This window comes from Oreochromis aureus, linkage group 3 (assembly GCF_013358895.1).
Source record: "Oreochromis aureus strain Israel breed Guangdong linkage group 3, ZZ_aureus, whole genome shotgun sequence".
Taxonomy (NCBI): Eukaryota; Metazoa; Chordata; class Actinopteri; order Cichliformes; family Cichlidae; genus Oreochromis; species Oreochromis aureus.
The window spans coordinates 39,264,867-39,409,045 of NC_052944.1; the positions used below are offsets into that span (position 1 = coordinate 39,264,867).

Sequence of the window (144,179 nt, forward strand, 5' to 3'; positions counted from 1 at the left end):
TGCTCACGCTCTGTAACTTCTGTCGGTGCTGTGCTTTTGGAAACCGAATTTCCCAGAGGAACCCACCCGAGGGATTAATAAAGTTTTATCTTATCTTATCTTATCTTATCTTATCTTATCTTATCTTATCTTATCAATCCTGTTACCTGTGAATCAGCGCTGGATGAAATGGGATGTTACTTGTCATATTCTCCAGAATCAAAGACACAGCTCTATCCTTCACCTGTCTGGCTTTTAAAAGGTAGAAACTGGTTGTGTGGATCGAATGCTGTTCATCTTCTTTCTCTGTAGGGGTCGCCACAGCACATCATATGCTTCCTTTCACGCTATCATACCTCTGCGTTGGGGTATGTCTCGCTACGGCTGGGTCTCAGGTTCAAGTCCCGTAAGAGCACTCGCAATCTTGCGTCAGGGTTTCTTCATGTCGTCTGTTCATGTTATCAAGTGTTTAACACAAATGTGTATGTCCCGTATGTACATGTCTGTGTTCCCCCAGTACAGGTGCAAATCTGCGGGCGAAATTACTGTTTTATTTTGCATAAAAGAAATGTGCCAAACTCAATTTGAAAAAAAATCTGAGCAAACAGAGGTCTCCTGTTTTCCAACGTTTTCCTGGAGAACAGGCAATGCGAGGTTCACACACAGGGGTGCAGATGAAATTATGTCGCTGCAAATTAATTAAAAAAATATTGAGGCCAGACAATGAGTCCGTCATACGGAATATTTGTGACACTTTTACTGGATCTGTTACATCTGGTAAAGGGACAGAAGTGTGGTCTCTGTGGCGCAATCGGTTAGCGCGTTCGGCTGTTAACCGAAAGGTTGGTGGTTCGAGCCCACCCAGGGACGGCAGTTTTTGCTATAAATGTTAGATACGGATTAAAAGCAAACGAAACAGCTGTGCGATAACACAGATACGTCCTGGTTAGTTAGGGAATTAATAGCTGGCAAAGAAGTTGTCTAATGTTGTGTTTTCTCTGAGTTCATCTGATTAACTAAGGATCATCTAACTTTCTGTGAGAACACCATGAGTAAGTAACAGATCACTACTAATTCAAAACCACTTCTTGACATAACAGGTTTATCCAGGATTTGATTCTTGCAAAATGATAATGATACCCGTGGAGTCACAAAGGCCTATCGTAACTTTCACCTGTCTAAAAAAACGTTCTCAAACAGAAGGAAAGTCAAGCACACACAGCAGGTCAGCTTCTCCATTTTCCAATCAAAATGTAAATACATCTTTTTATATTATACATGATTCATTTATGTAAACAAATAACAATTTGAGAGGAAATCTAATTATGTCAGCCTCTCCGGAGAGAGGAGCATTTATAGGACCAATATCTTCTAATTAAAGTGATTGAAGATGTTTGGTGATGCACACAGTGTCGTTAACAGATTCATCAGTAGACATTTTTTTATCAGACAAAATAAAAAAATAAAAAAATATCTCTCTCTATATATACGTAGATAGATAGATATATTATTCGTGCTAAAAAAGATAAACTGAATTTAAATTTTTATACCTAAACTGGGTGAATTAATGTGGGATAATAAAACTGTTTTTCTGCTTAGGAATTTTTTGTAATACATTGATTCTGAAAATTAATAGATATTAGCAACAATTACATTTTAGCATTAAAAATGTCATTCTGATTAAAGACATTAAGAGTGCATACAGGTGAATTAACCATTACAGAAACATAAAACTCATGATTTTGGTAATTAGCAATACTGTTAATTTATGTATGTAACATTATATTCAGTGGTGATCTAATCAGTTTGTTAAACATTGCATATGTTGTAATATGACATTACTTCATCATGTTGTAGTTTTTCCTCTTCAGTAGTCTTTAGAAACATTCACAGCAGTACACACACGCATACACACACACATTATTTTTATCCCTGCTCCCTGAAGTCAGCATGCTTCCCGTAAGCTCTCTACATGCTCACCCTAAATGTGTAAATGACTGCAGCCCAGTGGGTCAAACTATAAATAGAAGAGAAACAAAATTCCCCCATGTCTGCTTGCAGCTTGACCCCATTACTGAACATATGCAGGATTTTTTCATTTCGTTTTATTATTTACTGCATTATTTATAAGCTTCTGCTGAAGGTTTAGCTGGTAGAAGAGAAGCAAATTCCAAAAAAGTCACGAGTTCAAATTCCTTTTCTGCCTTCTCTCATTTGTGAGTTGGTAAAACTTTAGTCATACGAGGCAGAGACTGGAATGAAGCCAGTCACATGAAGAGTCTTAACGTCTAGATTACATTGTTACATACACTGAGTCAAACAATTTGTAGTGTTTGACTCAATGACAAAGTATCACACTCATTTTTTAGTCTGACTTTATTTGGAATTTAAAAGTGTATTTATCTAATCCCAATATCTTCATCCCTCATTCCGAACACCTTGGTGTCCCCTTAGAAGAAGATCTGCTCATATTTTCTTACACTGCTACCCCCAAGACCCAGACCATTGGAAACTAGGAAACTTATTGATAGATTTTTCTTTATTGCTAAATAAAGAATCTATCTATCTATCTATCTATCTATCTATCTATCTATCTATCTATCTATCTATCTATCTATCTATCTATCTATCTATCTATCTATCTATCTATCTATCTATCTATCAACATTTGAAATTCTTGATGATAAAGCGTTCTAATTTGGATTTATTACTCAATAAGGTCAGATGGTTTTTCGAGTTGGTTTTGAAGTTGGCTTAATCGAGTAATTTGGCACACCTCAGCCTTATTCTCAGTTTCTCTTCCTTAAAAATGGTATGCCAATGAATCACCTTGTTGGCACAGCGCTGCTATTTTATGATGTCAAACTGTGCTAGTTTTGGCATTTACCTTAGATTCAACTAAAGAAACAAAATTTTTTGTTTGTTTTGTTCTGTTTTTTAAATCGATTTTGCAACACTTTGTGTTGACTCAACGCTGGCTCATTCACTTTCTCTGAAAATTGTCAGGAACAAGGAATTGGCTAAAATGAGTGAAAAAGCAGTTAATCTTCTGTCCCTTGAAGTAGACAGAAGTTCTAGTTTGATCCCAGAGTTATATGATGGTTGAGTGAGACAGAAAGGATTTTCCTCAGAACTGTGGAGGTGGAGTCATGCTTAGAGCTGTCAGGAGATGAGGTGGAGGTGGAGGAAGGTCAGACACAGGACATTCCAGGTTTTGAGGAGCTGGGGAAGAAGCAAATTAATGACCCTCAAACTTCATTGTGGATAAGAAGTATTGTGTGAGCCAGGGCTCTGAAGTTGTGGGATTTGGTTTCTCAGCTGCCATACAGGAAGGGAGTCATCTTTCCATGACAGCCTTGCTGCACTCTGTTTAAGACAGTTCTCTCCTTCCAGTGGGCTTTATTAAAGTCTATTCAATTCAACTCTTTATTTATATAGAGACAAATCTCAAAACACAATCGCTTCAAGGCACTTTATATAAAACCAGAGCAATCAGACCATTCCCAAGAACCAGCACTTGACGACAGTGGGAAGGAAAACCTTCCTGGGCCTTAGGAGGACATAAATAGGAACAGTTTTCTTCAAAACTACAAGTGCATATTAATTTCTTTTAGGGGTGGGGCTGGAAGAGGTTCAGCCAAGTTGTATTTAGTGTCGTCCTTGTTATTCAAGGCTTTTCCGTGATATTGCTGCCCTCTGCTGGACAGTTGGGTGTCCCAATAACTTTCAGTCTGAATTAACTTGACTACACAGAATGGTGTCTTTAGTGTACTTCAAATCTCGGAGCGATTGGGGGGGGGGGATAATTCATGAGAAATCCACAGATTGTGACAGTGAACCCAGCAACTATAGTTGCTCTACACCACCTTTAAAGATCATCTTTGATTGAACTACACCTTGCTTTGTTGCATCTGCATCAACTGGCACATTTTCTAGCTGCCCATGTGTTGGTTTAAGTTGGCAGTGTTTGAATGCTGATTCTGTTGAGGTAAAAAAAACTAAAGGCCATTGTGTGTGTGTGTGTGTGTGTGTGTGTGCGCGTAAGTGTGTGTGTTTGTGTGCCTTACTGGCCCTTTAAGCCAGCTGTGATTGAAAGGACAGTGTGTATGTGTGTGTGTGTTCCTGTCTAGCTATCTATGTGAAGACCGAAATCTGCATTCTACTATACTTGTGAGAACCAACAGTCACTTGTGAGGACACACTCACCGGTCCTCACAAGTGTGAAAGCCTTTTTGAGGCTCAAAATGTGGTTTTAGTGTCAGGGTTACAATTAGGTTATGGTTAGGTTTAGGGTAAGGGTCAGGATTAGGCATTCATTTTTAATGGTTATGGTTAGGGTAAGGGGCTAGGGAAATCATTACGTCAATGAAGGTCCTCACTAATATAGCTGAACGGGCTTGTGTGTGTGTGTGTGTGTGAATGAGTCAGCTATAGTGCACTATGGACTGTGCTGCGTTTGTCTCGCATTTGTGGGGAGTGAGGGAGACAGCTGAGAGCTGCAGATCGACCACTCGCTCTCTCAGTTCTGACTCGTTGTGTCTCTTATTCTCATTTCGCCCTGTCTCTTTCACCGCCATGGATCTCTTTTTATTTTAAGGATACTTTTCTATATTGTCACCCTCATATGGATCACAGTGTGCTTCTTGCTGGGATTTGACAGCTGTGTGTGTGTGTGTGTGTGAGCCATGCTACGCGTGTTCATTCTGTGTGCAGAGCGGTTGCAAACGCCGGACGATGACATCAGTGATGCCTACTGCAGCGTCACCTATGAAGGTACGGGCGTCTTTCTCAGGTGGCCTGAAGGGAAAAAAAAAAAACAGCTGAGAAGTTATTATTTGAAAGTGACCTCTGATTATCTTTCATGGGGTGGGGCAGAGAAAGAAGAGCTTACAGGAAAAAGAGACGGACCTAGAGGAAGAGGGAGAGAGGGGAGATGAGGATGTGAGCAACATGAAGAGTTAAAGCAGTCCAGAAAGTATGCCGACTGTGTTTCCAGTAAAGCACTTCTGTGTTTATAGATACCCGCAGTCTTTCAGCAGAGTTTATCCTATGAGACGCTTCCTCGCTCGGCTTCAATTGCAGCTTCAGTTTACACTTCAGATTATAGTAACATCCAGGTTCTTATATTTAGGTGACCTGATAAAAAAAAGAAATCTTGTTAAATGAACTGAGATTTCACACAGTCATGGTCTACATAAAACAAAGAAGTTATTCTTGTACATGACAAATGTCTGACTGTCTCTTTTGTGCTCCCATGAAATTGCCATTTGTGGTTATGAGTGATCTGTCGTGATAGCCGTTGGCCTGATAGTCTTGAAATTTAATCCACTCATTCACTTCCCCCCTTAGGATGAATTATAATAGATCACTGCAACATTTCAACTGTCCAATAAATTGGTTTAATTTATTGAGCAAGTTTAAAAACTTTGGTAAACATACCTACTAAAGGCCGGTGTTCTGACAAACCATCCTACTTTGGCAAAACGTCCTACCGTAAGTAGTTTATGCACATTTATGCTGTCACAGAGTAATTCCAGCACCAATTTAAGTAGGTATGACGGTTTGCCACTTAACTTTGCCCATCAGAGTATGTTTGTAGCTCATATTCATACAGGCAGGGTGGTTTGCCACTTCATTTTACCCGTTAAAGTATGCTTGTAGGTAACATTCACAAAGGTAGCATGTTTAGGCAGTTAATTTTACCCGTCAGAGTATGTGTCTAGCTGTTATTAACAAAGGTAGGATGATTTGCCACTGAATTTTAGCTGTTAAAGTATGCTTCCAGCTCATATTCACGAAGGTAGGATGGTTCGCCACTTAAATGTAGCTATGAAAGCATGCTTCTAGCTCAGATGAAAAAAAGTAGGACGATTTGCCACTAAATTTTAGCTGTTTAAGTATGCTTGTAGGTGACATTCACAAAGGTAGGATGGTTTGGCAGTGAATTTTACCGGTCAGAGTATTTTTCTAGCGAATATTCACAAAGGTAGGACGGTTTGCCACTGAATTTCGTGTTGTGCGCATGCGCAGAAACAACGGGTAGGATGGTTTGCCAGGTAGGATGGATTCCCAGAACACCGGCATGCAAATATTGTTACTTACTGTTAGCTGTTATCTTTAAGTAGAGGAACTAAACCCTGAGCCTGAAACCTGAACTGAAATCTGAAACTTCAGTTTTAAGTTAGAGTGCATTTTACTTCCACAGGCCTCAGATTTATGACCAAATACCAGCAACATTTCGTCCTGTATCATCTGTAAACGTTGTTTAGTTGTGATTAGCAGATGCTAAGAAGCATGCTAAGGTTTGTAATTCGTAACCATTATCATAATTATTATTCTGTCCTTTTATTCTGAGACATTTGTATTATTTGAAAATTAATTAATGTAGATTCAAGATATGTAGATTTTTCCATGGATCTCTTTTGAATCACACTTTTGTATGTGCCTACAGGTCATTTCATAGAGCTTGATATTTAGCTGCAGAGCATTCAGATGTAACCTGACTTCAAATCTATTAGTACATTTTTGTACTTCGTGCCAAAATGCTGTGGAGTACAGAGGTTTGGATCTAATTTCAGGACACTGGAGGCACACTTAAAAATAATAAAACCATTTCATGAAGGAATAATTTAAAGCCCCAAAAAGCAAATACAAAACTCAAATCCAGAAATAACCAAGGCACAACACACACTTTGACCAAGACTGAAGGGACAGCAGGGCTATTTATACACCGAGGGCTGTCAGGCACTAAAGCGATTGTAATGACTGAAGTCGGTATTCACTCCTGTTAACAGGACTGCAACACATAAAACATAGCAATACCAAGGACCACGGCATTTTGTCATTCTGCTCGAGTGTTCAGCAAAAAAAGACTTTTGGACTTTTATGGACAAAAATATTTTATGACTCAGCCGATGTAAAGCTGGGATAACTTGTTACTTTGAGCAAATTTAAAGTTTCTGGAACTTTTGTCTATGTTCAAATTAACAGTAAACATGTTGGTACTATTCTTGTATGCCAGCTGAGGAAAGTATTTTATTCATTTATTTATTTGCCTTTATATAACATTTGGTTTGTTTTTGAAAAGACTGTTTTGTCTTAAATGTGTCATGAACTCTTGACACTATGACTATGCACAAAAGTTTCCCTGTGTGATATAGGCCACACACACACACACACACACACACACACACACACACACACACACACACACACACACACACACACACACACACAACTTCTGCAAGTCCTCTTTGCAATCTGTTTCAGGACAAACAAGTGTATTAGTCTCGCAGTGTGTTATTGTGCATTCTTTTATTTTAATAATTTCTGCTTGGTTTTTCTAAGTAAAGTAAACTTTTTCACTGGAAGCACATAAATTAATGGGGACTGTTAACGTTTAACAAAAATTCTTAATATAGTAGTGCTGGTATAATTATTTGTGTTAGGTTCTAATGTTAGGTTTAGACTTTGATTCTACATATTGTCATATGTGTTTTTAGTGTTTGTGTGGCAAAGAACAGTTTAAAGATTTGCCTAGCAACAGACCACTTTGATACTTAAGTTTTCATCCTTAAGTAATGGTCCCTCAAAACCATAAAGTTAGTGTAACTTGCCTCTCTTAAGTTGAAGTTATGAGTTATTTTTTCTTTTGAAGTAGTGAGTTTCCAATCATCCATCCATCATCTTCTAGGATCATGGTACATGCTGGTTAAACAGGCTATTCCAGAGATCAACACTTTCCAGTTCCTTCTAGAGGATCCCAAGGCATTCCTAGGCTTATGGGTTCTTTATTTACAATGGGATATTCCAGCTGAATGTCTGGAAATCACCCTGAACAGATGGATGAGGAACCTCAACTGTCTCCTTTTAACATGGAGGAGCAGTGGTTTCATCATACAAAACTGCAGGCTTCTATGCACACTTAAAAACGTGATGGCATGATGACTTCCTGAAAGCAAAAAGATGAGATGCTTGGTTCAATGTCTTTGGCTTGAAAAAATGAAAATATTCTAAATAAGATAATGGGAATGAATGAGTGGAATACAGTACAAAGATGCTGAAATATGGATCACAAAAAAAGAGTTAAATTTTCCAGCTGCAGATAGTTTATCCTGTCTTGAAGTCGGCAACATTTGCAGGTGAAATTCATGTCTAGTTAACCCTTAGAGATGAGCGATTTTGCAGTAAATGGTCAATCAGAAATTCATATTTTCTATAGATGTGGATCTGATGTTGTGCTGTATAAAATGTTGCCTTACATAAAAGCTGCAATATAGTTTTATTGGAGAAAAACAAGTGATGCTCTTAGGATCATGCAGTTCTTGCACAATCTTTAATGCATCACTGAAATCACTGTCTTTAAAATGTGACCTTTTGGCAGATTTAAATGCCTGACTCATAGTAATGGTGAAACAACATAATCAGACTTTGTGTAATTATCAAAATTTGCAATATGATATAGTCTCTGCATGCAAATGGAAAAGTGGTCATTACTGTGGTGTGTTGGGATAAAAACTCTGTGGCTGCTCAGTGAAAACATTGATGAACAGCTGAACACTCGGGTTGTTTTTGAGCTTCTCCTCCTCGCTGATACAGTGGAACCCCGACTTACGAAATTAATTCGTTCCCGAGCGTCTTTCGTAAGTCGAAAATTTTCGTAAGTCGAAGCACCCATCGCGCCTTTTGAGTGAACGATAGGCTATAGGCTAATTGCTAACTGCAACAACAATACGTCGTTCAAGTGGAACAGCGAAGCGCAAGTACGAAAGCCAAGGGGGTTGTCACATGATTCGAAAGGCATTGTGGGCATTGTAGGCATTCTGGGCTCAGCCAATCAGAGCCAGCGGATTTCGTTACGCGGGCATTTTGCCGTAACACGGGCAGAAATATTGCCGTTCAGTGCCTTCTAACTTGAATTTTTCGTTAAATGGGGTATTCGTAAGTCGGGGTTCCACTGTATCTGACACTTGTTCTGCTTTAACTCATCTGCTCCCCCTGAAAGCTGAATGCTGTCTCTGCTGCGTCTGCTCCTAAAAACTGCTGCATCATTTCTTTGAATCAGTAAGGCCTCAAATCCTACTGAAGAAGAAAGGATAGTAACAGATACCCTGGTTTGGAAAGTGTAAGATCATTAGATTATTTCGATCGTTTCTGTCCTAACATCATCTGGTTTCTCTGCAGTGAGTGTAGGATTGTGTAAAGGCAGGAGACTGAACCTCAGTAATTAAAAAATGCAGTTAGAGACTTTCATCTGGGAATGAATGAGGGGAATTTTATTGCACCAAATCAGATCCTACAATAACACAAAAATCAACTGACAAGCATACCACATTCACTGTATTGTAAAGTCAGGATGGCTAACATGGTACGAGAGCTAATCACACATCTGGCTGATAAAGAGCATTGTAGTTTAATGGCTCTATAGCGTAGGTGGTTTAGTTCAGCACTTAAACGTAAAACCACAACCTTTGAACCTAATGCAGCAGTGCGGGTTTGATTCCATCATGAGGTCCTTTGTCTTTGTTTTCAGCCAGTTACTTCCAATTTTAGTTTGATACTTTGTTGTCTCGTGTGCCTTTAGTTTCACTTCCCCTTGTCGTCTTGAATAGTTTTAGCTGTCTCATAGTGGAAATACATGAACGTGCCTGTATTCCATTGTTGTGTCATACTGTGTTCCTCCCACATTAGTTCAGTTTTAGTATTTGTTCCCTGCTGGTGTCGGCTGTATTTTTGATCTTCATTATGTTGTATTCTAGGTTATCATCTCACTTTTCGTTCTCTTTAAGTAGTGATGGTCAAAGGCAGGTCTGAAGCTATTTTGCTGGAATTGTACGAGGTTAATTTTATATACGCATAAAATAAACTGAAACTGTGTTTGAGTTAATCATATAATCAAGTGTAATTAGATCTGCTGACTGCCTCAGAAGAACAGGATGTGTGAGCAGAGTCAAGTCAAGTCAAGTCAAGTTTATTTATAAAGCACATTTAAAAACAACCAAGGCTGACCAAAGTGCTGTACAATAAAATACAAATATAAAATACTATAAAACACAGGTACATAAAATACCTCACTGATAAAACAATAAATTAAAACAATAGGTTAAACCTTGCTAAAAGCCAATGAAAAGAGGTGAGTTTTAAGAGCAGTTTTAAAAGTTCCTAGGCTTGTGGAGAATCTGATGTGAGGGGTAAACTGTTCCACAGTCTGGGTGCAGCCACAGCAAAAGCCCTCTCTCCCTAGTCTTTAATCTGTACCTGGGAACATCTAAAAGCATCAAGTCTGCTGACCTCAAAGATCTCCTGGGGCAGTAAATGCTAAGAAGCTCTGCCAGGTAAGGAGGTGCAGTACCGTTAAGAACCTTAAAAACCAGCAGTAAAATTTTAAAATCAATCCTAAAAACAACTGGGAGCCAGTGGAGAGAGCAGAGGACCGGAGTGATGTGGTCTCTCTTTTTGGAACCGGTCAGCATGCGAGCAGCAGCGTTCTGCACCAGTTGGAGGCGATGCAGACAGGAACGATCTAAACCAGCATAAAGGGAGTTACAGTAGTCCAGCCGTGAAGTAATAAAAGCATGGACCACCCTTTCTAGATCGTTCCTGCACAGGTAGGACTTGACTTTAGCTAAAATCTGTAGGTGATAAAAAGATCCCTTGACTACAGAGCTGATTTGTTTATCAAATTTAAAAGCACTGTCAAAAGTAACACCGAGGCTCTTAATGGAGGAAGTACATTCAGAAGTTAGGGGTCCCATAAAATCAAAGGAAGGGTTGGGGTCTTTAGGAAGCCCAAACACAATGACTTCAGTTTTACTTTCATTTAGATGTAGAAAGTTAAGAGCCATCCAAGTCTTAGCGTCAGACAGACAGGAGAATAACGGCTGCAGAGAGTCCTTACAGTCTAACCTCAGAGGGAGGTAGATCTGAATGTCATCAGCAAAAGAGTGGAAGGACACATTATGTTTACGCAGCACATCGCCCAGAGGGAGCAAATACAGAATAAACAGCAGGGGGCCTAGAATGGACCCCTGAGGTACACCACAAGTTAAAGGAGCTCTGGGAGATGACAGTTCACCGAGGTGAACAGAGAAACTCCTGTTAGAGGGCAGATGAGAGGATGCTGCAGGAAAAGAGAGGATCAAACAGACAAGACACAGACTGACATGGCTCAGTTTATCAAAGCAGTTTACCTACATATGTGAACTTCCTTTAAATTTTATTTAAGATCAGAAAGTTTTCAATTACATTATACTTACGTGTTCAGCTTCTTTACAGTTTGATAATGGTAACAAAGCAGAGTTCAAACAGTTTAATCTATTACTAAATTTACTTTAGATAGTGATATAGAGTGCATGCAATTTTAAAAAGCAGATACCAAGTATGAGAATTTGATGTTACTATAGAGAACTATGAGAGGACTATTTTGAGAATATGGGTTCAGATGACTGAAAAGCCGTAGCTGTTTATTGTAGATGTTTAAAGGTGATAATTAGTTACACACACACAAAAAAAGTTTTATGTCTGTTTTCTTTGAACAGCTGGGTACATTTGTAGGAACTAAAGTTCATATTTACTCAAGTGCTGGTCTCAAAACTCTCAGTAACATTTTCTCTTTGTAGGTCGTTGTAGTTTATGGTTTTATTGTCATGGTTTTGGGTCGCAGTGTTTGTGTTTTGGTCTTATGAATCTTTTTTGGTTATTGTTGTTGATCTCAAAGAATGGGTTACATTTACTAGTTTAGTTTTCTTGTGCTTTTGAGTTTTCTGATTGTACTATCATCTCTTGTGGTTCAGATGATTTTAGGTTGTTTAGTTCCCTTTAGGTTTTCCTTTCCTCATGTCCTGTTCTTAGTGTTTCCTGTGGAAGTCAGTCTTGTCTCCATGTTTATTTACATCTCTGTTTCTTTCTCTTTTGCTCTCTCTCTTCCTCATCTCAGTCATGTCTCTGTGTTCTGTCTCGTTACCTGCTCTCATGTTCTTCTCTTGGGTGTTTCATCCTTTTTCTCTTGAGTCGGTTGTGTGTTTGCAGGTTTGTTTAACCTCATCTTAGTGTTAAATTTGCACGTCCTTGCCTGAGTCTCGGTGTTCGTGCTACTTCCTGTTTTATTTTGACAGTCCTTGTCTCTTGAGTGTTGTGTTCAGTTTTGCTTCCTCTGTCTCATTATGACCAATTTGTTCCTGCTGTGTTCAAATGTGTTCGCTGATCTTCCTGATCACTCATCAGTGTATATATTGTCTCTATTTTCCTGTTTTTTGTCAGTGAGTCTGTTCATCTACATCTGTGTGGCCATGATCCTGGTGGGCCAGGGGTCCCAGTGTTTTCCCAGTTCAGTGTTTTATGATTAGTTCATCATTCAATTTGATTTTCTTATTTTTATACTGTTTTGCCTGTCAGCCTGAATAAGCGGCTTGCCTTCTGTTAACTCCAGTCTCCACGGATCTGCATTTGGGTCCTCTCGCTGCTCCACTCAATCTGCTGCTGCAGATCATGACACTTTCTTGCATACATGCTGATAAGTATAGTCTTATTTGTTTGTTTAAATCAAATTTTTCTACTTTCCTAAGGATTCTGTCAAAAAGGGCTAGAAACCGGTTGGCATCAACCCCACATCCTTAGGGACAAACACATTCAATGACCGGTGGTGTGTGGTTGCTGACAGTTGCTAGGTGGTGATGTCTGCAAAAACGTTAGCAGATTCACACCCATAATTTTCATTAAAAAACAAAAAAAGCAGATTTGTCCTGTAATAGACAGCAATGTCAAGCAAACAATCACCAGTAAGTTGGGGAATAGACATTTTTCCCTATGGTTGTCAGGGGACCATTGTGTGAACTCTAGGGTCATGTGACTGGAACAAAAGGTTTCAAAGCAAACTTAAGCACACACTTGCCACCCGGTCAGGACATGTACAGCAGTTTTTTTTGCCTAGAAAGAATTGGCCAATAGGGGTTACTGACTGGTCTCTAGACCTTAAGTACACATAATAAACACACTGGTTTAACTTGCTGCTCTTGAGTAGTTTGTACTTGAACTTATCAACTTTTAAGATTGCGTGTAATCAGCTTCAAAGACAATACAAAAGAAGAATTGATGTGAGATGAAAACATTTTGGACATAAAGTATAATATTGATTAAACAGCAGCATGGATACACTCAGGAAATGTTCAACATTTAAGCAGAGGGTGAAATTTTGTAGGTATCCTGGGAAATAAAATGAAACAGCGCAGCTTTCAGTTACTGAATAAGAAGCATGCTGACAGCCTACTTCTGTTAGTACTTCTCATGCAGATGACTAGTTTATTTTCTCACCACTTTTCATAAAATATCATTTTAGAAATCAATTATAAATATATTATTGTAAAGCTTGTGTTAAAAGACTTTCATTAAAAAACAATCCCATGAACTAGTTGCACGACAGCTTGTAGGAGCCTTTTATTAACAAGTGACTGATAGATTACCAATATTTCTTATTGTTTTATTGCTCAACACTTCATATTTTTTCAAAAAATTTCAGTATAATTTTTACATTATAAAGAGCAGCTTATTGGAAGGTGATTCAGGTTTTCCTGAACCACACTCACTTTATTGCAAATTTGAAAAATTAGGGGTATGTGTATCCCCCACTTTACATCTGCAGGTGGTGCTATCTCACAGTGAATCTAGTTGGCACTGGAATTTATGTGTCTTAGAGTTAAGGCTCACAACTCTTCAACTCTACTGCAGCTAGCCTACATTTTTCTAACACAATATTTAAATTAACCTTTTATAAATGTTCCACAACTTATCTCAGTGCAACTAAAACTTTTGGATTTTTAGACCTGATTTCGCTTAGAAAGGCACACATAGTCTAGTTGATCATTTCAACCAATTAAGATTGTGTCTTTGTACAAGAAAATTACAATTTTGAATTGATAAATCTAACTAAACAAAAGCCACTGAAACTCCTGGAATTATTTACCAGTTCATTTTCTAAGATTTTGAAGGAAATCCAGAACATTGTTCCAAATTCCATAAGAACTGTTGGTTTTAGCAAAGGTGACAGTTTACTGAAAACACGAGACAGATGGAAGCCAAAAAAGGGATTAAGAGAGTGACTGAAGTGAAAGAGGAGATGAGCAGATAAAGTGCAGGAAAATATTTGGGCAAGACAAGGAAATAACCAGAAGACGAGAGGAAAAGAGCACAGGAAATGTTGAGATTTCCTTTGGTTGTTGGGTTCCTGACATATTTGCTCACTGCCCTCTTTCCCTCCGGGAGTGTTACAGTGAGAAGAAAAACACATCTCCGATTGAGAAGAAGAGCTTTTATTTTGTAGTTTCTGAAAGAGGGAGATGTTGTGAGGCAATGTGGAGAAGCTATCTGAGGATAATTTCCTTTCTGATTTTTCTGGATTTTCATTCATCTTTCTGGCTATTTTTCTTTCATGTTTTTGGTCATCAGTTTTTGGCAAATAAGGAAATAAGTCACTGATTGAGTTTTAAAAAAACTATCTCTTCTTTTTGGTCTTTACCTTGTGACTTTTTCAGCGTTACTGCTTTGGTTGTTATCATTACAAACTTCCTGTAGTCATGTAATCAGCGGTTAATTCAGCACTGGATCCCCCTTGTATTAACCCTGTGACAGCGGGATTTGATTTTTTCATTTCTGAGCGAGTTTTTACACTCTTTCAGCTTTCAGGATCGTGCTAAGTGTTCAACATGTTACGCTGTATTATTCAGCGGGCCAACAACTTGAAACACTCTGACCCTCAGGCCAGTGTCATTTTCAGAGGTAAGAGGATTATGGGATGTTCAGGGCATGCATAAAGTCAGGGAATAATAGGATAAACTTGGAAAGTTGCCTGTTAAAAATATCAAGTAACGAAAGTCTATCAAAACAATTCTCAAATCATGTTCAAAATAAAACTGTTTCAGTTCTCTTAGCTTGTTCTTTGGTTTTTGGAAATATCTGTTTCTTTGGCTGCTGAAGGCTCAAGCTGATCCCAGTGTGTGTGTGTGTGTGTGTGTGTGTGTGTGTGTGTGTTTGCTGTGCTTTTTTTCATTTTTTTCATTTGATTTGAAAATTAAGGTGTCATATACATAATTTGTAAAATTATGTTACTGTAGAAATAACAGACCATTGAGTTGATTGTAGTATTGCTGATGTCCAAGTTGAGTTTCGAATGAACGACACAAAATTCTTGAGTCTGTGTATCTGGATGAATGAACTACACATTTCACTGCAGCTATTGTACACCACTTTTATCCAAGAATATAACTGTGCACATATCTGTGAGAGATATCTATGAAATGTGGGTTGCAAATGCTGGGAGTTGAGGCGAATGCTTTTGAATGGAAAATGTCTTAGCCATTTATGTGCTATTTCTCAATATTTAGCTTTTTTTTTTTACATACATACACAAAATGCTCATAATATAACTAAATTGAATTAACTCAATATCTTTATTGCATGTGAAATTTCGGATCACCCGTTGTGCTAACAAGTTAGGTTTTTATTCTTAACTGATTCTAGCAAGCCATGCTAACTAGCTATTTGGCTAATTAGCTTTGAAGCATACTAATAATATTTCCACTAAAAGTTGTTCATGTTATTTATATAATTATGGCACTTTCACTGTACTCACATGTTTACTTTAAATTAAAGAAAAAAAAGGATGAGTTCAGCTAGCATAAGCTGTCTCTTTGTCATTCATGTTTTTGTGTTTGCAATAAGATAACAAAAAACCAGCCTGTCAGATATGACTTTTGCAGCTTATTTTATAATCTCAGACATTTTTTACTGTGACATTTTTTTTTTTAAATTAAGCAACAACACAAATAAATATACTGATGACGAAAGTCAAATATGGTGGCTAAACAGATGGCTAACAGTGGCACTCAACAATGAACTTACTGGTGTTTAAATTTAATTCTATTACTAATGGTTGTTAATCTGTCATTGCTGGAATCTAAAAAAGTACTGCATGAATCAAATTATTGAACTGCACCACAAATGTAGGTGGTCCTATCACTGTAGAAAATCTATAAATGGTAATTGGACTGATACTTATATAGTGCTTTTCTACTCAGTTTGAGCACTCAAATATAACGTCTTGATGTATGCTCAATCATCCAGGTAAGTAAATCTCCAAAAGTTGATTCTGTTCATCTGGACGTAGCGTTTTGTGGGAGAAACGTTTCGTTACTCATACAAGTGACTTCTTCAGTCTCAGCTGACTGCAGCTTTCCCCAATATTATAAACAGTAATGACTGAAACTAGCACCACTGAAGGGACAATGGGCTGGGAGGTCAGTTTCTACATCATGATTATGCAAATTCTCATGACCATTGATCAACAACCACTGATCAAAGACAGCCGATCAATGGCCATGAGTACCATTCAATGAAAGGTACTCATGGCCATTGATCGAAACGTTTCTCCCACTGAAAACGCTACGTCCAGATGAACAGAATCAACTTTTGGACACTCAAATATAAGTTGCTTGAAATCACCATTTATTATTTATTCAGGACTTAAAGCCAGAACTGCAGCCTCCAGTCTAGACTTTGTGATGGCTTAAAATCAGAAAATACCTAGGACGCAACAAAGTAAACAAACAAAGTTTTGGATTGTCATGTCATGATCCTGTTGGTTTTTGCCACGATTTCAATATTGTATCAGTGCAGAAGCTCAAAGAGTCCCAGATTATAGAGAGGGAGATGTTGTAACACCTAAAAAAGATGGAGAAATTAAACAGAAGAAATCTTCTTCTACTCTTGTACCAGTGCTCATAGATTTCTTTCTGGTTGGCGACACCTATTGTTCAGTAGAATACTGCAGCATGTGGGACACGCCCTCATCTCTATTATACATGGTGACAGGGCTGTGGTGATGTCACAATCAGCGACAATAAACGGGCCTTTAGCTACTTTGCCTCAGCGGCATTCCTGTTTTCCAATCTTATTTTCCTGTAGGCCTACTTTCCATGACTCAGTATCTGCCTCCTTTATGAAGAGAGCTCTGCTTTCTACTTCCTGCCTTTGTCCTAACAGTTTCCTCGTGCCATAACACAAATACTTGTATCGTCCTCTTACCTCAATCTATTGCTAATTTTAAATTGAGTGCACAGATCAACAGCCCACTTTTAACAAAGACTAGTGTCAGTCTCTTTCAGAGTTAAATAAGCGACGTGCCAGCAGATGTTTTTCCTATTTTGTTTACTCATGCTTATCTCACCCTCCTCATACACTCTTAAATTAAGTGAATTTGGTGCAGTGACTCTGCATCTTTCCTTTTCCAGCAGAGCCGGTCGACTCTGATGTGTAGAAATTGATTCAGTGCAGCAAAGTGAAACTGAAACCACTCTGTTATGTCTCTGTCCTCCCACATCCACATTCATATTACGGCTAAACAGCAGAACGTCTTTCTTATTGTGGGAAAAAAAAGCTTATTGAACTAAAAAAGTGATAAAGCAGGGCCTTGGACACCTTAAGCATCACAAATGAATGATATAATTCATTTATATACTTGTTAGGAAAAAGCATGGAAAATAAATGAGTTAGTGGCTTTTTTCCCCCCACAAAACTGAGTTCCAATAACTTGAAGAATTTAGAGTTCAGAAAGAAAAATGACAGAAAAAGAGAGAGAGAATTTCCTCCCCTCAAGAACACAGATACCATGTCCATTTTTAGAAATCAGAGATGTTAGTAGTTGACGCTTTGGGAGGAGGAGGAACTGTTACATGAACTGACTAATCTCAACAGATCCAGAGGGAAGGATATGCATTTTCTGCATTTAATGTATTCAAAAAGGTTTGTGGAAATGTATCCCAGAGTTTCCAGAGCAATTCTGGCCGATAATAGTGACCAATACAATAGACATTTTTATGGAAACTCTTTCTTAACTCTTTCTGCACAAGGTTATGATCAGTGCTAATGCACAGACAGATGACTGACTTTTTTCCTACACTGTGTTTGTGAGCAATGGTTCTATGAGTGCTGTGATTAAATCTGGCAGCGTGTGCTGGTGTTTGTGTCCTAAAGGCAGGATTTCCGGCCAAAGTGTTGTTATTGTCACAGTGAGTGTTGTTCTCAATCAAAACAGAAATAAAAGCTGGCAGCACTGTGCTATTTATAATGTGGATCCCTCATGTGGGTCAGACTCAGCTGCTGGTACTGTTCTCAATTACTCCACACAGACACTCCTTAACCAAATAGGAGGCAACAGTACTAAACACTTAACACTTCAAGTCTACAAACTGTGACATAGTCTCTATTTCCAAAGTCACTTCTTGAAAATAATTAAAACATAGTAACATTTACACATAAATTTTATATTGTTCAGTTTCATATTACTGCTTTAAATTGTCAGTATCAGTCATCAAAGTATCATTGGCTAAAATACAGAACCATGAGTTACTCCTAATGCATTTATGGGAGTGTGAGTGTTAGATAGGAAGCTCTTAGATGTAGAAAAAATGCATGGATGAATGAGACACATTGTAAAAGTGCTCAAGCAGAGTGCGAATGCACACAATAAGAACCTAGAAAACACATCAAATACATAAACTGAGATATTTCATTATTTTAAATCTCTACAAATATTGTTGGTCCAAATGTATCAGGCTCTGAAAACTACAAGGGCGATTGGTTGTTCATGTGACCATAACTCCTTAAACCTTGAGCAGACTTTAAAAATACATGCCCGCACACACAGTGAAGGTCTAAAGTTAGGTTTCCTATACGTGTGTGAAAACCCAGAGGGCTGTACTATTCTATTCTCAGCTCATAATAGAAATGTGCCAAGCTGAACCGGGAAGTTAATACTGTGCCACTTCCTCTCTGCAGGTTCCAAACTGTGGCACCAGCACTTGGGAGATTTCTAGAGTTGACACACACAACACATACACATTCACACATGAATCAAATGTAACCTCTCAACCTTTCTGTGGAAGGGTGGAGATGTTTTTTTTTTTATATCTACAAGAACAGAGGCACTCTTACGTAGGTAATTTATGTGTGTGTGTGTGTGTGTGTGTGTGTGTGTGTGTGTGTGTGTGTGTGTGTGTGAACTTGCTTGGGTGTGTATAGTTGAATTAATGGTTTTATTGCTCTCTGTTTGTGTTTGTTCTCAAACTTGGTGATCACTGTAGGGAAAACAGGAAGGCAAGCAACTTTTGTCCGAGTGTGTGTGAATGGAGACAATGTGAGTGTGTGTGTGCACACTGGGAATACATGTATTAAAAATATTAATTGTACTCCAGTTGAAGCCAAAGATATGTGACCAATGACCTTTGGTTTCCAAAGAGTCTGGAAATTTTTAGACAACCCGACTTGCGTGTTTAGAGCGCTAAAAAAAGTGTCCACGCAGAAAGAAATTCACAGAAACGTGGTGACCAGAGACCAGAGAAATTCAACAACATCAGTGACTTCAATCTACTGTGCTATCAGGGCAATGTGAAGTGGGAAGGTTCCAAATATAGACAGTATGTATAGACGACTGACATAAGTACTGTGACATCACCCACTGGCTTCTGAATTTCTGTTTTGAAGCCTCGAGATGACTGCTTCCACCATAACCACGTTGGAAAAGCTAAGATGAGACAAAGAAGTGTCGATCTGACTGTAAAAGCCAACACTCATTGGCTAATGACTCGTGATTGACAAGTCATAAGTGAGCATGTGGTTTTATAACACAGATAATACCAATTTATAACATTGTATGACCAAGATTTATAAAACAGTACCTCATTTTTTATTTAATATAACCCCAAATAAATGACTGAACCCTTCAACTCAGCAGTTTAGCTATGAGATTCAATTCAATTCAATATTATTTATATTTATATTATTATATTATTTATTAAAAATCACAACAACAATCACCTCAAGGCTCTTTTTATTGTAATGCAAAGGCCCTACAATTTTAAAGAGAAACCCCAACTATCAAACCTCCTATGAGCAAGCACTTGGTGACAGTGGAAAGGAAAAACTCCCTTTTAATAGGAAGAAATTTCAGCATAACCTGGCTCAGGGAGGAGCCACCATCTGCTCCAACCATTTGGGGGTGAGGGGAAAAGACGGGATGTTATATTCCCATGAACTGCTATAGGACAACAAGTCTTTGTTCAACTAATGTTATCACCATCGTGTGGCAGGTTTTTAGGCACAACTGCATTGACTTAATTTTTTTGACCTGGAAGTTATGTCCACGTTTGATACTCCCTGTGGTTCTAAGATAAACTTGTGTCAACTATGAGTTGGATGATATGGCAGGGTGATGAATTCAGAAGGTTACCAAGGCAAACTGAGCCTGTTGTTGGTGACCAAACCTAAGCAACAAAATGATGTGCAATGAACGAATAGCTTCCTGTGTGGACACCCTTTTAGTTTCATTTTTAGTGTCTCCTATCCTCTTATTACATTTTTCCGATCCTCTTTTTTGCACATTTTATACACCAGTTGTTTAAGTTATTCATTCAGCGTTTTTTGTTTACTCATGGTTAAAAATCTGTAATTGATCATATTTGACTTTTGTAACCCTCTGACCTTTCTGGTTTTATTTGCACTTGCCTTTAAAATACATCATCATGTAAAGCATGTCTTTAAAAGCTCCTCAGGAATAATTTAAGTAATTTTTAAAATAATCTAATCTAATGGGATTATCAGATAAACAACTGCAGTCAATACATGCAAAACTACCGTCATTTGTATCAGCTTCAGCTGTCCTTGGTGACATTTACCAGGAATTAGCATGTCTGCTGTCATACAAATGAAAAGGTAACTTCAAAGATGAAGACAATGGCCACTGACTCTGTTTCCTTTTATCTGGAAGCACCAGTTTAGTCTGTGTCCCAATCAATTCCTGTTTTACCAAAAATAATTGGAAACTGTGATAACTGCCCCCCTGTGTGATAACTCACATTATCACATGTTTGTACACATATTGTTTCATAAGTGGCCTTCAGTATTTGAGTACCTATTCTGGCAGGGTATTAACCTGTCTCACCTCTCACTTCTGGTTAAAGCTGGCCGACGGCGGGCAGGAAATCAGAGCTCCGAACTTCATGTTACAGGAAGCCATGGAAAGATAACACACATATACAAATAAACCTATTGTGTGTCAGTAGTTATTTTAGAGCAGAATATTTATACCATGTGCGAACTTGTTTCTATAGTGCACCTTTTGGAGGAATTACAATAAAATGTATGTCAGTAATCATCACACAAAATGAGCTGACTAGAATTGATATACTTATATTATTTAATCTTTACAACAACTTAAAATACAGATAATAAAAATTACATAGTAAGTTCAATTTCTGCAATAGTCTTCATTTTGTTTACCAAAAATAGCACATATTTCAACTTTAAACTCTGACTTTAGCATTTTTTTATGGAGAAGGGTAATTTATTCCAAAGTTTTAAGGTGCAATGCGCAAAGTTTTTTTTTTTTGTTCTTATGTTTTAACATTCAGAATAACTTATAAAGAATCATATCTTTGGTTAGCACAACCATGAACGAGGGTAACAAAAGTTTCGTGTGATGGAGCAGTTTTTCTTATCATTATACAGGTACATGAGTGGTAAAGATAAACAATCCACCCTTACTGGAACATTTAACTATTTTATTCTACGCATTTCATTAAAATGTTTGTCAGTGTGGCTAGTTTAGGATAGATAGAGATGACTGCATAGATTTTGAGTTTTTTCTGAAGGCCCCTACTGAGTTATTATTATGCATATTCAAAGTTAGAGTAGATTAGGACACAACATTTTCTTTTGTATTGTTAAAAATATTTTTTCCACTAATCTGATTTTTAAAATTTATTTTTAATGATGGGCATGTCCATAAATGTCGGTTAAAACTTTACTTTGTAAGTTAAGTTTGCACTATTAGTTGAGCTAATAGCAGAGCAAATATATTTGACACACAGGTTTCTAACTTCTTTAAGTTGTTGGTTACTGTAAAAGGAGACTTTCAGTTTTTCCAGATGGCGTGAAAGCTTATTTTTCTCATTTCTGACACAACTTATCAATGTCCTAATTTGTAGGATCATCCTCATATAGAAAAACTGCGAATATTACATTTTCCATTTTCTACATCTGTTTCAGGGTCCAAGAAGAAGACAAAGGTCATCAAAAACAATCCTAACCCTGTGTGGAATGAGGTAAGTCCTCCATAAAGCCACAGATTCATTAACCGATCATCTGTGAAAAGTCCTAGATGTGTGATGATGCAAACATCAAATATTAAGTATATTTTAATTATTAATGTGAGAATATGTTATAACCTAATTTAAAAGTAAGGCATTGCTTGGTCTCTGTAAATGACTCAAAGTAGAAAATCCAAGATGAGTCCTCCGCTTGCGTACAGTCCGGGAGTCCTCATCAAAGTGAAGCACCCATAGATTCATATAGAAACTCAAAACACAGACAAAAATAACTGAAAACAAAAAAAGATCTAGTAAAGATATAAAGATATTTTATTTGTTAGAATGGCAGCAGCCTTGCAATTTAGGTAAGTCTGTTGTTATGTTACAATAATCTACCATTGGTTCCTAACAATGCTAGTTTTGACTGCTTCTTTATTCACATCTGGTCGCAACATCAGGCAGCTCATAGCGAGTAAAATAATTTGCTATCTGAAAGTTAGATCAGACATAACTGCTTAAGATAGAAATTTGCTGTATGCAGTCAACAATTTGCACTTAACATGAAGGCTAACATTAGCTAACATTAGTTAGAAAAAATGGTTTGATTTTACTTACACAAGCCTGTATGATGTGTTGGGAATTCAAACCAACCCTGAATTGGCTTTCCCCTGGGTACCTTACCAGCTAGTGTTAGCTTACCAGCTATCTAGCATACCCTAAAAATACATTCAGTGCATTTAGTAAGTTTGCAACATTACGAGCTGGTCAAATTGTGACAACATCTCTGTATGGGAGCAAAATAACCAGACCAAAATATTATTTGCAACACTGCAGTAAAGTTAGAAGTACTTCACAAATATAATGCAACAAAGGTGCAGTTTTCACTGTTGTTTTTTTTTTTTTACATTTCTTTCCTTTGTGTCCGTCAGGGTTTTGAGTGGGATCTGAAGGGGATTCCTCTGGACTCTGGAGCTGAGATTCACTGTGTTGTTAAAGATCATGAGAAAATGGGGAGAAACAGGTACTGTGTGCTATGCTAATTGTATGCATTCAGATGCAGTGTGGCATCAAAACACTGAAGAAGTATAAGGCATTTCATTTACACAAAATGACCGATCGTATCATTAGAGATTTACAAAGAAGAGGCATAATTGTTTTAAACACGAAAAATAGATCAAACCTACAAACACAACTGAAGAGTAAAAGGGAAAGGTCTGTTTTAAACTCCAAACATAAACGGGCTATATTTACTTTTAATCACTCATCACTGGCACCTGTTTTGTAAGTTATTTTAAACCTTGTGCTGGCCAACAGACAGATAAAGAGGTGATATGTACGAATCACCCCTGGGATAATAAATTTGGGATTGTCATACTAAGTTTGGTTAGATGGAGCTGCACATTCTCACAGTAGAGATGTGGCCAGTGGACCCCTCAGTGGGTTATTTTTGGATTACTTCACTCGATCAAGATGTCAGGCCAGTTAGAGTTCTTTCGGAAGGGAAGGGGCAGGAACTAAAGAATCAGGTCTTCCCCTCATTGTGGTTTTTATTCTGCCAAATTCCCACCCATTCACTATCTGTTGTGCTGAAAGATGAATGGATCCATAAATCAGCCACTCAAATTACAGTGGAACTTGACTGTGTCTCAGCTCTCAGCATAAATCCATTATCGTTGTACTGAGTATTTGTTTTCTAATGAGCTTGGAAGAAAAGTGATTGTTCGTCTTTAAGTTTCTTGAAGACGTTTCCCCTCTCATCTTCAGCTACCCACTACTGATCATGTGCCTCACCACATGAGCCAAAGTGTGAAAAAAAGGCATGGGTCATGAGTCTTCCAATGAAACCATTGTGAGACCTTGCTACACCCTGTTGGTGTTGTAAACCACCTCCTCTGTTCAAAGATGGCCATTCACAGTGGGGATAGATAGCCTCTTAAGGGACAATTCCCACTACAGTTTAAATACCATTTGGTTTTAGAACTGAAGGAGTTTCTCGGATGAGACACGAAACATCTTCAAGAAACTTAAAGTAGTCAAGTCGCTTTTTGTTTTGTAGCTGGATAGAGTACCATGACCTGGATGACTGAGAACCTAAACAGAGCATTTGTTTTGTTTTGTTGTTGGTGATTTTCTATTCACCTGGACTTAATGTGTGAAGTACATATTTGTCCTTTTAGGGTGTATTTCCTATATATTTGCTTTACCACTTTCCTTTGATCTCTCTAGGCTGTACAACTTTGCTTGACAATGTTGTACAGTAACAAAAATAACCACCAAGGTTGGGGAATAAATGTTGCAAGATGTCAGAAAATGACTGTGAATGGGGAAACAGGGAGACTAACAATTTATTAGAGACTAGGCACAGGTGCCACACCGTTAGGGTCATGTGGTCATAAGTCAGAGCAGTAATTCAGTCCTTGAAGTCTATAACAGATGGATATCACCAAATACTGGGTTTCCTTCTTTGAGATGCTCTGCCAGATAATACATCTCTTTATTGGAGACTTTGGCAATGGCATGCATGCCTCCTCAAGAGTGTTCTTGCTTTGGTCAGATGTAAGGAAGAGGTTTTTTTTTTGTTTGTTTGTTTTTTGTTAACGAAGGAACGAATTTTGTGATCATCAACTTTTCTTGGTTGTTGCTGAACTGGTTAATGCATTCCTAATTTTTAAGAATTTACCAGTCCTAAAGTTTTCTCTCTCTTTCTGATATGTTTATTTGTTTTTTCAGCCTAATGGTGGCTGACATATTAATGCTGTCATTTCTTTGATCCTCATAGTGAGACTTCCAGGGAAAACGTACTTGGAATCAACTCCAGCTGTGTCTTTAAAGATGTTATTTTGTAAATAACACAGTTGTGTTTAAGATCCATCTCCTTGTCTCTTGTGTGTGTCTCTTTCAGGTTTCTGGGGGAGTGTCGGCTCGCTCTTAGAGATGTGCTCAACTCTCCCAATTTCGCCGCCACCTTCACCATCTCCTTGCTGGACACCAAGAGGAACAACACAGGGGTGAGCACACGGAACTGCACTGACTGATTAATCTGCAGCCTAACTGCGTCATGAGTCGGATTATAAATCACTCCAAGTTTCCTCTTTTGAGCTTAAAATAAAGTGAGCAACATTTCTGAATCATAGTTGATTTGTTATTTCCTGAATAAAAAAAAGAAGAAACAGAAACACAAAAATATCTCTCCACAACAAATAAAATGAACTATAAATAATTGCAGTTGATTTTATTAGATGGGTTTTTTGCTGATCTGCTGACTAAGGCTGATCAGGTCTGCAATGTCAAGAAAAATGGTCGACAGGTGGTTAGTGGGTGGGTCTTAGACTTGAAGAGGCACTGATGTGTTCAAGTGCTGCTGGGGAAATCCAACATGGATTTTCTGTATCACCCTGAATATGTTTATATTTCTTGTACTTTTTTGTTGGAAAATATGAACCCATGAGCTCAAAATTAGGCAAAAGTCTTGCTGGAAGCAAGAGATGTTCTTTATGTTTTTCATCTTTTTCAGTTTGTTCCAAGTATGTGATCAGCACTATTTATCTTATATCAGCAAGGTTATGTCAAATTGAATTAAATCTAATAAGCACTGGTACCACACTGCCACAAAGTCCTAGCTTGCATGTTCTCCCCATTCTGCATGTATTCTCTGAGGGTCCTTATGGCAGCTGGGATATTGAATACTAGGTGGTTTTTTATTGTTCATTGTTCATTGAAAAGACACCTGGAATACAGTATCTATCAATGGCTAGTATTACTGGAGCCTTTTTTTAAAAATTAAAAAAGAAAACTTCTAATGATGAGAAACCTTTAGCAGCTGATGCTTATTCAGTGATGAAATGCTTGATTTTCCCTTTCCTCTAATTATGCAACATTGCTCTATGGAGACCCACATTGACATAATACAAGCATAGCCTAGATAACCAGTTGTCACAGTGACAGGTCTAACCCAACCCCAACTAAAATAAAATTGTTCAGTAGTTTTAGTTTCCAAAAGAGCTCAAACTCAAATTGGTCTTTAAGCAGAAGATGCAGAAGTATAAGATGTGGGCAGGCACACACACACATGCACACCATCCCCATCCTTGCTTCCTGAAGCCAAAACAAAGTTTTCCTGTCACTGTCAGACTGGACCTGATTGATGCCACATACATGTGCCCACACCCACACACACTGTATGGTATGTACAATGTGTGATTTATCAGGTTTTTTCTTCATTAGTCATACAAAAAAAAAAAGCAAACTCTGTTATAAACAAAAATAAAACTAATATTATTTCTTCAAAGATTTCTAGATTATTTCTTGATGCATTTGACCTTACAACAGTTTGCTTCCACAAACCAAATCTTTCACAGATTCAGTGAGATAGATCCAAGAAATCAAGAAAAACATGTCAAGATATTCACATTCTTAACATCTACTCCATAGAAACTGTAGTCTGACCAGAGCTGGACACGCCGAGTCTGATGAGTTTGTTTACAGAAACATAACAGCTTATCACTTAAGCTGCTTTTTCCTGTTGAAGGAAACAGTAGAAGCCACCCCTGCTACCACAGGGTAACTCATCTTGATTACAGTGTGCAGGAAACAGGTCTTTTATGGTAGTGGTGAGGTTAAATGCCACTTTGACTTTGGGTAGAGAACTATAAGTGAAGAACCGTGGGCTCGTCCAGGATTTAAACCAGGGACAACTTGCACTTTTATCTTATGTTGGGCAGAACAGTGAAACAGTCCCTTCTGCCAGTGTTCAGAAGTTTAACTACACATTTAATCCCTGAGATATCTTATATACAAAAATAGAGTACTATTTCAACAGAAATTTTAAGAATTAAATGTGTTAAACTACAGAAATCTATAACTTAATTACTTTGGTGAAATACGAATGGATACAGGGGAGGTCTTATCAGTAGGAAAAGCTGTAACTTATGCAAATAAACAATTAAACTATACAATTACACAATTAAAAGTCCAAATATTATGTTATCCTTCACATTTTCCGAAGCAATCCAGTGTCCCAGACTGGAGTCTTTGCCAGGCCAATTCTGGTCATGTTTGACACCCCTGCCCTAGACCAATTAGCCACATGTTTTATGCATAATTTGTCCTAAGGTGTATGATGAAGTGAAATTCCCTGAATTTAATTCAAACCAATTTGTAGGGTGCAAAAAAACAAATAAAATTGCTAAAAAGTGCTAGAAATTGCAGTTCCTCAAAAGGCCTGAAGAGGCACTAAAAATAAGTTAAGCTCAAACTTAAGAGCATTAGTCACAGCCTGGTATAAATAACTGTTTTGGCTTCTTTGGATAGTTTCCACCATCAAAACAACGGAACACGGAGTGAATCGCTTTTATAACTCAGTCTTGCATCAGTTTTAGTAAATCTGAAGGTAGGATGGCTAACTCTTACTCTAAGCCTAACCTTAATTTAAGGATGAGACAGGTGAATAGCATGGGAAGCATAAAGGCCATTGCAGTTAAGTTACTTATCAAGTACCATCCGCTGATCTGCTCTTCCATTGTCCTTTTACTGTACTTTCTCCAGAGACATATACAAGTGTCCTGTGTTCACTTCCTCTTTGTCTTCTTATGTGTGACTAGTTCCAGCTGAGTGTGCACCTGTTCTCCACCCTCTCGTTATCCTGCCTGTCTATTTAAGTCCTCAGTCTTCCCCTGTTTGTTGTTGCGTCCTCCACATTTGCTGTGTGTTCTTGCGTGAGCACCATGATCTCTAGCCATGTCATGAAATGACAAGTGCAAGACTTTCAGTTCAAGTTTATCTTTTGTTTTCTTTTAGCGTTCATGTACCAAGTGTTAGTTTGTGTTCTCCAGCAATAAAGCTGCCACCTTTAGTTAAGCATTTTGTCTCCAAGCCCTGCGTTTGGGTCCTACATTCTGCCTGCCACACAGCCAAACATGACAGATCTTCTACAAATTGTGTTTTCTGCCTCCCATAGGCCACGCTGACCCTGCAAGTTTCCTACCTCCCTCCTCCAGGATCCGCTCCGATGTTTCAACCTCCTCCCCAGCTGGAGCCTCAGCCTCATAACAACCCTAGTGTGGAGCTGGACACAGTCACAAGTAACCTCAGCATGTCATGTAGTGAAACAATAAATACAGTGGTGTGAAAAAGAGTTTACCCTTACCAGATGCTGTGTTACTTTTACAGCAGATGTAATGACACACACACCTTTCATAAAGCTCAACTTTTTCTTGTCAGTCCACACAGTATTTTTCCAAAAGTCTTGGGGATCATCAAGATGTTTTCTGGCAAACTGAGATGAGACTTTGTTCCTTTTGCTCAGCAGTGGCACTGACCTTAACTAAGGCAAGTGAGGCCTGCAGTTCTTTGGATGTTGTTCTGAGGTCTTTTGTGACCTCTTGGATGAGCCATCGCTGTGCTCTTGGGGTAATTTTGGTCATCTGACCACTCCTGGGAAGGGTCAACACTGTTTCAGGTTTTCTCCATTTGCGGGTAATGTCTCTCACTGTGGTTCACTTGAGTCCCAAAGCTATAAAAATGCTTTATAACCTTTTCCAGACTGAGAGATCTCACTTACTTTGTTTCTCATTTGCTCCTGAATTTCCTTGGATAGTGGCTCAATGTCTGGCTTTTGAGAATCTTTTGGTCTACTCCACTTTGTCAGGCAGGTCCTATTTAAGTGATTTCTTCAATCACGTTTTCACACAGGACCATGTAGGTTTGGAGGTTTTTTTCCCCCCTTAATAATAAACACCTTCATTTAGAAACTGAACTGCATTTTGTGTTTGCTTGTGTTATCTTTATCAAATATTTAAACTTGTTTGTTGATCTGACACATTAATGTGTAAAAAACATACAAAGAAACTGGAAGAGTACAAACACTTTTTCACACCACTGTATGTTTTTTCCCTTCTTCTGTCTCCATTTGCCCAACCCAGTGTCTCAATTTTGTCAGTTTACCCCAAGATTTATTTCCTGGGACTACTTTCTGTGCAGTGATCTCTCTGGATACTTTGGGTGAGGAAGATACGGAGAGTATGATGATGCTTGAGCCCACAGAGGACCAGGGAGCAGACGATGGACGCTCCATGGTGATAATTGGTCCTCAGGGGCCCCCGGGGCAGGAATCCCCCACCGCCCAGACGCCCAAGCGCTCACCGCCATCCTACCACACCCAAGGAGGGCTGAGGAAGAGGAGGAGAGGAGCCAGCAGTCACCCCAAACCGCTACCCAACAAACCACAGGATCTGCAGGTTAGTTAGAATATTTAAAAAATACACATTAAAGGAATACTTACACTCCATGCATGTTACTGTCCACGCGTGTCCTTGTCCAGATTCGTGTGCGGGTCATTGAGGGACGACAGTTACCGGGCATCAACATTAAACCTGTTGTTAAGATAGCAGTTGCCGGGCAGTCCAAGAGGACCCGAATCAGAAAGGGAAACAACCCAGTCTTTGATGAGGTAAATAAATCTTTTTGCCAGTATGCTTGTCTTGATAACTTTCTTTTTTTGCACTGTACTGCTTTTTATTAAAACTTTACATGTTGCTTTTTACTCAAACTTCAACTTGCATTTATTTCTCTCCACAGACTTTCTTCTTGAACTTCTTCGAGACGCCCTCAGACTTGTTTGACGAACCCATTTTCATCACTGTGAGTGTGACGTTTTTCCTCTTTTTTTATTTGTTTACTTTGAGTAAATCAAGCATGTAGGAGAAATTCAACACTATCAGCGTTTCTTATTTTTCTCAGAGTTATGATCTTTCTCTTTTTCAGGTATGTGACTCTCGTTCACTTAGAACTGATGCCGTGATCGGTGAATTCAAGGTAAACTGGCAGGTTTAGAGCTTTAACTTTAGTCTATGAATATTGGACTGCTGTGTACTGTGATAAATTGGGAGGGGAGGCATGCGATTTGGAAATCAGAAGAACTCAAACATGTGTTCTGTTTTCCACAGATGGATGTGGGCACCATCTACAATGAGCACAGTGAGTATATGTTTGTATGATATGTAAATTATGTCCGATTGATGGTCTGATGACATTTTTCATTAACTTAACTTTTAGCCATTTTGGTCAGGCAGCTAGCACTCTCACCTCACCTCACAGCAGAAGGGTTCCTGGGCTTGTCCCCTGACTTTTTGCCCTGTGATAACTGGGATAGGCTCCAGCATTCCTATGACCCTGAATTGGATACGTGGTTACGAAAAAGGATGAGTGAAGAGCTGTTCTCACACATTGGCACTACTGCTGTTCTATACAACAACCTGGCAGATGAACACTTGACAAATGTTAAAACGGTCTTTAACCTGCCAGGTCCAAAGTCTTTGTGATGTCAGATTGAGTCAGGGTGCAAATGCAGTTAACTGTCCAGTGTATTCAACACTTGCAAGTCAGAGTCTTGTGTGCTGTCTCCTGCCTGTGTCCATTTAGCTAAACCACACATGGAGTATTTCCAGGTATGAAAATGTTTCTGAACCATTAGATGATGTCACCCACTGGTTTTCTTAACCACTTTTTGAATCCTCTGTGTTAATTGTTTTTGCTGCTGCAATGCTGTTTTTTTGGACCAGAAATAACCATATCTGGATAAGAAGGTGGAGTGCTAAGTTATCGGCTAAAGCTAGCAAGCTTGGATGGAGAGCTGTATTCATAGACCTCACGAGCTGTAACATCTCACTTTGAGGGGTCCAGCAAACATTTATACAAGTGTTAAGAGAACAAAAAGCAGGCTGGTTTGAGATAAGAAATCAAAACATATTTGAATGTGTTATTATTCATAGTCAGGACAGTCAAAGTTAAAATCTTTGAAGATATATTCATATCAGTGATACTGATGTGTTAAAATCCATTAAGTCTGTCAAACAATGATGCTTACTGCTAAATAGGAATCCAGGGTGATGATTATACATAATATTTAGAAAATCAAGACCACTTTTTGGTCCATGCCAATCAGAAAGCCATGTTTTGTTTTGTCACATGCCCCACGGGTTGCAGCTTGGTGTCATTATGTCCTGCTTTGTGTGAGAAAGGATAACCTTGAAAAGTTTCTCCAGACGTGTGTCAAAGCTGCTTTTGTTTATCCTGAATTTACAAGCTCCTGGCTTTAAACCTCTCTCTTCCTCCCCTCGTTTCAGGGCACTGCTTCTTGAGGAAATGGCTTCTGCTTTGTGACCCTGACGACCTCTCTGCTGGGGTCAAAGGTTACCTGAAGGTCAGCTTGTTTGTCTTAGCAGCTGGAGATGAGCCACCGGTGAGTTTCATGGTCTTTTGCAAGATAGTCCTACAAGGCCATTTATGAGGTCAATCAAGAAACATGAGTTGTTCTGTTTTTACATGGTTGTGCTTTTTCTGTGCAACTCATTATCACAAGTGAGTATTTGTACTTTAATGTGATTGCAGGCTGATAAACGTGAGTGTGTGGAGGATAAAGAGGATATAGAATCAAACCTGTTGAGGCCTGCAGGTCTGTCTCTGAGAGGAGCCTCGTTCAACCTGAGGATCTTCAGAGCTGAAGACCTGCCACAGAGTGAGCCTCTGTTGTTATTCTATGCACATTTGATAAGCTTGAAAAAATATATAGAGAGAGAGATTCCTAATATGCTTCTCTGTCTGAAGTGGACGATGCCTTCATGGATGGGATGAGGCAGATTCTTGGGTTTGATAGCAACAGGAAGAATCTGGTGGATCCCCTGGTGGAGATTCACTTTGCTGGCAAAACGGTGCATATGACTTTATAAAAGTTCATTACATTGACTTAAATGATTGTTAGTCAACAACAAAATAAAATAAAACTGAAAAGCTAATACATTTTTAGCTAATAAAAACAAATGTTGATTGTCAGGTCTGCACTAAGACTTTGGAGAAGAATGCCAATCCACAGTGGAACCAGAGCCTGGCCATGCCAGTCCGAGTAAGAAATAAAGACAGACAATTCTTGTGCCAAGAAGTTGTATTTATATTGTCACTAGAAAGTACATGTTTTTTTTTCCTTTCCTCTTTCCAGTTTCCTTCCATGTGTGAGAAGATGAGGATCAGAATTCTGGACTGGTGATTTCCAGCTAAAATCTCCCTTTCTCACATTTGTTCATCAAACTTAGCATCATTATCAATATTAATTTGACCTCTTTATAAGATGGGACTGTTGTGGAGGCCCACACCAAAAAAACAGGGGTGGGCAGTTAATTTTCCACATGAGGAACTGGGACTGTTGTGGAGTGCCACACCAATAAGCTGAACTCAGTTGTGCTCAATATTAACTTTATCTCTTTATAAGCTTCGGTGTGGCCCACCACAACAGTCCTAGTATTTCATGTAGCCCCTTAGAAAAATTAATTATCCCACCCCGCACTAGTGTATAAGATACATTTTGACCAATGTCATTTTGACCTATGCGCTTTGCATCCTTCTATGGCTTTCTCATTTTAGGGATAGAGCTAGTCACAACGACGTTATCGGCACCACCCACCTCTGTATGTCCAAGATCTCCGCCCCCGGGGGAGAGATAGATGGTGAGTAACAAGTTGCAACCAGTCTGAACTAGACTCTACCTGACCAGATCAGATTAGGCTGGTTCAGGCTGGATTTGAACTGCACCAGAGTGTTGAAACTTGCCTGGTTTGATAACTGACATCCAGTGATAATCACACTGTTTGAAGTGTTTAACATCACTCTGCCTGAAAGCAGTTAGCATTAGCTTAGGGAAAATGCCCAACCTGTTTTAGAGATATTTTCAGCGAGGTTTCAGCTGATCATACAGGTCAAAATAAGGTTTTTATCAACTGTGGCTCAATTTTATTCTTGAGCCACAAAACTATAAAAACCTTAGTTCTGTCTTCTATTTATATAAATATGTGTAATTTGACCGGTTTAAACATGAGTGAAACAGCACTTTCTACACTGGCAGGATACCAGTTAAACTGTTTCCTAAAAACAGCTGCAGCCTGCTTCATTTTGTTTCATGGATTATCCTTGTGCTAGTTATTACCAAACAGACCTACAGTGGTTGCTGCGGTAAAGTTTCTGGGGAGGTGTATGACAGACTACAATGAAGTTCTACACCCTACAGGGTAAAAGTGAACACAGTACTATAGACCAAACACTGAGCTTTATTCGGTTTATTTTTTTAACACATCAGCTCAGGAAATGTCTCAGTTTGATCGGTGTGGTTGATACTCCCTGCAAACACTTAAGCTATTAACTTAGTACCCTCAGGAGCTGCAGCCTGAATCAGCAGATGCATGTATTAGACTTTAAACAACTTCTGACATGGTGTGTGTGCAATGTTTACACCATTCGCTCACACGTTTATTTGAACCTGAACAATTAGACGTGATAACTGTTTGTCTCAGGTGCTGCTGTCTGTGTTCACAACAGACTTTTCCACTCTCTCTGATGACATTTTTTGCTAACCTTGTTGACTGTGTGCTCCGACAGCAGTTCTACTGGATAAGTTGTTTTTGAATAAGCAAAACCATCCTTGCAAGTGGTGCATATTATAGGATTTCCCTTCCCACTTTGTTGTGCACACAACACAATCAGTATTACTGACACTATTAAAACTGAGATTTTGACTGTGTTGAAGGAATGCCTTCAAGTGTGTGCAGCTTTGAAATACACCACTTTAACTGAATGCATCACTTTATAGTTTATGGCTTTGCTAGTGTGTTAGTTTTCATCAGGATCTCATGAACGTGCTGTCTTTACCGTTGGAGTGACTTCCAAATGTGCACATCTCAGTTAATGTCTTTGTTTTAGCCTTTGAAAACTTGAACTGTAAAGTTTTGAAACACCAAATGAACCCATGGTTTGTGCATAAAATGCATGGATGTTTCTTCACTGACATGCATGAAGACTAACTCGGTAATGTTTGTGTGGTAAACACTGACACTGCTTGAGTTTTCAGTCTTTGACGACCCTGGTTGCAAAAAAAGGGAAGATGCATGAGCTTTGCTCACTGCTTGTGATAAATGTGATTTCTTCTTTGTCTGGAATACAAGAATAATAATGAGCCATTTTAACCAGACCATGATAAGGAAACATCAGAAAGAAGTAATATAACATTCCTCACCAACCGGCCTCAATCAGTCTGACTCCCGCCTCTCCCCTCCACTGTCACTCGGCATTGGATCACCCCAGGGCTGCATTCTCAGCCCTCTACTATACGCCTTGTACACATGTGACTGTACACCAACCCACCCAACCAGCATCATCGTCAAGTATGATGATTACACCACTGTTGGTTGGGCTCCTCTCTGAAGGAGATGAGACAGCGTACAGAGCAGAGATAGAGAACTTGTCCTGCTGGGACTGTATGCTTCTCTGAGCCATGGTCTGAGTAACCTTCATCACTCAGGCCACTCTCATACGGACTATATACTCATATCAAGTATTTTTGCACTACTTCGAAGCACTTTGCAACATGTTCTCTAAAGTGTTTTATATACATTTCTCTTGTCTTGTATATATCCCCGTACATATTTCTCATGTTTGCTTTTTATTCCTGCTGTCTACCATTTATATTTATTATTTAGTGTGGAGCACCCACAATTTCATTGTACATGTACATTGACAATAAAGGGCTATTATGTTCTATTCTATTTTATTCTATTTTATCAGTGCACTAAGCTGTGTCACTGTCCCAGAAGTATTGCAGTACTCAAGAAAAATCTATGTTGTATTTTGTGGTGCTGCAAAAAAGACCTTTTTTCATCCACTACATCCCTCCTGACACCTGGTTTGAAAAAAACAAGTTGGCAAGAGCAAAAATGTTTAACTTTAGGCTTCAAAAGAGGACTTAACGATACATGGTGGCTGTGTACATCTTTAATAACCACCCATGGTTAAAAGTGGTTCACTCACCTTCATGTTTTTCATCAGCTTTTTTCCTCCTTTCATTATCTTCTGTTGCCAATAACTGTGAGTGATTTCCTGTTTCATGTTGTAAGGCCATCAACCAGATTTCCCTCCAAATCTGACTCACACATAGTGTTGATGCCGCTTCTGGCAGCAAGGGTCTAACTTATCAAAATTTTTATGTGGTAAAAATAACAATAATCAGGGACAAAAATATTTAATCTTTCATAGACTTTCTAAAATTTTTCTAAAAGTATTTTATATTACGTACCTTTTTCTGCCATTACTCGGTTGCCCACCTTGTTTAAAGTCACCTACTTCAAACAAGCTAAGCTGAAGTGTTTGCATGTCGTGTTTGGGCTTTGAGTTTGAGTGGCGTTCAGACATCTGTTTCCTCTTTTTCTGTGATTCTGAACCATCCTTCCTCTCTACGCATTCAGATGACTTGACTCCACGGAGCGTCCACTCTGGCAGTACGTCCACCATCCTCTCTGTACTGTAACGCTTTTGTGTGCAAGAGTTGGGCAGTCATTTGCACTGTCTCACTTCACTGTTGTGATGTTCTCTTCTCTAAACTCAAATCTCAAATCATGGCTAAATTTTGGAGAAATCTAGAAAATATCTAATCACTTTAATTGTATTTAATCATACCTTCTTGATTCTAATCATAGTTCTGCATCTTACCCCTCCATAATAAAACATTATGTCCTTTTTTTGTCCCCACAGTGGATGACAGTCTTGGTTTCCTGCCAACGTTTGGTCCGTGTTTTGTAAACCTATACGGCAGCCCCAGAGAGTTCACCGCCTTCAATGACCCCCATGAGGCTCTTAACTTGGGAAAAGTAACCTATTTATCTTTGTTAATGAGTTCATGATCTCCGTGGCTAGTTTCAAGTCCTTTTGAATTCAATATCATGTTCATTTTGTAAACTATGGACCCATTTGGAGCACAAAAAAGAGAATTAGACAGGGTATGCTTTTGGGCAGGCCCAGTCTGTATCAGATGAGCACACAGTGTCCCTTGGTTTTAAAATATCAAGATGGGCTTGGATCAGAACATTCAGCTCAAGGCTTCATTAGGAATGATGTCACAGTGGCTGTGCCCATGCTTTACAGTATATGCAGGCTGTGGAGGTGTATTTGTTTAAAGGTTATCTATGGTTATCTACACAGACGGGGTTTGTAATGACAAACTTTGACAGTGCCAGCGTCTGTCCCTTTTTTCTGTCCATCAGGGGGAGGGCGTGGCATACCGAGGCCGGGTTTTACTGGAACTTACCACGAAACTGGTGGACAAGCCGGAGCAAAAAACTGAAGACATACCCTCAGATGATCTTTTGGTGGTGGAGGTGAGAGATTAGGACCTGATTCCAGATAGAAAGATAGGTGGATAAATAGACAGATACACTGATCCCTCTTTTCACCCCCCCCCTTGCCATCATGCAGAAGTTTCTCAGGAAGAGGAAGTTCTCGCTCTTCGTTGCGTTTTACTCGGCCACACTCCTCCAGGACGTCGACGACGCCATCCAGTTTGAAGTCAGCATCGGCAACTACGGCAACAAGTTCGACTACACCTGCCTTCCTCTGGCCTCCACTACTCAGTTTAGCAGGGCAGTGTTTGATGGTGAGTCAGCGGTCAAAGGTCAGGCTGGAACCGGTGTGACATTCAGAAGGATAACATTCAAAATATAACTTTATGTACTAACATAAGCAATGATCAGTATCAAATTTCGACGGATCTGCAGTTCAGATGATTAAAAATGTGAATTTTTACAACGCAGATTAATTCATGCAGATTGTGATTTAAAAACTGGGATTTAATTGTTTTTACAGGACTGTCTCTGTTCTTATTGCCTATGTAAATGTGTGTGTGTGCATATTTTTCAGGTTGCCACTACTACTACCTCCCATGGGGAAATGTTAAGCCGGTGGTTGTTCTCTCTTCGGAGTGGGAGGACATCAAGCCAAGGATCGAGGCTCTCAACATGTTGCTGGCTGTCACAGACAGGCTGGTGTGTGCCCGAATGTGTCTTCATCTGTACTTGTTACAACTAAATCGAGTTGAAGATTTAAATACTTTATTTTTTATGCAAATATTTAAACATGAAAATAATAGTTATTTTATGTTATTTTTATCTAAAATGAAATTTAAAAAAAATCTGTTTTAGTAAATTAACTCAAAGCTCCCAGGGGTCGGTTGTTAAATTTGTATGCTGAGCTTTAACTGAGTGAACGGGTTTGTCTGTCCAGGAGGCGAACCTGCAGAGGGTGCAGCTGGCAGTAAAGGCTGGTGGCGATCTGGAGGAGGTGGAGCTCAGAGTGGTGGAGCTGTTGGATCAGCTTATCAGTGACTGCAGGTAAACTCAGTGTTGTTTAAAGTTATTGTGATCCACTTATTCCCGAGTGTTTCACATGTGCTTCATTGCAGGGAGGGAAATCCAGGGAAGTTTTTTTATTTGTTAATTTGTCATTACGACTTTGCTGGAAAAAAAAGTTAAATTCCTTTTGCTGGTTAAATTATAGAGTAATTAAAATGATCTCTATCCAGGCAGCTGACTCAGTTTAAGTGAGTTCATGTAGACACATCAGCCGTGATTCATAATATCTGGCCATGCAGCAATCATCTCTGGAGCATCAAAAATACATGAACTATTCCTATTGATTTTAGTGACAATAAACTTTTTGTTTTGTTTAAAAAAAGGATATTTTATCATCCAGCATGTGCTGCACACATCATTAGTCCTGTGACTTCTCACTGGTGAACTTCTCTTCATTTCCTGCCATGTTTGCTTCCCGTCTTTTTCGCTCTCTTCTCCCAGTGAGGAGCTGCCCTCTCTCGATCAGTGGCAGTGTGCAACGCCTCTGGATCGCTCGCTGAGGCACGTTCGTACCCTCCACCTGCAGCAGATCGCCGCCGCAGCACTGGCTCTCAAACATGGTCCAGAGACGGAGCTCTCCACAATGCTGGAGCAGGCTGAGGACTGGGCCAACAGGCTGAGGACCATGGCTGAAGAGGTGCGTTTAAATGAACTTCTACAGTTTGAGTTAGAAGCTCTTGATATGTCTGATGGGTGAAAGTGAGCACAGGAGACTTCTAGAGCTCCAAAAAGTTCATAATTTGAGTCATTTTGAGCAAACATGTCATATAAGATTTCTCCTTTTCTTGGTCTTCCTATAATCAATCCAAGTATTATTTTATTTTAATGTTATTCAAGGTGATGAGCTTTGATTTCAAAAACAAAAGATTGATTGAAAAACACAAGCTGACCAACCATTTCCTCTCTGGAGGTTTATCTGGCCTAGAGATGGAGACATAGACACATTCTCCATGAATTATTATTCATTTAAATGATCCTTTAATAAGAAAACCAGTTACCACTAATTTCTCTTTCTCTCTCTTCCTTTATGTCAATCTTCCAGCCCCAGAACAGCCTTCCAGATATCGTGATATGGATGTTGCAGGGTGACCGCAGGGTAGCGTATCACCGCATCCCAGCACACACCGTCATCTTCTCCCAGCAGCACTGTGGGAAACACTGCGGTCAGCTGCAGACTGTCTTTCTTAAGGTGCACACTCACAGTCGATTAACATCAGAGGACATTACACCACTTACTTTAATCAGCATCATGACACAACGTGTGACCAACCGGTTGTATGTGTTTGCTGTGCAGTGTCCACAGGGCAGCGGGGGAGAAGCCAAACTTCCCGGTCAGTTGAGGGTTAAAGTTTGGTTTGGATTGGCTGCTGATGTCAAACACTTCAATGAATACGCTGAAGGAAAACTGTCTGTCTTTGCTGAGGCGGTAAGAAGTCGACAGAACTAGGATGAAGTCTCATAAAGAAGTCTTTAAATATCAGCAATGATCCCAGCCTGCCTCCTTCTCTCTGTCTGTAGTATGAGAACCAGACACGGCTCGCCCTGGTGGGCAGCTGGGGAACTACAGGTCTAACCTACCCCAAGTATAGCGACATCACCGGGAGAGTTAAACTGCCCAAAGAGAGTTTCAAACCCTCGCCCGGCTGGTCCTGGGCTGGAGACTGGTACATCAGCCCCGAGAGGACGTGAGTCTGTGCCTTTAACCTTTCGCACTCTCATTATTCTGTGATTAACAGTTTAAAACTCCAGGCTTTGGTGTGTGTTGAAGCTGTTGGAAAGAACATGGGAATTTTGAGGCTTTAACTGATTTTTAGAGGCACATTTTTAGGCTTAATTTATCCACTAAGATTAACATATTTGCTCCAGATATAAACAAATGGACAGGCTGGGAACCATCAGTCGGTTTTATACATTAAGATGGAGACACTTATACATTTGAGGAAAGCAATCTTTTGTACTATTGTTGTGCTTTTTGGACTCTCTTTGTGACTTTTCATTAATGTGTTTTTTTTTTTTTTTTTTTTTTTTGCAAATCAGTTGTAAGTTTAAAAAAAATGTTCCCTTTAATTTTCTTTCTTTACCTCCATTTGTTTAGAAATTACACAGTATATATATATTTTTTAAAACACTTATGGATTTAGTCTGTGGATTTGATTATTTTCACAGGTGCAGCCCTGAACTTTTCTAGACATTACTAGATATAAACAGACTATTTCCTGGTGTATGCTACATGTGTGAAAGGAAAGCTACGGCAAATATCTCGATGTGATTCTTTCCAAAATTTTCAGAGGCTCTCTTGTGAAATTTATATAATTACCTTGAATTGAAGCAGGGTCAAAAGTATACATTCTGACTCAAATATACATACAGTTGCCTAAATCCTTTATTAAGTTGTGCTAAAGGTTCTGGCTGAAGGTCTTAACCTGACAACTTCAAGGTCTATTAAATCACAGTTAGTGATTGAGTGACAGCTGGTAGTTTCTCTTGTCAGAATAGAAAGGATTTGTTGGACAGCACTTACTGGACTGATTGATACTTGAAACAATAAGAAAGTACAAGCAACTCAGATCAAATAAAGAGAACTCTAGATTTCCACAAGTTTGGAAAGTCTGTTTCCATTTCTTAACAGCTACAGATTCAAAGATTGTCATTTCAAACAATTCAACACAAGTTAATCAGATGTATCATGCTACTTTGCTAAGGTCTGGAAGAAGACCCTAACTGTCACAATCAGATGAAAGGAAATTTGTTAGGATGTTTGGGAACAACCCAGAAACTACCAAGGCTCAAGCCTGCCATGAACTGAAAACTTCTGAAACACCAGCATCACTGTGAAGTGAACTTTACATCATAATGGACTGAGAGGCTGCAGATGCAGAAAGAAGCCCTTGCCCTAAAATCAACACTTTCAAGCTTAACCTGAAATTTGCAGCTGCCCACATGGACAAGCTAAATACCTTAAGGAGAAAGGTTTTATGATGAGACGAGATCAAAATTGAGCTATTTGGCCACAATGATAAGAGGGATATTGGAGGACTAGAACATTGCATCAGTTGTCAAGCATGGTGGTGGTGGTGGCATCGTGCTCTGTGGCTGTTTTGCTTCCAGTGGTACTGGTACATTGCACAAAGTGGGTGGAATAATAAAGGGAGAGGACTACCTCCAAATTCTTCAACTTCACCTTAAATCAACAGTTAGATGGTTGAAACGTGAACACAGTTGGGTGTTCCAACAAGCCAGTGATCCCAAACATGCATCAAAGCTCTGTCTGGAATGGAAGCAATCTCATGTTAAGCTTCTGGAATTGCCTGACCTCAACCCTACTGAATATTTTTGGAGTAAGCTTGGGTCCATGTCAGGAAAGCAACCAGTTTAAATGAACTCTACAGTTTCTGCTAAGAAAACTATTCAAATATTCAACCAGAATTGTGCCAGAAGCTTGTTGACGGCTAACAAAAACATCTGGTTGTGTTCATGAACATTTAACTAAATATTAGAGTGTGTGGGAGGTAAATGTGTGTATTTGAGCCTTTGTATATACTTTTGACCATGTGTAGATTAGAGAAATCCAAAATTAGAAGTCCAAAATTGCCACAACATTCATGCCTGTGATGAGTGAATGTAAGCTTCTCACCACAACTGTAGTTGTTTAACAGTGAGACAATTTGTGGTAAATGAAAATGTTTACAAATGAAGGTCATTTGTAAATTAATGTGTATGTATCTGTTGCTTTGTGGTGTTAATACTTCAGACTGCTGTTTGATGTGGATGCCGGTCACATGACCTTCACAGAAGAAGTGTTTGAAAACCAGATGAGGTTACCAGGTGGCCAGTGGATCGGCATGCCAGAAGGATACACGGATGTGGTATGTATGAGTGTTTCTCTAACACATTTTGGCTTCAGTCATCGCAGTAAATCTAAACAAGTGTGTCTTTGTCAGAATGGGGAGAAGGCGGTGCCAAAGGACGAGATTGAGTGTCCTCCGGGTTGGGTATGGGAGGAGGTGGAGTGGAGTGAGGATCTCAACAGGGCTGTGGATGATCAAGGTACACACAGGCACACAATAACACCATGTTCAACAAAAGAGAGTAAATTAAAACTAATAAGTCCTTTTCTGTGTTTTCAGGTTGGGAGTACGGCATCACCATTCCCCCAGACCGTCGTCCCAAGTCGTGGGTGCCGGCAGAGAAGATGTACCACACCAACCGACGGAGACGATGGATACGGATGAGGCGACGAGACCAGCAGAAGATGGACGCTCTGAGAAAGGTAGCAGAAGAGAAAGAAATGAATTTGACATGAATTTGAACAAAATATACTTTATTCGATGTTTTTTCAGACATATTAAATATCGGCGCTTCAACAAAGCCAAAAGCAGGAGAAATAAGTCTGCAATGAACAAAGCAGTAACACTTTATAACAAGGGCCACGACTAAGGGCATGATAAATGGAGTTTCAATGTGTGTATTTGCATAACTTCAGGTGTTTTCAGGAAGCCGTGGGTCATATTATGAAGCATTGCCAGCAAATTCTGAGGTGTTGCATGAATCAAATCAAATAATCCCATAAATAATACATATTGTCTCTGGAATTCTTAATCCTATTTGTTCATGCTGCATATTGTAAATCCCTCAAGTGTTTTTTTTTCTTAAATTAATTTCTAGGAAGAAATTAAGAAGAAATTATGTTCTTTGGGGACTTTTCTCACTCTGGGATTATGATACATTCTTTATAGGTCACGGATCCGTGTATCCCCATTTCCATCATTTCTGCCCACCCTAAGTAATCCGGCGATGTGAAGAAGGCGGACATAATCATAGTCCGAGGAACATTAAAGTTTTAAAGTTTCCATCAGTTTGATGGCTTATTTTATTCCATACAACATATCTTTGACCAAAATATCAAGTCAGTAAGGATTTGCTGGCCTGATTTGATATATAAAGAAAAGAGCTGATGAAGACAAGTGAAAAAATGATGTTAGCCAAAAATGGGGATTAGTAGTTTTTCCTAAATTGAATTTTAAAATAAAAATGAAATTACAAAATTAAGTCCTGAACAGCTGAAGTTCCCCATAGTAACCACTAGATGGTGGCCAAGTTCCACAAATAAACAAAGGAACGTTTGCTTTGAGCGTCTCTTCTGCCCTCATGTTTTTGTTTTTGAGGCAAATGAAAAGCTGATTTAAGTTTATGTTTGTGTTCACAGCAGCGTCCGGACGAGGCAGAGAGGGAGGGCTGGGAGTACGCTTCTCTCTTTGGCTGGAGGTTCCACCTGAAGCCCAGGAAGACGGACAGCTTCAGGAGACGCAGGTGGAGGCGCCGCATGGAGCCGCTGGAGAAGACAGGACCGGCAGCCATCTTTGCCCTTGAGTGTTCTCTGGTGAGGAAGTGCCCCAAATTATGCAGACACCTAAACAATATATAACCCAGATGTTTTGATTTGACATGTTCAAAACTGCTAATCCTCCTCTGAAAAGTCCCACCCTGAGTTTTTGATGGCTGCCTGCAGGCGCGTGCTGTTTTCCACCACAGGAACTATCAGGTGTTTTTTGGATGGTCTCACCGGGACCTGTAGGACTTCTTTCAGGGTTTTTCTCACAGGAAAAATTAAGTGTCCACCCTGGACTGGGTTCTCCTGAAAACATTTGGGTAGAGGGTCAGTGCTGATTGGTTAAACTCTTTAAGGTGAACCACACAAGTGCCATTTTTAAGAAACAAAGACAACGTCACACAGACCAAATGAAGAACAGTAGAAACAGACTGATGAGGCGCAGGCTGAGACCTGAAGTGAGCTAGAAAGAAAAAAACAAAGTGGCCATCACCCAGACCTGAAGCCCCAATACAGAAGGAGAACTGAACAGGGTCAGAAACAGCCAAAAAAAGGTAAATACTTGCACAGGACTGGAGATCCAGGGGTCAAAGCTCAAATTCTGAGTAATTTTTTCCTTAATTGGCCTGCCTTGTGCTTTAGCACTGGTATTTGGCGACATACTTGAAGATGGGCTGCTGTAACCACAGTCGTTTCTTTAAGTGGACAAAATCATCAAAAATGGTACAGATAAAATAAAATAAAAAAGTGATTTGCCCTATCATTATTTGTACAGTAAAAGTAACACAGTCTTTTATTTTGAAGGCCACATAGAAAGAAAATGCTGTGTTGTGCTTGTAAAAGGTTTTGTTTCTGGTACTGTTTATTTTTATTTTTGAATCTGAATGAGGTCTTCATCTTGCTCCTCTCCTCCCTCTTCCTCCACAGAGCAGTATAGAGGACAAGAATGAAGACAAGTCAGTAACGACCACGTTTGGAGTCAACAGGCCTACCATTTCCTGTTTCTTTGAGCGTAAGGCAGCTTCCTTTTTCCTCCCTTTCTTTTCCTTCCCTGTTTTTGTCTGTATAACGATGGGTGTATATATCTGTGTCTGTGTGTGCATTTGTATATATGCAGGTGGCACTCGATACCATCTACGCTGCTATCTGTATCAAGCCAGAGACCTGCTGCCCATGGACAAAGACAGCTTCTCAGGTACTGAAGACAAAGTTGTAACTGTTGCATCATCTGGCAGCCAAAGTTTACCCCAAACCATTTTTTGCAGCAGTTGTGATTACTTTACTTTGTTAAACATCTTTAATCTCGCATGTTGTTTTCCCCCTTTATTCCAATCCAAACACCAACTCTGTGTCATTACCGTATATTCCCTGTTTATTACATAAGATGGATTACCGTGCATCCCTGCAGGAAGAAATTAGGGTTGTGGTGATTATCGGAGTCCTTTGAGATCTCTGCACAAAGACAGAAAAGAGAACAAAAAGAGAGACAAAACAGACTTCACCATAAACAACACAAGAGCAAAAACTGAGGAGGCCTGCGACTGCAAATATAACGACAATATGAAGCGAAACCTGGAACAATGAATCTCCATCTGTGAATAGGATCAAAAGATCAAAACACAAGGATAGTTACAAAAAGCACAACTAAAGAAAAAAAAACCCAAAATTGTCTCCAAGACCATGACAGGCTCATTGCTCAGGGAAGGTGGATTGTTTCCACTGACTCGCTACTTCATAACTTTAACTATAAAAACAAAAAAATTGCTTAAGGAGTCACACAAACCATCTATTACCTGCTGAACAGCTAATAGCAGACAATACTAAGAGCAAAGAGAGCCAATACTAAACTTACATTTAACATATCTCTGCTGCCCCCATGTGGCCAAAAACATGTTCATGAGTTAAAACATCACTATTGATGAGTGTCTTTTCATGCTTTGTCATTGCTAACAATCCTTTGACTTTTCAAATAAATAAATAAAGTCTTTAAATGCACCGAACCTCACTAGGACATAAAGAAAAAGAATCTTTGATATGAAGCACAAAGTTGTGGCAGAGGGAGCAAAGCACTCGCACAAAACAACATGTTTTCCTTCCATTCGGAGAGGTCACGGTAACTGCGACTGCTGCGAGCCTGTGTTAATCAGAAACCCACTGCAGACTCACATGTAAAAACAGAGCTCTCAGAGAACAGACGGATGGACAGACAGATGGAGGGGGAGAGCGATGATAGATGGGAGGTTGGTTAAAGACAGGGTTAGAGAGAAAGAAGCTCAGAGAGCATCCTGGCCACAGACTGACATGATGAATCGCTATCACTCTCCTTCACTCGGTCTCCTTAGCGCGCACACACACACACACACACACACACACACACACACACACATGGTGTAATGGATGAGTAGAGTTGATGGATGGGCTTCACTTGTGCGTTAATCTGGTGTAACATGGCGTCTGGGCGTCCATGATTAAAGACGCTGAGGTCTTTCTTGTTTTCTTTTTTTCCTTCTGTCTGTTGTCTTTTTCTCTGATTGCCTTTCATCTTTTGTCTGTGTTTCTTTCTGCTTTTCCTGCACATCTGTCTTTTTAAGCTTCTCTTTATAGTTCCCCGTTTCCCCTTTGCCGTCTGCCTCTGTTTGTTTGCTTCTTTCAACCTGTCTGAAGCAACGATTTTACCACACATCCGGGCAAGAAACTGCTTGCTGACGAAGCAACTAGTAGAGCAATCAGCTGATGAAGTGTTTCTTGTCTTTACATGTTTTGTTTACTTCCTGCTTTGATTTAAGCTTTGTGCTCAAAAAAGCCACAAAGAAGTGAAACGATTTTCTCTTAATAGTTTAGTTTCTTAAGGTTAAAAAAACAAACCATAAACTGCAGTTCCTCAAATGACCACTTGAAGCTGTATTCAAACGTGAGCCCATTCCTGTTGACTCTCATGTTAAAATGAGATAACTCTTTCCCCTGTAGAGACAATATTTGATGACTTTATCGTTAAAAACTTGTTAGATTAGATTCTTGATAGCCCAATAGGCTGTACAGGCAGAGATCACCCTCACTAACTTCTAAAACACCCAGGTACTTTATAGAAAGTGCTATGCACTGTGCTCACCACTATTTCTATCGAGCTGGCTGTACTTTGTTATTTTTTGCGGTCATTCGTGGGCATACTGTATGCAGAAGATGGACACAAAAGTTAAACATTGCAGGTTTAACTGCCGCGAAGCTCTTTAGTATTTTATTCTGACAGAGTGTCTTTCGTAAAGCTCTATGTTCCCTCAAAGAGCAGAAATAAAGTCATGAAGAATGTTTGTATGGCTTGATTTCACTGATTCCCCCCTCTTGAATTTTTTTTCATCATCCTTCCTTTAAACCGTATCTAATCTTAGATCAAAATCTCCACATTTAGAGACAGTGCTCTTTTCCTCCTGTCCTCTCCTCCCTCCTTTTCTCTTTCTTTCCATCGTCCCTCCTCTCCTCTTTCTCTTTTCCCAGTCTTCGTATGCTTATGTCCCTCTGTGGCTCCCACTGGGGTCCTGACTACTGCTGCTTCCCCTCTACACAAACATACACACACACACTCTCACTAAAAACACACAAGCACAGACTTACATAACCCCCCGGGGCTGTTTGTATTGCTGTTTTTATGAGCTAATGGGATGTTGGAAATGGACGGTAATTGAATGGGTCACCATGGGTGGTGTGTCTGTACACTGTGTGCAAGTGTGTGTGTGTGTTAGATATAGGGTTAATTGAGGGCTGGTGGGAAAATGCATCTTAACTTCTGTTTACTCCAATGCTAACGGCTCCACAGAGACTCTTTACCCGGCCTGAAACAACAAACTACTCAGTCTGTGTAACTGTACGTAGACTACATGTGTTTAATTCAATGTGTGTGTGTGTGTGTGTGTGTGTGTGTTTAACATGGAGGAGAGCGGTTTTGACCTGGAATAACAAACTTCCCAGAGCGGTGTTCCCAGCCCTCTGTCTCGAGCTTGGCATTCCCAAGCTGCTGATGTCACTGCGCAGGACGCCAGGACAGTTTGGACATAATCGTGCATAAGTTTGTACTGCTATACTTGTGAGGACCCTTAAAAACTCATTCAGCGTCTTCAATAATAACCTTGCTCTCTGCTTTGCAAATTAGGACGGCAAAAGCTCATAAACAGCTTCCAAATCCTTCGCCCAGAAGATGTTGCAACCATTTAACTTTCCTTTTTTTTCTTCTTTTTTTTGGGAGTGACCAAAATGAGACCCAGTGTGAAAAACATAAACTACCGTCTCTGCTTATACATGTTTGGTCTCTCTGAGAAGTTGCATTATATTTCATTCTTTCTAATTTGCGAATGACAAATCTTCTCATTAATGCATCACTAAGGGCTGGCTTCTTGAAACTCTTCAGTATCCATCAATCTAGATGTAATAGTTCACCCATCTCCTAAACCCCACTAGTACCACCTCTGTTGACGATGCAGGGTCTGGGGACGACTCAGTCCTCACTCATGACTGTGGTTGAGGTCACTGAGGTAGCAAGAAAACTCTGTTACACTGGGCCTGTGGGTTGGATACAATTCACAGTGACTCCTTTAAGGCTCTGGATGCTGAGGGGCTGCCCTGGTTGACACTCCTCTGCAGCATTGGTGAAGTTCTGGGTAGGCCTGTCTGGATTAGCAGATTATAGTGGTGGTGGTGGTAACTTTTTAAAGGAAAAGGACCTGAGGTTATGTTCCAACTCAAGGGGGATAGCACTCCTTATCCTCCCTGTGAAGGTCCACAGTGGGAGGAAATGGCTGGAAGAGGGCGCTATGGGCTTCCCTTCTAAAATGGGTATTCTCTTGGGACCAGATAAGTGGATGGATAATGGATGGATGGATGGAACTGTCATGCAAAAAATCCTTTTAATAATCCAGTCTAATACATCAATAACATTATATCTGTCGTAGGTAAAGGAAACCGTATAGGTTGAGTAACCAAATATTGAAAAAATTTTGGTTAAAATAAATGACCTCACTCTGCCAAACGGCCAGACCTCGAATCTTATGTACTCCCTGGACACTAAGTTTAAACTAGAAAGGCTCACAGTGTTTTTCTCTCTCCAGACCCCTACGCAATCGTATCCTTCCTCCACCAATCCCAGAAGACGGTGACGGTGCGAAACACTCTCAATCCCACCTGGGACCAGACGCTCATCTTCTATGAAGTGGAGATTTTTGGCGACTCTGAGGTCACAATGGCCAGCCCTCCCAATATTATAGTGGAACTCTACGATCAGGACACATACGTGAGTGTTTAAATGTCATGAAAGGTATTTAGAGGTCTTTGAACATCTGTTTGTTTTTCTGGATGTAACATGTATGTATATGTCTGTGTTGTGTTTTCATTCTTCAGGGAGCTGATGAGTTCATGGGTCGCTGTGTGTGCCAGCCCTCACTGACTCGGTCACCACGCCTGGCCTGGTTCCCGATTCGCAGAGGGGACAGGAACGCTGGCGAGCTGCTGGCTGCCTTCGAGCTCATACGCAGAGAAAAGGTCAGAGGTCAACTTGACACTTTCACCTACTGGTCTTTTTCCTTCTTGTCATATTCAAAGTTTTTAAAGAGGCATGTTGTTCTGATATGGGTGCTTTAGTCTCTGAGGATGAGTCTTGATTTCACTGTTATTCCAACAGCCGTCACTTCACCATATTCCAGGTCAAGAGGTACGTTTATCTCCATTTTTTTCCATTCTTTCTTGAATTTTTGTCTTTTCCATTTAACTTTGAAATATAACTTCTGTCGTATCACCTACAGGGAGATTTCCTGACTTCCACCCACGTCTTAGATGAGGTAAAACCACACCAAGGATTGTACGGTTTTTCCCTAAATTTAAATGTTTGATAGTAAACATGCCTGATACGAGACGATCACACAGTCTAGGAGAGCCAAAGAGTAAATATTCATAAAAATTTTTAAATAACTTGGGTTTTTTTTCACCATTTTTTATTTTTGTTAGGAAAAGTCTGAAAGCAAGCAAACTGGCTAAATCAGAATAATTTATTATCGTCCTTTCTTCAGTTTTTCTTTCTGCTGCTTTCTTCATAAACTGTATGTAAAAGATAGAAGGGGACACAGTGATGTTCTATTTTGAAGCCACAACTTTAACATTTTTTGTCATTCCCTGATCGAGGATCGGATCAAACGTAACTTGTCAGTCACAAAGTTACGACACCATGAAGAATATGCTGCTTTATCACCTATTTTACTGTAATTAGGAGCCATAATTGACAAAAGCATCTTGAAACTGGAGATCATAAAATAAGCAAGTGACATCAAAGGATGCTTAAAAATTAACGCTAATTTCTGCAGTTCCTCCAGTAGCCAGATTCATGGCACTTCTGCATTTGTCTTCACTTCAGCTTTATGCGTCTTTTATGCAGTATGCGGCTTGTCTTCCAATTCTATCAAAAACACCCTACATGTTGCAGTATATTTGTGCAGTTACAGCTCTTTTCATTTATCTTTTGTGCTGAATTATTTTCTTTTTTCTTCATTCTGGCTTCTTCAGCTGATGTTTCCAGGATTCCTCTCTGAAAACCTGCAGCAATGGGTACAATATAGAAACACAAAGTCAAATCCATCCATGGTCATCCCATTTGATGTCTCTGTCCATTTATTGTATATGCTGAAAATTTTATCTCACGTGCATGTTAAAAGCCATCCCTTTTTCTAAAACTTGAAATGTTTATCTACTCATTTTTGATCAGCTGTAGTCTAACACTGTGTGGGTTTTACACGTGGTTTGTTGTATGTTGTATGCAGATGTGTATGGAAGTCCAAAGACAGCATGCATGCTGACTTTAAATTATTTTTAATTTTTTTATAGGAGCTCAAGGAAGTTTCACTTTCAGAAGATTCCAGATTAAATTTTATCATTAGTGAGTGCAGCATACAGTTAATTATTTTGTGATCACAGAAAGAAAGAGAACATTATATCATAATCAGATAATGTTTCTGTTACTATAATTATGCCTTTTTAGGAAAATATACTGAAGCTCAGAAGGAGAAATATTTACCGATGTTGTCTTTGGTTTTCCACAGATTCTTGTAGGTGCAAAAATATTTTTGGCCTCTTATGCATTTTAATCGCATCTTAATTTTACATATATTTGGATTATGTGGTTTATAAATTTACAATGTAGGAAATTTAATGTGATGCATATTTTTATATTTCTCAGTCAAACTTAAAATTGACAAACACAATGAGTTTCAAATGCATTCAACCAATTTTAAGATTAACATGCTTGTTGGGTTTTCTACATTACTTTTGTGTTAAACATATTTAATCCAAATAAATGTAAAATTTACATGCTTTAAAATACATAACAGGCTGCTTGTTGTAAAGTACTATTTTATGCTTTTTAAAGTGCTTTTTTTCATGTTAAATGTTATTACATTTGTGTGGTATTAACACTCATTTAACATTTCTTCATGTTTGTTTCCATAGAACAATTGGCCTGGCAGTAAATAGCATGGCAAGCTGTCTTAATTGTTGTTGTGCATTCATGTGCTGCTCGGATGGTCCAAGTTCCCGACCTGGGAAATTCCTCTTCAGAATTTGATATGTTCTTAAATTTGAATTTGGAAACAGCAAAAACACTACAGAGATTAAAGACTTGTTATCCAGCTAATAAATGTGTTTTCTGCCTAATCTACATTATTGCTCATGGACTGCATTAAACAGTGACAATGTTATATCACCTTCTTGATTAAACGTTAGCCATATAAATCAATTGATTCAAAGTTTCTTACTTTAAACCAAACCTTTACCAGATTTTTGTGTAATTTCAAGTCACTAAAGCATCAGTCACCCAAAAAAGGGAATTTTCCTAGTCGGGGAGTCATTTCTCAGATGATTCCATTACTCCATGAATGCGCAGTTTCTCACTGGTCACTTGTTGTTGACCTGCTACTGTCCTGCATCCATATTCACAGCCGGAGGAGTCAGACCTTCCGTACCCACCACCTCAGAGAGAGCCAAATGTCTTCATGATTCCTCAGGGAATCAAACCTGTTCTGCAGAGAACCGCCATCGAGGTATCACTAATATCTGCTTTTTCTGTTTCATTCTCACCACCTTCCTGGGTGCTGAGAAGCAGTGAAAATTATTATAGTAATTGTGTTTCCTTGTGCTTACGAGTTGTATTGTCTTCTGATCCCTGGTACTGATTCTCTCTTGTGTTATGTGTGCCTTAATTATAGAGAACTTTAGCTTTATTAGTTCCCTTTATCCTTCCCTTTCTGTTCCCTCAGGCTTGTCTTTGTGTTGGTCTTGTCTGTCATGTTCCTTAGTTTAGTTGTGTTACGTTAATCTAATATTCCCGTTCTGCTGTGTCTCTCTTCCTGTTTTATTTTGGTACATGTTGAACTCTGTGTCCTGTGTTGGGTTTGACATCCTGTGTCTCGTTATGCATGATTTGTTTCCACTGTGTCTCCCACCTGTTTGCCCCACGCCTCATTACCATGCGTATAAATTGTCTTGTCTTGTTCTTTGTTGTATCATCCTGTTTCCTATTTCTTGCCATCCCTGTTTGTAGCGTCACTGTAGTTATTTTTTTTAAAGCTCCCAGTGTTTCCCACAAGTTCTTGCTTTTCCTGCTGGATTTTTGGTTTGCCTTAAAGAAAGCTTGGTTAATGCTTCTCTATGTGTCTGGATCTGGCATCCTCTTCAGTGATTAAATATGATAAAAATCTGTTTCACTGAGAGTTTTTGTTGTTTTTCAGTATTAATGTCTTTAAATATCTTTATATTTTAAACTTAAAGAAATTTAAAGGATCTTCATTTTGTTTCTTTAAAATGTTTGAATATCTATGAGCAGTTTGATAGATTTAATTATTACAAGTGTAAAAATGACAACACCAACACCACTTTTTCTGTGTCGTCCTGTCAGATTTTAGCATGGGGCGTCCGGAACCTGAAGAGCTTCCAGCTGGCCAGTGTTACCTCCCCCAGCCTGCAGGTGGAGTGTGGAGGCAGCATGGTCCAGAGCTGCGTCATCCGCAGTGTGAAGAAGAAGCCTAACTTTGACATTAATACGCTTCTCCTTGATGTGGTGAGCTATGCTGTAATATACTTAAACACACAGAGTAATCAGTGCCCACAGCTTCCATGTTAAGGACAGCTCTGCTGTGGTTTGTGTTACTCATTTATCTTCATCAGTGAAACCACAATAATGGCAGAATAGAGAACTTCCTTCTCTTTTTCCAAGAAAATTAGAAGTTTCCTTTTGTGCTGCAGCAGATTTTTTTAAAATGTATTTTTAGAAAAGTGAATGTTTCTTTAGATAAGAGTTAATTATCTTCCATGGCTAATAGCATAGGCATTACTAATGTACCATAAATGCAGGGTGGATATGTTTACATGTCTCACACACAATGCATTATCTGAATTGCAGTTTGGTTGTGGGTTATCAGGTTTTACTAATAGGGTCAATCCATCTCAATCATCACATTTTTAGAACTTCTTGACCTTTTCTTTTTAAACCATATAAATGAATCTTAATCTGTAATAAGGTCTTATTTTTGAGCACACACCAATAAGAAACTTCAAACTGCAAAAGAGAACTGCTGTATTTTACAGTAATGCAAAATTAAATATGTTCTCTTTTAAACATAAAATTTTTGAAATGAAGGGGGAGAAAGCTATGTTCATTCACCTTTCATGCTAGATGAGCAAATATCACAAGTTGTGCCACAAAAAATATCAGTAGATATCCACGTATTAGATTTTCAATACTTATCGTATTTTTTGGACTATAAGGCGCACTTAAAATCCTTTAATTTTCTCAAAAATCAACAGTGTGCCTTATAATGGTACACAGCGCTCAAAAATCTGTCAAAAATGTTTTAGTACGACTTTGGTAAGCTACCAAGCCGCACCGCTTGATGGATTGTCGGAGCTTTACGGCTACCGTAGTCAGGAGCCTCGCGGAGTAATCTGGGTCCAAACTCCGCTTTAGGTCCCAAAGTCAAACGAACACTGTGACATCACTGAGAGTTAAAAACTGTCTAAATTCTTTCATCTTTAATAAAATGATCAGTGTTGCTGCTTTACCAGGTGTAACAATTAAGTTATGAAAACAGAATTTATCGAATTTAACGGAGTTAGACGTTAGCAGGAGTGTTAGCTAGTGATTATTTGGGTGGTGTTAATTACCCTCTGCACAGCCTTCTTGTTCTCAGTCTTGTCCAGCACGCTCTCCATTGAGGGGCGGTAGAAGGCCAGCAGGGAGGAGGTGCAGCCGCTGCTAGTCTTTCTTTACCAGGGCGTTGGTGTTGTGGGTCCAAGTGAGATCAGCGAAGATGTGGGTGCCCAGATACCTGAAGGTGGAGACAGATTCCACCCATTCTCCATTTATAATGAGAGGGGAGTGGACCTGTCTCTGCCTCCCGAAGTCCATTATGAGTTATTTTGTTTTAAGGATGTTCAGCGTCAGGTTATTTTCTGAGCACCCGCAGGACAAGTTCTCTACCTCTGCCCTGTACGCTGTCTATATATACATTTAAAAAAACCAACAACTTTATTTTGGCAGTTGTTGTAACATGAGGGTTATGTTTGGGATCTTGTATCAGGCTGTGTGTGAAGACTACAAGACTACTCACGTGAAATGGGCTCCTGACATCTTTTTCATTGCTCTTGTTTCACTAAATTTATTTCTATGTATAAGTGGGAGCCAAAAGTGAGCTAAAATGCCCTGTAAGGCTGAGAGGAATTGCAGAGTTGAATATAGTGGGCTATTATGAAAGAACTCAAGTTATAACAGGTTGAAAAAAGAGTTGTATGGTTGCTAAAAAACCCAACTGCATGCACGTCGACACCTACGTTCCTCTCACTGTCACTTTGAAAGAGCATTTTTTTAATTCACTCATTTATTTTAATCAGACCAGCCGCAACCTTCAGAGCAGGGAATCGTACCAGTCGTTACTTATCCTTCAAATGTAACACTGTCCTCTGAGAATATGTTTCCACTGAGTTTACATTGGTGCCATTGAATTCCACCTAAGTGTTTTCTTATGAAAACCTAAACTGAAATATGGAAATATTAAACACATTTTTCCTAACAGCGGCTCCAAACAGGCCAGAGAGTTTAACAATATTAAGGTCTGAAGTTGATCACCTCCGTGTTTTATTATGACAGCTTTAACTGGCGTATGGAAATATTCACTTTTTTCCCTTAAATGCAGATCCTTGCTTTGGCTCCTGCAGTTTAATGTTAACAAGATTAAGGTCCTGTTTTGACCACCGCACGAGTGTGACAGCCTCAATCGGACTGTGGAAATGTGCACATTTCTTTTCCCCTTAAATTTAGCCCCTGAACCAATTCCAAGCATTTAATGTTAACAATATTAAGGCCTTAAGATGACTGCGTAAGTGTTTTCGTATGCCACGGGAGCACAAGAAAATGTCATGGGCATAGTTTCCTTAAATATTACTCTTTGAAGTGTCTAACCACCTAATGTTAGCTCTCTCAGTTTATTGTGTGAGTTTAGCATCATCAGCGTCACTTAAGCCTTTCTTAAAGCCAGAGAGGTCAAACCGATTACAGTTACCAACCCATTGTTTATTTACCTTTGAGTGAGTTTGGATAAATGAGGTTGTAATGGCATATTGTCTTCAGATGTAGCTGCTGTAAATGTTTTGAGGGTTTCATTATGCAGCTGGTTCTTTGAGATTCTTCTTCTGCCACACCGCAGCTCTCTGTAAAAGTCAGAGGGATTGAGGGAACTTGAGCCAGTTGAATTTTATTTAAGTGCATATAGCTGTTGCAGAAGCTCTGCCAGCTGCAGCACCTACAGTATCAGCATCAAGCGGGAGACTTTCAACATGCCTGGCAGGTCAAGTGATGGTCTGCTTGTCTTCTGAAGCCTGCAGACGTACAACCCAATGAAGGTTACAAACTTAAAGCGGGCAGACGTTCTGGACCAAAAGTCAGAGATCTTATACAGGAAATCGCAAGAGAGGATTGTAAAGATTTCACAAAATATGTTGCTACATGTCATTTAAACCCAAATTTAATCCTCTTTAATAGAAGATCATGATGACTCTATGAAAACAGGAGGAAAAATTGCTCAGTGTTGGTCAGATTTGTGGTTGCTTTGTAATTTTCTAATTTTTTAATTGAGCTGTGGCAGATATAAGGTGTTTTTTCTGCTCTAGTTAAGTCAGCTGTGAGTAATTCTAGAAAGGTTTGATTACATTTTGTCCATAAACTCACATGAATGAGGTCCATTCTTGGTTTTTGTTTTTTCTTTGCATTCTTTTGTTTGTTTGTTTGTTTGTTTGAAGAGAATGGGCTTAATACACCAATATGTGCATAGAAAAATTAAAAGCATATGGAACGTGATGTTCCTACCACTGTGCATCCATAAAAGACGACAACAGCAAAATAACAAGAGAAACACCGACTGAAGAAAGTGAAACAGGAGTGTCTGAGGAGGAAGTCTGAAAAAAAGCACAGCCTTCCAAAGTTTTTGCACAGGAGTACCTTTAGTTTTAAATAAATACATAATTATAATAATAAATAAGAAAGGCTTAGGCTGAAATATAATTTTGGATCCTCAGGGTCATCATCCCCATAAGTTCACAACAGTCTGTTTTTGCAAAACACAGTCGTGAAAATTTCTAGTGTGTGATTAAGATTAATTGAGCCATATATAATGCAAAGAACTGACACTTAGAACAAAATGGCATAGTACTGAAAAGGACAGAGTTTACTAAAACTTGTATGTTTGTATGTTTTTTCTTGAGCTTGTTTTTGTGTCACTTTACATTAAAATCCTTAACTTACATGTTAACTCAAAGTCTCAAAAAGTTGATTCTTTTCATCTGGACGTCGTGTTTTTAGTGGGAGAAATGTTTCGTCAGTGACAACTGATCAGTGGCCATCAGTACCATTCACAGAGAGTTGGGGAATGGCTGCAATCACAGAATTGTAAGATTGTCTTTGATCAGTTGTTGTTGATCAGTGGTCATGATAATTTGCATATTAATCCAATGATCAAGAAACTGACCTCCCACGCTATTGTTCAATCAGTAGGCTAATTTCAGGGTTTTGCAAAGGTACTGTTTAAAAGGTTGGGGAAACCTGCAGTCAGCCGACACTAAAGAAGTCACTTGATTATGAGTGACGAAATGTTTCTCCAACTGAAAATGCTACGTCCAGAGGAACAGAATCGACTTTTGGGGGATTTCCTTACCTGGATGATTGAGCTTGTGTCAAGACACTTTAACTCAAAGTCTTGTATGTACCCTGATTTCCATCACAAAGATGGTATCTGCACCTCTGCAGATTCAGCTATTTCTTCCTTTACGTCTGAAAAGGTGCATTGAAGCCTTGATTGGTCATGCCTTGGTGACCAATCAGTTTTAGGCAATCAGCAGCCACAGCCAGTCAACAAGATGCAGGCAGGTGGCATAACCAATTAGAAATAGATGTTAAGCAGCCAGACGCTTACGTCCCTGTGTTTTCATCTGTCTCCATCTCACCACAGAGACTTCCCCAGGAGGAGCTCTACATGCCGCCAATCGTCATCAAAGTCATTGACAATCGTCAGTTTGGGAGGAAGCCGGTGGTTGGGCAGTGCACCATCCGCTCGCTGGAGGAGTACCGCTACAACCGAGAAGATGAACAAGCCGTGGAGTTGGAGGGAGAGGAGGAAGGATGGAGACGTAAGACACACAGCAGTGGAAAAAAATACAGCAAAAATGATTAACACTGATGATAAATGTTAATTGTCTTTTTTTCCTGTGTGTGTTGGCACGTGTAGGTGAGACGCCCCAGTTAATTTCTGGGGAGGTTTTTATTGACATTGATGATGAGCAGCCGCTTGTGTCTGACCAGGTAAAAGAGCTTTTTGTATCAGCTAGTTGCCTAAACCTGCTCTGTGTACACAACACTGCACAATTATTGGCTAATTACTCAGTAGGTAATTACTGGTAATTAGTACTTTAAATAATTGCCACAAACTGCCTTTAAAGCTTAAAAAACACTTTTGTGTTCATCTCTAAATTTCCTCTCACTAACTTAAGGATTCTCTGGCTGGGCTGTGACTTTCACCTTCCTGCTGAAATCCAAAATCTTTAACTAAAGAAAAGGGAAAAAAAAGAGCCTTGCCAACAATATCACTTGAATGCAGATAAAATTGTTTATTTAGTAAGGATATTTTTCACATTGAGTTAAAACTGCCAGGGATAGTGGTGAGGAGGGAACCTATATACAGGAAACAGCCTTAATTAGGCTCATAGCAACAGGTCCCACTGTCTTACCCTTTCATTTTTTTTCTCTTTCTTCTTCATGTTTGGACAATTCAAACTATTTTCGGAATACCCAAAAAGTTGATTCTGTTCATCTGGACGTAGCATTTTCAGAGGGAGAAACGTTTCATCACTCATCCAAGTGACTTCTTCAGTCTCACTGACTGCAGGATTCTCCAACCGTGTAATGAGTACATGTGCACAATGACTGAAACTAGCACCACTGGCTAACAATGGGCTGTAAGGTCAGATTCTTGAGCATTAATATGCAAATTCATTCATTTCATGACTATTCATCCACAACCACTGATAAAAAAGATCAAAATGCTACATCCAGATGAACAGGATCAACTTTTTGGGATTTCCTTACCTGGATGACTGGTCAAAGATTTTTGACATCCCAGTTTGAAGAACACATAAAGTCAATTACTAACAAAATGCAGTCTTTTTAAAGCATTTTTTAATATCCCCTCTTACCCCCCTCCTGGTCCACAGTCGTAAGTGGTTTCATTGTGTGTATTAGTGAATAGAAGATTGTATAGAATTAGACCGCGACATAATTTGGCTTTATTGGTTTGGCAGACCGCACAAGGTTCCGCTGAAGGGAGCAAACATAAATAATGCAGCGCTATAAATGCTAAACACACACTCGCAGACCGCAGCTATCGTTGTGTAATCATGTTTGAGGACTGAAGGGAGCTGGAAAGTTTCAAGAGGAATGCATTGTCATCAAACTGTGGTCCCCCCAAAAACTGCAAAAACGCAAAGTCATTATTATGTTTAAGATGTTGTTGTTGTTACATTTTCTAAAAATAGTGTTAGGAGGAGAAGAGTTACCAGAGTGCAGTGTTGGTATAAGACATGGAGAGGGTGACACAGAAGGGAATTGATCAAATGAGAAGAAATTGGTGATTATTAATAATGTTGTTGTTTTTATTATTGAATATGTAATTGTGCTCTGGGCTATGGCTCTTCATGGAGAAACATGTTTCTTTAAACACACAGTAAGTCCGTATCGTCAGTCTGAATCTGTCATGGCTGTGTGCAGGCAGGCAGAGAGGAAGGACCCAAAATGCAGGACTCACGGAAGCGAAAGTAACTCAGAAAGAACTGCTTTATTGCAGGCTGCTTACCAAACAGAAGACTAACTAAACTGGAAAATATAAACTAACAGGCAGGCAAAAACAGGTAACAGGACACACAGCGGAAACTGAGGGTGAGTAGACGTTGATGATGCGACAGAGAACAAAGGAAACACAGGGCTTATATACACATGGCAGTAATCAAGGGATGAGAGACAGGAGGGGAACACACCTGGGAGAAATCAGAGCTGACGGGACAGGGGAAACGTAAACTGAACACACTCACATGAGACGGGGACCTTCAGAATAAAACAGGAAGCACACGGCAGACAGAGACACAGACGCAGACTCATAAGCAAGCACAATAACATCACGGACAGACAGAGAAGACCAAACCCAGGCTACCTAAACTAAACATGAGGGCAAGCTAACAAAACCCAAACCAGAAATACTCATCATCATCATCGGCAAAGGAACAGAACACAATTACAATCAAAACAGCATCACCAGAGGATAAGAAATGATCCATAATGCAAAAATAAACCAAAGCATAAGAAACCCAAAATGCTGGGTCGAACCGACCCAGGACCGTGACAGAATGAGATTTGAAAGACTCTAACAAATCTTTAATTCCACCTAACAAAAACTCCAAGCTCAATAGAAACCGCCTGGTATTGTTTTCACAGACATTTTGCTTTGAAATGTTTGGTAAGGATGGCGAAATGTTATGTTTCCAATAGAGAGCACAAAACTGATCTGTTAGAATGCGTATAAAAACACAAAAATGTTTGAAGCTTGGCCCAGTTGGGCCTATGTAGGCCCGATTTAGGATGTAAATAAAAACAAAACAATAAGTAAATCACTGCAATAAGTGCTTTCTGGGCTATTGATTAATAATAATAATAATAATAATAATAATAATAATAATAATAATAACTACTAATGGTACAAGAAGGTGTCTGGAAATGCTTCTGAACCAAACTGTAGTTTATGTCAAAGGTGGGTTTTTTTTTAATATTTGCAGCATGCATAACCACACACAGCCAATATAAACTTTCCATTTTCAAGGTTCACCAGTAGAGTTTTGGTCTCTGACATGATGGGTTTGTTATTTAGAGCCAGAACCAATTTGATTTGGATGACAAGGTAAAAGTCATCAGCTAATGTTTGTGAGGTTGGTTACGAAAAGCTCCATCCATAAACTGTATAGCCACCAAAGACTGCTAATAACCGGCGATAACAGTAGAATTTCACTTGCCAAAACTGAAACGTTCTTAGATGATCTATAGCATAAAGAAAGCCAAGATTTTAGCCAGGTAGCCCATCTAAAGCCCTCCAATAGGTAAAGGCAAAGAAGTCCAGTTTAATTATTTAGTATTAAGAACAAGCAAGGCAAAGCTTTGAGATAAATAACAGACTTTTTTAATAAAGTGCTTTTCTACTCTATCTCAGAACACTTTAGGCAACTTGCCTAATTCACCCAAGGACTTTTACTATGCTCTTTTTAAGTGCTTTCTATCTAACATTCATATCTGATGAACGTCTGGGGAGCAACAATCCTGAGTTACTCAGATCCCAAGTTACTCGGAGCAACTTTGCATTAGTATCTTGCCCAATGATATTTGGCATGATGGGGATTGACCCACCAACCTTCCAGTTAGATGACCTGCTCTACCACCAGAGCTACAGCTATCCCCTATATAAATACAAATTGAATTCAGTTGAATTTAATGACCTGAAGCAATGTATGAGGTCTAGCAGACACTGATTGGCTCCAGCTGCCTGTGTTGGTACATCTGTTACTCACACAGGGAGCCATTCACTTGCCATGCATCTCTTCGAAGTTCACCATTGGTTGCCAGCGGACATTTCGGACTCCAGTTGCCTAGGTAATCCGCTAATGTATTCACTACCAGGTCATAGGTTTATCACTGGTATCTGGCACTCTTATTGATAGTCACTTCAGTTGCTTGCCTCCAAGTTGAGGAAAGTGTATTTCAGGACCCGCTTACTTTGCATCACCTGTACCTTGAAGTCAACAAGTGTCATTTCTATGGTATCTGATCGCCATGGCACTGTACTGGTTTCTGTGAAGACATAGCTTTATAGTCTATTGAAGCAAACACTATTTTCTTGCCCCTCAAATATGTTTTTTATTTTAACAGTTTAACATGAGACCCTGTTGGGGACTGACAAACTTGTGAAGTCAGCCCTAGGTGTCCATTAGAAGAACTGCACTTTTTGGCGCTCGTGTTTTGGCTTCATCTTTAAGCCCTGGGTTGTTGTCACTTGGATCCACCACACTGGTTAAGCATGTTTGTGGGCACGTTTTAGTGGCATTAAAGGAGTTCTAAAGAGTCTCAACATTTAACTGTGTTTAAACTTAACCACACTTTTGCAATAGCATTGTGTCATCAAAATGGCCAGTGTATCTATTTTTCAGCACTTTTAACAGTTTATGGCATATTTCTGCCTCTGTGATAATTATATGTTAGGTCAGAGGGTAGGGACAAACAGTCTACATGATCATTAAGGGTAGAAGTCTTGCTCTTACCTTTGGAGATAGTAAAGGTACTGGCACCCTTGTCTACAATCTTTATGCTAAAATACCCATCTGGCAGCCATGATAAGAAAGTAAACACTCATCAAAATATGAAAATATTCCTTTAACATAACTGAAAGAATAGACGAGTTGTCTCTGCTGGTTGGTATTTGCTCTGAACTGTAATTATGCAAAACCAACGGTTGCCTGTTCAGAAATCACTAAAGACAGTGTGGCAGGCCTTGGAAAATGTTCTGCAGTAATGTTTAAGTGTGCAGGATTTGAAGTTAATGGGCTACAACATGGAAAACCACTGGATTGGCCCCTTTGAGAATACTGAAGTAACATTTGAAGACAGTGAATCTGCAGAGGACTTGTGAGTTTTCTGGAAAGAATTCCAAGCTCGTGATTTCTGTCAGCCTCCTCTGTGAGAGTAAAATAATTCAAGACTTCTGTTTTGGAGCCCTGCACCTTCTTGCTGATGTCTATCACTTCTTCTTTTCTTCTCCTCAGTTTCCCCTCTCTGCTGTCATCAGCTGTCATTCATTTTTTTTGCTTTTCAAAACCCTCGGTCTTCCTCCTTTGCTTCTGTCTATTGTTCTCCCTCTTCTCTCTCCTCTGCACAATAAAACATTTATTTCCTTCTTTTCTACATTCGTCTTTTCCCCACACTACTTTTTTTATCAGTTCCTGCCACTTTCCTCCTTTGTAAAATATCCAGTGCTGAAAAATGGATGCTTAATTGCCAAAAACTGCAGTTCCTCAAGTAGCCGCTTCGGGCTGCCTCCAGAAGTGAACTACCCCTCATGGGCTCCCAGGGTAAAATGACCAACTTAATAGGAGAAATGCCCAGACTATGAAAAAGAATGATTTTATAGGACTCTATGAAGTCCATAAAGTCTGTACTACCTACACCCTTACTGTTTCCATAGGATTTAAAAGTACAATTACAGACAGGTGCTGCTCCTCAAATGCAATTGGTTGATTTGCAAGGGTTGCCAGGACAAAGCCTCTTCTCTCTAAAAAAACAAACAAGACTCGAATGTGGGGCCATCTGTCCGACAGGTAAAACTTGTGCCAAACTGGGGCTTCAAGTTAGGAACACCGCCAGTTTGACTGGTTGATGTGCCAACACAGCTGACTAATAACACTCACTGAACTTGATAACTCAATTGTGTTTGTGCTGTTGCTGCCTTTTAGCATGATGACCACTGGCCCACAAGGTAGTAGCTGATGTCTCAGTGGCCTTTTAGCTTCTTTTAGATGCACTCTCTAAATCTGTTTTTTGTTAATTAACTTCTTCCTTTTATTTATCAGTTGTTGTTCCTTCTTTCCTGCTCACACAGTTTCCTGGCTCTTTTTAGCTTTTACCAAATTATGTTTTACTTCTGCCTTCCTTCCTTGCTTCTTTTCCTTGTTACATAAAGTTTTACTTCACTCTATTCCCTTTTCTGTCACCCTTTTCCCAGTGAAACCTCATTTGCTCCATCTCTTCTTCTGTCCTTATTTTCATTCATTATGTATCCTTCCATTCCTTACATCCCTCTGCCCTTTCCCTTCTAATTTCCTTCCTACTTTACTATCTCCATTTATCGCCATTCTTATGTTATCTTCACTTTAGCCAAACTTTCTTTTGCACAATTTTCATCTATTCAGCAATCCTTTCATCTCTCCATTTTATTTTTCTCCATCTTTCTGTTTTTCAAGCTTGCTTCACCTCTGTTTTTTATTTTCCCTCTCCGGTCAACCCAGTTTTTCTCACACTCTCTCTCTCCATCCGTCTTTTGCCTTCCCCTCTTTACCCTTTTAATTCATTTTCTCATTCCTTCTTCCCTTCTCTATCGATCAAGCTGGCAGCTGTTTTAATGTGGCAGCTCATTAGGGGGAATCCTCATGTTATCCTCCTCCGTTTCCTCTCTCTCTCTTCATTGTTGTGGTTCATCAGCCAATCATCCCCTCACTGATCCTTTCATCATCTTGAAATCCCTGCTGGAATTTTTCCCTTTTTTAATTTCTCTGTGCAGCCCTCCTTGGTATCCCTTAACCCACAGGCGCCACAAAAGCTGCACACACACACACACACACACAAATTTGTGTTTCTGTCACTTAGAGGACATTACATTGACTTTAATTTATCTAAATGATAATTAAACCCTTGACCAAACCTACCAAAACTTCATGTTAAAACTAAATGATCAACATTATGGAGATATGCTTTATGCACTTACATCATAAGGAAAGCACATACACACAAATACGTGCGCTATTTAACATAAGGAGACATCATGGGACTGTCTCTAATATGCTGCTGTTACCTCATTCTTACGACACTGACCATTTTTCCATTCTCTTGCACTGATGCAAAACCTCAATTGCCTTGTTGTGTTTGAGGGGGGAGGGCAGCGGTAAATGTTTAGTGACATGGGAGTTCAAAAAAATATGTACAACATGAGCTAAATAAGCGAGGTTAATTAGTGCGTCTGCGGGTGTTGAAATCAGTGTACACTCCCTGACATTAACACCCTAATCCAATTAAAATGTGCAGTTCATCATCAAAACAGCTTTGTGTGGGTACAATAACAGTCACGCAACTGGATGATAAATTTGCAGTGACAGCTTAAAAAGAAAATCTGCACTCTTGGCAACCCAATTTGCAGATTCAGACCCGGCGATGAGTTAGAAGTTATAAATTAATGGAGCAAAGTGCGACATTTGGTAAGCAACAAGCAGCTTTGTTTCAGCGGATTCTTTGTACTGCTGAAATTCTTCGTAGCACTTAAAAAATTTGCAAAAAAAAAACAACAAAAAGCTTGGCACACAGCTAACTTGTTTAATTAAATTGGTCTTTGATGATCAATCTTTGTGGAGCTTCATCTGTTTCTTCTTAACTTGATCTGAGGTTTCTTCATGAAAGTCAAAGTCAGCAGAGACATGTGGCAACCAGTTGTAGTCAAATCAAATCAAGTGTCCAGCTGGATACTTGAATATTGGAACTGTAGATAACCAATTTGTTTTTAGTACTACAAGGACATCGTTGTCCACAGTTTAGTGGACAGTGATGTCCACATCAATTCATAATGACTCCACTCCCTTATGTGAGAGTTTTGGTTAATTCAAGCTACCAGCACACTCCCCACCTCTGGATGCAGAGATCGTCAACTTTTGCGGCAGCGTCATTGCCAGCGAATTTGTCCACCCACCACAACCAAGCTCCTCATTGACTTTCCATTGGCATTGTTTTCCTGGTGCCTTGCATGCCATCACCACATAATGCATTTTGAGGAGGTTGTGGTCACTTCACATTATTCACTGAGATCAGGTTGCATGTAACCTTGGTTAAACATGGGTTGAAAACCACTTAACTTTGTTCTGATTTTTAAAGGAGTTTAGCATTTAAAAGCTGCATTTTTTTTTTCCAGTGAATTATATCCTGGCTATTAGTTCAGAATGGTCCAAACAAACAAATACTGATACTCTGTTTTCCAAATTGAACTCATTACACATGTTTGAAAATTCACTAGGGTTTACTAGGGTTGGACTGGGAAGTCCGGGACGCTATTCACCTTCCACAATACATACCGTTTCCCAGCAACAGTAATGCTGGAAACACAAAGAGAGACAGACATAGGGTCTTCATTCACCACTTCCATATTTAGTGATGTCTTTTTCAGTCTCTCTCTCTCTTTGCTGCTCTTCCCTGTACTCAGCAGTCTTTAAAATGACAAACATCAAACCTGGTAAAAGAAAAAGCTAGATGTGCATGTACACAGGCATCCTTTTTTCCAAGATAATAGTAAGACAGATTATGTTTAATAGGAATCAAACAATAATCAGTTGGGAAACAAGCCAAAAATATCACTATGATTTGCTAGCTTTTGGCAATCATTCTGACCATCGTCGGTTACCTGCATCATCGTCCGTGAGCACAAACCTACTTTCCAACCATTTTGCTACACAGGCTTTTGGTTATAAAGGCATCAGGATTTACCCTCTTAGACCTGGCAGAGGTGCTCCAAGGACTGGAATTGTGAGGACGGGGGCGATCTGACTGTGGAAGCAAGTTCACTGCCTGCTTATTGAGTAGTGACATGTAAATCATGAGATTGGCCCAGCCTAACATAAATGATGCGTAAATCCTCATTTATAAATATTATGGGACTATAAAGTACATTCAATTATAGTAAGAGTTAAGACTAATTTAAGAGGTCAAAAAGTCATTAAGAGGTTTTATCTGAAGGTATATCTACAGGTTATGTCCATATATTTTTTTAATTTAAAGTCCACCACTGCAAGGTGATGATGGCACAAAAATATAATAACTGCATTCAGGTTTTCCCATCCCATCTTTGTTCTATCCTTCTCTGTTCTCAGCTGATGTCTAACTTTGTCTAAACACTTGAGGCCAGATTTACTAATGAGTGGTGCGAGTGCAAACTGGCCTTTAAATTCATTTGAGTTGTATTTATATACCACTGTACAATTATACAGTGATGTAAAAGGAAAAATACTGTTGGTGTTTATAAAGATGCTCAAACAGAAAACAGAAAAAAAAAGGTGTGTTTTTTATGTTTGATTTTGAAATTAACTTACTGTGCTGATGTTAATAAAAACAGCTTAACTGTTGTAAATCACCCATGTTTAGTAAATCTGGTCCTTTGTCCTCCTAATCTGGGTTCTGTCACAGTCTACCAGAGTAAATTCTGTGAGGTATAAGGTACTGTCGTTACTAACACTAACCCCAATCCCGATCTAATGTGTATTTTGGTGGAAGATAAAACAGATTTATTACTTCTGTATTTTACCAATATAATGGAGGAAAAAAAAAAGGCATATTCTGATTGCCTTGGGTTAGAGTTAGGGTTAGGGCTGTGGTCATCTACAGTGATGACTTAGGCCTGGGTATCTGCATTTCTTCCATAGTGGGACCTTCCAGGGAAATAACACAATTGCACACTCAGTTCATGTTTAGAACCCACCATGGTGACAGTGATGTTTCTGTGTGTTTGAGTCGCTGATGTCCCTTCAAATGTTAGTAGATAATGTCTAACAGTGTCTAATGTTGTAATTTTCATGTATATTTCTAATATCATGTTCCTTCTTTTTGAGTGATTAACATCTTGAAATTGTCTTTTATGATTCATCAATGAGATGTGTTGCAAATATTGAGGCTAACTCTAACAAACTAACCTGAAAGTGTGTGTTTCTGTGTATATATATGTGTTGTAGCTTGCGGATGGAACCAGTTCTGCTATCATTAACCTTTCAACCTCTAGTTCCAGCCTTCATGTAGGTAACAAACTCATCTTGTCATTCATTTCATTCATTGAACAAGAATGTCAGTCATGCTTTGCATTTACCTTTCATTGCACTTGTTTTTTTCCCCATCCATCCATACACCATACCTTCCAGCCTCTCATTTAATTGTCTAAATTGTTAAATCAGCTCATATTGGCAACAGACTGTCTAGATTTTTTAAAAAGGTCTACACCAGAGCCAGGAAATTTTTACAGTGGTCACCAGGCTGAGGATACTAGTTGAAACTGATGTCGCTCTTATGTTGAACACTGCATTCAGCCAAATGTTTGGTCTCCCTCCTTATCATTTGGCTATGCACCACATGCACCATGAGACAAATATGTTACAACTCAAGATGTTAGTGAGGTTGCAGCTGTTGATAAAATTCATAAAATGGGCGTTGTTAGGAGTCCACAAGGAAACAGCTGCTGTAAAATGAAAATGGTTGTCCAAAAAAAAACCTCCCCAAGTTTACATTTAAATCCAAGTTACTGGATCTAACTCTATTCTATTAATTTGTTTCTCTAATGTATATCATCATTTGGCATTTTTCCACTGCAAGAACACTAAGGTGTTTGATCTTTTCTTAGAAAATTTAAGAAGGTCATTGCCACTGAGCAAAAACTTGTTGAAAAGATGTTTAATATGCTCTCAAAATACAATGCTGGAATTTGGTTTAAAAAAAAAACATCACATGTGAAATGCTGCTCTTTCAGGTCACTGAAAATATGTCTGGAAAAAGGTTTCTCTTTATGTCTGACACCTCAGATTCAAAACCTGAGGTTTTGTTTTTTGTTTTTTTGTTTTTTGCAGTGACATTCATTGCTTATTAGTGCACCAACAAACTATAGTAGCATGTGCCTGCAATAATGAGGCCTTTTCATTTGGAGTTCGCATGTTCCTCCATTACCTGCGTATTTCTCTGGGTACTCCAGGCTAGGTTCCTACTCACACAGGCTCAGTAACAGCCAGCAACCTCCAGCAAGCACTCACCAACCAGTCAGAGACTAGTTGCCAGGGGATTGCTGACAAGTCCTTATGCCTGTGGCCCAGTGGTTCTTATCTGGCCATAGGTGTGAATGTGAGCCCTCACTCCCAACCAGCTGTTTTTCAGCACTACTTATAAGCACCTACCTGCCTATTATACCCCCAAAACAGTGCTGAAAAGACCCTATAAATGGATGGGGTCCAAAACAGTCTGTGGGAAATTTTTGACATTTCTAAGTTTAGAAAAAAAAAAAAAAAAAAAATAGTAAAAAGGCAGTCAGAATCTAAAATTAATAAACAATAAACAATGTTTCAGGTGATGCCAGGTCACAGTGTGTGTAGACAGTAGCACAGTTTTAGTGTTGCTATCTATAGATGAAGTTTATTTGAAGTAAGACACTGTTGAATAACACTGAGTGCAGACAGATGAGGGTCGATCTGGAATTAGATAAAAGTGGGCCTTTTTTTCCCTGCTGCCAGGATGAAACGGGAGACTTCCTGCTTTGCTGGTCTCGTGTCAGAAAAATGCATCCTACTCGAGAAAGCCAGATTTTACAGAACGACACACCGAGCTGTGCGGTTACAGAGGAAATCTGATCCCACATTTGAACTTGGGGGGGGGGGGCTCCACTCCTTGTTACATTCTTCTATTTTATTTATCTAAGCCAGGTCAATTTGAAGACTAAGAATGACCCGGACCAGCCTGAGCACACAAACATACACATCCAGTAGTGCTCTTTCCTTTCCTGCTCGAATTTGGGGGGTGGGGATTTCTTCCTCTCCAAACAAAGATATTTGTTTTATTAAGGGTCAGATATTTAAAGCAGTCAAATTAAAGGCTCCGTTTCCTGTCTGGCCTTGGCCAAAGTCAACAGAGCTGCTTATAGATCCTCTATACCAAAACTCTCTGTGAGCTCTTACTAAAGACAGAGGAGGGATGGATGAATGAGAGGAGGGAGAAAGTGACTAAAAGAGAAACAGAGAGAATGAAAAGAGTCAGAAAAGTTTCAACTAAAGGAGCAAAAAGAGGCGGCTAATATCTCACGGCACCAGAGAAAGAAAGCATGCTCTCTCATGTGCCGTAAATCCTGGCATCCTTAATCTCTGGGTCGCAACCAAAAGAACGGGTCATGCGCGTATGTCTGATGATTACCAGATTACTGCAGCAGAGTGTGCGCTCAGCAGAGCCGCTTCCAAAGCAGATCAGTCAGATTTAGTTTCAGAGTTGGAAAACTTTAAGAAGATCGGCTGTCAGGAGCGTCATGGCTCCTCAAAGCTCGGAGGCTCCAGCCCCCCTTTCGTGATATCTGAGATCTAACGTCGCTCAGATGGAAAATGAACATTAGATGTCACGTCTCATCGGCAGAATGCGTGCACGATGACAGTATATATTGTGGATCAAACTGGCCTCTGTGTTTTCTCATTTCCATTAGGAAACTGGATTTCAAAAATCTGTCAGGTCACTATAATCTGGTTTTTGTGTCTGCTTTTTCTATTGGTGACGTGCTTTTACATGAATTCTGCTCCTTCTTTAAAAACTGTGATTGTACCTCTGCCATTAATTCTCATTAGAATTATTCCACTTTGTCTCCAGAAAGCAGTCAGTTTTGGTTAAAATCCTGCTCTGAAAATGTTGCAGTTTACCTCAACTTCCATCAATCCTTCCTGGCTGCTTTGGATCCAGAGAAACTAACTGACATGGCTTCGTGCCAGGCGACTTTGTGGCATTTTTGGGGGTTTGTGAAACACACATTTATGGCCCTATAATGACACTGTAACCAGAAACAAGATGTCAAAATAGCTTAGTAAATCATTATTGTTTTTCTTGTTCTGCTAATTTCAGCCACAGACTGATGTAAGCTGCTGTTCAACTCCAGAATCTGAGCGCTGCACATATTTGTTGCCCAGACCATCATCCAGATGTGTCCTTGCTTTTAAAGATGGCACTGGTGTACTTTTAAGTCCATCATTAGTCACAAGTTAGTGTTGAACTTTCAAATATCAGACAGACTTTCAAAAAGCTGCTGTGAAAAGCCTGATTCACCCAACATCTCGTTGACAGTAGAAGGGCATTATTTACTGTAGCTGGTGACCATAGCGGAAAATTTAGCAGCTAAAGATGCAGACACAGATGCTTCCCTCATTATAGAAAGCCTATCAGACTTGGCATCTGAGGCCAACAGTCAACATTTAGGTAGTCAGGGCATTAGGGCTAAGGCTCTCTATTCTTTTTTTAAGACTTGTTAACCTTTATTTAACAGGACAGTGGAGAGATACCAGGAAAGCCAGGAGAAAGATCAGGGGTAAGACGCACAGTTACTGGCCTCAGGGCAGATTCAAAGCCAGGCCTATATGTGTTACCTTCTCAACCCAGTGAGCTAAGTCAGTGTCCATGACTTCCTATTCTGTCAGTTAATGTTTGCTAGTCCTCCATATACGATTCCCAATTGTCTTTGGTGTTACATATAGCATGGACTGTTTACTAACAGCCACAGCCTGCTCAATCAGTCAGTAGAACTCAGATTACCGGAGGACTACAAATGCAAGAAAGTTTGTAATTTTCAAAACCTGTGTTGTTTTTTGAGGCTTCTGAGGTTCTTTTAAATTGGGGAGAATTTGAGTGCAAATTGTTTTCTGCATATCAGATTGACTTTTAGAGAAATGGGCTAGTCGGAGTTTAGAACAGCATATGAAAAAAGCTTTCAGGAACTGGACATGCTGTAGATTGAGTCAGCCCTGTGTAATATCAATCAATGATAGCAAAGAAGACATTTATTTATGTGCAAATGCCACAGATTTTTACTTGAGGTTTGCTGTTCTGCCTTGAAACCGCAGTGGAGCAAATGACAAATACATGCAAACAGTTGTGCCTAAGAAGCCAACATAGTTTTTCCACTTTCTTCACACTGACCAGTTTATTTTGGAGGTATGGAATGAGGTCAAAGAAAATTTGAGTTTTTGGCAGAATGGCTTGCTGCTTCAGAAAATTCTCCCCTGAGCAACCGATCTTTGGGTAGGAAAAGTTTTTGATTCGGGTGCTTTGAAGTCAGTGTTGCCGGACTGGTTGAGATGGACCATAGATTTTTGGCACAAAATTAGAGGACACTGCACTGCTTCCCGGGTATGCTGCACACCACCAAAGTGAGCCAACATATCCAACCAAGCAGCAACATCTATAGCTGAAAAACTAAGCTTAATTAGTCTGTGAAGGTCATCGTCTGTCATCGCTAAGTTATCAGCTACTCCAAGAAAACTGCTTTCATGAACTGTGCAAGTTCATCAAACACACATGTACTAGTTGTCCAAGAAATGTGTACTACAGTAAAGTTTTAGTTACTTACATTTGTGTTTCTCAGGACTAATTAGCATGTATTTGGTGCAATACGTTCTTGCTAACTGAGCTTGTTAGTGTTAGCAGATCCTTTAGACCTCCACCCTTGTGTCCAAATATGCTCAGTTCTGGCTCTAAAAGTAGCAGCCTTGTGGTGGCCAAAATGCTAACATTTAGGCAAACCAACCAATGATGTCATGGTGGCAAAGTCCATCTTTTATTCACAGTCTACGGTTCCACAGAGTAACCTCCACAGATGATTCACTGGGTGAATTGCAGCTTTTTGGGAGGCTCCTGATGTTGTCCATTATGTAAGGTCACAATTCATGCTGTTGGAACTTTGGCATGCTGGAACTTATCACAGATTATAATTCATCTAAAAACACTTTTCTTTTCTTGTTAGAGAGCAGCTTTCTCGTGATAAATGTGTATGTTTTTGACATTACAAGGCAACAAAAAGCTCCTGAACGCTCTGTCAGATTTGGCTCTTTATGTGTGTGAAATTTAAAGGCGGCCTCTTCCAGCCCCACCTGTGACCTCTGACTCCGTTGTGGATGGGGTTCCCCCACAAAAAAGCTTTTATGAAGCAGCTCGGCGCTCTTATGAACTCTTATGTAAATGCAGTCGCTCTGCTCATAGAGTTCTTGGCAGTGCCAGTCTGGTTTGGTTAGGCTGGCTTTCCCCGCAGGGCATAATGATAGGCTGCAAACCACACCAACACCCTGACCAGACCACTACAGGCTCTCTCTCTGTGTGTGTGTGTGTGTGTGTGTGTGTGTGTGTGTGTGTGTGTGTTCGATCTCCAGAGTGTATACTTAATACACAGTCTGGAACACTCCACCGGCGGCCTTAATCTGTCTGAATCAGGAGTCGTGGACTTGAGTGAACACACCCGGACACACACCCACCTACACACACACTTTCTGGCGCCCTGGTCATCAATGCTTGGCACCAGCAGCACACAGAGGGCACATAAACACACAGCAGACACTTCACGCCTCAGACACAGGGCACCGTGCATGTGTGTGTGTCATGTCCTAGTTAAACGCCACGTGCTGACCTTTTCCATGCCATGCTGCCACTTTGGAAAAATTAGGAATTCCATAGTCCCCCTACTTCTCCTTCGTGCATGTGTGTGTTTCTGTCTCAGAGTTTGTGGGAAGTAGGAGAAAGGGGATTCCACACAAACCCAGTGCCATAAGAGCACTTTTGTTCACATTTATGCCTTTACATACACACACACACACACACAAAGGAAAAAGTGGCGCATGCGTCACAAGTGTGTTTCTGGAGTGTTCCTCAGAGGGTTGAAGGTTGCAGGGCGGGGATGAAATGTGTGTTTTTGTATGTGTGTGAAGATACACACTGTAGGTTGATCTGTCCCCGCTGTATTCTCCATTTTTGTGGTCGCTGTTTCCTTGTTGCGTCAGGGCCAGCGGCTTGCCATCACACACACACACACACACAGTGAGATGGACAGACTTTTCGCTTCTGTGAGAAAATAATCAAAAATGAGCTTTTAAGGAGCTCTGCGGTCGGCGTTGCCAATGTGAGCAGACTTTTAGTAAATTTGATGGATGAGGCCGCTTCACGCTTGAGAAAATGGAAGTCTTGATAAAACACATGAAACAGGGTTTCTTTCAGAGATGTCACATATTTCCCCAAAAATCACATCGTATAAATCAAAATGAATCCAAACCTCAAAAAGCCATCAGTCAAGATTTCAAAAACAAAGATATATATTTTACCCTCCAAAACAGAACGACATTGTGAGCGCAGGATGACTCATAGCTGTAATAGTAAGGCTTTAACAGCCTTTGCTTTAATGCCAGCAGTCATTTTGTAATAGAGGGATTTATTTCTTCTTCTTCTGCTTTTTTTTGTATAATGGTGTATGTTTCATTTTGGATTGAAACCCCTAATGTGTTATGAGAATAAGTATTAAGAAATGTGTTGAAAAGCTCCTTAAAATGTGTTTAATCCCTCTACTTTAATGCGTGGTTACATTCTGTCAGCATTTGTGTGTCTGCACTGAGTGATCGTGCAGTCTACGATGAAATTTAATTTCTCTCTGACCTGTCTTTTGTTGTTAACGCTGACACTAGATGTTACAGTGGGTAAGTTTTGGAGCGCACCGACTTATAAAAAAGTATAGGATGCCATTCCAAGGGTGTGAGATGATGTAGTTTTGCCAAAACCACTGAAACCTTTCACACATTATGCACTACCAGTACATTATAATCCCCCAGCGTCAGATGCTGCTGTTCTTTTGGCATCTGTGCCATGATGCAACAGGTTATTGATGATTGTAAGGGCCTTTTGGTGTCACATTTAAATTGGTAGGCTTTTTTTTTTTTTTTTTAGCTGCAGGATTAATTTTGTCAGACCAAAACACAATCTTTTCCCAAACCCAACCGAGTAGCTTTTGTAAGCCAAACTAACAGCAAACAGCAAAAATTAAAATTAGGTGAAACAAAGCACGAAATACAACACTGTGATTTATTGCACTTAAAAAACTTTTAATGTGGACATTTTAAAAGGAAAACTATATACCCAACTGCACCCAAAACCCTTGTGCATCAAGATGGAGCTGCAGTATCTGACACCCATTTGGCGTGAAATTATGTTGGCAGTGCAGTATGTGTAAATGCATCTCATTTTGGTAACTTTTCCACTTGCATGCATTTGCCCCATCTGTTAACTCAGGGTGGAAAATTAATTTTCCCAACAGGCTACATGAGAAACTGGGACTGTTGTGGAGGGCCACACCAATAAGCTTAAAAATGTATATTAAGCAAAAGTGAGATCAGCTTAATATAGTTCATCAACTCAATTCTGCTTAGTATTAACTTTCTATCTTTATAAAGTGGGACTAATGTGGAGTGCCGCATCAATAGGATGAGCTCAATATTACTCAGTATTAATTTTATTTCTTTATAAACTTACTGTTGCGGTTCTTCACAACTGTCCCAGTTTCTCACCTCGTGTAGACCCAGGGACTGTTGTGGAGGACCACACCAATAAACTGAAGTCAGTTTTGCTCAATATTAATTTGACCTCTTTGTTATTGGTGCAGCCCTACGCAATAGTCCCGGTTTTAGGTGCAGATTGGCTCCAAAGAAGAAAGAAATACTTAGGAAACAATAAAATCAAAGCAATCAATGTTTTCCAGAGATTGACAAGTAATGAGTTTGGAGAAAACAAATTAAAAGACATTTTGCTTCTAACACTATAAAACTTAAATGCTGATTTTTATTTTTTTTTTTTAGATTATAGTTGGGTTTTTTTTTTTTTGTCAGAACTTTAAATGGCATTAAATTTAAGAAGGGTATGTTAAATTTCGGGTTGCACACAAATTACAAACTTGGATTCCTCTTAGTCTGACCTCTTTCATACTCTCTTAACGACATGAACTACACCAGCCAGTCTCTCAGTAGATAACGTCAGTCCAGCCTCAGTCAGTTTGTTGTGTTTTCGGGAAGGTAGATAACATTTTCACCCCATCTGGCCTCATCTGATCAGCATAAAACGCCCAGAAAAGACAATGAAAGCGCCAAGTATTTTTGTTCCTGAAGAATATTACTAGGTAATAGAGAGAAGTGGTGAAAAAGAGCTTGGAGCAAGGCAGCAGATTAATTCATTTCTTCATGAATAAATATACATTTTTGGACTCTTTTGGCATAACTCGGTTCTTCTTATGTCCATGTTGATTTTTGTCCACTTTGTGCCAGTTCCCATCCCAGTGTTGCCCGTTTCCATTGCCTCAGAACGCCCATATACCATGACCTTAATGCCATGGAGTCACCAGAGACAATTTTTACTTGTGTTGACGTGACTTGGCTAACTCGATGTTGCCATGCGATCATTGGAAAAATCATGAAAAGCGCTGCAGTGCTCTACAAAGTCAAATAGCAGTCACTGGAGGGCTTTGAACAGGTTTGAAAGGTCAAAGGTTCTTCTGAAGAAGTTCAGATATCAAACAAACACAGCCCATAAACGATGCAAAAATCACTTTCAGTAGCCACAGACAATTTGGTGGGATAGGAAATGACCTTTGAAGTATTTATTTATTTATTCTTAGTTTGACTCATAAGGTAAATGAAGCAGCAAGAAAGTAAAGCAAACATAAAGTCAAACCAACACAAATATTTTTTTAAATAATATTACGCAAGTCATAAGACTGCATACAGAGCAAACCTGAATGATTCAAAAGTATCATTTGGGTTTTACCGAACAACACAGCCTTATTTATATTCAGCACCTCCTATTCAACCTTCCAAACTCTGACATCTGATTGTGTGACCAACAGGGAGAAGAGATTATGGACTGGTGGAGTAAGTTCTATGCATCGACTGGAGAGAAAAACAAGTGTGCAACTTATCTGGAGGAAGGCTTTGACACTCTCAAGGTAAGGATGTGTGTTAAGTGCTTGTAGGAAATAAATGTTTTTTTAACTAAATGTATATATCTTTCAAATGAAGCTTGCAAATAATACATATAATGTAACAACTAGATACAAGATTCTTATTAAGTTTGTCTACTATGATGTGGGAATTCATGTATTCGAACATACAATCATCGGCTACATTATTTAGGCAGCTGTGGCTCAAGTGGTAAGTTAATGTAAAGCATTAATTGTATCCATCTTTTACTGGTCCAGGCCTTTACAGCAGCCCTACTTTTTCCATCTGGCCTGTGAGAAAATTAACTACCTGCCCCTTATTTAACCTCTTCACACCCAGGGGTGGATAATTCATTTTCCTAAAGGACTACAAGAGAAAATGGGACAGTTGTGGAAGGCTGCTTAATTAGTTAATGAATCTGAAATGGCATTAGATTATTCTGACTCACATTTGACAAAATGTAAAGCTTGACAGTTCCAGCTGTGTGGAGCATGAACCAACAGCAATAATCTAACAACTTGTAAGATAGCATTGGTTTAGTACTAAGTTTAGTTTAAATGGGGTTTGTGTTAGGAGGATGATGAGCGAAGTGCCTTGTCTTTGTTCCTAAAAGGTATATTAGCATAAGCAGCATATAACCTACCTGCAGAAACATGGGTTGCTCAACACATATCTGAAGTTATTTTGAAGCAAATGTCTGTAAATAAATTCGATGAGCCATTGGTCTGCAGAACTCTACCAAATCTGATAAAACATTGCACAAGGTTATGGTTTCACCTATGACTCAGTGTGCCAGCATGTTAAGTGTGTTTGGCTCATCCCACCGGAGCACTAAGCAAATCATGTTTTGGATACAGCTAAATCAGTAAAATTATAGTTGCACTTACCTGAATAATTTTTGTATACACCTGCTGTCACAGAGTTTAAACTTTTTTTGAACCTCTGCTTGGTCAATGCATCAGTGCAACAACACACCTGTAGCTTTTGCGCAGCTGTGGCTCAGTTGGTAGGTTAATGTAAAGGGTTAATGTGAAGTACAGGCCATTTATCACCTATGAAAAACTATGGAATACAACATTTTTCCATATGGGTAAGAGAGATGATCCAAATACAGGACACTGCAGACTGAATATGAAGCAACAGGCAAGCCTGTAATTCAAACTATCAAAGAAAACTAACCTTCAATGTTAAAAAGTAAAACAATAAATAAGTAAATAACAGGAGGTAACCAAAAGTCAAATACTAAAAAAAGAACCAAGGAACATGAAAAATTAAAAAATGTAATTGTTTCATTGTTTAATTGTCTTTGCGCTCTTGGGGCTGCTTTCATAAGTACATCATTTTATGCGACATGTGCATCTTGTAAAACTGCACTACGTACTATTACTATTTGGGGAAATAGGTAAATTCTTGTGATATCTATGCATTTCTGTAATAGTATGAAATTTATGAACACTCTCCCCATTTTTCCCTGTTAAGGCATATGTTAACTCACATTTCACAAAGTTTACTTATTGTATATTGTGTGTTTTCCTGGCCTTCATAAATAAAAGATTAATAGATGCTAAAGCTAATTATCAGCTTTGAGCTGAAAGATTTCCAGCTATTATTTGTGTAGTTTCAGACAAAAAATAAAGATCCTGTTCAATTACAAGTTTACCTATTTGATTTACATAGTATTTATTGTGTTTTTATTCTTTTTCATTAGTATTGTGAGTCACATAATAATTAGAAAACTGTTGTACATTGTTTTGTTTTTTTAATTTCTTCTGTTGACACTTTTGTCAAAAAAATAACCCTGACGTGCATTGTGGGAAGGGGGGGGGGGGGCAGTTTTATTCACTGGTAATCTGACTGTATCTTCCAAAATGCTTATTTAACATCTCCATCAATGTGCATGTACACTGTCACTACATAAATAGACTTTTGTTTATCTTTAGGGGAACCGTCTTTTGGCACTGGGAAAGTACCTCTTAATGAACCACCATTATACTTTAGACCCTTGATATTTACTTTGCACTTTGTGTCTTCCAGACATATACCGCGAACTTTAATGTAAATGCACAAAAGTGGACCTTTCTTCTTACAAAGCAACAAATTTATTAGATTGCCTAATTATATGTTTTTAAAAACAATATAACATCATTTGTTTGAAATCTGCCAAAACCTGATATTATTTATTAAGAAAATAACAATTCATGTTTTTATATCCAAATGTGAGCTAGCACACTAGACTTCTCTGAGAAGCTTAACATTCAACCACTAAAACTATTTTCTCTTCAGAAATGCAAGTAAATAACTGCACTTGGGTATTTTAATCAAAAAATATTGATGTGCATTATTAACAATATAATTTTGATGAAAGAGCATGTGTATACTGGTGGATTATTTACTATAGAAACTTTTTTAAATCTATTTATTTTAATTATCAGTACTGTTTAGGGCAGCTCTGTCATAAACATTACATTGGGTGGTGGTTTAATAAATTTGTTAGCCACTGTATATCAGCTCAACACAGTGGAAGCAAAGGAATATATCACAGAAAAAAAGAACATGTTGGAATTACATAATTTGTAATTACGTATTGCACACAGATGTTTTGCTTTGGCAGCAACTTGAACAATTGAATTAAATTAACACTTAACTTTAAAACATAAAGCAATTGTGTTAAATACACCTAAGATGCTTATATAAATCCAAGCGATGGCCAGTGTCCTTTTTCAGTGTATGCGTATGTAATTTTAATTTACCCAAAATAAACAGAACAATAAAATATTGCATCTTGAGATATGAAAGTGAAAGACTACACCATTTCTATCTGGGGACACTGGCTTTCCCAAATGTGCTTATAGTTAGCTTGGAGCTTAATTGATGTGTAATTCATGTAGCTTGGACTTGTATGGACAGAAATGGACTTTTACCATACCCTTATTTCTGAGAGTATAACAGAGTAAAGGTAACAGTAGCAGACAGAATAAAAAATTGAGAAAGTAATAAAAAAACGTGAAAAAGCCTTTAGCCTTTGTTCCTTGTTCTTAAAACCCGTTTATTGCCCTAAACTTCACCATTTAAATCATGTATCTGCCCTAATGCCAGTTCCCTCTGTCAGTCTGTCATTCCCCTCCTCCCCCTCTCTTCTCATGCTCCATCATCAAAAGTCTCGGCATCGTGACATTCTGTCCGTTTCCCTAACTTCTTCATCCATGACTCATCCATGTTGAATTTGCTTTGGGAGCACCACAGTGGGAGAGATTCAGGGAAAAGGCCATGCTCTGATGTTGGCGAGTCCGAAATGAGCCGTCGTCAATGTCTGTCTGTAGTCTGGTTCTTTAAGAGTCTGCCGCCATCCCAGGAGCAACCCTCGATCGCCCACGCTCTGTTCAACCCTTATCCCGTTTCTCTTGGCCCAAACGGCGACCTTTCCTTCCACCGGGATTCAAAGCACACGTCAGTCTTCTTGTCTGATTCCCAAACAAATGACTAATCATGTCAGAATGTGGCCTTTTTTTATTACTCTTTAATTAGAGCTCTAACCTCTCCCTTGAAAGCCCTTTCACATCGTCACAGCAATAACAACAGGTTTTCTGCATGTACCCTGACATACATGTTGTACAAAGTCAAAACTAAGGACTTAAAACATAAATATTAGTAATTAATAGGCTTTTAAATGTATTTATTAATCTTATTAAATCACACAGCAAATTGTGGAAGCATTAATGAACACATTTGGTCATGAATCTAATGAAAAAACATTTAAAAATAGGTTTTAACAACCAGAGATTTTCCACAAAAGCCACGCTATATATGCTGTAATGTAAAAGAATATTTCTTTGCCTCTTTCTTTATATTAAGCCATTAAAGTAGAGCTCAAACTAAATGGCACAATAGAGAACAATAACATCTTGCCCAACAGTCATTGACCCTTGAAAGACTCTTTCCATTTTTCTAGTGGTTGTATTTTTTTCAGTCAGGTGCCTATTAAATGGTTTCACCCTGGCCGATGGACAGACATCTAAGTCACCTCTGAGTTTTTGCGACATTTCAAAACTTTGCTCAAAATTCAGTTGACAGTTGGATGGAAACTAGTGAAATGACCAGTGAGCCACTGATTCCATCGTCACTTTGCCTCACTCTCACCCTTTCACCGACCAGCTCAGTGCCAACACCTCCTTTTGATTTACTCCCCCCCTCCTCTTTTCTCCCACCCCGTTTCCTTTATTTCTTTGACAAGTCCTTTACTGAGATCTGCTACTGTCACAGGGATATTAGCTGCTGTTTCCAACCTTTTTCAACCACTTTTTCTGATTTCCTCTGACCTTTCACTGTCTTTGGGTAGCAACTGTCAGCAGAGACACAGTTTCCAGCCCTTGCTCTGACCTCAGGAAAATTTGCTTACTTTTCTTCTCAGCCTTGGCTTTGTGCACCACTCATTTTGTCACCTTTCTGTTTCTGTTTCCATCTCCTCCCGCTGCTGCAAAAACTTTTTCGGTTACATCACCAATTTAGCACACTGGTGTGCCGCTCATATGAAGGTGGACAAGAAAATGACCTTCCAAAATGGCTAAATATTTGAGAACAAGGCAAAAGACAGACTTTGGTAAAAAAACAAACAAATCTAATATAAAATAATTTGTCTGGAAGAGTAATGCAATCCCCTAGAGAATAAGTAAATACCACAAAAATTTCCTTCATCAGAATGAATGAAAATGTTCACCGCATGTATTATTGTAGGGTCTTTACCTTACAATATAAAGCGCCTTGAGCCAGCTGTTGTTGTGATTTGGTACTATATAAAAAACATGGAATTGGATTGAACTTCAGTGTGGCCAGTTCCCCGCTATCACTATAAAAAAGTCAAAATTAAGAAAGACCATTTTTTTTTTCATTTTTTTAATATATCATCGTATTGTATGAGACTCCTCAGACCAGACAATGTCCTACCAATCATCTAGTGTCCAGTTATGACAATAGAAGTTTTTGTGAATTGTAGCTTCCGTTTCCTGTTCTTAGCTAACATAAGTGACACTCGGTATGGTCTTCTGCTACTGTAGCCAATCTTCTTGCGCATTAAGAGATACTATTTTGCAAATCTTAATTTGCAAAATAGAAAAAAAAAGAACAGGTGATTATATGTGTTACAGCTCAAAGCAGTCTAGCTTTTCTTCTCTGACCTCTGGTATCCATGAGGCATTTTCACCTCTAGAAGTGTCGCTCACTGCATATTTTTTCTTTTTCCTGACCACTCTCCATTTGGTCATCCTAGTAGATCAGCAGTTTCTGAAATACTCAGACCAGCCTGTCTGTCACCAATTACCATGTGACATTCAAAATCATTTAAATCAGATTCATTTTGATGATAATTTTGAAGTACAGCTAAATGCATGGGTTTGCTGTCAGACAAAGTGTACTTTGGCTTTGCCACTATGACGCTTCAGCTGCAACAGTGTTTGAATAAGAGCAAAAGTTTGAAAACACCAAAAAGTTCACATAAAACTTACTTTATATTATCGGGCTAAATACATGGTTTAAACATGATGCAGACAAAGGCTGTGTTAGATAGACATGATAGCAATATGCTCTGTCAACACGCAATGATTAGCACAAAGATAATGCTAGCTTACACGCTATGCTAATATCAAAGCTAATATTTCTCCATATGCTATTTTACAACTGTAATAATCTGTGTGCAGTTGCATGTATTTTGTGTTTCCTACCATTTTGTAAAATTTATTAGCTCCAGTTTCAGTTGTGATGGCAAAGCAACGCAGACATCTTTGCAGTAAACTTAAAAAGGCAGGAGGCATGGTACAGTCAAGACAGTGGTTAATGCTCTGGTCTGACACATGCAAACAAATGACACTAAAGGGTTATCATTGCATTTACATGTGACACCAAGTCCTAATCAAGCATCCAAACATGAGCAAGAGTAGAGTGAAGTATTTTGTGTTATTTCACTAAGTTCAGTTTTCTGTCCTCTACTTTTCTGACTCCACACTTTTGTCGCATCTGATTTTTATGCAGGACACGTGATACGTGGTTTATCTCCTTGTGTACAATGACCTTAGTTAATATACCTAAAGTTAATACAGGCTAATGCTAGTGCATAGCGTGTAACACTCTAAAAGTTAGCTAGCACTACAGTGATGTTAGCAATTTTAAAAAAAACTATTCATGATTTAAACAATTTGGTAAACCAAGTCATAAAACAGCTTTGACTGGTGAGATTCAGGAACAAGAGCTGTGATTGCCACTGTGGTTTCTAGTGGGTGCGCTGCATTTTTTTTTAACTTTCTTGTTGTCTTACATCAGCCTTTACCTCATCTCTTTTATTTTTCCGCTTTACCTTCTTTGTACTGTCCTTTTCAATCCACACAGTGATGTTCTCTCAAGCCTTGGGCTTACTCCTCTGCTTCCACACTCTCACCAGTCAACTCACATCTTTGCTTCTGCCCTGCAACAGACAGCAGAACTGGTTAGTTTTGCTTCTGTCACAAAGACACCGCTGTTACCACCCTTGTTATGACTTCGTCTGTCTCTTGGCGTCTCCTTTCCCACCGCCTTCCATCTCCCTTGGTATTGGGTGCATTTCCCAACTTGTCTTTCTCTTTTGAGAACAAGACCGCTATTTCTTAGTCAGAACCAATGGCTTTTTTGAGTCTCTGCTTTATGGTAGATGTCAGTAAAAGTTCAAATTGTTATTTTTAAAAGAAAGAAAAATAAAATACAAACTGTTAACTGGTGAATTTGAGAAGCTGACCTTTAACATTTTGATCGAGAAAGGTTTGCTATTTTCTGTCTTTCGTTTTCATGTAAGGTTAATTTAGCTAAACTTTATATCAAGCTGCTATCAAAAACACAAGTTTTTAGTACATTTTCTATAACTGATTGATTAAATCATGGTATGATTAAATCATGTCTGTTTAGTACCTGTGTGTATCCTATACATTATTAACTGTATATGCTTTGCCAGAGCCTTTTTCTCCACGCTCTGCCTTGCCCTTTTGGGTTTGGTGTTGAAGTACTGACATGAATCGCTGTTTCCAGACCTTTCATTCATTTACATCACCCCCGTCGTCGGTATGTTTCCACAGTTCCTGCCCCCATTCCTGCTTTTCCAACTCTTTCACCCCTCTCCTTTCACATTAACCGTACACCCTTCATTTCATCCAACACAACCCCCTTGTTTCTCCCCATTTCCTAACAATCCTCTTTCCTCCCCTTCCCAGTTTAATAACAAAGTAAATGGAAAGCATCTCATTGCTTTCACAACCTTTCTCCTCCCTCTTTCAGTTCATTTTGAAAAAGTGCTTGCAAGACCACTGTCTTAGTTTCTGCATAACTTAAAAAAAAATTGCAATAAAGAAACAACAGCCTTTTGTTTAACAACAATCTTACAATAATGAGATTTGAGAGTGCACATGTTCCCCCAGCAACAGGTTGTTATCAGGGGGTCACTGGCTGGTCTGTTGGACTGCGTAAGTGGAGATTTTAGTAAGCATTTCACCAGCAAATCCCATTAACATCCAACAGCCGCTCGCAACTGGTTGGGGAATATGTGTTTTTCCCTCACAGATGGTTGCCAGATGGTCACAGATCAGTCTCTGTGCCTGTGTGACTGGGGCTCATTTCGGTCTATCCTACTTTTTCATCATAATTGTTACAGATCCAAAATGGCAAACACAAAAGTGACTGGTGTCACAACCTGTAGCTGGTGACAAATATGAGATTTCAATTGGCTGCCTCTTTCACATACTAGATTGTGACTTTCCAGAACTTGATAAGCTGAAGAAAGTCAATGAATTTGACTGAGTTAGTGAATCTATTTGTGCTTTGGACCCATTGAATTCTCACATGTGTATCTAATGTGAAAAAAAAACTTGATAAACTTGATAATATCTTAAAAACCGAACATGAATTAGATGTAAATGCCACTGTTATTCTTATATATTGATGGGCTCTTTAGCTTTGCATGATTCACAGCTAAAAATAATCCTTGTGTATCTTTTACTGGGCCTCAATTCATCCATGTTTGGTTTCTCCCCCATTTTGACCAACTTTATTGTGATTGGCTGCCCCTCGTAAAAGGCTTGAACATCAGGTGGTCTCCTCTGTGGACACTTTGCGTTGCATGCATCTGCATGCATCCGAGGCAGTGGACTTCAGTGAAGTATAACAGGAATGATTACTCAGCCGTGGTGCCTCCAACTGCCTGTGTCCTTGTCTGCAACAGAGTATAATTGAGGCCTTGGGGATATCCCCTCTCTATGACATCATGCAGATCCAAGACTTGGAAAACCTCAGTCTGAAGGCTGAGCTTTTGGCTCATGGGGAGTACTTTTACATACTCTGACCTCATTATTTGAAATTTTAAACATGTTGATTGCGACAGATCCAAAAGCATTTTCTTTCTCATTCTCTGCATTTACATTCACAGCCCCTCTTCTTCTTTCTCTTTGTCTAGTCACCTTTGTCACTAATTTTCATTGGCTCTGATTTTTTCATGTTCACTTCTCTAAATAGTAAGCATATGACGTGACCTCCTCCTTCCATACCCCAAGCGTCTCTTCCTTTTATTCCTTTCTGAGTCTTCTGTAATTTAAAATGTGTCTTTGTGTCTTTCATTTTGTCATCTCCACATCTTGTTGCGCTGTGGACTTTCATCCATCTCTGCCCCTCTTTTACACACTCTTTTTTTTACTCCTACCTCCTTATTCTGCTTTTCCTCTTTCTCTTTTTTTGCCCCAAACGTATCTATTTGTAATTTGTGAGTCAGCTATTAAAATAGACCTGTTTTAGGGCTAAATAAACTCCTATCTCGCTCTGCTCTTCCTCCTCAGGTGTATGACCGGGAGCTGGAGAAGGTCGAGGATTTTAAAGGACTCTCTGATTTCTGCCAAACATTCAAACTGTACAGAGGAAAGACTCAAGATGAAGGAGAAGATCCTTCAGTGGTTGGAGAGTTCAAGGTAAATGCAAAGTTTAAAAGTTGTTCGGTCGAGTCTCGCTACTTGTCATTTTCTTCTAGTCGCCACATTGCAAGTTGTTGCAGTCTGATGTGAAGTTACGTATCACGAACATATCACATGCTAAATTATGCTCAGAGCTTATCTTGAGTCATTCATCTTTGTCGGTACTTATGAATTTAAAAGCTTCCTTTACCCCGCTTGACATCTACTTCTTTAACTCACAATCCCCCACCCCTCTCCCTTATGAACCAGGGCATGTTTAAGATCTACCCACTGCCGGATGACCCCGGTGCCCCTGTTCCCCCAAGGCAGTTCAGAAAGCTGCCTCCCAACGGCATCGAGGAGTGCTTGGTCCGAGTCTACATCATCCAGGCTCATGGACTCCAGCCCAAAGACCCCAACGGGAAGGTATAAGGGGATAACGGGAGAGAAATGTAGAAGAGGATGGCTAGAAAATGTAACCAGAATTAGGTACTCATGGTTAGGATACTCATTAATGGTTAAGGAAAGGATTTGTACCAAGGAGGGTATAAATGATACCAAGTAAATGGAAGATCACATGAGTTAACAGAAAGCTTGTTGTTTTCAGTGTGACCCGTATGTGAAGATCACGCTGGGGAAAAAGTCTGTCAACGATCATGAAAACTACATCCCCTGCACACTGGACCCAGTCTTTGGAAAGTACGTACACTAATGCCCCTTTGCTCTGTCCCTCTCTCCCCCCTCTGTCTGTCTATCTGTGCTTAAAACCAAAACTCTGGACTTCCCCGATCTTGCCGACTCGGAGGCGATCCACAGACTTTCAGAAAGTCTGGTCTGGAGGTCTTAAACTTCACTCCTCTAACCTCTGTTATTCCATGTAAACCAGCACACTCCTGCACATATTTCATATCACTTTACATTTTCAGTGCCAGAAACCACAATGGTTCACAGGGAGCTGAATACCTATCCATGTATTCGTGTTAACTGATTAATTGTTTTATATCAAACATCTTAATATCAATAAAATTTAAAAAATAAAAATACAGAACAGAAAATTTACCATGAGAAACTGTATTTACTACACAATTTACACAAAAAGGGGTAGGATGAAGTGTACACATGTTGCACTGTTGTCACATATCATGTATAAAGGTCCCAATCTGTCCCCAAGTTAAGAGGATGTGTAATCAGCCTGTATCTAACTGTGGCACAATTCTTTGTGTATGTGTAGAGGGATGAAGGTTGTATGTCCCGGATAATTCCTAGTTTGGACAAAAATAATAATAATTGAGGATGCAGTACAAAAACTAACTTTTAAATGTTATTCTTTAACTAAACTGAAGTGTAGTTAAAGTTTGCATTTGTTTATATTCAGCACTCCGGTGACCGATTACGCTCATTTCCACATCCACATGTTTATTCTTGAGCTCTACTAGAGTCGCTTTGCAAACTTCAAATATTTGTTAATCTTATATTAGGACTTGTTCCTCTGTCTGTTTACCTCTAGGTGTTTTACTGCCCTTCCTTTTAAGGCCACCTCCTCGTTAAGCTAACTTTCCTGTGATTGGATGTCCTTTACAAACTGAAGGTTTGGGTGGGGCTACTGTGCTCACAGACAGAGCACTTTCCCTCTAATGACTACATCCACTCTGACACCATACAGAGCCTAAGACCAGGAAAAAACTGCCTGAAACCTGAGCTTTGTGCTCACAGGGATTACTTATACATATACAGAATTTATTATTTGAACCTTTGCTCATTTGCCATGTTTAATATAAACTTCAACCGTCGTATACATAAGCATAATTAAAAGTTATTTGAAAAAAGACTAACAAAACCAGCTGAATATGAGATATCATCAGCAGGTGGCCTCTTTGCTTAGTTGGTAATCCAGCTCTGGTGATTGCTGCATAAAGGCTGGCTCCTATCCCAACTACAAAAAGGGCGAGAGGCGGGGTACACACTGGACAGGTCGCCAGTCTGACCCAGTTCTAATACAGACCCACAACCATTCAAACCTATGGGCAATGTAGAATAACCATTTAACCTAGCCCCACTAAGTGCATGTCTTTGGACAGTGTGAGAAAGCCAGAGTACCCAGAGAAACCAGGCAGACACAGGGACAGCTCTGCAAACTCATCACAGAAAGGACCCAGCCAAATAACTCAGGACCTTCTTCATTGTGCAGCTAACCACCATGCTGCTGTTCTGATTTTTTTTTTTAAAGAAATCTTTTTATATGCCTGCTACATGAATCTTAATGCACTGGAAACTGAAATCAGGGCAGCTTCAGTGCAGCTTTTCCTGAATTGTTCAAATGTATTCAAATTGAATGTCTTACATGATGACGATGATCCAGCCTAAATACATGACTCAGAATTATTTCCATTAGCACACATACTGAATTCACTCTATGTCACTCTTTCGTATGCTTGTTACTCTGTTTTGTGTCCTTCGCCCTTATGTGTGTTTTCCTGCCAGTAGGGGTCACTACACACAAACCAATCAGAGCACCAGGCCACAGTAGAGCAGAAACTTGGTGCACAACAGAGCTTCGACTGCAGGCTGTAAACTGCTCTCAGTCAGTGTGACAAGTCAGTGCACACCAGAGTTCTGCTAAAACGTCTTTCCATAGACTCATGAAGACGGCAACAGGGGGATAGGCTTGACAAAAATGTCCCAGCAGACCAGCACACATTACTCGTCACAGGAGTGAAACTTAAGAAGTTCCTTCAAGTGGACGTGCAGATTTATGCTCCTTTTCCAGGAGGTTTTATCTAACTTTGCATGTTAGAACATAATTTTGGCCTTAAAAACCACAAAAATTGTATCTGCATTTCAATCACTTTTACATGCATTTAAAATGCGATCACAATTCCAGTCATTGATGTGGTCACACAAAAGCGTGAGAGGCCACTGGAAAGCTCCTAATGCCTGAACCGAAGCTGAAAATTCTTTTCTGCTTTCCTTTTCTACAGGATGTTTGAGCTCACATGTTCTCTCCCACTGGAGAAGGACCTTCGCGTGATGCTGTACGACCACGACATGCTCACCAAAGACGAGAAGATCGGCGAGACGGTGATCGACCTGGAAAACCGCTTCCTGTCCAAATATGGAGCCAAGTGTGGCCTGCCACAGTCATATTGTGTGTGAGTAGACATTTTTCTGTGTTTATTAAGCTTAAACCGAATTTCAATTAAACTGATAATTAGACCCTGAACTGTTCCAGACGTCACCCAACAGAAATCAATGTGAGAACAAAACCTTTTTTTTGTGACAATGATTATAGACAGATATGACAAAATAAATAAAATTTTATTTATATTATTAGACGATTTTTGTCTCTCACCTGTTAGATCTGGAGTAAACCAGTGGCGAGACCAGCTGACACCCACGCAGCTGCTATACAGATTCTGTGAGAGAAGAAATCTGCGGAAGCCGGTCTATGAAGACGAAGCAGTCCGCTTCAAAGGAGAACGATACACCTCTGACGACCTCGGTGAGTGACCATTCCTCACAATTCAACTGAAGTATATAAACATGTGCAATAATAAATCTATACAGTTTGTTATATTGATACATTTATTGTATATAGATATGAAATACTTGAGCTGTACATCGATCAGGCATGAAGTTTTGAGCAATCACTGAGTCAGAGCATCTCCAAACCTCCCGCTATTATGGGATGTTGCCGGTCTGCAGTGTTCAGTATCTATTAGAAGTAATCCGAGGAAGGAACGGTGGTGGACCAGCAAAAGGGTCATGGTGGCCAAAGCTCACTGATGCACGTGGGCAGCAAAGACCGGCCCGTGTGGTCTGATCCAACAGACGAGCTGCTGTAGCTCAAACTGCTAAAAATACAGAGAGAATCACAGTTTGTTGTGTTTGTGGCTGCATAGCTGCAGGCCAGTGAGAGAGCTCATGCTGACTCCTGTCCACCACCGAAAGCACCAACAATGAATCAGAACGGGACCACAGAACAATGGAAGACGGTGGCTTAGTCTGATGAATCACGTTTTCCGGGTTTGTGCATTGCTCACTTGGGGAACACCTGGCACCAGGATGCACACAAGCCCATAGAGATCATGTGATGCTCTGGGCAATGTTCTGCTGGCAAACCCTGGGTCCTGCCATCCATGTGGATGGTGCTTTGGCACATAACACCTACCTAAGCATTGTTGCAGATCATGTATTCACCTTGCACAGGGACTCTATAACCACCTCCACCTCCAAACCTCTAGAGGCTATTTTTATTTTTTTGGCATAGTCCATATTGTTGCTTTTGAGATCTTTTAGCTGACTTCACTTTGTCTAATATTAAAATTTGTTTGATGACCTGAAGTATTTAAGTTAATTAATGAGAACTGGGGCAAATACTGCATAACACAAAGAAGAGCAGGAGTTTACAACCTTACAGCAGTGAGTGAGAGCAGAGGCAGAGCAGAAGACGTGAAGGTCTCACTTTCAGTGTCACTGCCTAAATAAATAAACAAATCAGGGATCCCATCATGAAAAACATAAGAAATCTGATTTGAGAACAGTAAAAAAAATTAAATGAGTAAAATGACGCCACAGATCAGATATTAAATTCCGTCTCGGTCTTAGCAGCTGCTATGTTGTTTGTGTTTTGATTAGAGCGTCGCCGGCTCCGCCAAACACAAACACACTTTTCACACAGCTGATTAAGTCGCTTACCAAAAATACAAACCGCAGATTTGTACCGTCCACGTATTCACATGTGCTCAGTGCCCCTTAAGTAAATTCACAGCAAGTAAATCAGTCTGCACTGTATTCCCACGGCACCCATATCCCCCTCGCTCTCTTCTTTTTCTTCCTTTATTTGCACTTTTCTTCCTCCCTTCTATTCTCTGCTTTTCTTTCTTCATCTTTTCTTTTCTTCTTTCAGTTTGACCCCATAACTCTGCTCTTCACAGCATCCATCACTCCGTCTACATCACCCTCATTTTTTGACTTGTTGTTTCTTGTTTTTCCTCTGTCCTTTTACCTCCTTGTCACCGTCCTCTCCTCTTTTCTTCTCTCACTCTCACCATTATCTCGAACTGTCTGGCACCTTAATTTCTTTCCTTTTCTCTGATGTTTTCCTTCTTCCGTGTTCTTTTCCACCATCTTCTCTCCATATTTGTTGGGATTTACATTATTCTTGGGTTGATATTGTTAATGTTCTCTTTTGATTTCAGTCTCTACTCTACTCACACACGTTTCCACATACAGTCATGTACAGATCAGTTTATAAAAATAAAATGAAACCTGATTGGAGCCATTGCCTGTTTCAGGCTCTCATCGTCCCTTCAATATCCAAGTCAGACCATTTAACCATAGGCATGCAATTTGACCATGTGCCAAACTGACCCATGTTGTAATTGATCACTGGCAATTTTTTGCATGTTTTTATTGGGAAAGTTCAGAGTGTTCAAACCTGAAGGCATCATAAATGGTAAATGGACTGAATCCTATATTCTGCTTTTCTACTTTGAGCCTCATTCACCCATACAAGCTCTTTTTCTCTACACGTAAGTGCTTTTTATCTAACATTCACACTTCAATGAATACAACTCAGGGTTCAGTATCTTTCCCAAGGATATTTTGGCATGCAAACTGGAGCAGCCAAGGATCAATCCACCATCTTTCCGATTAGTAGATAACCTGAGGTACAGTCACCCCCAACGGGCACCATCAGGTCAGGAGTGAAACCAGGAGCACGTTTGTAAGTAAAATAAAATTTGATTTATATAGCAAAAAGATCACAAAGTGCTTCACACGGAGATGACAAAGTATAACACAAAAACAGACAAAAGTTAACAAAATGTAATTCTAAAAAAGATGTGTTTTTAGTTGTTTTTTAAAAGAACGACTGAGTCCACAGATCTTAAGCTCAGTGGGAGAGAGTTCCACAGTCTGGGGGCCACAGTGGCAAAAGCTCAGACATCCACAGCGTTAATCACAGCAGACTGTGATTAAGTCCCCCCTCACGGTTAACAGTGAAGTGTTCTGTAACATCCTGAGGCGTCTAAAGAAGAACTTACCTTAACAGTTACCTGAACTAACACTGTGAGTCAATGTGATCTCAACATTTGGTTTCTTGGAAAAAAAAATTTTCTCAAATGAATCGCACCTTACATTTAATATCATCATCTTTGCCTTTCATCCTCGTCCCCTTCATTTCCTTCCCTTCTATCCTTTCATACTTTCTCCTTGCTCTTCTACTTCTTTGCTTCCCCCGTTCAATTTTTCCAACATTTCACTCCTTCTACTCACTTTCTTTTGATGCTTTCTCACCCCCATCACCCCCTCCTTCCCTGCCCAATCCCTCAGTTTTACCCTCCTCCTCTGCCACTAAAAAAAATGGAGGTGTAGAGAAGAAAAAGGAGGTGGGGGAGTGAAACCGCAGGACCACCTGAAGAGTGGAGTGATGAGATAAATATTCAAGATTCATTATCATCCCTGTGCGCACACAAAGCCGACCCACACATATGTTCCATGCAGGCTGCTACGGTGCGGGGGTCACGCTTGTCGTTTTTTTTTTTTGGTGATTTACAGTACAAGTGTGTGTGTGTGCGTTCTTGTGTGGACGAGCCAACGTCAACATCACGGTCGTCTCTCGGTTAGTGAGGAGCGCTGCCGCAGCGTTCTCTTTCCACAGTTGCCGCGGTTACTGTGCGTCAGCTTGCTGTCCATCAAACGGGGCTGCTAATTGGCCAAAAGGCCACGATCCTCATCCTCCCCTCATGAGTTTGGCTTTTCTTTGCTCTCTCCACCTCTTCGTCACATTCGTTTGTTTTTTTCTTTCTTCTCTTTGTTTCTTTTATTCACCTTCTGTCTTGAGTTTCTGCTCTTCTTCCATCCTTCGTTCCTCTCTACTTTCTGCTCGCCATCCTCTTTTTTTCAGTTTGTATTTTTCTTCCTTTTAGTTTTAATGTGGATTGCTTCTCTCCTTCTCTTGTTCTCTTTTCTGTGGGTTTGTTGTCTCAGAAGTCAAATTAAATATCCTACCTCTTTTGCCTTCTTTATCTTTCTTATCCACCTCTTCTCATCCTTCTCAAGTTCATGTCTTTTCTCTTCTTTTTTATTTAGCTTTCTCTCTCTTCATCCAGTCTTGACATCTTTTTTCTTGTCTTCCCACCTTGTTTCCTTTTCTTATGTCCTTTCCCCTCCTCTGTGCTTTTGCCTAGTCTCATCCTTCTGCTTTGCTCCTCTTTCATTTTCCTCTGCTTCATTCATCTTCACATCTCCCCTCCTCTCCTCTGCCTCCTCAGTCTTTCCTTCCTCTCCTCTTATAGCCGAGGTGACTCCGAGTTTACAGTCATAAACTTTTGACGTTAGCTTGATATTTTCATTTTGCTTGGAAGCCGTGAAGATTTTCCTCATTTGGTTGTGATGCAGAGAGAACAACCAATGCTTTAGAGTGTGTTAGTGTCTCACTAAGTGTGTATGTGCGTATGAATAATGAATTATTCCTAAGTGACCTGCTTGCTTCCCAGTTTGCCCAGTATTCTGGATTTCCATTCTCCACTCTTGAGTGGCCCGGCCCTGTACTTAAACCCTAATCTCTGTGTGTGTGTGTGTCTCTGTGTGTGTGTGTGTGTGTCTGTGTGTGTGCGTGTCATGTTTTCAGAGGACAAAAATGTGTCCAAACGTCATCTTGGCCCAATTAAGGAGCGACTGTCCCTTCACATCTTGAGGAAACTGGGATTGGTACCCGAACATGTGGAAACCAGACCACTCTACAGCCCGCTCCAACCTGACATAGAGCAGGTAGCGCGCACACACACACACTCCTACACTTCTGTGTGTGCTTAAGTCCTTCTCAGTTCCATCCTTTCCCACTTTTTTTTTCCAAAGCATTTTCTTACCTTTTGTTTGGTTGTCGGCGCTCTCTGTCAGGGGCGTGTGATGATGTGGGTTGACCTCTTCCCCAAGTCTCTGGGACTACCCGGACCGCCGTTCAACATCACACCACGGAAGGCCAAGAAGTAGGAACACAAACACACAAATATGTCAAGAAAGGCAAATCCATTTCCCGTTCTGGCAACCAAAACAAGTCAGTCAGTATCTGAGGTAATCCAATCTGGGGGGTTTTTTTTCAGGTTCTTCCTGCGTTGCATCATCTGGAACACCAGTGATGTCATTCTGGATGATGTCAGCATCAGCGGGGAGAAGATGAGCGACATTTATATCAAAGGGTAAGAGGAGCAAATCATTTAACTTCAAAATAAAGCTAAATAAACTGGGTGCGGGTCACAATAACTGATTCTGTCTTTCAGCTGGCTCGACGGACATGAACACAACAAGCAGAAGACAGACGTCCACTACCGCTCTCTGGGAGGAGAGGGGAACTTCAACTACAGATTCCTGTTTCCCTTCAACTACTTACCAGCAGAGCAACTGTGCGTCATCGACAAAAAGGTAACAACGAGCCCAAATACAGTGAAGGACCCTGTGTTTGGTTTGAATAAATTAGACCCACTGGGACATAAAATCCACTGTGGTGAGGCTGTGATTTCATGTCATCGTCATGATCTTTAAGACTAAATTTAGCAATCACTTGACAATAATTTATTATGCTGCGTATGCGGTTTAGAAACCAACGAAGGGACAAGTGTTGAAAAGTTTGAAAGAAAGGTGTTCTGGGAATACTTATACTGGGCTTTGAAAGTTGTGTTTGGACACTGATACAATTAGGCTACCGATCTACATTTTCCCATTCAGGAAGTGGTGAGTAACTAATGCACTTTCTGTGAACTAACCTTTCAAATAAATGTGAGGATTCCCATTTGGAAATACCATCCATCCAGCACATTGTAACTTCGCCAGGGTATGATTTTAGCATCTGATACCACCAAAGTAGAGGAAATGCAGGGACGAGCTACCCCTCAGTAGTTAAATCACATGTACTCCATCACCTCTGTCACAGCGCACCACACAAGTAGATAAAAACCACAGAGAAATCAGAATATTAGGATACTTTAACTTAAAACCGAGAAAGTTCTGGATGACCTGATGACATTTTTAAGAGTAGTGTTGTTGCTACTATGCTAACTAATCTATGCTTCAATAACATTTGAAATTAATACTATTCCTGAAAATCATCCTGGAGCACAGATATTTTTGACATGCAGGAAGTTTTGAACATCAAAACACAGGGATAATAAGGTGTTTATAGTTCGTTACAATAATGAAATATTCACAGGCATCAAGGGTTAGGGTTAAGGTGGGATATACAGAAATGCAGAAATAATGTGCAAATTATTACAGAAAGTGTATTCTGTAGAACAGCGGTCCCAAAGCCCTGGGCCACAGAGCGGTACTAGTCCGCGAGTCACTTGGTACCAGGCCGCAAGATTTGAGGCTTGGGTGTGAAATTGCTGGTTTTCAGGGTTTTTATTGTTAACTCTGTTTCACTGGGTCTTTTCCCGTGTTGTAGTTTTGCGTCTTATTTTGAAAGAAATATTTACACGTTACCATAGCGACCAGAGAGGGGCAGAGAGGAGGATGTTACTCTCAATGTTGTTGACGCATTTCAGGAGGACGCTGCATTTTTTGTGTTGGTCATATCATTTTATTTTGTTGTCTCCAAAAGTTGAATCTGTTCATCTGGACGTAGTGACTTCTTCAGTCTCATGAGACTGAAGAAGTCACTTGGATGAGTGACGAAACGTTTGTCCCACAAAACGCTACGTCCAGATGAACAGATTCAACTTTTGGAGATTTACTTTCCTGGATGATTGAGAATGCATCAAGACGTTTATTTTGTTGTATTTATCCGCGACACCTTAAAGGCCAGTCCGTGAAAATATTGTCTGACATTAAACCGGTCCGTGGCGCAAAAAAGGTTGGGGACCGCTGCTATAGAACAACACATACTTGGAAGGGATGCCTGAGATGTATTGTAATATACTTTATTTTGTCATAAAGTGATGCAGAAAATTTACAAAATGATTCATAAAAGTTTGCAAATATGCAGAAAATTTATTGTCTGACCTGAAAATTACCTGATGAAGAAACCCCCACCTCCTTACCCCCATACTCCAGCCTACGTATTGACAACATTCAGTTCCTGCACACAGACGCAGACTGTAAACTTGTTCAGTTATAATTTAAAAAACCTCGCTACAAGCCCCTTGCCCAGTCCAAAAAACAGCCTCAAAATTAGTTTAATCTTATCACCAGTTAGTTTCTATGAGCTGGAGACATGTGGCAAAACCATCACACCCAAACATGAGCCAGTGCACAAAGTTCGGTCAGGGGGAATTTCCAAGGCGAGGTCGTCCCTCCAGAGTCTGCTAACGAATCTACTGTGGCCTTCAGTTAACAAAAATAATGATGTGACAATTTAACAAGAAAGAGTTGTGAGTTAAATGTTGTTGAATCTCTGAGACTCAACAATAACACTGAGTGAAGAGCTAAAATAACATCACTCCCGAAAACTGGAATAACAACCCGGCTGTCATTTGCTTTTCTTGGCATGAGCCGGAGGCTCTTTAGCCGCTCGCGGCCGACATGTTTTACGACGGCGTTCTCTCGCTTGCAGCAGCATCTTCAATCAGCAAGCGGCTGAACAGACGAGAGGGAGTTTTAAATGAAAAACTCCGCTAGGCGGAGAGAGCCTCAGCTCGAAAACAGAGCTGCGGCCAGAAAAGGAGTTTATGAAGCCAGAAACCTCAGCGGTTGGTGATATAATCACTGAGTCACAGGGACAAATCAGTGGCGCTATCAACACTCTGCAGTCTTGCTGTGTGATGGTCGGACGGGGTGTGTGGAAGGAAAAGTCGCACTTGTTGTCTTTTCCAGCTTGATTAGTCCAACGTAGTCACCATAACGTTTGTTTTTCTGACTTCAGCCTTAAAATTCAGCCTTTCAATTGAAACGTCGATCTATCATTCAGTTTGAGTAAAATGTTTAAATATACCGTTCGCGTTCCCTCACAGCGCAGTGTGATGTCTGAAGTGTTCTCATTGTGTCTGACCAGAACTCCAACCCACTTAGATTGACTTGCACACAAACCAAAGGACTAAAAGTCAAGTAGTGATGGAGTTGTCAATGCACAATTCTGTGTGTGGTAACTGGGAATGTGATTTTTAGGCAAATGAATTAAAAAACAAAAACAGATGAGTCATTCTGGGGCGATTTCCCTGAATTTTAACACTTTGCTGATTGCCCAAACCTTTGGGTGCCTCATCTCTCATTTGCATAATGGGAGGACAGCGGACAAAATGTAGCCTCCTGATGCTCAATAATGCAGGTAAAGAAATCCCAGAGAGTTGATTCAGTTTGTCTGAACACCACACTTTCAGCGGGAGAAACATTTTGTCACTCGTCCATTTGGATGAGTGAACTGAATGAGATTTCTGGGTAACCTTGTAAGGGAGCTGAATTCCCCTGAGTACATCAGGCAAGGATGCACTGATCTGAGTTTTTCCAGCTCACACCTGATACAGGTGTCTCCCAGTATGGAGAACTGATCCAATACCAGTGTTAAATCGATCATTTGTATTCCTCGGTGCGAACAAGAGACAAGGAATCATGTGGAGCAACATCAGGCTGGACTTAAACAGCTTTCCAAGCTTTGTTAAATAGAACGTTCCAATAATAATAATAATTTTGCTGAGTTGATATCTGTTAACAACTAGAGAAACTAGAGACACAGGCATTATTTAGTATCAGAGGCCCATTAACATCACTAACAGAGGTCATTAAAATCTTTTCCTAGCAGCAGATCTAGTATATTAGTAAGACAGCATTGCTCGCCAGTGAAAGCAAACAAATTTATCCAAACTGGAATATTCTCCATTTTTCTTCACAATCAGTGGCGTTACCTTGGCCTCCAGTAAGGCTGTGAGGGATCTTGGCATCGTTGACCAGGAATATGTCTTTCAATGTGTGCAGCAAATATGTGCATTTGTGCAACATCTCTAAAATTAGAAACTCCTTGACTCAGAGTGATGTTGAAAAACTAGTTCATTCAGGTTAAAAACCTGAAAAGCCTTCAGCTGATCCAAAATCCTGAAGTGAGAGTACTGACAGGGACCAGAAACAGAAAGCACATTGACTTTATTTGATTGGCTCCACTGGAGTCTCTTGAGCTACACCCTGTAGGCACACCAGCAGTTTGAAAATATTACCACCCTTTGAAGCACGACAGACCAGTCACATTGCTCCAGTGCTTTTGTTTTAAGTGTTTCAAATGCTTTAATTAACTATGATTTTAAAATTGATTTCCCGTGTGTGCCTTGTTTGCACAGATTTTCCATATCAAACTCTTTGACACTATTTAAAACATTTACACGCCTGTCAAATGTTGCCACTGTAAGTATAATTGTTTTGTTATTGAAACGTGACCAAAGAACGCCCAAAGAACAAAGGCACACTAGCTGAATTTATTTATGCTGTATGTAGTTCAGCTCCACCATCAATTCAAATAGAATAGAATTCTAATAGAATCTACAGAGAACGATGAGTCAAGGAAGCTGGAGAGAAGACCAAACGAGTTTCTGCACTTAGCACTCTGGCAACAAAACGACAAGCTGATTGCTGCTGCTAGATACTGCAGACAGCAGTTTGACACACACACACCCACACACACACACACACACACACACATATGCAGACGTCCCACCCTGACTTGTCACAGCTGTGAAGTGATAACTTGGATGGAGTTTGTGGATAAAGTGAGCCAAGGAGCTCACAAACAAGGTAACGTGCTTTAGGAGCTACACACGCACATACACACACATACACGCACACACACACATACACGCACACACACACACACACACACAGAGGGTGTAGTGTGTTTACGCTCAGTGTTTTTGTGTTGTTATGAAGTGTGAGAGCATGCTGTGGATTTAGGCTCTGATGTAGAGCGTTGATGTGAAGCCTTTAGAGCAGCTGCAGAGAGGACTCTGTTTAGATGGACACTAAGCACTTTTATTTTATTTAAAAAAAACCACCACATCTCATTTTGCAGAACTCCACGCTCTGTTTACCTTAAAAGGTGCAGGTCTCATCCTCCTCTTGAGAAAACACCAATTTTATTTTCACCTTCTCATGCAGAGGACGGTTGTAGAAAACAGAGCCCAGAAAAGTGAATGACGTGCAATTGAAAGCTTTGGGGAGAATAAATTGGGAGAATAAATGTAGAGTTTAGTGTTTCTAAATGCACAACATTTAGTAGCAGAAGAAACAATAAAACAAAAGCTAAATAAAAGAAATACAAATTGACTAAACAAAGTATCTCAACAAGGTAAAAAATACACAAATTTATTAAAAAAATAAAAGGAAAAAGGAAAGTTCAGCAAGTAAAAAACTAAATATATCACAGTTAATATTAATACGTTTAAAAAAAAACTAACAAATGAATGCCGTTATTGTGGTGTGATGTGGTAAATGTATGTGTGCTTGGGGCAGCAGAGCTGAAACGGATATCACACAGTGTAACAACCCTTATTATGATATAGCACCGCTAGGGTGAGTTGTCCTATTATTGTAGTAGTTGGAGAGTCTCCTAGTGTGAGTGTAGCGGCAGCCATTATAGCCAAGCATCTGCTTAGAGAGACCTTACCATTGTAACAGGCTGGCGTTGGCAACTACCTAACCCTGGCACATGTATGTACGGACAGAGTAGAGCTTTGGAGACCTGGCTTCTATGGTCATGTTCCGCTAACAGTAAATAAAGGTCTCTTGTTGTATTCAACTAACTGGCCTCCGAGTTGTCCAGCTAACCTCCACACCACATGCCTGCTACACCTGCTAGCCACTCCTTCCTCGCCAGACCGCTGTTACAACAGGCCTAAGGAATGCTCGGCAACCTCTCTGGAACCTCCCTCCAGATGCTAAGAAAAAGTATGTATCACACAACCAGTTGGTGAGTGGTTGTTGGAGGTTTTCTCTCTGTCGCTAGGAGAATTTGCCACCTAGCGACAGCTACATCCAAAAAGAGACGAGGAGGTATACAGTGCCGCACACAGAAAACATCTGTGTAATTTCTTCTTCTTTCCTACGGGTGATAAAAACTAAATTCAAATGTCTGCTCTCAGTTATAAAAATGTTCGCCTAACATAACATGAAGGAGGAAACTATCCGTAGAGCCCCAAATGTATTTGTGTTTTTTCTGTAGCGCACTGCAAATGTGTTTTTTTTTTAGTGCTTTTTAGTTCAGTATTTTAAAACGACAGTTTCTGGATATGGACTCACTTTGGGAGCCAGCCTCTAGTGTCCACGGGAGGAACTACCAGTCCACAAATGTCATCAATCCTGTTATCCAGTCAGTGGGTCAGCATTTCATGACTTCAGTTCAGTTCATTTAAAAAAATATTCACCCCCTGAACGAGGGTCTCAGACTAAAACCTGCTGCCCCTCGACTTGATCGTACTGAGTGGGGGTGGGTGGGTCCTGCCTCCATGATACCACCATGATGGCACCGCAACACCAGCCTGCAAAGGAATGAACAGATCCTGGGATCATTGCTCCACAGTAACAGAAACGAAAGAGTCAGAGCGAGAAAATTAATATTTGTATTCAAAGGTTGCCAAGTGCAACTTTTTGTTTGTGGAAAATCTCCTCGCTATATTAAGTAACAGCAACATGCTGCCGTATTGTGCAAATCACAGAGGGGGGTAATTTTAATTCAGGTGTGAGAAGCCGTACTTTATGTCAGCATAACAAAGTCTCACACGCAGATAAAAAGGACGACTGAGCGAATGGAAAGAGAAAGAGAGGAACTCGATGTGCAGCAGCTGCACAGTGAAGCCCATTAGCACAAAGGTGAGACAGGATCAGATTCTGTCTGACAGTGTGGCGTGAATTTACCCGAGGCCATTATAGCTATACTGTAACACACACCATGCAGACACACACACACATTTCCAGTATGGAAGTGGAGATGCAGTGAGACCTGTGTTGATGGAGTGGCTGCAACATCATTCAGCACAATTTGAGAACATGTAGAGAAGAGTGGAGCAGACTTTAAAAGGTGAACCACCTTCTATTATTATTATCCTTCATTTATGTCCTTCATTTAAGTCTCATTGGGATTTGAAATCTCATTTCCAAGACAGACCTGGTCAATAGGGCAGCAAAAGTTACAACACATCAACACATAACAATATATCAAGTAGAAACCCAAATATTCAGTACAAACCAGTGAGCATGTGTGAATCATATGCAAAAGCAGGTCATTAAGAGCGACATTAAAAACAGTAACACTACCAAAAGATTTATTCTATCGCTCCTTTAAAATAGACATACAGCTGCTGAGTAGCTGGACAGTGGTGGTAGTGGTAAGACTACACGGCTTTGGAACTTCAGGTTGGGGGTTCGAGGAACCAGGACACACTGATGAGAGTTGGCCTACTGGAACAAGAAGGCACAAGTGGGCAAGTTATGAGAACACGTCGCTGTGGGAATGTTAGTACATGAGTAACCCCAGCGGAAGGGGTTACGTGAATAGGATGAAGGACCTATGAAATCTTCAATACCAAACACAAATTCTACAGCAAGGGGAGCCAGGATGACAGGTCAGGGGGCAGATATCATCACCCCCACCCGAGATTAGTTACCAAGCCCCAAGTACGATGGAAGAAGAAGCGTTGAGTGCGACAGGAACTGACCTGAAAGAGAGTTCATATATATGTATGTATTAGTGCTGTCAGCGTTAATCTTGTTAAAATTAAGTTAACGCCATAACTGCACTAACGCGGCAAATCTCCATTAACGAGCTTACCGCGGATCGCCCCGTGCGTGGGGCTGCACGGCGTCAACGCGTTAGCACGGTTAGCTCGTGCTAGAAAACAAATATTATATTAAAAGTGCATGGTTTTCTTATTGTGCCCTCAATGCTAAATCTTAAAACTGCATTATGTAAGCTACAAAATGTCAGGTATACAAAACAATAGTGTTGCACATAACTTGCTGGAAATGTGTGGATGCTGCACCGATAGCTACTGTAAAAACTTTTGATAGCTATTGTGAAAAAAAATAGGGCAGATTTAGCTTAGATTTTCCCTACACACATAAAAATCAGTCACACTCACTGATTCCTTTCACCTGTAGTGGACTGGATTCACACAGCAATTACAAAGTGGAGCTCTGTTACAGTTACAGCCACTTCACGTTAAAAATGGTTCCTTGAGGTTGGGGTCTTTGACTTTAATGAAATCCCCACCAGTGATGTAGTCAGTGCAGCCATGAGTGGTGACACACGCCCAAACTCCATGTGATAAACCTCCTGGTACCTCCAGCATTATGTATATTTTTCTCAGCCTGAAATGGACACAGCTCAGGAGAAATATGTTGATGATAGATATTTAGGTAAACAAATTTATTCTTAAATCTTTTCATAGAGGCAAAGGTTCTGTCTTTTTTCATCATTTCTATTTCATAACACAATATATTTACTCCATATCTCCATACAAACTATTTATAGCTGATTTTTTTTTGTTTTTATAATTTTTTCATGTGGATTTTTTCCATGTATTGTTTGAGTTCCTTTTTTTCTTTCAACACTTCTTTCTTTCTCTGAAAACAGCCTTCTCAGCAGGCATGTTTTCAAAGCACCAAGCGGTTGTTTCAGTCTTTAATGGGCATAAATGAAAAGGCAGATCTTCTTTCAGGGCTTCTATATCCTGAGTGTTTACCCTGCACCTCTGGTTATACAGTTTTGAGCAAAGCTGTACAAGAATAAACAAAACGAATCAGAATTCATGTTTTGAGGATATATCATTGAAAGGAGGAACCTGGTGTTATGAAATTGCAGCTGTTTCCCATTTTCTGCCTTCTGATTGTCTGCAGGAACATTTCTGGAGTTTGGATAAAGCCGAGACTAAACTGGCTCCTAAACTGACCATTCAGATCTGGGACAACGACAAGTTCTCCTTTGACGACTACCTCGGTAAAAACCATCACTTTGACTGTCTGTGTTTGTTTTTTCTGGCGTGCCACAATCTGTTTACTGTGGAAAATGAGGTGAGGTCTTTAAAAAAAAATCATGATTTATCTCATCCTGCTGTCACAGCTGGTTGGTCCCAGAGATTTCAGACCCATGATGTGTGTTAAAAACATAATTGGATTTCCTTCACGAAACCTCAGTGAGATCAAAGTCGGAATAAAAGCCATTTCTTCTGTTCTTTGATTTACTGTAAAATGTGTAAATGGATCCATATTCTCCAGGTCAGAAACACATGTGTTCGACTTTGGATGGTTGAAATGCACTTAAGTCATTTGTGTATGACATTTAGACAGATTTCCCCTCATTTCTGGCTCCAAGGTTTAGGAGGTAAATCTATCCAGGGAACCATATGTGCGATGTACGAACAGCTACTGTGATAACATTTATCTTTAGAATTAGCGCTCGCCCGTTTCCACTGCGTCTGCACATTTTACAGCAAGGGAGGGGCTGCTTTTTCTGCTTTTTTTTTTTTTTCTCGAGTCTCAAGCTGTCCAAATTCTGCCTTTCCTTCACCCCTAACGCTGCCCCAGCCCAGTCCCTTAAAATAACTTACCACCGAGATTCTCCCTTTCGCTCCCCCTGCATGGGTTCAGCTTCTTTTCTTTATTTTTGCCAAAGAAGGGAGGATGACAGTCTGTGGACGGAGCGTCCCTCTGCGGTGTGAGACAAGGAGGAAGATGAGGAATCCAGATTCTGACCTGTTCCTGTCTGTCACCGTCTCGCTCTGCTGCAGCGTTTTCTCCCGCTCGACTTTATTCACCTCATAGAGTCTGCGGGTGTGTGGCCACCTCAAAGCATTTTTTCCATGCCTGCCTGTCTTCAGCTCGTCGGCTTGGACCGCCGACTGTTAATCTTCCTGCACGGTGTGCGGGTCAGACACGAGCCATTTTCCTGCGGTCGTACTGTCAAACTGAAGCTAACTCTGGAAAAACACTTCCAGTGGATCTCTGGTCTCTCTTCAGCCCACAACTTAATGTCAACAAAGATCAAACCTTTTACTAGCTACCCTTCACCACAGGGTCGCCAATAATTCACTCAGCGCACGCTCAGTAATTAGTCATTCAGAAAAACTGGCTAAACAGACAGCTGAATCTGCTGAGTTTTAGAGATCTAAGCCTTGCTTGCCCCAAAATATCCATCTTCTCCAACCCTGCTTAACAAATACAGAGTTCAGGCTGTAAAATATTTCGCTGCACCAAAAGTGCAGTTTATCAGCTGACAGAAGACTCCCGGGAATTGTCGTGGTTGACACAGTTTGACTTCCTGGCAGATTTATGGATATTCTCCTGGCAGAAAGTTGTTGTTTTTTTTCTTTCATTGTTTGTGTGATTAGGTCATTACATCGTCACATGAGATGTTAAACCTTGAGCCAATCATAGCTTGACATTTTCATAACTAGTACAATGTCATTAGGAAAGAGCTGCAAGGGAAACAAACATGAAGAGAAACAAGAGGATATTATTGGTGGATGTTGTTGCATGAAAAGGTGCCCTATTGAGAGTTTAGACTGCATGTGGGCCAACATTGCACTGTTTCCCCAGCTTTTATTATTCTGATCCATCAAGTTGGGACAATGAAGTCGTTTTTTTATATTCACAAGTGTAAAGCTAACTCTATCTGTGCACCATCTTAAACTGAATGGCTAAGTAAACCTTTTTGGGCCTGAGTAACTATATGTGCCATTGTGATATTTTAATTCATAAAAATGTTTCCTAGTGTGAATTTTTTTTTTTCTGACCCGTTCTCAAAGAGTATGAAATTAAGCAGCAAATGTATAGCAGGGGAAAGACTTACAAATCAAACACTTTTCATCTCTTTGTGAGGTGGATCGTGGGTAATGAGTTTTCTTCCTACTAAGGTGGCTGTTGCATCATTGTTGTTTAGTTTAATCTGCTTGGTGGCTGTAATTTTTCCCTTAGTCCCCTCACATTCTAACAAAGCCCCATTTCCATTATGTGTGTGGTTGTCGTCATAGCAACGTGTCCGAGCGTCCCGCAACATAATCAACATGCGACATGAATGCTACAAAAAAGTTGGATGTCGAGGCAAGAATATAGACCTGCTGCTCACACTTTTCGTCAGTCTCGGGGAACGCAGCATTGTTTTTGTAGCCATTTCCCTTGTTGTCGGGTTTCAAAAATGACTGTTTTAATTTTCGTAAACAAGACGCTCTCATGACTCATCGAGTGACACTTCTGACCAGCCAATTGGTGGCATGCAGTCTGTTAACGTCACGTTTCAGTACCTGCTTGGATCCCTTGAAATCCGGCCGACCAGGTACTATGACCTAATGGAAAACCCTGAAAACCATGGCGAACCGTGCTGAGTCAATCCGAGTAGGGTCTAATAGGAAAGGGGAACTTTGATAATCATGGGGCTGGATAGTTTAGACGTTTTAATGTAGAAAAAAAAGGAAAATATCAGACATCAGTATAGTCAGCAGGTGTTGTTATCATTATTATTATTATATTATCTATGTGAGTCTCTGTGTAACTGTAGTGCGCTTGTTTCTTTAGGTCACCTGGTGATGGACCTGAACCACATGTTGCGTCCAGCAAAGTCTCCAGAGAAATGTACCCTTCAGGTGCTCGACCAGCCACCGGACAAACTGGTGTCTCTGTTTGAACAGAAGACCGTCAAAGGCTGGTGGCCCTGCACCTGCGAGAATAACGGAGAGAAGATCATCGCTGTGAGAGCACAAACGCACACACAAAACCATTTTCCACAAGGATGCGAAAACGTATAAGCCCACTGCCCTTTTCTTTTTTGCATATTTGTCACACTTAACACGCTTCAGGCTCATGAAACAAATTTTAATGTTAGATCAAAGTAAACCAAGTCCATGCCAAATGCAAGAAAATCTTAAAATATTTGTAATGCATATGCCATACAGTTATTTATGAAACACCGGCACTGAGTATTTTACTGGGTATTGGGATGAAGTTTAAAATCCTTCCCTTAAATAAGGACTGTCAAGTAAACATCATTCAGCTTGTGAGCAATTACCGTTTCACCCACCTGCCAGTCGTGCCTACTTTGTTCTCTGAAGAAAGGACGAGACAAACTGTGTGTTTGCTGCCTCCGTTTCAGGGGAAGGTGGAGATGTCTCTGGAGATAGTGACAGAGCAGGAGCAAGAGGAGAGACCAGCCGGCCTCGGCAGAGATGAACCCAACATGAACCCTCACCTGGAGCAGCCTCAGTGAGTCTACACACACACACACACACACACACACACACACACACACACACACACACACACGGTGAACAACACACACAAATATAGTTTCTCATCCTTGTCTTTTCTTCTCTCAGGCGTCCAGAGACATCCTTCCTGTGGTTCTCCTCCCCTTACAAGACCCTCAAATACATCCTGTGGAGACGGTTCAAGTGGTTCATCATTCTCTTCATTTTCCTATTCTTCATTATCCTCTTCCTTGGAGTCTTCCTCTACTCCTTCCCGGCAAGTTTTAGTGTGTGTGTGTGTGTGTGTGAAAGAAAGAAACTGTGACAAAGCAGCTTCAGAGAGCTTAATTGCAGCAGAGACGGAGAGGAGGCGGCTCCAGTCACACAGGTTTAGAAACTGGTTGCCAACCATCTGGCAACCTCTAGATGCTATTGAAAAATGAGTAAGAAATCAGCACCAGCTGTGCCTCCAGCAATCACAGCAACCGGTCGGTTGCTGTGATTGGCTGGTGGCAGTTGCAGTGAAACTGATTGCTAAAACCTCAGTAATGCAGGCCTAGAGATCGGTCATTGATAAGCGGGGAAAAATGCACAATCCCCAACTGGTTGGCAAGTGGTTGCTGGAGATGCTTAACAAGCTGCACCGTAACCTTCTTTGCAATTACTTCTAAGATTGCCGCGGCCCCCGGTTTGCATGGAAGACACGGACTTGTCTCCAAAAGCTGTTTGCCAAATGTTTACTGAGCGGGAGTGAAATTGAAATTCGCTTTCATAGGAAAGGTTGTGACTTACCTATAAAGCCAACGCATTCAAAAAGAAACAACTTTTATTTTGGTTTGTAACCCACTTTCTTAAATTTCGTGGTTAGTTAGCAAGGGATTGCAGACAGAATGCAAACATCCAGCAACCACCTGCCAGTCAGTCGGTAAATAACAGTTTTTCCTGAGAGACTAGAAGTTGCAGAGGTGCCACCAACCAGTCTCTAGGTCTGTGTGACTGAAGCCGTACACGGAATAACACTGGGAAAATGAGACACGGAGGCAAAGACAAGGCAAAAGAATTGTGCTGAAAACTAAAAGAACATTAAGAAATTACAAAATCAATGTAAAAAAGAAGAAAATGTAAAAACAAATGCCTAAATGTTGACTCTTTAAATGACAGTCGAGAGGGAGAAAATGAAGAAGAGAAAGCATTTGCAACAAAAAGAAAGGAACTTCCTGCATTATTTTGTGTTTTTCCTCTAACAGAACTATGCTGCCATGAAGATGGTGGGACCATTTGGACCAGCCAAGGAAACAAAGTGAAGATGAGGAGCATTTGAAGGAAAAGACAAGGAGACGTGAATAAATAGAGACAATGAGAAACCATACCACTGTTCTGAGAGTGAAACGAGCCCGGATTTTATTAGCCCTTCCTTCTTCTTTTTGAGACTTTTTCTGTTGTCTTCCTGGAGTCATGAGTGATGAAGTCAGCCAAATTGTCAGATCCAGATGTCCTTTGATATAGTCACACCTGATTAGCACTGGCTGTATGTGCGCTTATGTTTGATATGTGTGCATTTTGTGCCTTTACCGTTAAATTCACTTCTGTACTTCTGTGCTGAAAGCGTTTCCAAAGTTACTATCAGAACTCAGCGTGTGCCGTCTGCATCGCCATCATCCCTCAGTCACCGCTTTCATCTCTCTTCCCGCCTCGCGCTCTCTCTGCTGCCCTCACGCAGGGGAGGAGGAGAAGAAAAGCTCGCCGCTGAGTGAGGCCGCGCTCCGAAACAGCAGAAACAGAATTAAAGATCGTGATATTGATGGTGTTTGATCTTTTTACCGCCCGCTGCTTCCCTGCGAGAGGCATAGTCAGGTCAGGCAGTCAGTTTACCGACTCATGTCAAACTTTATCACTCCAAAAAATTCAATCTGAGGTTAAAGCGTGGCGGGAGTTTTCAGCGATTATTCTCTTTGAATCACCTTTTAATGTTGTTGCCCTGCTGCTTTCAAGTGCAATCAGACTTTTTTTAATGATCAGATCAGAGTTAAGTTGGTAGAAGTGAAACATAATATCCAGGCTGGGTGTTTTTTTTTTTTCTTTGATTATATTTTTATTACAGCAGGTCACATACGATGCCTTCAGGTTGTGTGGGATTTCCGAGCACTTACTGATTACTGTTAAAAACAAATTATTGTAGTTCCTCTCCTTACCTATCAGTTCTTCTCCTTCTTTTCCCTCATCTTCCCCTCCTCCTTCTCTATCCAACCTAATCCCCCTCCTCCTCAGGGTTCAGCAGGTTAAGTCAGGGATTTGCTTTTGAGCCTTATTATTACATGGCATGTTTTAGATAGATGATGTGGGCTGATATGGACACACAAGGACACATTGTGTTGTTGATCCTTAAACAGCTCGAGCTTTAGTGAGCAAAGCCGAACATCGGTGAATGATAAAGAAGAACGGAGTCATAATTTGAAAAATTTTATGTAAAGTCTCATTTTTGCTTATATTTATTATCTTCTTTTCTTTGGGTGCAACCACATCCTGGCTTAGTTTGGTTTGCTCCACAGTGGAAAAGTTGACTTGGACCCTTTTAGTTGGTTTTAGGTTCACACCAGCTGGTTACAGGCCGAGCAGGGCTCGTAAATAAAAGTCACATCGACTCACAAGCAGCTCATTTAACGTGCACACTTTCGGTAACCTGTCGTCCTGCCAGGTCAGAGAGGATTTACCTCCGAGCTTCACTGCATCAGCATATATCACAGTTTCTAAGAGTAGGTGTTTTTGTGTGTGTGTGTGTTTTGTTTGTTTTTTTACTTTAGCGTATTTCAATGTTCACCTTTAAATGCTGCATTTTTCTCTTTTTTTGTAGTTTGTTTTAATTAGTGATTTGATTAAACTAAAAAGGCAAAAAGTCTCACGAAGTCAAATTCAAAAACCTCTGAGGTTAAGGCTTACTAAAGTTCATTTGATTTATGCTGCAGATACATATAAAATGAAATCCAGTGCTTTATGATTATAATTATTTTCCAAGTACTCACAGTATGTTGAGTTTCTTCATAGCATTTAATCTCCCTTTTTGAATGTATGGAATTAAGTTTTGAAGTATGAATTCCATAGTTTCTGTCTTTATTAGCATGTATGGAGGACCAAAGCTGCCAGAGAAAGACAAAAGTTAACATCAGAAAATGAATGAATATGGCATTAAATGCAGCAAATTAAAATTATAAATACATTTAAGCATTATTTTCTTATAAAAGCTTGTGGATGAAATACATAATACATATATTTTGAATATTACAAAATGTTTCAATTTTTATACTTTTTTAATGTACTTATGCACCTTTTGCGTTAGTTTCATTTTATTATTTACCATTTATTCTTCTCTTTTTTTTTATCAGTTTATGTATTATGTATTTATTTATGTATTAAATGACAGTACTATTTTCAGAATGATTAATTAACCTCTTGGACACAAAGCATCCTGGTGTTGATCAACCAGATGGTTGATCTTAAAGAAAGTTTCCCAGCATATATTAAACAAATACAAAAAGCCACACCTTGGTGGCCACACTGTTTTTCTTTTTTCATCATGAAACTGAAATGTTAAATAAAAAGGTTTGAGGGGAAAAAATAAACTAATTTAATGGAAAAAATAGGAAAGTAAATAAATTGTTTCTACAGGTAATTAACGGGCAATAAATTAAACAAAAAAAAGAAAAAAAAATCCTACATGGAGTGTATTAGTTGCAATGCGTGTAATGCCATATTTATTTATTAGGTCCTTTTTAAAAAGGTAATTTGTTTAAATTTTGACAGTTTTAGTCCTCCACCGTTGACTTCCTAACTTTAATGCACTATAAAAATTCTTTATTATAATTTTAGTTTGTGAGAGAAAAGAAGGATCAGACTAATAAAGGTCAAATTTATTTAAAAAACACACTTTAAATTTTTATTCTAAAACATTTTCATCAGACACTGCTGGTTTCCACGGACACCAAATACCCCAAATCTGCCTGACTGTGGGATGTTTAAAGTGTCTGATGGTTTCAAGTTAGTTATGGGGAAGTATTTCAGGTTACTTCTCACTGGCCTGAGGTTCTTCCAGATGTTTATATTGCAGATATTCTTGGTTCATATACAAGTTTATTATTAGCTGATAAAAATGAAGCAAACAGTATAGTTTAGAATTGTTTGAATTAAAAGCTTAAAAACTTTAGTAGTTCTGCAGCTCCTACAGTAATAATGGATGGATGGATGTCATCTGCAGGTGAACATTTGTGCGTTTAAAAAAGACCATAATGTGAAACAACATGCAAAGCTCCTTTGCTTTGTGTCTGAATGCAGCAGATCTCTGTTTAGAGGTGGGCGTTACTGTCAATTAAGCAGAAATAGCAGAATATTTCTTCAGCTTTTTTAAGTTTGTTACTTTTTAGAGTTTTGAAATAGCTTTGTGTATTAAAGTTCTGCTGATGTTAACAAGTCTTGAAAGGGAGAAATTTTACTGAGACAATCCTGCTGACAGTGCCATATATGTACACTGGTTATTTGAAGTCTCGAGAAGCTGAACATTGACTCAGCGCTGTTTTGACCTGACATTATTCTTCTCAGTGAATGCAACGTGCCTTCAAGTCTTTAGCCTTTAGCTTTGCTGCCTTGTTGTACAGCAACACTAGCTAACACCTTCCTCAACAGGAAAGGAAAACAAAATCACATGCTTCTGTGACAGTTTAATGCTGCTTATCTTTTCACTGTTATCTGCAGAAACCGGGGGTTGATCTTGTTGTTTGAACCTAATGCTTTACTCTTCATGTAAACTGCACTGTGCTTCAGTTTTAGACACAAGCAGGGCTCTGCTGCTGGCTGTGATAAACTCCTGCTGCCAAAAAACTGCACTGAACAATAACACACGAGGACTGTGTCATGTGAAAGGACAAAGCCCTTAGCTGTTACTGTAAAAAATAAAATAAAATGATATTTTAATGTTTTGTGGGAGATGTGCACTGAATGTATTCTAAACATGATATGAATTTGACTTCATAGCTGCAGAGAGCAATACTGTGTGCACTGCATTATGTCTGTACTATCAATAAAACTGCACTCTTACCCTTTGACTAGTGAGTTTAATTAGATGCTCGTGCATTAGTGAGAAGAAACATTATAAGCCATGTGTACGTCACATGAAAAAAACTTGTGACCTGAAGTGAAAACTCAGACTCACACACAATACAGATGTTTTTAGATTCAGCTTGACTGACACAGTAAGTAGATGTGATTATATAATTGTTATATCATCTGCTTAGAAATACTTAAACTTACCAGAGTGAGTGATCTTCTCTATAAACAGCTGTCTGTACATTAATGAGAGTATGATAAGCGTGTTTATACAGAGTATGACAAAGGTACCAGAGGTCGTCAGAAATTACAGTGCAACCAAAGTATTCAAAAGAGCATCTCAAGCACTGAAGCAGATTGGCTATAAATGCAGAAGACCACAACAGGTGAGTGGGAAGCTGAGGCTATAATTTTCAGAGGTTCAGCAAAACTGGACAATAGAAAATTGGAAAAATGTTGCTGCTCTTGATTTCTGCTTCAATATTCAGATGGCAGGGTCAGAATTTGACATAAACAACATGCATCCATCCTGGCTTTTTATTATCAGTGCAGGCGGGTGTGGGAAATAGTTTCATGACCGCTTTGGCCCCCTTAGTAGCATTCGAGCATGGTTTGAATGCCACAGGCTACCCGATAAATAGTATATTAATGTTACTGTCATGATATATTTTAAACAATCAATGACAGGATATGTTAACAGCAAAAAACATTATTGACGATCCTGTACTCTGTGTCTCACCTTACTACACAAGAAGATTACTTCTAATTGGATCACATTCAAACTCCCTGGCCAATCTAGACAAAAAAAACGTTCTGAATGGATCTAATTTCTCCCTGAGGTTTCAATACATTTCATCATAGTTTTTGTTCTCGTGCTTCGTTGGGGGAAAAAATTGATGAAACCTATGATGAAAACCATTGGACAATGAAATTAACACTGCCTGGAAACCGTCTTAAAGGTGCCATACCTCATCCACGAAGGACGACACTTGGCAAACATGGTATAAATTACGACATGTTGATGTTTCCATATATAATAGAGGTCAAGAAATATTAATCTGATTATTGCAATAATGAAATTAAACCAGTGTTTACTCCAGCAACATCTGATTTCCACTGATGACTTTTTGGGCACAAAACATCCCAGTGTGCACAGACTGGTATTACGTACCAGAGCCTCTCTGCTCCACTGTAATTAAAACAAAAAGATAAATATACCTTTCTTTCTGACTCTTTACATTATTTTGAAATCTGGAATCCACTCATGTTCAAATTAACAAGTTCACTCCCATGTAGAAGAAAGTAAATAAGTGTGCTTTGTGGAGGTAAAGACTCACATTTTCCTGAATTAAATGAGTGGAGCAAAGTAGATCAGAGAGGCTTTGGTGTCGACTAAGGGATTGTTAACCTGCTGGCTCACACTCACAAATACATACACACACACAGTGGGGCCCGTTAGGCTGGAAAAACAGATGAGGGTTTAAATATTAAAGTACATGCTCACACAGAGTACATACACCAGTCTTGTATGTGGGTATGTCTTGCATTGTGTCCTGTAATAAAATTCCTGTAGTTTTCTTGACTTTTTATCTTTTTTTATGTTGGATTTTACAATAACAATAATTAATCCTGTTTGCTGTTGTGAAACTGCTAATTTACTCGATCAACGCTGAGTGTTCTGCTGACCTTATCCAGCCAAGGCAGTGTTTTTGACATAAAAGCAGCATTTCATTTGAAGCTGCGAGGATTTTCCAGAGATAATGAGCCAGTGATACAGAATACATTTAACAGACCAGAGGAAAAGATATGTCTGTGAAGGTTCTCAGTCATCCAGGTCATCATAGTCTAAGGAGCTTGGAAAGAAAAGCGTCTGGACTTCTTTAAGTTGTTTGAAGACGTTTCACCTCTCATCCAAGAAGCTTCTTCAGTTCTAGGGTCAAATGGTGGAGAGTCCCAGAGGTATGCCCAGACCTCTACATTGGAGAGACCAAACAGCCTCTTCATAAACGCATGGCACAACATAGAAGAGCCACCTCTACGGGACAAGACTCGGCTGTTCATCTCCATCTAAAGAATAAAGGTCACTCTTTCGAGGATGCCAATGTTCACATTCTGGACAGAAAAGACAGATGGTTTGAAAGAGGAGTGAAAGAAGACATCTATGTCCCCTGTGAGCGACCATCTTTGAACACAGGCGGTGGTTTACAACACCAACTGTCTGCCATCTATAATCCAGTTCTGAGATCCCTTCCCCAGACGCCTTAACGCCCACTCACATCCTGGGCCATCTGACCTCAGTAAATCAGATCAGATGGTAGGGTGGGGCTAGGCTTTACAATGAGCTCACCCTAAACCTTGGCTGATTGTGACCTACATCTGTTTTCACACCTTGGCTCATGTGATTCGGTAGACCATCATTAGGGAGTCCATTGTCCCTCTTGGGGGGATACTCCCACAGGGCTTAAATCTGGGACTCTCCACCATTTGACTCTAGAAATGAAGAAGCTTTTAGATCATGTCAAACCATCTCAATTGGATGGCAGGATGAATTATGGACAACTCAGAGGAGGCCTTGCTCGTGGGTTTTGGAAATTTTCCTGCTGCAGAACCTAGGTGAGCCTGACATTCAGAGCATAAACTTAAGGCAGATCATTCTCCTTCAGGATGGTTCCATCATTAACAGGACGTTGTCCTGAAGCAGCCTCAAACCATCACACTACCACCACCATGTTTGACTGTTGGTATGATGTTCTGTTTATAAAATTATGTTTTAAACCAGATGCAATGAGATTCAAACCTTCTAAAAAGTTCAGCTTTTGTCTCTTGGGAAAATATTCTGAACTGACTGACTGAAAAGTCATCAATATAAGTTTTTGGCTTATGTAGTAGTTGAGCCTTTGTGTTCTTCTTGGTGAGCGGTGGTTCTCTCCTTAAACTCTCCTATCGATGCCATTTTTGCACAGTCTCTTTCTTATTGTTCAATCATGACCTCCGAACTTAACTGAAACAAGTGAGGAGTGCAGCTCTTTAGATGTTGTCCTGGTTTCTTCTGTGACCTCCTGGATGAGTCATCGATGTGTTGTTGGTAGGCTGCCCACTCCTGGGAAAGTTCACCACTGTTCTCTCCATTTGTGGATAATGTCTTTCATAGTGGTTCACTGGAGTCCCAGCCTAAAAAATAGCTTGTAATCCTTTACAGACTACTAGATGTTGATGACTTTGTTTCTCAGCTGTTTCTTTAGATCATGGCGTGATGTGTTGCTTTTTGAGATCTTTTACGCTACTTCAGGTTCTATTTAAGTAATTTCTTGACAAAGCAAGTCTGGCAGTAATCACATCTGGGTGTTGCTACTGACACTGAACTTATATTTCCAAACAACTTTCCAAAAAAATTAATTACAAAATTGATTAATAATTAGCTACAGTTGATACATGATTTAGCAAGGTGGCAGTTGGTTTTTCACACAATGCCATGTAGGTTCGGATTGCTTCTTTTCCCTAAATAAATCAAGTCTAATATTAAAATTTGTTTGATGATCTGAAATATGTAAGCATGCCAAATATGCAAAAAGAAAAATATACGAATAGTATTTCACAGCGCTGCAAATACCAACAAGAAACCATCTTGGATTGAGAAGCATTAAATGTAAACTGGAGTATTACTCATTAAACACTAACCTGTGGAAATACAAAACAGTGTAGTACAACTAACACTCAGTTTTCTACATTTCCCTTACACTATTTTAAAATATGACCTTTAATGGGAAAAAAGCACTACAATTTTAAAAACTGGCCAGTGTGTGGAAAAAAAAGTTTTAGCCTGAAGGGACGGGGGCAATAATGCTCATCTCAGCAATTTTTTACTAGTACACACAAAGTAAATGATTGTATTTACAGTCAAATTAATTTCTTCAAGGCTGAATCATTAAATCAATGAGTGGGCGGTGTGACTAGTAACTTTGATTGCAGTAAATTGTATTTCAAGATCTAAAGATCTAAAAGCCAACCAGAGACCACAGGTTGATTTACTGTACTTCAACAGTTTTCTTGAAAACAATTTTTTTTTTTCCAAAAAAAAGTTTTTGAATAAAAGGTTTTGGGCAGCTTGAAGTTACATCTTTGTGTATATTATAAGAAAGAGATTGGATGCACATATATGCAGAGGGGGTTTAGTTTGCTGACCTCCGATTGAACCTGCAGCGTCGGCAGAAGTTGAACTGAACTTCTTTTTTTGACCGACTCTTCTCCTGAGCTCCCTCAGCCCTAAATTATTACTTTGCTTTCCCACCTCTCCCTCGTTTCCTCCCTCCATCCCTCCTCATCCCGTAACCTCTTTCTTTTTTCCTCTCCTTGTCCGTCTCGTGTTCTGGCTTTTGCGCTCTTTCTCAGGGGTGTTGTTATGGTCAGCGTGAACTGCAGGTGAACCTATGACTGCAGCGTGAGTGTGTGTGTGTGTGTGTGTGTGTGTGTGTGTGTGCGCAGTGTGGGTGGGCTGTCTTCACTCTTCTTTCTCTTTCATTTTCTTTGACTTACACATCTTCCTCCGTCTCCTCCTCGTTACCCTTCTCTGACCTCCCTCGTCGTCCTCCTTCCATTTTAACTCCTTCACAGTTTTTGCTCCTTATCAGTTCCTCTGTCGTGCACATCAGTCCTTCTGTGTTTTTTGGCTGCGTTCGCGCTGCAGCTGAAAACGTCCCACGTGTGATGGCTTTCTCTCGAAGAATGGGTGGTTTCTAATCTGAAAAGCTGCACTGAAAATCTAAATAAAGCCTCCACAGAAGAAAGTAGTTACAGAAAGTGAATCCATCCATCACAGTCAAAGACTATTTCTGTGAAGTCTGCTGAAAAAATATCTTCTTACCCGTGCAACCTACACAGAATCTAAATGTACTGGAGTTTGAAGGGTCAAGAAAATCAATATGCTTCTTAATGCTCTTCTGCTTTACTTCTTTTTTTGAGATTACTAATCTGAAATAATATTGATTTAAGCTAAAACTGATTGAGAGCCATTATTTAGACATGGAAAAGTCTCTGTAGAATTGCTCTTCTGTTATAACGAACACGTTAAATTATGGATTCAAGTGTTGCTGAGATAAAAGTGGTCTTATGGTGTGTTTTAGCCTTATTCACTCAGCTGCAATCTCAGCGTAACAAGTAAAGCATGAATATGCAAAAAGTTAATATTCGATCCCCAAGCCACAAAGCTTAGATTCCTTTATTTATATTCTTTTTTCAGTCATATACAGTAATATAATTACTTTAAACATAATTACAGCCAGCAGGGTCCCTAAAAATCAGTATTTTCCATTTTTGCTTATCAAATACAAAGACTTTTGCAGACTCTTTTAAGAGCAGTGATGCTATCTTCCAGATAACCTGTCATGCACAACTCCATAGCAGGTGTGCATGATGACATATCCCAGTAAGAACTTTGTAACCCTAAAAACCTGGGGTAAAACCTGAAGGTACTGCTTGCTATCTGAAACACAAAATAACACCACTATACATGCAACATTGGTTCCTGAGAAAAATCTGTTGCTCTCATCTATTTGCTGCACTATTTGGACAAGAGGTACTGGGCAACGTGCATGTTACACCTACAGGAGCTGCTCAGATATGGAAACCAGTACCGTTAAGCTCCTGGTGCAGTTTGTATGCTGATGCTAATACTAGAGGAAGCTTGGAGCTCTGCAATCACTCAGTCAGCAGAGCACTGACAACTTTTACACATTCACATCTGCAGCTTTACCTGGTCTAACACTTTAAAGATGAGCTGCTGTGGTCCCTAAACATTTCCACTTGCAATACCACCAGAGGCCTGGTAATGAACTAATCGTTTGATTCAGGTGTGTTCACCCAGGGTGAGCTCTAAAACCTGCAGGACACCGGCTCTCGAAGACTGCAGTTGGACACCCCTGTATTAAGTGATGACTCAGGCTCAGGTGTTAGAGCATATCGGTGGATCGAGCCCTGGGTTCTCTAGTCTGTATCCTGAAATACCCTGGGGCACAATACTGAACCCTGAGTTGCTCACGATTAATTCATTGGCGTTTGAGTGTGCATGCGAATGTTAGACTTGCTAAAATGTGCTGTATGAATGTGTTCTTGATTGGGTCTATGAGACTTCCATTAGGTAGCAGTTTTGGTGGGTTGCTGAGAACGTTAGAAATTCTTAAGGTCGAATTTTTTGTGGATGTCACTCCTGAGTTCCAACATTCAGTTCCGAGCTATCTGGAATGCAGAATTTGAGAGCCCAAAAGAGAAGAAAGCTGATATGTAAGTACCAGTCCATTTACCAGTTACCACACATGAATTTAATGAGCTCTTAAGGACAATTCATACTTTCACTAATGGTTTTAAACACAGACTGGATGGCTAGGTGTTTGATTTTATACACCTGAACTTGAAAATTAAGCTTTGTCCAAATATTTTGTTCTTTTATAGTGTAGCTACTATATGTCCAGCATCACTGTTGGTAATGATTTAGGCTCCTCCCACTGGTTGAAAACTGGTTGAGTAACCCTCCTCTATTGCTACTCAAGATACCAACCGTATAGCAACAGTGTTGTGTGTAGCAGCAATAAGAACTATCCTCCATGCCATCATCCATCGGCTTATCAAGCCTGGTGTTTTGAGACTATGATCTTCAGTGAAAATAAAGATGCTGGATGCTCATATGGGTGGTGTTTTATGAGTCACAGGGTAGACCCACCACAAAACATAAACTATCATAATTCACAAAATGAATGCCATGTTGTATTAAATACGACATGGACCGAGCAGTCAAGAAATGAACTACTCAGGAAAGTCTTGGTATAGTATGAATGGCCATGGGGGAGACCTTCTTTTCACCAGGAAAAGTTGTAAAACCTATGAAAATTCAGCTAAAATTCAAAAATTTATGCCCACTTTTATATTTTCCAAAACCGTCCAGTGGGCCGGATTGGAGTCTTTGCCAAGAAAAAGCCGATGGCTGGTATCCTGTCATCCTCCTAACATTGACTTATTCATACAACCAGAGCTGCTGCCCACTGCTGATCACAATAAAGAATGCATTTATTTGCTTTTTCATCGACTTTTCTGTGGAGGCTTGTTTCTGCCACTGAAAAAAAATAAATAAAAAATATTGCAATCTATAGCTCAAAATATATCTCAAATATATCTATATATCTCAAAATTTCAACTGACTCAAACATCTGAGAAAAGAACTTAAAGTTGAAAAAGTAATTTGCAATTTTGAATTATTAAGTTGAACTTTTGAGATAATAAACTGATATTTTTACTTATTGGTGGCAAAGTAAATAAACAAATAAAAAGCAAATAAACAAAATCGTTAGAGAAAAAAGTGCCACAAGTGCAAACATGTTTAATATTAAACAGTGATAAAAAATAATAATAAATTAAATGAAAGACTGAGATTGTGTCAGAATAAGTAACAACAGAAGCGCATGATTTGAAATATAGTGCACGTAAGTATGAAGCCAATGCTGGGGCCTAATCACTAAATTAAAGTTGCTTGCAAGTTAATTCAGTTGATTCAGTTCTTTTCAGTTTTATTTACATAGCACCAAATCACAACAGCAGTTTTGCCTCAAGGCACTTAAAACAACAGAAGAACAATCTCTAGCTTCTTGGTACTTCTTGGCGTATTAATATTTCTGCTTGTATTTGCATGTTTTCCTTACGATAAAGCCTTTTTTTTGTTCTTAAACAAATATGAAATCTCTATGAACCATGAATGAACTATGACCATTAGCTGACGCCAAAGTGTGCTTTATGTCCGAGTCAGTTAATAACCAAAAAATCTGAAGCAAAAGGTAAAAAGATAAACAGATGCATGATAAAAACCGTGGAAACCGTCATTTTTATTTTACTACACATTAAAATGTAAGAAAATTTAAGTGTAGAATTATCTTCACTTACTCCAACACAAGTATCCCCCCCTTTTTCGTCCTTTTTATTATCCTACACCCAGTCCTTCTCATCCACCTCTCCATCGTCCGCCCTTCCCTGCGACCTCCCGACTTGCTCTCTCTCCTCGCCCTGTTGCATCATCTCGCCGCTATGTTAATTAGACTCGCTGATGAAATAAACGTGATTTCTCCAAAGCAATCTTCTGTTTACAGCCAAAGCACAGGGGAGCACTCGCAGACTATCTCCTGTGTTTTTAGGGCAGCTTTGAACATGCAGGGGTCAAAGTGCACTCCGTTCACCAGACGTGATGGAAAATGACTGGAGGGGAGGCTCGCAAACAGAATTCCAGTTGTTTCATTATCACCTAAAACACACACACACACACACACACACACACACACACACACACACACACACACACACACACACACACACACACACACACACACACACACACACACACACGTAGGGGCAAGAAGGCTTATAACATCAAGCACTTGCAGCTAGTAAAACTGTAGTAGCCCCATCTGTACCTGTGAGTCTATCCTTCTCACTGCCAAAGTTCAGAGCAGTGATATCAGCTTACAAACTCTCTCTCACACATGCAGACATATGATATCAGCTTGCAAACACTCACATGTGTACAGATGTGCGTTAACAGCTTGCACTGACACCTCCGAGGCCGTCCAGAGTGCAAATCCCGGCCTCGATGAAGCTGTCTGTCAGTGAGCGCTGATGTTCACCGTTTGGCTTGAGCTCAGATGATTTCTGGATGAAATTATGGAGAATTTTTTTTTGTAGCTGTAGTCAAGGCGAGCTGCACTATGTGGAAGATAAAAGTTCTGGAAGTCAGCAGATAAGGGGGATGAACACTGTAATGGTTTAACATCAGACTGACATAATAAACCTTATAACTGTCACATTTCTGGGCTGACCACATGTTACATGCATGTCTGTGCGTGGCCTTTGTGCTCGGGTTTTAGTGCCTTGCTGTGACTGCCAGTCTCAGTGTGTCTTCCCTTTTGTTTGTTTTCTGTTGTCCGTGTACCACCAGCACACGGCTGTAAACTCATTTTACATGCCATGCTCCTCTCATTAGTCCTCGTGTTAACTACCGGTGAGGAATGCAGTTGAACAGCTCAGTGGAAAAAGCAATATAATTTAACAAGATGCTAATCACCAAATTGTTGAGGAGTTTAGTCACCGTGTAGCTGCACATGGTGACGTCTTTGGGAGCTCAGGTAAAGAGAGTGTGGGCTCGCTATTTACTTCATCCTCTGGTTTGTCTCAGGCTTCCGGCTTTAACAGTTGGGTGGATGTGGTGAGTAGACAATGTTTTTTAAATGGAAAAAGAAATTACAGATTTTTTTCTATCAGGACAGTGCACTGACTGGTCGCTGAATTAGGTACACCTGCTCAACTGCTGGTTATTAAAAAGGTGAAGAAGGGTGATTCAATTACTTTAATTGGAGCATGGTTGCTGGTGCCAGATGGGCTGGTGTGACTATTTGATCTGCTGGGATTTTCCCGCATAACCATCTCTAGGGTTTACAGAGAATGGTCTGAAAAAGAGAAAATATCCAGTGATCAGATTGCTTATAGAAAAGGCAGCACAAACTCAAAGTGTCATTTGTTACAACCAAGGTATGCAGAAGAGCATCTCTGAATATGCAAGAAGTGGGGCTACAACAGCAGGAGACCACAACAGGTGTGTGGAAAAGACCAAGACCCGACACACTGTTTATTTGTCAGTTTTATTTGGTGACAACACTGTTTGCTGTTCTTCAGGTTCGGCACCATGTTCCTCAGCTTTTCGGCTTCACTATATATAAGGGAGAATCCTCATTAGTTAATTCAGTGGACTTGTCCCTCCAACCTCCCTGGCACTGTCCCTTGAGCTCACTGCACCACCCCTCCCCTGCAGCTGAGCCAGGGACCATACCTCTGCCACAAGGTGCCACTACTGTCAGCTAAGAACAGAAAACTGAGGCCACAATTTGCATAGGCTCACCAAATCTGGTCAACAGAAGATTGGAAAAGCACTCCTGGTGTGATGAGTCTCAATTTCTGCTGCAACAGTGCTAGAGTCAGAATTTTGTGTAACCAAGAGGTCCCTTTAATACAGTTCGGAGCCACGGACCTGTTTTATATACTCGCGGAATAGTTTTCTATACGAGATCACTGCAAAAAGCAGCCTTACCTAATGTCCACCCTACTGTTACTCATTTTATATTAAGATTTAAAAATCTAGTCGGTATTGGTATTTGCAAGTAACCTTCAGTAATAGTAATAAATCACACAGCAATAGTTCATTCATGTAGTTGTAAAAAGCATGACAATATATTAAGTAATCCAAAGTATTCCGTTATGTTACTCTCATTGAGTAACGTAACGGAATACGTTACAAAATACATTTTGGGGCATGTATTCTGTAATCTGTAGTGGAATACATTTTAAAAGTAACCTTCCCAACACTGTTTATTGCCTCACTTCTTTTATATTTGTTTTATTGTTGATTTCTATAGTCAAGGCCACTTTTAAAAATATCACCTATTTTGAGGATCTGAGCATATTGGATGTCGCCACTGTGGCCTTTCGAAACCAGATGTTGCGAGCTTGACTTTGACACTGAGGAACAGCGCTGAAACAACAGTAGCTTGTCACTTACAATATGAGCATATTCTGAATTTTCTTTCTTCTGGCTACTACCATAATTTACAGAATGAACGTCATGTCGTTTACAATAAGACACGAAGCTGAGTCATGAGATCGTCAAGCTCATTATTGAAGCGTTTACTGGATCACTCATCAAGAGGCCGAGGAGTCATTTTCTCATAGACTCTCATACATATAAACAATCTGTCTGTTTTGCAACATTTAAAGTGCTTCCTCACTGGCTTAAGACATGTTACATCTTTTACATGCAGCTGATTGTCAATAGTGATATTTTCACTATTCCACATTAACATTTTTAATAAATTCATGCTTTGCCCGTGAGTTCTTGGACATGGTTTATCTAAGGAATGCTGATTAGTTTTTAACCTTTAAACTGAGCCTTACACACTGTTCTTAACCTTTACATGTGCTTTTAACCTTTCACCAAATGAAACCAGTCTGAATGTGCTTTAACTCAGAGATCACTGCAAATATGTTTTCAGTAAGACACTGAAACATCTGCAGTGGTACCTTTATTTTAACAAGTGCTCAGAAGGGCATGTGCTTATCCTTTTCCTCAGTTAATCTTCTGTTTTCACGTCTGAAGCTGAATGTGTCTCCAACCAGGAATTTGTCGCTTGTGCCGGCATGATGAAGATCCAGATCCAGAGGTGCAGGTATCCTCTGCTTATTTGCTTAAATGGGTTTGTGAATTCCTTTTGTGACAAGCACCTGTTCAGGATTCATTTCAGAGATGATTCATAACTAAAACACAGTGTTGATTCATTTCTATTATTTCCCTCAGGAAACAAATAATGAATTACTTTTTTTAAGGGGATTTTAAGGTTTAGATTTAATTCTTGTGATTAGAACAACCTTGAGGCGAATGTGGGTGTTTCACATTCATAGTATATTGTATTATTTATATTATTGGTACTTTACCTGTTTGTTACCATTCTTACTGTGATGGAGCAACTGGGAACCAAGGTTATTATCGTTAACGAAAACTAACGAAATAACGAAAACTAGAAGTGAAAAAAAAAATTGTTAACGGAAATAAAAATGAAAACAAGACTTTGCAAAAAAAGGAAAACTAACTAAAATTAACTGAATTTATAGCGAAAAGGTGTTTAGTTTTCATTGATGTGCGTGTGTCATACGTTAGTCTAGGGTGAGAATGAAGTGTAGTTTCCAGGTTTTTTTCTTGCTGTGTCTCATTATGCCAGCAGGTGGCAGTACGTTAGTCGAGTCGTCCTTGTTGCTGCTCCGTCCCACGCAGAATCACCTCAGCAAAAGTCGGGAGAAATCGCCAGAGTCCAATTTCGGGTTACTTTGAATATGACTGTGTTTTGGATAAAGCAAGTGTCTTGTAGTGGAAAGAGACAAATTATGCGGGACATTTCTAAAGGGAAAAAAATCCCACAAACCTTAAAGTGCACTTGAAAAGCTCGCACAAGAAGGCTAACCTAGCTTACCTGGAGAAGGTAAGGGAGCACGCCCAACCCTCATCCCCAGAAACAGAAGCTAACAATATGCTACAGGTAAAATACAACACCAAATAGACTCTTAATCAGACTATGTTATACAGCATACCATTAGCATATTTGTCACAGTTTACATTATTTTTATGTCAGTGTGTAATGTTAACTAATGATTGACACGATGTATGTCTCTCTCGTGAATAGATTTCCAAGCTATGATCATTTGATGGCATTTTGGTTTTTGATTGAGCCTTGCATCTATAAAATGATCCGGGTTTCAAGAGCCAAGTCAGCTGCCAATAGGAACGAAGAAGTGTTGACACCTGCACGCACATCAATGGTAGGTTATGGGTTTGTTGGTAGTTAGAACTAGAGGTGTAATGTTAATGTATTTATGTACAATAACATTACATTATGTACAATAGCATACATACACAGGTGTATATATGCTAAAGGACTCGATATCCTTTACATACATACACCTGTGTACTACAGCACCTCATTGTTTACCCCATGGTACAGTATGGTATGCATAACCATTACAAAACATTTAGCCAAGAAAAGCATAATTTTACTAGTTCATAGCTTAAGGAGTAACATTTTCCCTTTTGTTTTCACCTTCCAGAGGCAGCTGCTACAGCCAATTGACGAGTTCTTTCTTTTCCTGGTTTTCCTGTCAGGTGGTTTGAAGGAGAGGGACCTGGCACACCGATTTAACATACACCAGTCCACAGTGAGCCGCATTATTGCAACATGGACAAATTTTCTTGCCACTGCACTGGGGTCTCAATGCATCTGGCTTACACGTGAAGAAGTGCAAGCTTACCTCCCTGAGGAATTCAAAGATTTCTCAGACACCCAGATGATCCTTGACTGTACAGAGCTGAGGTGTCAGACACCATCCTCACCACTTCTCCAGAGTGAAACGTACTCTTCGTACAAATCCCACTGTACGATGAAAGCCCTGGTTGGCATAGCTCCACATGGTCCAGTGACATTCATCTCTAATCTGTACGCAGGTTCGGTTAGTGACAAGGAACTATTCAAACAATCAGGCATTGCTGAGAAGTTGACTGAAGACATGGCAGTGATGGTAGATAAGGGCTTCCTAATCACCGATTGTTGTAAATGCAAAGTGTACTGCCCACCTTTTCTATCTAAGCAGAAGCAGATGCCAGCATACCAGGTTAAGGAGACGCAGGCCATAGCCAGACTCAGGGTACATGTGGAGCGAGTCATTAGGAGGATAAAACAGAACAAACTTTTTGATAGCATTATTACCATGTCACATGTTTACAATATCAACCAACTGTTTGCAGTAGCATGCTTGCTGTCAAATTACCAGAACACAGCATTAGTTAAAAAATGGGTTAAGTGAGACAAGATGGACTTTTCCCAAGACACCAGTGCCAGTACAACTTATGGAAAATGACCTGCAGCTGAGGCCACTACAGTTGCATTTCTTCCTTGACAAAACTTGATTACAGAACTGGTACTTGAGTGCTGATAGTTGAGTTCCAGTTATTGATAATTCTAATTCATTGCAAATGTTGAATGTTAATAATACTGTTTAATTATAATACTATATTACTATTCATATTCAACAAAATTGTTTATCAAAATTATGAAGTAAATCACTAAATCGTTTTAAAATCATAAGTGACATTGTGCTTTTGTAACATCCAAAATACCATTTGTCATTTTCTTCCCTCAGTTGTGTTATTGTCTAAATGTATGTCAGTATGCTAGGCATGGAGTGTTAAATACTTACCATGTAAATAAGTTCTACAGAAATTCAATCTTTAAATGTGTGTTTTTAAAAAATGAAATTGATGCCATTGCTTAAATAACAGTTTATTGATTTCACATAAAAGTAACATGTAACAACAAAAAAAATCATGAAATACTTTGCAAATAAAACATCAGTTATTTTGCTCCAGCCAGCCTGAAGGATCTGTTTTCCTTTTTGCTATGTTTTCACTGTTCATTTTTCCAAACACCGGTATCTTGGCATATATATGTAAAAAAAGAAGTAGTCAGCCTTTTCTCTGATTGCATTGTGCACATCTGTATCCATGTATATTCTTTGCACTAGGTAGTCCTCTTGTGCCCACACAACAAAGTCACACCACTGCATCCCACTGATGAGCAGTTGTCCTTGCACTTGCCAGTAATATGCGTGGCTCTTTTTTACTTTAGGGGTACCACATTCCATTTGCACATATTTGCAGTCAATAAAGTTTTGTACACTGGGACATTTGAATTCGACAAGGCCAAACTGGGGGTATTCATTGGGGTCAAAAACAACACCATCAGGAGATGCAGCAAGCCAGGGGGCAATGGGGTGAATGACCAGACCACAGGGTGAGTAGTTAACATTCATTAGCCTACTATACTCTGCTGCTATTGCAGGCTCCATCTCAGTTCCTCTCCTCATGTCTGCTGTCTGCCTTGTTCCCTTCAATATACGCTCTGCTAGTGACTCTGGCGAGCTCTGGCCTCTGACGTGACACACCTCCTGAAACTTAGAGGCAGTCACTCTGGGCCTGCGGAGCTGATGCCACTCAGACGAAGAGCTTTGCTCACGTGTAGCTTCCTCTATTTTGTGAGCCATTTCCAGAGTTACAGACAAGCTTTTCAGATGCAGAAGCTCTTCTTCTGAACACACAAACACACAATCTGATGGCAAGATCTCATACCCCTCCAGAGGCAAGTGCGGTGTTGGTGGTGCATCACGGTGTAGTGTGATGTACCGGGTTGTTAAAACCGGCTGCTGATATGACAGAACACTGCCCTCCTGCACCAGCCCAAAAGCACTTTCCACAAGGGGCTTGTCAGGTCTCATGTTCATTGTGGTCACAAGTGGCCTGTCCTCAATATTAAATTTTGCATATGCCTCCGTTATTCTGAACAAGCAGGGATCTGGTAACGGACCCACCATGCCTCTGTAGAAGCCACTCCTAAAGAAAACATCAATGACAATAATGTAAGGAAGAAGGTTATTATACTGAACAACAACTAAACTAAAAACTAAAAGGTGTAAAACAGTGGTGCATAAGTTAGAGACTGGGATGTATATGTACATGACTGAGTTAGCCGTCTTCAGAAAGTGTAATGTTGTATGTAAATTAATACCTATTCTGACACATGTATGTATGAACAAATAGCAACATGCATTTGTAACACAGGAAACCAAATTTTACAAATCTAATTACCGTACTCCAGTCTGGGCCATCCTATTTGGTACCAGCTTAGTGAAGATCATAGAGTTGATAGGTCCTGGCTTCACACCCTAACAGAAGACACATTTACTATGGATGGTGTTGCTGTTCATATGTAAACATGGACTAATTCAAAAACTTTAACCTCATTTAAATTACCACTGTCCGTGGCTTGTGCCATTGCTGTTCAGATTCCGTGCAGCTATGCACAGGAGGACAACCGGCACTCTGAGTTGTGAGTAGTGTGCTGTTTGGAAGAGCAGTGCCACTGTGTGATTGCACATAACAGTGCCTGCCACACAGGAGCACTGACTACGTGTCAGTACCACCGGCGATGAATCCAGAAGCTTAATCTAAGAAGAAAGAACGAAAATTAAAAATGTAACATCATCTTCATGGAAGAGCCGAACAGGAACATAGTTCAGTGTTATGGTTACTGACCCCTACAGGCTTACCCTCCTGAATGCTTAGTGTTTCCTTCTCTCCCTATTAAAACAACTTAACCATCCTTGATAACTGTAATAACTTAGATTGTGTATATTTGCAGTATTAACTTGGTGTCAAATGTTTCTGATCACCCAAACACACGTTGATTAAACTATCTGACTAGTCAAATTAGGAGTGATAAAGCAGGGAGACAAGGAAAACATTCAAGTTGATGGGCCTTTAGACTTTACACTTAGCAAGAGTAGCATTAGGTAGTTAACTACCTCCTTAGTTAGCCAACTACCTAACGCTATTATAACAGTGTCTAACAACAAAAGTGACATTAGTTAAGAAAACCTCAACTATAGTTTCGGACGACATAAAACACCGTTTAAGAAAACATGTAATGTAGAGAATTGACATCAAATGAAGGACATAGCGGAGTAACGTAGTGTTTGCATTTGACGTTAGCTAATGTTTCTTTGTCGGTTAATTTAGGTTTTCTTACCTTGGTAGTTGTGTATATATGATGCAGCATATAACTTAAATCCATCCATCCATCCATTCGCTTCCGCTTATCCTTTTCAGGGTCGCGGGGGGCGCTGGAGCCTATCCCAGCTGTCATAGGGCGAGAGGCGGGGTACACCCTGGACAGGTCGCCAGTCTGTCACAGGGCCAACACACAGGGACAGACAACCATTCGCACTCACATTCACTCGCACATTCACACCTAGTGGCAATTTGGATTATCCAATTAACCTATCCCCTCAAACTGCATGTCTTTGGACGGTGGGAGGAAGCCGGAGTACCCGGAGGGAACCCACGCAAACAAGGGGAGAACATGCAAACTCCACACAGAAAGACCCCGGCCTGATGGTGGAATTGAACTCAGGACCTTCTTGCTGTGCGGCAACAGTGCTAACCACCGTGCCACCGTGCACTTAAATCCTTTATCTAATTTGCTGGCTGGGGTAATCTGCAAATCCGATGAACATCAGTGATGTTCAATTTTGGGAGCTCTTGTAGGCAGCGAGTGTAGAACGTCGCCATGGTTTAACCATACCGGAAGCACTGGGGCAGGACTACATAGAACGCGGAAGTGATTGTGCAAGTAGTCCATTCGAAGAAACATCACAAGCGGGAGGACGCGTTGGTGAATATGTTTATTGAGACTGGGATATCTACACAACTGTGTGATTCAATTGCCTTCAAAAAGTTTAGCAATTCACTTGAACCAAAATTACGAACACCCGGTGCTGCAAGAGTTAATAGTCTCATTGGGGCCAAGATATACCTTTTATAGTTGCCTGGTATCAACGGTTGTTCATCTGCCCTAATTTTTTTTTTTTAAAGAACCCATAGGTGGGAATGTGAGTTGTCTGTCTCTGCATGTTAGCCCTGCGACAGACAGGCGACCTGTCCAGGGTGCAGGGTATGGTAGCTGGAATAGCAACACACCCAAGGATAAGCAGAAGAGCATGACTGATATGATGAAACTGGGATTTTGTTACACTTAATTATTGCAAACACAACTAAAACTATAACTGAAACTAATCAAAACTAAACTGAAACTAAGGATTTTCAAAAAAATAAAAACTAAACTAAACTAGCAAACAATTGGTAAAAACTAATTAAAACTGATATAAAATTGAAAATCTGAAGTCAAAACTAAATAAAAATAAAAACTAATGAAAATTGCAAAACTATTAAAACCCTGCTGGGAACACATAATTTCCTCTGCCATTTTTTGTGGTAATTTTGCATTTTAACTCAAATAACTTTTCTTTATCTTTTCTTTAATATCTTTTTTTTAAATTTTTTTTATCTCATCCACCTCAATAAGATAAAAATTCAGTTTGAGGCATAGATGAGACTGACTGGTGCCCCAACCCTGACTGAGCTGGAGTTGAGAGATTTCTCCCAGGCCTCACCTCCTTATGCCGGACATCTTAAATCTGTGATTACTGTTGGTGCCTTCTGGACCAGGATTATTACTGAAATTATGACTTGTTGTGTGAAACAGACATCCCACAAGGTGTTTTTACAGGTTTGGTGAGTCTCTTTAACTAATTGGAGATAAAGTATTGGAATTTCAGGAGCAGGACCACGCCTCCAAACACGCTCCTTCCGGTTCTTATCTATATATGTTCCCTCAGTTCTACAAGCTGTTCATTCTCGTTTACGTGCCCCACCCTGCCTCCCCTTTTCAATTCTTTAACTTCTTCACTTCTATTTAGTACATGGGGATCTGCCAGGCCTGGGAGCCATCGCCAGTCCCCTTTGAGGCCTTCCCCAAACCGCAGCTCAATTCACGTCCAAGCCGTTCACCTTTACCTACTAAAACGCTGTCAAACCTAAAATGAGGACGTGGGCCCAGCTAGTGAAATAGCAGATATGTGTATCTATCCTGTGCAGGAGCTCTCTCCAAATATGGTGACACCTTGGCTCAAAAACAAAAGGGTGCACATCATTTTTTTTTTATATTGTCTGTGAATTCTAATCATTTTACATGTTTAATTTTGCATTATTGTGAAATTTAAATATAAACCATTCAGAAATGATCAGTAGTTGCCTTTTGCAATGTCACTTTTTTTATTAGTGTGGGCATAAATACCGAACTTTACCGGAGATCTTGAATTTTGTTCATATTTTAATTGCCCAATGGTTCGACATTTTTTCATCTATCTGTGCCAAGTTATTGATCCTGATTCATTATTTAATCCTTTTTTGCATATTCATGTTTAGACACTGCCACAGGTCTAATTTTAAAAAAAAAAATCACCTGAAACAGGATCCAAGGACCTTTTTTAAAAAAAAAATATTTCTTGAAATGTATTTTGTAGATGAATTTCACAGCGATCATTATATATGTTTAAACTTTGTACCATAACATTTTAATGCAAATCTGAGATACTCGAGCTGAAATTGTTAAAAAAACATTGGTTCATTTGTGATGGTTTGGCCTGTATGAACTGTTGACATATTATGTTTCTTTCTTTAGACGCTGTCAGGGATTAAAAATAGTTAAACTTCTTCATATTGAAAAACAGGAGAATGATTTGGAGGTGGGAGTTATTTTGTTGTTTTTTTAGCATTTTAGGCAATCGTTTTGTCTGACTCACCTGCCAAAACGACCCTTGGGCCACCGGGGTATGTCCCAGTGCTTCCTACAGAGGCTCTCCCACTGATCTAACCCTCAATATAATGAGGGTCCCTCCGTCCCCAGTGCCCATTGTGATTTTTGAAAAGTTCTTTTTCCCATAAAAACTGGCGTCATCCACCCAACCTGCCTGCCTGAAGACTCAGGGAAGGGTCACAATGTTTTCCTGTAATATTCCCAAGATACTGGTCTTCTTAAAAAATAAAAATGAATCCTCTGCTTCCACGTCTGGGACGTCTGAGGCGGTTCAACCACAGAGCTGAAGTTACGAGTGAGCAGAGCAGGAGGAGGAAGAGGAGTCAAAGGGCGGACGTCCCGACTTATCCTGAAGGGACTTTTTAAGGAAACGAGACCGACATCATGACGAACGTTAAGCAAGGGTGACTCGACCTTGGGCATCTTCAAGGTCATCGTTGACGGGTGTCACTCACACGGTCGCAGAGAGGCTCCTGTCGAATGCCTGTCCATTTCCTGTGCTGGACAGGAAGCTGACAAAAGAAACCCAAAATGCCTTGTTTTTCAGTGTGGGGATGAAAAAAATAAAAAATCAGGCATCACCTTTACTCCACTGTGGGAACTGTAACTTTGTCCTGTCTCACACACGCACAACAAAGAAACCCCCCAAAAAACAACAATGCCCGTCTTTGTTTGGCCTCCTATTGTTGCGTGCCTCTAAAGCGTGTGGCCTTTTATTGAACGCAGGGCAAGATTTTTTAGCTCAGCGGCGGGATGTTATGATTACAAATTAGCATCAGTACTAATAAGATTTGAGGCTTTAAAAAAGAGGGAATTTAAAAAAGAAACAAACATTTTATTTATTTATTTATTTGCTCGTTAAGCGCTGCTCTTAACAAGCTCCGAGGCTGACAGTAAAAACAGCGATGAAGTGAAATGAAGTGTGCGTTACTGCTTGAATGGCTGTGGCGATAGACGTTCCCGGCCTCGGCTGTTGTCCTCTCGTGTTTGTTTGTTTGTCTGTTTGTCTTCTGCATTCATGCTTTCAAAGAGTGTGTGTGGGTTTCCAAGCATGCATGTCAGCGTTTATGTGCCTTATTGCACATGTTGGTGTATTAAGTTTTAGCCCACACTTCTCTTTTTTTTGCATTGCTAAGTATATTTGTGTGCCCATTGTTTGTGTGTGTGTTTGCAGCGGTTTCTGGTGGTCACAGTTGCACAATATCCCTCTGTGTTGTTGCGAGCAACAATAGATAGTAAAGTTAGTTTCGTACTGTGATGATTGCTCTATAAATCTAAGTGCACACTGAGCGCGTTTTAGTGCAGCTCATTGTTCTTTGTCTCGTGTGAGAGCCGTGCTGGTTGGTCACCGGGCTCTTCATCGTCATCTTCATCATCTCTTACGCCCTCAGCTGCGGTTTTAAAAACAGTACGCACACACACACCAAGCTGTGCTGTTTGGCAAAGCAGAGTTAATGCTGGTGACACTTCTGAGGAAATATCGATTTGTCATAAAGAGCTCGCAGCCAGAGTCCGGACCTCCTCCAGGTCCGGTTCAGAAGAGAGTCCAGGTCAAGACCGACATTTTAATAATGTTGTTAAATCCAACACAATAAATTACGAAATAAAACAACATTTTTGCCTCTTCCAGCATTTTTTCCCCCTTGTAATGAAAACCAATCCTGTTAATAAACTACTGGTAGATCCATAGTTTTGGATGTCTTCAAAAAGGCCACAATGTGTGTTCATTAGGAACAAAGGCTTTGAGCTCTTATTTGACCCTCAGATGTCACGGTACATTCCTCTTTAACAAAAGCGTGACCCCCACAAAGCAAACTGCGGTTCAACACAGAGTTTTATAGATTTTTTTTTCTAATTAGATTTTATTTTATAGTTAGTTTCCACAGCGGAGTTGCTCGTTTCAGTTTTGTTTGTCTAAAAGTTGTTTACGTTCACTTTAGTTTTTATTTGTTTCGCTGTTAAATTCAATCTTTTTAACACTTTTGAAGTTTTTTTTTGAGTCGCCAAGATATAAAGATATTCACAAATCTTTCAAGACTCCTGCCATGTTGCGTGTTTTGAATACAGATGAAATGAAAGGGTGGATAGATCAAAAGACACACATACACAAAAACGATTCTATCTTTATCATTTATTTTGTTTATCATTTCAATGTTATTCATTTTTTGAAATATATTTTTGTCAAAAAAGATCATTTGAGCATAAAATAGATTTTTTTCTCCTCTTTTGCTTAATGTAACTTTGATTGTTTAGCAAAATGAATATATTAAGTCAAATGTAAGCACAGAAAAGGCCTCTAACTTTTAGGTACAACCATAAAATAACTGTTTAACATTTCAGTTCAACAACAACTAAAGTGATGTAACCTTGAAGCTCCTCAGGAGCTGCTCATGTCACACAGTAACATGAAAAATATTTTTTTAACCTGGTTTGCTATATAAGCTTTTTAACATGCCTCTACACATGAAGCGCAACTAGCGATGCTCAGTGGACTCATTTGTTTACATTTGGGTAGCAGCTCTTCTTTCGTAGCCTGACTGTGCTCCACGGTGTTTCCACGTCGTGAAACAAGTTTGATGTTTCCACCTTGAGCTAGAAAAAGTCTTTTTGCAAAGGTTCTGTATTGGTTTCATGTGCTCGATGCTTTGGCTTCTAAAAGTGCAAACGAGCTCCTTTTTTTAACGATTCTGTGTACATCGCTGTTATAAATTCAGGTTTTCTGTGAACTTTTCATGGATTCATGTGCTTTCAGCTGTAGGTCAGATTATATTATATTAAAGCTGCATCCAACAATGCAGGCGCCTCTTCAGGAGTTTTCTCACACTTGAGGATGGAGTGGCCTGTTGGCAGTGTAAAAACTCCTTATTGAGGGTTTCTTTTGATTGTGTGTCATAGTAGTCACATTTTTTGTATAACAGATACTGTATGTGACACGTAGTTAACTGGGTGAGTAGATTTCACATCTATCTAACCAATTGTAAGCATTGGATTTTTCGTCTTCTTGCCCCTTTTTTCATTTCCTTGTTCTTTTGTCTTTTTGTCGTTCCAGGCACAGATTTTTCTGACTGATGCAATGAAAATATGTACGACGTTTAGATGTTTTATTTTTTTGACATAAGATTTTTTTGATGTGGTTCTGATTGGATTTTACTGGTCGTGGCTATGTGACCTATCACAGGTGATATAAGTGTTTCATTACCTGATGAAAAGCAGGAGTGCTTGAAATGTCAAACACTACTAGATGCAAAAAATAAGGACAATGATTTACCGCAGTTGCATTTCATTATAGCAGAAACACTGATGGGTTGTTCAATCAGAAATCAACACGGATCATCTTTTATATGCAGAAAATTGAAATCTACTGATATTTTTGTATTTGTGGTTCATCTTGAAATATTTGCTCAATCCAGCATAAGAGCTAAATGAAAGCTGCATTTTCTTTACTTCTTCATTTTTATGACTAAGAGTTTCATGTTAAAAAGTCATGTTGCTGATTAGATAAGCCAATTAGTATGTCGTATGCAGTTAACAAATTTTCTCTTGAAACTGTGAAGCTGTAGCAGAAGGCTAGACTCAAAAGGAGACTCGAGTGAGTCAACTTGATTGAGTTCAAAAGCTTCATTTACAACAAGAGTTATAAACGGCAAACAGTCACTAGAGTACTTTCTTTCTGACATCACACACTTCCCTGTACAGACGCTGACCGACACTGCACCCAATATTTAACCCCTTCCAGACCTTCCAGTGTCACAGCCTTTCTCAGTAGCGCTGCATGCCAGCCACCATGAACCACCGAGACGTGTTCACCCTGCATGTGAAGATGTTTTAGAAGGAATATCCAGCAGGCCCGCTCAGTATATTCTGTGTGAGCTTTAGTCTATTTATTCTTGAATCTCTAACTCTCTGAGAGGTTTCAGTCTCAGGCAGGAGATGATCCCCAGCTTAATACTTTTATCCCATTATAATGTGGCGAGCTTCACCCAGTGGATGTGAGTGTGTGCCATCTCCTTACCTTATCCTGAAACATTAGACGGCTGAAGAATGTCGACTGGCTGTGTAAAGAAACTGGAAGCTGGAAAAGCCATTTGCAGTCATTTTTTTTTAACCCAGGTCTTTTAAAAAATATATATATTCACTTCAATCTTTCACATTATTCTTTTAGTTTCCTTTTAAAGCAATATAACTCATGTTTTCCTTGTATTCTGCTGGTTTTTTTTACTTTCCTGTCTGCTTGCTGTGCTTCTCATTAATTTTATTGCCAATTCTTCCCCCTTTTTCACCGTTCCCTCCATTCGTCTTGCTGTATTTCTTTAAATGAAATGGCCCATTTATGTGTAATTCGTAAAGCCGAGGCTTATAGCGCTATAGTAAAAGTTAAAGCGGTGCAGACTAAACATTTGGACTCGGAATGATGAAAAATGACCAATCAGACAGCTGGGATGCCAGCCAGCTCCATGATGTAACATCCTGTTGTGCTAAATCCTTTTATTTTAGGGTAACTTGGAGCCTTTCATTCTTCCCCTTTGCATCCTCGAGAAGGCGCACATGCAGTCTCATATCCTTTCGCTCACCTCTGTGAATGGGAGCGGGAATAATGGGCTTCAGACGTCAGAGAGGAAACGACCCAAACATTATTCCAATAGGTTTTTATTGCTGCGATTATTAGATTTCATAAAATAAATCCATTTTAACGGAGGTTACCGCTTGTTTTCCCAGCCTGTTTCAGGGTTGTCGTGTGTGAATGTGCACAAACCCAAACTTTTAATGTTTTACGCATGTGTGAGCGAGGGTGTGTGTGTGTGTGTGTGTGTGTTTCTGACATTTAATGACACTTGTGTGCGCTCGTATGTGTGTTTGCATGTTCAGAGCTACAATAGAGCTATACATTTGTGTAAGTTTTGTTCCTCAGCTCTGCTCAGTTTCCACTTAACATAAAACTATTCCCCTTATTAGTCTGCTCTAATCGGCTGACCTACTATATGACTGTGTGTAACAGAAGTGTATTAACAGATATTTTCCGCATGCAAGTGGGTCAGAGTGCACTTTCCATCATGCTGTCACTGCTTAATTATGTCTTTAAATGTTTGTGGGTATGTTGCATTGCCTTGAGTATCCCTAATGTAGTATATGTTAGTGCTGTGTGACACTGCAAACTTTGCTACCAATCTGATACCACGTACAAAAAACATTTTTTTAAAATTCTGTGCGCTACATACTGAACTTTGGGTATGATACCAATACCAGCGTTGGTATCGATGTCGACATCGATAAATAATTGGCTTGATCAGGCAACATCTTCATCTTGGTTGCACAAAAACGGATAACCCCAGATAATTGTTGATTTACAAATCCACTGAATTTTTTTCACCTAGTAAAAGTTTTTACAGAGGTCATGTCAGACAGTCTTTTTCCTATAGACTTCTATAGGTCTGGAAGTCTTTTTGCAACCATGGTTAGCGCCATCATCATTCAGATAGAATGCAGGCTTTAGGCACATCCATATCGTTTACACTGCATTATATTGGCTCTGTTGTTTATAAGTGCATGTGATTGAAGCACGTCGCTCAGTGCTGAAGTGTGGCTCATTATTGTGCCTTGTGCACAGACAATACTTGAACGTCCCGTTATGAAGCTTTCAGTTTTTGTTTTTTTTCCACCTCCACTTTACTTTTTTTTGGAATTCATGCTTCAAAATTTTGTGATTTACAGAGAACATGACAAACAACATCATGACATTGGCTTCCATTCATTAATATGTGTGTGGAAACAATCGTACCCTGCACAAAAGGAAAGAGGACTCATTATTAAATCAGACTCATTCTAAATTCCCTCGCTCGCTTGCATCTGTAATCTGCATAAATCTGCATACAGCAGAAAATATGGAGATTACTGCACAAGACTGATTCAAACAGCCAAGTGACACCAACAATTCAACTTTTAAATTGAGGAAGTCTCGATTAAATCCGTCTTATTTTCTTATAAACACATGAGGCAAGATCATTTCTATTTGTTTGGCCTTCCAAGCATCCTAAATGTAATCTTTATATATCTATATGAGCTATACTTTATATAAATATTACTCACACCCTTTATATTACCTAATATGTATATAAAAATAACTTGTATATATAAATAACTTATTAAAATATGATCATCTCAACATCTTCTATATACATAAAAGAAAGAAGATGATGAAGAGGTGGTGGTACTGATGATAATGATGATGATGAGATGATCATGACAATGGGAAGAAAATAATAATGATGATTGTTATTATAATCACTATTATTTATATATTTTATAATGGATGTTGTTATTGTTATTCATTCTTTTAAATTCATTTTTCTCTTTGAGACAGTCTGTATCTGTCTCAAGCTGGAAATTAACAAAACTCAGTGCAGCACCTCCTTTAACACACTGCACATCTGCACATCACATACATTGACGCTCCCCATTATTCCTTCTGTCCTAATGTCTTAAATAACATATCTTATATATATATATGTATGTCTAAAAATGAATTTCCATCTATCAATTTTCTGCTGCTTATCCAGGTTTGGGTCGGAGGGAGCAGCAGCCTGAGCAGAGAAGGACTTCCCAAGACATCTGTGAGTCCTGGATCTGACACGTCGTAAAAAACAGTGAGCTTTGTAGATGAAACTCCTTAACAATATCTATACATGATTTATCATTGTTTTTAAGGCCCACACCCACAGGTCCAGCTAGTAAGCAGTGTAGGTGTTTCCCCTTCCTCAGAATTTAATAGGTTATTTGTTTTGTACAGAATCGCTAAAACTTTGATTTTTTTCTTTAATATAGTGAGTGTGTTGTTTCCATGTACTTAATATGTTAATCGTGGGCATTTACACACTGGGCTAAAGACCATACTATATTACTCATGTAACATTGAAAAGTGACTAGCAGAATAGCTCATTCATGGTTGATAGTGAATGGTGGGCTGATGGTGTGTCTTTTTGTGGTCATGTCTTTTTTTCTTGTTTTTTGTTCATTTACTTTGTTTCAATGTCTTTGTGAACTAAAAGCAAACCTACAAATACTAAAAGCACTTGACTTTTAAATGTATATACCTCTTTGAATCCTGCAAATCTTTTGGGGGTCTTGTTACAATGCACTGTGGTGTGTATCAGTCTGAAGCTGTGTCAGACACCTCGTGGTGCAGCGGTAATTACATTACAGTGCCTATTGTGGCTTTGAGACCTCCTACTGTGAGTATTATGAGTCCAGCACATGTGGCACAAACACACAGGATGTTTCACATACTTCATTAATCTAAGGTTTTATGGTAAATGTACACTGTAATCCATGTAGCCGGTGGGGCGGTACAACTATGAATGTGTGCCAGTGAGTGTTATTAGTGTTGACTAAGGTGACCACACACACCCACGCACTCTCCGCCTCCCTGCTGTTTTAGGAGCCATGGTTTTGATCGAGCAGACCGAGACCTCTCACTGGTTGCTGGCAGATTTCCAGCAGCCAATCACAAGCCTCTGCCAATTAGAGCTGAAGGTAGAGAGGGCAGAACATTTAATGGGGCTTTTACAGGCTTGTTGGTGTGTGTTTGTGTGTGTGTCTGTAACTTAATACACGGTATTTCTGTGTGTTTGTAGAGTATATCATGTATCTTTTCATGTGTGACAAACTCTTGTGTGTGTGTGTGTGTGTGTTTTGCAGATTCAGCGGCAGAGTAACCCATTAGGATAATAGCTCTGTTGCACTGCCCAGGCTATTACGGTGCAGTTTCTCTCTCTCTCTCTCTCTCTCTCTCTCTCTCTCTCTCTCTCTCTCTCTCTCTCTCTCTCTCTCTGTGTGTGTGTTTTGTGCTTGTGGCCTTTATCACAGTTTCACCAGTTGATTTAGCTTGAACCCCCCCCAAGGTAATGTATATTGTTTTTGTTTCAAGGCAGCTCCAATAATTAATCAGGACTTTTTAACTGTGTGTGTGTGTGTGTGTGTGTGTGTGTGTGTGTGTGTGTGTGTGTGTGTGGTGGGTGGTCAAGAATTTAAAATGCTTCCTCCGCAAATTGCGAGAAATCAGCTGAACCTTAAATTCACTTCTCACCTTCTGTGGTTTTTCTTAGCATTTTAAACCCAAAATCGCAACTAGTTACAGACAAACTTTTGAGCTCACAGACTGAAACGCAGGTCATGGAGATGATGTCAGAGATATATCTTCACTTAAGGAGATAGTAGCCTGGTGGTGAGGGGGCCAGGGGAACCTTCCACATCTTCAACAGGTATGTCAAGTTCACCAGTGTTTCCAGGTTGATCTGATGGGACCCAACTTAAAAGGTAAATGAGACTTTAAAGCATCCTTTGGCAAGGACCACCTACATTTTTGTGCTTTGTTTTCTTCAGTTCATGGCAAATAGATGTCTATTTATTATATACACCTCAAAAAAATAAAGGAACACTTTTTAAGCATCAAGTCAGTTAAACTTCTGGGATATTGATCTAGTCAAAAAAGTAGCAGAGGGGGGTGGTAACATGCTTCATGAGTGTTAAGGATATTCCAGGAGACAGAGAGTTACTCTAGGAGAGCTGGACAGGGCTGTAGAAGGCCCTTAACCCATCAAACGATGGGAATCTGCTCCTTTGTGGTGAGCACTGCCAGCCACAAAATGACCTCCAGGAGGACACTGGTGTAAATTTCTGTGCCCAACAATCAGAAACTGACTTCATGAGGGTGGCTTAAGGGACCATCATTCTCTAGTGGTTGGCATTTGCCATAGAATACCATTAGGTATTTAGATGAATTCCTTGTGTTCACTGTCAGATCCTAAACTGGTGCAGTGAATCTTGTATTGTTCCCACTGTACGACAATGCCCAGCGTCATGTGATGACAAGTATGCAGGCAGTTTCTGAAGGATGAAGGAGTTGATACCACTGACTGGCCCCCCATGTTTGCCTGACCTAGATCCAGTAGAACACTTCTGGGAGATTATGTTTCAGTCCATCAAATGTCACCAGGTTACACCTCAGACACTCCAGCACACCATCTGTAGTTTCATTTGGAGTATGCCTTCACGTTGGCAAGCCTGCACACAAGCATATAATGGTGCATACAAACTATTGAGTACCATTTTGAGTTGCTGCCGCATCAGGTTTTCAGTTTGACTTTCAGGTTGTCTTTGAATTCAGAGCTCTGTAGGTTGATAATTTTTATTTCCATCGAACGATGTGCAACATTTAATTCCCAACACATTATCCAGTTCATATCAGAATATATATCCAGAATGGCTTTTTGTTCCATTGACATCTGATGTGTTTTCTAAGTCTTCCTTAGTGTTTTTTCCAGAAAAGAAAAAAAAAATCAAGCAAGCATGAGGTGGAAACAACTGAACATCCTTCCCAGAAAACAACCCATTAGCTCATTTTTACAGCTCTCATTTTGTCATTGGGTTTAAAATTTAAGTGACCTCTGGCAGCAGTATGAATAAGCAATTATAAAATGAAAATATAAAAATGTCTGCCCCGTCACCTTAAGATGACATCACATTTAAAGTTGTCTCCCAAACATTAAACCCCATAACCCTGCTTCAAACTAACCAAACTGCAGACTACAATAAGTGGTCCTACCCAGATAAGACCGAGACCTCTTGGTTTGAAAAATGACAATACGTTAGTGCCAAAACCTTTGATTCCTGGAATGGCCACTTGTGGCTGACTCAAAAAGCAAGCCAATCCCCATAGATCCCCTTGTTAAAATTCCATAAATTTATATGTGGAAATAAACATCTTTACAGCTTGGTTTGACCCTCTAAAATCAGTGTCATCAGTGAGGACCCAAACCCTAACAAAAGGACTTTTTTGGGGGGAGAAAAAAGGGTAAATAGCTTTTGATGTTTTTCAGTTGCATTCATTCTTTGTTCCCTGATTTATTTATGTTTTTAAAAAAAGTATATCTTTTATCATAGACTTAGACCTCACAGGGTAGAAAAAAAAGAGAAAAGTAAAGACAGTTATTGTCAAACTATTTACATCTATTTGTTTTTGGCCCCTTATCCAATTTAGGGTCCCGAGAAAGCTTGAGTCCGTCCCAGCTATTCTAGAGCAAGATGGATGGGGACACTCCAAATCACTAATTCACCTAACAGTCATATCTTTGGTCTATCGGAGTAACCAGAGAGAATCCACACAGGCATGGGGAGAACATGGAACTTCCACACAACCCAGGATTAACCTTCTTCCTGTGAGACATATCAGGAAAACTCTACCATTATATATATATATATATATATTATATATATATATATATATGTATTTGATAGTAATTAAGAATTATCTATGCCTGTGTAATGCACCCATACAGTATATTATTAGTCAAATGTTGTCACTTCTGGCATCAAACCTCCCCCTGTCCTCCAAAGATTTGTTGAATTTACTTACACTTGGCGTTTTCTTTTTTCCCCCCTCTCAGCTAAGTGGTCACATCACTGTTCAAAGGCAGTTCAGTAAGGAAAGCAGGAAAGCGGTGTTGTACCCTGCTGCTGATCATTAACCCTGTCTGACCTTTTTCTAAGTTATACAGATTATTCTCAGACGCAATCAAGCATTGCACTGGTTCATATGGCTATTTAATGATGATATCCTTCATGTATTACTCTGTACATTTTCTCTTCCTTCTAATGTTTGATAAATGGACACTCTTTCACTTCACCCTATGAGCAAAAACAAAAAAAAGAAAATCTCACACACTGAGATACATAAAACCCATAAAAATACAACTTAAATATACAGAACTGATTTTAAACCTTAGACAAACAAACCCAATAAACTCAAACATAAACTTACTACACACACACACACACACACACACACACACACACACACACACACACACACACACACACACACGCACACACACACACACACGCACACACATGCTCCCAGTGACTGCTAAAGACCATTTGTATAAAAAGGGAGGAAAGAATAAATAAATGTTTTCAGTAGCTGGAAAGTTATCAAGTCCGTAGTGGGAAGGCTACACAGACTAACACCAGTCTAGACCCACACACAAAGAAACACAAACACACACACACGATCGAGCACCAACACAAATAACGGCAGAAAATGTATCACAGACTGCCAAGGCCACGGTCCTCCCTTTTATCACAATAAATCACAGCAAAAAGTTGGAATGGTACGCCTGAGTGTGGATGTGTGCGTACAAGCTCGTGGGCCACTGTCTAAGCATTGCCTTTGTTTTCCATCCCACTTAAAAAGGTCAGAGCCCTCGGGAGTCATTATATTACCCTGATATTAATGCCTGTGAGCCAAGAAGAGTGTGTGTTTGTGTGTGTGAGCCATGTGTTTCTACTAATACAATGGGCCTGAAAAGTAGAGTTCATTATTTTAGTAATGCCTATTTCTGCCTGTATGTTTGATATCTTTAAATTAATCCATGTCTGTTTGTGTGGTTCCTTCCTGAGTTCAAACACTGAGTAAAAGCCGAGTCGCTCTCGCTGTTGGCGTTTTGTCTTCATTCATTTATACTCGTCCACTTCAATAGAGTGCCAGTTTAAATCACTTCCAGCTTAAATGAGAAAGAAAACCATACAGACAGATCTTTTACCAAGAGCAAAAAAAGTTTATTTGAATGTCTACATGTTATCTGGTTCACATCCCCGTAGTTTCCATGTTTGCTAAAAGTTTACGCGATTATTTAAAGCTGGTCCAATAAACAGATTTATATAAACAATAGATAGAAAAGAAATATGAAAGAGATCACCCACAACGATGAAGCCACAAAGAATCATCACTCAGTGCTTTTAGTTGTATTGTTTTTATATTCCAGCCCTCAGTTGTAAAGGCAGTGTCTGACCTGGTTGGGGTGATGGAGACCAAACATCGAGCTAAAAGGACGGTGAATATTAAGCCAAATAAATACTAATGTGGTCTGTGTGTAAACTGATGACATGGTAGGCAATTACCTGCTAACATTTGTCATTGCAAAATCATAATGTGCATTTTTGTGTATTTATATGTATGTAATTCTGATTTTTTTTTTTTGTTTTGTTTATAGCTTGTTCCAAAAATAATCGTAATAATTCGTTTTAAAGCTGTAAAATGTTTCTAAGTAACTTCCCGCTGTAAAATGATAATGAAAGTAATACTTTTTAAGTTTTACAGTTAGTGATTTTGATTTTCATGCAGACATGTTTCACCTGGAAAATTTCCCTCTCGATTAAAAAAAAAAAAATTTGATGCTCAGTTTCTTACTTTTAGGACTTTTTTTAAAATATTTTTTTCTGCTTTTTCTTCCAGGATCAAACACAGACACACTACTTCACTACTAAACTACTCCTACAAGCAACGTAAATGTCGAAGTGGGGTTTTCATTATATTTTAAGAGTCGCCCCTGTTTTTACAGGCCAGGTTGCTACAATATAACCTTTCTCCACAGTAAGTGAATGGGAGCCATATGGAAAACATGGTACTGTACCTGAGCTGCTATTTTGGTCACACAGACAGAGCATTGTACCCATAAAGTTTAAGAGAAAGAAAGGATAGGTTAAGAGACAGGTATCCAAAAAAAGAAGGATAGATAAAAATAAAAAATGAAACAGAAAAAAAAGATATCACACAAAAAAGACGATCCCCTTTGTGAAAGACAGAGAGAAACTCTTATTGCAGTCAAAAATGAGATCAGGTCTTCTTTCTGCAGTTGCATGTGGATGTGGAGAAGCAGCTGAAGGGCACTGCCATGACTTCAGTCCTGCCACATGTGATCATCATCTATGAGACGACAAAAACACAAATTATCCCATTACTTTGTGTCTTGAGAAAATGTTCTGTGAGCCCGCAGAGGTTGAATGTAGAGTTTTGTTTGGATGGTCACTCCAAAGTCCCCAAGCATATGGGCATTAGAGGACAGGTGAGGAGGAGGGCCACAAAGAAAGCCACTAGATAGCTAGGGCTGATCTATCCTTGGGTGGCTGCTAATGGAACCAAATGTAGTTTAATGTAGGAAAATTAAGAAAATGTTTTCAAAGGTTTTATCATTGAATGCAAAACTTACTTTATTGTTACTGTTTTGCATTATTTGAGATAATTTATTGTCATGGTGCGGGGCAGGCAGGATAGGACCCAAACTGCAGGACTCTCAGGCAGAACTAAACTTAAAGGCAGCTTTATTGCTGGGTTTAGAGCAGGGGTCTCGAACTCCAGGCCTCAAGGGCCGGTGTCCTGTAGGGTTTAGATGTGTCCTTAATCCAACACAGCTGATTCAAATGGCTAAATTACCTCCTCAACATGTCTTGAAGTTCTCCAGAGGCCTGGTAATGAACTAATCATTTGATTCAGGTGTGCTGACCCAGGGTGAGATCTAAAACCTGCAGGACCCCGGCCCTCGAGGCCTGGAGTTCGACACCCCTGACCTAGTGTCCTCCCAGTTTTAGGTTTTTGTCTCTAAACCAGGGGTCTTGAACTCCAGGCCTCGAGGGTCGGTGTCCTGCAGGTTTTAGATCTCACCCTGGGTCAGCACACCTGAATCAAATGATTAGTTCATTACCAGGCGTCTGGAGAACTTCAAGACATGTTGATGAGGTAATTTGGCCATTTAAATCAGCCTTGTCGGATCAAGAACACATCTAAAACCTGCAGGACACCGGCCCTCGAGGCCTGGAGTTTGACAACTGTGCACTAGGTGGATGGAACATGCAGCACTCAGAGATGGCAACAAGGAACAGAAGGAAATCCAGACAATAAAAACAAGGGAATCAGGGCAAAGAAGAAACACCTGGGGAACATGGCTGGATGTAATCTAATCGACGAGACAGAGGACGCAAAACTGACCATGATGCGCACAGAACAAGTGACTATCAGAATAAAACAGGAAGCGTGAGAAACACATGCCGAGATGCAGACTAAGACACACAAATTGATGTGGGAAGACAACAGCACACACAGGCATGACAGAGCTGAAACACAGAGAGAGCCAGGGAGCTAGAGAGCAAGGGACAAGAGAGACAGAGAGAGACAAAGGCAGAGAGACAGCAAGAGACAAAGAGAGAGACAGCAAACTTGACATCCATAAACAGACCTTATAGACTACACATCAGGCACACCAAAACTCAACTTAAGCATCTGAATAACCTGAGAAAAATGAGCAAAACACTAAGTAAACTCAAAAACCTGGGTCAACGACACAGAATCATGACAGTTTATCAGATTCTCAGCAGCTGGACCACACCTTAAATAATCCCCTTCTTCATCTATAAATGCCTACTTGTTCTCATTACTGTGTGCATTCAGCAATGCAACCAGATGCTAATTAATATAATAAACATATTTTCTTTCCTTTTTTTGACGCACATTAGATAATCTTCTTCCTCACCCTATGTCTAGCAACCTCCTCTATCACACCAACCCTCTCCATGTCCTTGTTCACTACATCTATGAACCTTCTCCACATTTAAAGTCCCTACTCTCACCTCCACAACAATGTTCACTCTACACGCCTTCCCCCTATCTTCTGCCTTTGTCTTCAGCCAACAGTAGCACAGTTTCCACCAGTACTCTGTTGGCCAACAGCACTTGAGGCGGTCCTTATTAACCCGGGCCCCGACCCATCTGGTATGGAAATCTTGTTCTTTATGATAAGTATGTTTTGAATAATGATAAGTATAACAACAGAAGTGCTATAATAAAGCACTGAGTTTCAAGTGCATATTTTCAACTTAAAAACTGAACAAAAAAAATCTAACATGAATGGGATTAGCACCTGCACTGGTGAAGCTAAAGGAAAACGTATTCTACCAACACTGCTGCTGCCACATCTCTTTTCATATAACTGTTCTTCTTTCAGTTGGAAGTGCTCGTGATTTGCATGTTAAGACGTCTTCATTTCACGAAATCACACAAGCCGGAGGTGAGGACACGATCAAAGCTTCAGTGCAGAGAGAACCTTGGCAGCAGCAGTCAGACTTCATCCAGTCCACCTATCCATCCAAGACGAGGGTCAAGGATTTGGTGAGATCTGTGGTGCAGCTGTTCGACACATGGAATCTAGACCATGAATAACTTAAAACACACAGTGCAAGGGAAACACGAGTAGGAAGAAACTGTAAGAAACGGAAAAGTGTGGGGAATGAAAGGAGAGGAAAGAGTGGAGGTCGAACTCTGTGGCAGCATTTATTCAGAAGAGCAAAGCAGGAGGCGCGAGCAACTCTGACTTTGCATCGATTCGAGCGATTACTAACCGGAGGTTACGCAAGTTACCGACGTAAGACCGTAACATTGCCTACGTTAGAGGGAGGTTATAATGGGAACACACAAGCCCACTTTATTCAGTGACGCACGAAGTGACACACAAAGATCACATATACACATAATCGTGCACAGTGACGCATTCATGTGTAAATATTTCCTAATCCAAGCATGCACACTCGAGTCCTGGGTGGTACTTGCTGAAACCTACTGGAAGTTGTAAATGAGCGCTAACGTTGTTTTTTTTTTAAGTTCATGCATTTGACGACTTTATTGGTTTTTAATCAAAAGAATAAACTACATTTTCTGCCTTTAAGGCTCTAAAATAATAATAATAATTCTTTTTGTAAAAAGCGTAGCTAAAACATGAACCAACTGTGATTTATGAATGTTGACAGGTACTATTTTCACATAGAACCTTCAGCTTCATCACAACACGCTCATGTGAGTGCCATGAGTGAGTAGAGCTTTGAAGACAATTCACAAACATCTTGATAAAAGAGGTTGTGAAATTACTTCCAAAAAACATTCACTCTAAAAACAAATGTTTTTCGCAATATGCATGCACTGTCCACATTTCTAAGTCCACCTTTTTAACTGCTTTCATCATGTAAATATGTAATCAGTCATTAATAAGGCTGCAAATCAGTGCATTTTAACATGTAGAGGTGGTCAGGAGCTAGAAAACGGTCACATAATCAAACTGAAACGCTGTGACTGTGATGGTCACATATACATGTATATATTTCAATGGTACCAGAAAGTTTTCACATTTGGTAATGAATGTTTTGCTTTGTGTGTGTACATATATATATATATATATATATATATATATATATATATATATATATATATATATATATATATATATATATATACATATATGTATATATATATATACATAATGTATTTCACTTGCATCCGACAATTTTAATGATCCAATTCCCATCTTTTGTCTTTCAGTTATTTCAAATATTTTGAATCTGAAATCACTCTTAAAGTACTAACCTCATTGGTATTACTATTTATGATCAGTTTCAGTGTCATTGCAATGTTGTCAGGGTGTGACTGTTGCATGTAGAGTGATACTAAATTATGTTACAATTATTTAAAATCTGTGCAGATAAATTAATCTGTCTAAAGTTCATGACTAAATTGTTCATTTTCACTCCTTTTTCACCACATAAAAACAAGATTTCATTTTGTGAAAGCTTCCTCTCTTATCTAGGTATGCATGTATTTGCTGTATGAATTGGCTAAAATAAAGCCTAAAACATAATGTGTTTTCTGTCAAACAGCCACTCTGAGCTAACCTTCTTCCTGCTGTAAATTATCTGACCCAG

General features: G+C 39.7%; 3 protein-coding genes and 1 non-coding gene across 5 annotated transcripts; 3 read left to right on the plus strand and 1 right to left on the minus strand.

Moving 5' to 3' along the window:
* The first annotated feature begins 775 nt into the window (after nt 1-775).
* Nucleotides 776-849, plus strand: trnan-guu. Its single transcript has one exon. It is a non-coding gene; the product is annotated as a tRNA-Asn (tRNA).
* Nucleotides 850-4,510: 3,661 nt separating this feature from the next.
* dysf (dysferlin, limb girdle muscular dystrophy 2B (autosomal recessive)) lies at nt 4,511-108,773 on the plus strand. Its single transcript, XM_039610216.1, has 56 exons — nt 4,511-4,752; nt 22,072-22,127; nt 23,042-23,133; nt 25,015-25,120; nt 28,069-28,192; nt 29,091-29,347; nt 29,431-29,559; nt 29,688-29,750; nt 29,874-29,924; nt 30,056-30,086; nt 31,235-31,350; nt 31,500-31,626; nt 31,716-31,819; nt 31,942-32,010; nt 32,104-32,147; nt 32,526-32,608; nt 35,679-35,794; nt 36,188-36,301; nt 36,399-36,576; nt 36,840-36,964; nt 37,203-37,309; nt 37,772-37,967; nt 38,373-38,519; nt 38,625-38,756; nt 38,849-39,015; nt 41,082-41,196; nt 41,272-41,377; nt 41,458-41,600; nt 42,537-42,710; nt 43,587-43,671; nt 43,777-43,854; nt 47,756-47,937; nt 48,045-48,185; nt 48,325-48,354; nt 48,446-48,481; nt 49,200-49,241; nt 50,627-50,728; nt 51,583-51,744; nt 56,183-56,360; nt 56,459-56,532; nt 65,796-65,855; nt 74,492-74,590; nt 83,423-83,551; nt 83,804-83,959; nt 84,141-84,232; nt 86,512-86,682; nt 86,890-87,032; nt 91,167-91,306; nt 91,436-91,524; nt 91,639-91,734; nt 91,816-91,957; nt 100,340-100,439; nt 103,013-103,185; nt 103,587-103,696; nt 103,810-103,957; nt 104,928-108,773. Exons 1-56 carry the CDS (start codon nt 4,665-4,667, stop codon nt 104,982-104,984), a joined length of 6,375 nt encoding a protein of 2,124 aa, XP_039466150.1. The 5' UTR covers nt 4,511-4,664; the 3' UTR covers nt 104,985-108,773.
* Nucleotides 108,774-120,802: 12,029 nt separating this feature from the next.
* Nucleotides 120,803-122,706, plus strand: LOC120438987. 2 transcript variants are annotated; one of them, XM_039609618.1, is made up of 3 exons: nt 120,803-120,827; nt 121,029-121,164; nt 121,450-122,706. In XM_039609618.1, the coding sequence occupies exons 2-3, from the start codon at nt 121,051-121,053 to the stop codon at nt 122,200-122,202; spliced, it is 867 nt and encodes a 288-aa protein (XP_039465552.1). In that variant the 5' UTR covers nt 120,803-120,827; nt 121,029-121,050; the 3' UTR covers nt 122,203-122,706. The 2 variants fall into 2 exon arrangements, with proteins under 2 accessions (XP_039465552.1, XP_039465551.1); XM_039609617.1 differs by lacking the exon at nt 120,803-120,827 and having other exon boundaries at nt 120,988-121,164.
* Nucleotides 122,707-122,770: 64 nt separating this feature from the next.
* LOC120439113 lies at nt 122,771-124,196 on the minus strand. Its single transcript, XM_039609828.1, has 2 exons — nt 124,040-124,196; nt 122,771-123,784 (listed from the first exon to the last, which is right to left on the minus strand). The coding sequence occupies exons 1-2, from the start codon at nt 124,087-124,089 to the stop codon at nt 122,809-122,811; spliced, it is 1,026 nt and encodes a 341-aa protein (XP_039465762.1). The 5' UTR covers nt 124,090-124,196; the 3' UTR covers nt 122,771-122,808.
* Between the last annotated feature and the right edge of the window lie 19,983 nt (nt 124,197-144,179).

What these genes read in the sequence shown, in the direction of transcription:
- dysf (XM_039610216.1), top strand. Translation starts at nt 4,665, where the DNA reads ATGCTACGCGTGTTCATTCTGTGTGCAGAGCGGTTGCAAACGCCGGAC. An exon ending in AGCGACATTTATATCAAAGG is followed by an intron (nt 91,735 to 91,815) that starts GTAAGAGGAGCA and finishes TCTGTCTTTCAG; the next exon opens with CTGGCTCGACGGACATGAAC. An exon ending in CTCCTTTGACGACTACCTCG is followed by an intron (nt 100,440 to 103,012) that starts GTAAAAACCATC and finishes TTGTTTCTTTAG; the next exon opens with GTCACCTGGTGATGGACCTG.
- LOC120439113 (XM_039609828.1), bottom strand. Translation starts at nt 124,089, where the DNA reads ATGATCTTCACTAAGCTGGTACCAAATAGGATGGCCCAGACTGGAGTA. An exon ending in ATGGCCCAGACTGGAGTACG is followed by an intron (nt 123,785 to 124,039) that starts GTAATTAGATTT and finishes TGTTTTCTTTAG; the next exon opens with GAGTGGCTTCTACAGAGGCA.
- LOC120438987 (XM_039609617.1), top strand. Translation starts at nt 120,994, where the DNA reads ATGATTGACACGATGTATGTCTCTCTCGTGAATAGATTTCCAAGCTAT. An exon ending in CACCTGCACGCACATCAATG is followed by an intron (nt 121,165 to 121,449) that starts GTAGGTTATGGG and finishes TTCACCTTCCAG; the next exon opens with AGGCAGCTGCTACAGCCAAT.